Genomic DNA, 111,556 nt, shown 5'->3' on the forward strand with positions numbered 1-111,556 from the left:
TCTTCGGAGGGCGTCAAAACCACCGCAGCGGACCCTCCCGGCGCGGTGCTCGCCACGGCTGCCTCAGCCTCTTCTTCGTCCATGGCGTGTTCGTCGAAATCCCCTGCTACGGCAACTTCCGTCACCACTGCATAAGTGCGGGCGCAGTTCTCTTTCTCATGTCTGACGCGGTTGCGCTCATCGCATCGAGGAACACGATAGTCCCTGCGGATATGACCCGTCCTCTTGCAACGAAGGCATAGGGGGACCCTGCCGCGGACCAACACGAGCACATTACCTCCCTGCACACGCAGCTGGTGCGGAAGATTGTCCTTGGTAAAGCCATTCTTTTGTGTCCTTTTCACGAACAGCGTTGTTGATTGGACGCCCGCAAAGCCATCCGTTCTCCACGTGTCGCGGGTAACTTCGCTCACCTTGCCGTACGGCTCGAGCGCTCGTCGAACCAAGTCGTCGCTCACGTGAAAGGGTAACCAATGAAGCTTTAGGCGTACCTCACCGTCGTTGGGATCTACGACGAGGTACATCTTGCCCTTCACTTGCAGCTCCCGGGCTTCAAGCAACTTCCGCGGGACGTCCGGCGACTGGAACGTGAAGAGCCAGACATGATTCATTTGGTACGCCCCTCCTGCTTTTATGGCAGGAAGGGTGCCCAAGCGTTGCAGTTCGCCCTTAAAATCTTCAATTTTTTACGGGCGTTCTGTAATGTCGGCGTTAAGAATCACCGAGTTCAAAAACATATCTCCTGATGGCAGGGCGGCAGTACTACTCGATAAGAATCCGGGGATGGTTCAGCCGAGATACCACGGCCGGCGACGGCCGCTATCGCCGCTCCTTGGGAGCTCATGACCCTGCGTCCGCTCGATACGAGTGCCGGAAACAGAATCAACCACTAGACCACGCCGGAACGGAGAGCGCTGAAAAGTATGTGCTTTTTCTCTGGCGATACTTTAACTACGAGAGGATTTCAAAAAAGAAAGGTTTCACCGAGATTTGAGCTCGGATCGCTGGATTCAGAGTCCAGAGTGCTCACCATTACACCACGAGACACAATCCTTCCGACGCCGGGAATCGAACCCGGGCCTCCTGGGTGAGAGCCAGGTATCCTAACCACTAGACCATTTTTTTTATTGCCAGGTATAATAATAATAATAATAAGAATAAATTTTATTCACATCATAAACATAATACATATGCAGGCCCGCAAAAGCACTGGTATGCTTGTATGCGGGACCTGGCGTCCCGCATACAAGCATACATGGGATTATACAGATATGCTGTTCACAATCACGTCAGCGAAAGTTCGGTGAGCGTGGAGTGCTTATACAGATCTTATTGTAGCCAGGTTGTCTAGGACTGGCAACCAATCTGGGCCGTCTCCTGAAACGCTAAACACTTCCCTAATTTTCCGGATGCTCTCAGTAAAATACTGGCACACGGGTCGCGCGTCCACGTCTGCATGCCGCACTGCCATGCGGCTCCTCCAGATACTGTGGAGACCTATGACCATAATTAAATCATATGGCACAGACTCTGTGATATCAACTGGCAGAAACCGTATCCCATGCCCATTCAACGGGAGATCTTTTTTCAACGTTCGCTGAAGAACGTCCCAGTAAAACACTGCATCCCAGAAGTTTAAAAACACATGCTCGATTGTTTCAAGTTGCTTACACAAAAAACCATTCACCCCCAGACCAGGGAACGTACACACCTTTCTCATGTAACCACGTTTTAACCGGCAGTGTCCCAGTATGTAATTTAAAGAAAAACGTTTTCATATTAGCGGGTACCAGCATTTTTTTAACCCGACAGAGTACATCATGCCCAGGTAGAGTGCTATACAACATTCGATAAATGAGAGGTGAAAAAGACATTTCTATTAAATCTTTCGTTAGACGTTTTCGTGACACATTGCATAAATATTCTAACGAAAAGCGAGCAACTAAAAATCTGTATGCACCAACTACTTCTCTTAAATAGGGACTTAGTGGACCAGGCCCTCCGTCGCAGAACGAAACAATAAAATCAGGTAAGGCGTCATGCAAATGAACCTGAAAAACAGTACGCAAAAAGGGACTGGTTTGAACACGCAGGAAGATAAAACGGTTAACAACTTGTCTAATAAAGAGATGGGCCAAAGAGAGGCCGCCAGATCGGACACGTCGAAATAGGTTTGTTTGGCTGGTACGTTCCCAAGAGGAGGCCCAAATGAATACCGCGAAAACACGATGCAACCTTTGAATTGAAATACGAGAACAGTGCAGTACTTGCAGTAGGTACCATACCTTTGCAACAAAAAATAGGTTACACACCGTGGCGCGTGCGAACATTGACATATGACGGCAACCGCTCTCCGTTGCTTTATCATGTAGCTTATCAGTTTCTTCGCGCCATAAATGGCCATTATCACGGTAACACTCTAGTGGGACGCCTAGATAACGGGTTGGTAAGGCTTCCCATTCGATATTTCCGTACACTCTCGGCTTGGATGGCCACTCGCCATGCCAGAAACCCAAACACTTTGACCAATTCACTGAACACCCAGTTTGCAGACAGAAGGTCTTTGTGATTTCGATTACTTTTTTAACACTCTCTCTATCGGTGCAAAATATCGAAATATCATCCGCGTAAGCCAGTATTCGGACCTCACACGTGCTTAGAGTAAAACCACGAACATTCTGCTCATGAATAATGCGCAAACAAAAGGGTTCTATATACAAAGCAAACAATAGTGGTGATAGCGGGCATCCCTGCCTTACGGAAGATCTGACAGGGATGCGTTCGCTTACATGCTTATTGACAATCAAGCTCGTTGTACAGTTTCGGTACGCCATCCGCATTCCTTCTAAAATTACAGACCCTACCCCTGTATATTCCAAAACACTAAAGAGGACATCATGAGACACGTGGTCGAACGCTTTTTCTAAGTCTAACTGTAGCATCGCTACCTTCATTATCTCTGAGTCGCAGCACTCCTAAATACTCCGAGCGACATGAATGTTAGTCAAAATGCTTCGACCCCGTATGCCGCACGTCTGGTGCGGCCCCATTACGTTCGTGATCACGCATTGCAATCGTCGAGCGAGGACTTTCATTAGTATTTTGTAGTCTATGTTAGTAAGCGTTATAGGACGATAAGATTTTACATTACGAAGTTTAGCGGGGTCGTCACACTTAGGGATCTATACCGTATGCGTACGCAGAAACGATGGCGGTAAGAATTTTCGGTCATACGCTTCAGTAAAAACATCTAACAAAATAACTGCAACCTCATGCTTAAACGTCTCATGGAAAAGTGCGGTCAACCCATCTGGGCCTGGCGATTTCCCAGGTTTCAAATCTTCTATCGCAGTTGTTATCTCCGACAGGCTTATCGGTTCTTCAAGAAAACCTTTTAAATTACTATCTATTGCCGGCAGTAAAGACAAGAACTCGCTTTCAAACGCCGCCTTTTGTGAGGCATGACGACTTAAAAGATCAGTGTAGTGTTCAACGAAAGCCTTTTCTATGAAATTTTTCTCGTCAGACAGAACACCATGGTGTTCGATTTCCACTATTTCATTGCCGCGCGCGTATTTCTTTTCCGCGGCAACCGTCCTTTTTGTGGGCGCTTCTCCTACCAAGAATGTTTCGGAACGGGCTCGTATAGCGGCTCCCCTATATCTTTCCTGATCTATGTTCTCGAGTTGGGCTTTTAGGTTATTAATGTCATCCATAAAAAGGCCGGGAGTTCGGCATTCTTCCCGTAAAAGCTTCTTCAGGTTTTCACGCAACACATTTTCGTTTTTCTTTTCTTGGAACTTCAAGAAACACCCCTTCTCAATTGCGCTGATTTTTACCTCCTGCTTGAAGGTCTCCCACTTCTCAATGCACACCCTCCTTTCAGCTCTACTTCATGCCATTTCTCGTTGACTAAGTTCCTAAAAGACTCATCTCGCATCAGCTTCGTGTTAAGTTTCCACTGTTCCCACGAAAAAGGTGGCCCATTTTTCTTGACACCTAATTGAACACTAACAAGGCAGTGATCGCTAAAGGAGACGGAGTCGACCGAGCAACGACCACTGAGGGGAACCAAATCCGACGAAATGTATATTCTGTCCAACCTGGCGTGACTGGTACCTTGGAAGTGGGTGTACACGGGAGGCACTCACTTGATCGAATGACGTTTTAGCGAACGCCCACGTTTCACCGAATGACACTTCAGCGAATAGTCGGACGCCGCGAAGCGGCGTTTTCGGGTGGGCCAAATGAGTTCATATTTTTGTAATGAGTTGCCGCAGACTGTCGCCGCGAAGCGGCGTAAAGCGCATCGCGACGGATGGGTTAACGCGCGCCCCCGTTATTCGCTAAAACGACCATTCGCTCAAATGTCGCCGTTCGCTAAGATGTCATTCGCTCTTGTGATATGGACCCAAAGCCATAACACTGGCCTCTCTGTAGCGCCCTCCATTGGAGCGGTCCTCACTTTTGCAAACACAATTAAATTCTCCTAGAAATATAGTAAGTCGATCGCACTGGAAGAACCCATAAATATTTTCAAAAAACATTCTGCGGTCATCTGGCTTATTGGGAGCATAGACACAAATTACTCGCCACTCAAGACTGTAAGCGGTGAAATCACACATAACAAAGCGCCCGGACGGGCATGTCGTGACAGTGTGGACGACAGCACCAACAGCTTTCTTAATGAAAAAGCAGCAACCTGCCGACAAACCAACAGCGTGGCTCACGCAGACTTCATAGCGCGACAGAAACGACCGCAACATACTGTCGGTTTGACTTTCACTCTCTACTTTGGTCTCTTGAATGGCCACGATATCTAACTCATGCTCAGTAAATAGTCGGTAGAGCTGCTGTTGCCTATATATACGCCTAGCTGCGAGTTCCCGCACGTTCAAGCGTAGCGACACGTAATGAATCTTCAAGAGACACTACCATTCAGCAAGTTTCAAACCTCGAGCATAGCGCTCACCTAAGTGCCTGAAAGGGAGCTGCCGCAGCACCAGACGGTCACTGCTCGTCGTCTCGGGGTAGAGCCGACGAGCCGCCACGAGGTATAGCCGACGACCCGCCACGGCCACCTCTTCGGCATCCCGTCTTGCTCGGTGCCTCCTGTAGCCCCGGCTGTGAACGAGGGCCCGCCGTGTCGGTCGTCACTGCCGTCTCGTTGAACGGCCGCTTGGCAGCCTTGGCCTCGAAGTCCATTTCACCCGCGTCTTCACCCTCGGAGGCCTTTGTCGTGTCGCTCGCGGCCGGTGACTCCTGCGCCGTCACCTTCACTTCGCTCGCAGGTTCGCCGCTAAGTCCGTTTCGCAGTGCCGTAGGAGTGGTCGACGCCTGATTTTGCGCGACACACGGCGCCGTGTTGGCCTCCGCTCCCGTTGTTTGAATCTCTGTTGATGAGGGAGCTATCGTCGTGGGTGACGCTGCCTCCTCCGCCTCGGCCTCGTCCATGACGTGGCTCATACCCGTGTCGTCGGCGGTATGGCTGGCGACGGCTCGGGCGTACGACCGCACGCAGTCCCTTGCGTCGCGCCCGAAGGCTCGACATTCCTCGCACCTAGGCACCCTGCACTCACGCCGTATGTGTCCCGAGCGTCGTCAGCGAAGGCAAACCGGCGCCCGCCCGGGAACGACCACAAGCACTGTGCCTCCTAGGAACCGGAGCTGGTGAGGAAGGGACTCTGGCGTTATGCCATCCCGAAGTACCAGGCGCACGACGACTGTCGTGGTGTCCACGTCCGACAGGCCCTCGACCTTCCATTTTTCGCGGGTGACTCCCTTGACTTCTCCGTAGGCTTCGAAGGCGCGACGGATAGTTTCGACGGGCACGTCAAAAGCCACCCAGTGAACTTTGACTTTTAATTCCCGCTTGTTGGGGTCGATGACCAGACAGAAGCGGTCTTTCACTTGCAGGTGCCCTGTCGCCAGGAGCTTCTCCTTGGCTGCAGTAGTATGCAGTTTTAGGAGCCACACGTGTCCCATTTGAAAAGCGCCCAGGCCCTCCACTTCTTCCCGGACACCCACCTGGTTTAGCGGCCGAACAAAATCTTCTACTCGATACGGACGTCCGCGGGTGTCGGCGTGCAGCACAACGCTGCGGTTCATAGCTTCGCCGGAGGGAATCGAGGGCAAAATAACCGCGTAGTCATTCGGCAAACCGCCGAAGCCAGCATCAGCACGGCTAGAAACCGCTGTTATCGTAGTCGCTGAAGAGCGCTCCATCGCACGTCCGCTCGCTATTGCGTCCGGCGGTGGAATCCACTAGACCATTTTTTTTATTACCCGACTTTCGCACACGTGAATGATTACAGAAAGCTAAAAGGTGAAAAACAAACCAAAGCCACACTGGATGATTTACACAAGAGAACAGCAACAAGAACAGAGGGAGGACACATCAAAACACATCCAATCAGTTATGGATCCTTGAAGGTCGCAGGCTCTTCAAAAAGCGGCAAATAGTCAGGAGGAGGCTGCTGCATTTTAAATACTTCCTTTAGGCAACAGATTGTTTCAACAAAATACTTAAGCGCGGGACGCACGTCGACGTCTGCGTGTCTCACCGCCATACGACATCGCCACAAACTATGTAGGCCGACAAGCAGGATCATGTCATATGGCACAAGATTATTCCCTCCCTCGACACAAAAATAGCGGATCCCATGAGGCGTTAACGGAAGGTCTTTTTTCAAAGTTCTTTGAAGGACGGCCCATAAAAACACTGCGTCCCAGCAGTTGAGAAACACATGCTCTATTGATTCCGGCTGTTTACACAAAAGACAGTTCACTGACCACGCTACAGGGAGACCTTTCCTTTCTAGCCACACTTTAACCGGCAGGGTTTCACTATGCAGCTTAAAAAAAGAAAGTTTTGGTGTAAGCAGGGACCAACATTCGCTTGACACGTTTTAAAACATCCTGCCCCTTTCCCGCGCTGAACACCGAACGGTACAGCGGAGTGGGAAGGAGAAAAAAAAAACAATCAGGTCTTTGGTCAGCCGTTTGCACGACACACTGGACAAATATTCAAGTGAAAAACGAGCCACTAGAAACCGGTAGGCGGAAACATCCTGTTTCAAATAACCTTACACATCGGAGCTCAGGTCTACATCTGTCGAGACAATAAACTCGGGCAGCGCACTGCGCAGTCGCACCTGAATGACCGTGCGTAAAAAGCTATCCTTTTGGTCCTTTAGAAATATAAACCTATTCACTACTTGTTTCACAAAAAAATGCGACAAACCCAGACCACCATCTTCCACACGCAGAAAAAGGTTAGTCCGGCTCGGTGCGCTCCCCAACACGAGTCCCAAATAAAAACCGCAAAAACGCGATGCCACTAGACCACGCCAGAACGGAGTGAGCTGAGAAGCACGATCTCTGCCGATACTCCAACAAAAAGAAGATTTCAAAAAGAAAAAGGTCTCGCCGAGATTTGAAGTCGGATTGCTGGATTCAGAGTCCAGAGTGCTAGCCATTACACCATGCGACCTAATCCTTCCGACGCCGGGAATCGAACCCGGGCCTCCTGGGTGAAAGCCAGATATCCTAGCCACTAGACTTTTTTTTTTTTTTTTTTTTTATTGCCAGGCATAAGTATCACTGTATCAACAAAAAGAGGTACAGAATGATAAAAGTAGACGCGATGGTTAGACAAACACTACATACACAAAATTAAAAAGGTTTCAAAGGCAGCGCTTCTTCTAGAACAGGCACCCAATCCGGGCAACACTCCTGCGCTTTCCACACCTCAATGACGTTGCGCAAAGAAACACAAAAATAATCAGAAACCGGCCTGGCATCAACTTCTGCATGACGAACCGCCATGCGCGATTTCCAGATGCTGTGTAGACCCAAAAGCATAACCAAGTCGTAAGGGACACAATTATCATTTTCTATGCTTAGATACCGGATACCCTGTGGATCCAACGGAAAATCCTTTTTCAATGTGCGTTGCAGCACGTCCCAAAAAAAAAAACCCCATCCCAACAATCTAGAAAGACGTGTTCTACAGTCTCCGGTTTTTGACACAGTAAACAATTTACCCCCCACGGTACAAACAGACCCTTATCCTCCATCCATGTCTTCACCGGCAGGACACCAGTATGTAATTTGAAGAAAAAGGTTTTAACACTCGGCGGAACTGTCATTTTCTTAACTCGCTGGAGGACATCCTGCCCCTCCCCAAAGACATACAAAGACCTATACAACGGGACCGGGAGGACAACATCAAGAACGTCTCTGTACAATTGTTTTCGAGATACCCCGCTCAGATATTGTAAGGAAAAACGTGCACACAAAAACCGAGTCGCTTGCACCACCTCACGGAAATAACCATAAATTCCCCCTTCGCATGCCCTCACAGAAGAAACGACAAGCTCTGGTAATGCGCTGGCCAGGCGCACCTGACACACTGTGCGCAGAAAAGGTTCATTCACGTCGTGAAGAAAAATAAAGCGGTTTACAACCTGCCGCAAAAATAGGTGCGCCAAGGAGAGTCCCCCGGCGCGCACGCGCCTGAAAAGGTTCGTGCGGCTTGTTCTTTCCCAGGTGGATCCCCAGATAAAAACCGCAAAAACACGATGTAATCTCTGCACGTTGATACGCGAGCAGTGCAAGACCTGAAGCACATACCACAGTTTACAGACAAAGAATAAATTGCACACTGTGGCACGCGCAAACATCGACAAATCCTTCCCTTTCCACTTTTCCGTTTTTTCTCGAAGATCCACAGCCTGCCCTCGCCAGTATGGGTCACTGTCGCGATAATTTTCTAACGGTATCCCTAAGTATTTGACTGGTGTCGTTACCCAGTTCACGTTTTCAAAAATACTAGGCTTTGCATCCCAATCTCCATGCCAAAAACCTAAACATTTGTGCCAATTTACGGCACTACCGCTAAATCTGCAAAACTTTTTCACCAGCTTTACTGCCTCGCTTATGCCACCTCTATCGACACAAAATAGTGCGATATCATCGGCGTAAGATAACAATTTTACTTCGCACGATTGCAGTTTAAACCCCCTAATACTTTCGCATCTAATAATACTTAAACAAAACGACTCTATGTAGATACAAAACAGAAGGGGTGATAAGGGACAACCTTGACGGAGAGAACGGGACACTTCAATGCGTTCACTGACAACTTTGTTGATAATGAGACTCGTGGAACACTTTTTGTACGCCATACGTACACCCTCGAGCAGAACTGTGCCGACATTTACGTGTTCTAGCACGTTGAACAAAAGTTCGTGTGACACCTGGTCAAACGCTTTTCCCAGATCAATCTGGAGCATAGCAACCACGCGTTGCATACAGTCACAACACTCAAGGACACTTCTGGCGACGTGAATATTCGTTACTATGGTCCGTCCTCTAATTCCGCACGTTTGGTGAGGCCCTACTATGTCTGTTATCACTGATTGCAACCGTTTTGCTAAGATTTTCATAAATATTTCATAATCAGCGTTTGTTAGACTGATTGGACGGTACGCCGACACCTGCCTAAGCTTTATCTTATCCTCGCTTTTGGGAATGAGTATTGTATGGGAACGCCAAAAAGACGGTGGTAGTAATTTACGCTCATATGCTTCAGCGTAAACCCTACACAATACCGGACTAACCTCATGCTTAATCGCCTTGTAAAAGGCCGCGCTTAGGCCGTCGGGGCCGGGCGACTTTCCAGGATTCAAATGCTCAATAGCATTTTCGACTTCATCTACGGTAATCTCAGCTTCTAAGAAGGAAGTTGTTTCACTATTTAACCGCGGTAATACGCACATAAACTCGCTTTTAAAATTCGCTAAATTAACGGTTCGGTGAGAAAACATATTTTTGTAGAATTCACAAAAAGCCTTCTCTATTTCTGCGCTATCTCTTGTAACGGCCCCGTGATATTCGATTTCGACAATCTCGTTGCGCCTAGCGTACCTTTTCTCAGCCCCGAGAGCTCTTTTTGTCGGTGCTTCCCCAGAGAACAACTTTCCTGCCCGCGCTCTAACCAGTGCTCCGTGGTACCGCTCCTTATCAAGAACTTCCAACTTGGATTTCAAAGTGCTTATGCCATCTTTATAAACACCAGGCGAACGACTCTCTTCGCCGATAAGTAACTCAAGATTACTGCGCAGAAGCGATTCTTTTTTTCTTTCTCTATACTTTATCGCGCTCGCTCTTTCCATTGCTTTCATTTTAATTTCTTGCTTAAACTGTTCCCATTTTAAAGCGTAGTCATTCACTTCCCCTTTGAAGATTCCTCTTAAGCTATCCTTGACAGCGGCCATGAAATCATCGTCACTCATGAGTTTACTATTTAATTTCCAAAGCTCCCAACAGAAATCTTTTCTTTTTGCCTTGGCGCTTGCAAGTGTAAACAAAACTAAACAGTGATCACTAAATGACACGGGTATCACACGATATTCGCTGCACTGAGGAAGAATCTCTAAGGAAATATATGCTCTATCCAAACGGGCATGACTTGACCCCTGAAAATGAGTATAAGGTACATTTCTAGTGTCCCCCAAACAGTCCCCAACATCTTCTAACCCACAGAAATTTACAATTTCATTTAAAACAACAGTACTCGCGTCCCTAAACGGAAGTGCACTCGTTTTATCTCGTGCCGAAAGCACACAGTTAAAGTCGCCAACAAAGATGACTACACGCTCCGTCGCAAAGAAAGACCGAATATCCTCAAAAAACGTTTTTCGTTCTTCGGCTGTGTTATGCGCGTAAATGCAAATGACTCGCCACTCGTGCGACAAAAATGCCATATCACAGACTATTAGTCGACCCGATTCTGAGGTCGTAACCTTTTGCACATCCGCTCCCAGGCTCGCGCGAACTAACAACAGACACCCTGCCGATGCTCCTACTGCATGACTGACGCACACGCTGTAGTTAGCAGTAAAAGGCCACACCATACGCTCTGTCTGGTCCTCCCTTTCGACCTTCGTTTCTTGCAAAGCGACTATGTCGAGGTCGTGCTCTATGACTAGACGATACAACTGCCTTTGCTTTCTTCTCTCAGCGAGCCCTCGTACATTTAAGGTCGCTATACGTACAGGCTTTTCGAGCGTGTTTATCGTGAAGTGGGACCAGGCACAGCGTACGGAGCTTACCCTTTTGGCGCGTCTTCATACACAGCAGTCCTCTCTCACAGTGGTGGCCTATTAGGACAGCTTCTCGCGGGAATGCGGTGACGATGACCGCTGCGGACTGTCGACGCCTTTCCACCCCGCCGCCACCTTCCACTTCCGTTCGAGCTGTCGTAGCCGCCGTTCCTGAGATAACTCAGCACCGCCTTCATGGCGACGCTTCACGGCAGTCTTGTCAAGGTCCATTTCAGAGACGGTGGGCTCACTGTCCGTCGCGGCAACGTCCCTTGCATCGCCTTCCGGCACAGAAGACGTCGACGAGTCTTCAACAGCAGGACCAGAGGCTGCAGTCTCCTGCTGCTTCGCTCCCACGACGCTCGCCTTCTTCGGGCCGGTGTCTGGCCGGCCGCCCTTGTCAACCGGGGTGGTCTGCTCGGTCGAAGTCGCAGTGGGAGCCGCCGCTCTTTCCGCCTCCTCCTCGTCCATGAGGAGGTCATTCTGGTCATCACCCGCACCACGTACCGCAGCTCGTGCGTACGAGCGCACACAGTCCTGCTGCTCGTGCCCGTAGGCGCGGCACTCAGAACACCTTGGGGCCCGGCAGTCCCGCCGGATATGCCCAGTCTTGCGGCACCGGAGGCAAATCGGAGCTCGTCCAGGCACTACGACTAGGACCGTGCCGCTTCCGAAACGCAACTGGTGCGGAAGGCGCTCGAGGGTGACTCCCTCCCGGAGTACGATGCGTACAATCCGGGTGGTGGACTCGGCCCCCTCGAAGCCAGCCACCTTCCACCGGTCAAAGGAAACGTCCTTTACCTTGCCGTAATCCGCGAAGGCCTTTCGGATGTCCTCGTTTGAGACGTCGAACGACACCCAGTGAAGTTTCACTCGAACTTCCTGCCTCGTTGGGTCGACGACGAGGCATGTGCGGCCTTTGACTTCGAGCCGCCCCGCTTCGACCAACTTGAGCTTGGCCACGTCGGTATGAAGTTTGAGCAGCCAGACGTGGGACATTTGATATGCCCCGATGCCAGCCACTTCCCTGATGACACCCAGTTCTTCCAGCGGCCGCCGAAAATCCTCAATGCGGTACGGTCTTCCGGCAATGTCGCAGTGCAGAACAACTGCCTTCTTCATTGCATCACCTGATGGCAAGGGCGGCAAAGAAATACGATATTCCTTCGGAGCAAAAGAATCCGAGTCACCGCGGCCGGCGTCGACCGTTATCGCAGCTCCGTGGGAGCCAGCCATCCTGCGTCCGCTCCAATCGGCTGCCGGAAACAGAATGACTAGCCACTAGACCACGCCGGAACGAAGGGAGCCGAGAAGCACGTGCTTTTTCACTGACGATACTCCAACAAGGAGATTTAAAAAAAAAAGAGAAAAGTCTCACCGAGATTTGAACCCGGATCGCTGGATTCAGAGTCCAGAGTGCTAACCATTACACAGAGCTGGCAGTAATGTAATTACTGTAATGAAATTACAGTAATTTAATCACTTGTTCCAGTGATTAGTAATGTAATTCATTACTTTTTGTAGCAGGTAATTAAGTAATGTAATGAATTACTCCAGCGACGGTAATTGTAATTAAATTACCTAATTACTTTTTCGCACCAGGCATATTTTTTGTGTCCACAACACACGAGAGCGCTTTCCTTTTTATTTTACTTTTTCTTTTTCCTCTACACCTTTCCAAAAACGCTCTTTGGCCGCCGCTATGTTGCTGATGCAAATGCGGCTGGTGCGACTCTCGCGCCCGCTATCAGCTAGACATTTTCTGCCACTCTCTTGAACTGTGAAATCCCGCTCAGCGCGATTCTCTACCTATGTTTTGCGGTTTTGCATTCGACGTTTTCTCGCCCGTCTTGAAAGTTTCCGCTTACTTTTGCTGATGCATGCTGCGTACCCTCTCTGTGTTATCTTCCACTGTGAGAAATAGGGCTGGTAAGTGCCTGCCATTCGAGCTTTTCTGCTCGTCATTCTCGGGAAACGAAGGAAGGGAAGTAGGTCGAACTAAGGCCCCTGGTGGAACGGCCCTCGACGCGATTTTGCAAACAATGACAATTGTTCTCTCCCCCCTCCCAGAGATAATCCGCGTAGGGTCCTCAGCCATCTCCAAAAATAGTTGTCCGGGTTGGGGTGGGAAACGGATCAGTCGCGTGCGTTCCTCTGTCCATCGGTACACATGTTATTTGTGAGCGTGAAAAATGCATGCCTTTCGGCTATCTTCTGTTGTAAATTATTTTCGACAGCTAAACGCTTTGCCGTTTGACACGCGGCTAATCGAACGGCGCCGTCAAAACTTGCCGTAAAAAAACAAAAAAAAAACTAACATTTCAGTCGCATTCGTTCTGTCGCGCGCGTACCCAACAAAAATAGTTTACTGTTTTTTTTTTCAAACGTGGTACAATGCTTCCCAATGTCCTCGGGAAAATACATGCACCATGAAACACAAAATGCAGTGGGAAAACACGAGAATTTAGCCGCCAGCAGTGTTTGAAACTGCGCCTACACAGGCTGCGCCTATCGAAATCACTGTCCACTCGGTTAGGGTTAGCAGGGACGCCGGTGAGAGTCTAGCCTTAAACCCAGACTGGGCTCGAAAGCGGTTTGTTCCCCTGGGGTCGAGTGTTTCTTGCAAAGGTGTATAGTCTGAGCGTCTCCGTTCGCCCCTAAGCTGGCAGTACGGTGGAAGCTACATGCTCGCCCGACCAATCAATCTCCTGCCGCTTAGCGCTTGACCCCTTTCTCCCCGCACGAGTATAGGGAGAGGGTGTGATCACGAGAGGGATTTTAGGCGCAAAAAGAAATAGTAAAGAAAAAGAAAAAAATATATTAGGTGACTCACGGAGGGGCGCATCCTCAAGATAAGAGACACTTCGGGCTGTTGGAAACGCAAAGCCGAAGAGGAAATAGGGACAAGGCCAACACTCAAGTGCCTGGCTTTTGTTCCCACCGTTCCACTGTTCACGCAAACTAACATACAAGCTCCGTTTGTAACACTGGCCGTAGGGGCGGTGCAAAGGTCCGCATTTCATTGTAGTACTCCCGGAGAGGACGAATCGGAAGAACACCCCGATCCTTGCTGCGCTGATCAGGACATACCGTTTCAACAGGAGATTAGTCAAGTGCTGGAGTACACGTTTCAGAAGAAAGGTCTTACAATAAAGCAGCCATCAACCAGGTTCTGCTATTTTTTTTTTCTAGTACAAGAGCCGACTTGGCAACTGCCGTTTTCTTATTTTTCTTTTAGGACGAGTATTTTTGGGGAAGCGGAACCAAGCACGGCAAGTAAGGATACAATAGCCCAAACACACAAAATGTGTGCGGCCATACGTGTATCTCCTAATACAATACTTGAACGGTAAGCGTTCTGCCGTAGGATTCTCGCCTCCTCTCCCGATTAGTTCAGTGAGGCTTGATCTTCGGGAAGGCTACATAAGCCGCTGCACGGTGTCGCATACCGACACTCCAGTCAAGATGGCTTCAAGATGCAACGAGCTGCCATGGCCCGACCTAGCGGCATATTCCGACTTCAAGTCTAAAAATGGCGAAAACATCGTGGTAGCTTGCAAGTTGTGTCCCCCCGGACCGAAAACTTTATCCGCCAATGTCAAGGCATCTTCAAATCTGCGGAAGCACCTGCAGGTAAGTTTATTTATCTCGTTTTAAGTAACTCTACATAAGCTGTTTAGGCAAACACTGAACTTTGTGCTTGTGCAGTAATCCATCCGGATGTCCTTTTCAAACGCGCAAAGAATTGTAAGCAATCTAATGCAATTTTAGTATCATTTGCGCTTTGTGTTTTGTGCTTCGATTGTTCGGTATACTTCGTTTATCCTTATCACCTTCATAATAATTACAAAGACTGCAAGCACAAGCAAGAACTTTGGTTGTTTCTAGTATAACTTCAGGGGGGCATTCACGCAGCCGAGGCGTATTTCGAAGCAAGTAGCTAGGGCCTGTAGCTTTTGCAGACATTCAAACAAGACATTTCCATTATTTTCTGTTTTTGTGTTACAATTCAAATGCTCTCATGCGTGCTAGAATGTGCTCACCGAAGCACCAACGTAAGCGATACAAGTTAGGCTTCTCAATACTCTGTCTGAGCAAAATAGGAAAAATTGCGATGTCGTGTTCGATCAAGCTGTGTCGCGTAGTATATGGCTCTTGAAAACACCGCACTCGCAGAAATGCAAGAGTTTTAGAAATACGTTGCTGCATATGACCTGTACACATTCTCCTGCCGCTGGTTAAAAGAACACATAATTCATGCTTTTTAAACCATTCCTTTCTTTTTTTCAGAAAAAACACCAACACGTGTTTAAGGAGCTTGAGAATCGCAGAGTAATGAAGAATGACGACGGTGCAAGCATTAGCTTGCCAGAAGCCAAACAATTAAGACTTGATAGCCTCACGGGACAAACATCCTCTAAGCAAGAGATTGACAAAGCAATCACGAAGTTTGCAGCCGGCTCGTTTCAGAGTTTCTCAATCGTAGAGCATGAGGATTTCATTGAGCTCATGCAAACGATGCGACCAGGAGTCAAAATACTCTCACGTAAGGAAGTAGCTCACCGGATTAGTACGATGTACACAAACATGAAGGAAAGGCTGCGAGCCACACTGAGGGACGTCGGCACTGTCTGCTGCACCGCCGATTGCTGGACGTCGTTCCGTCGGTATGTTGCATTACTGTTATTCATAGTTTTGTTAGGGCTGTGTTTATATTATAACTATGATTTGTAGACTAAGTTGCATTTATATCAGGAGTTTCCTTGGCTTAACCGTTCACTGGATCAGCAACGAGTGCCACCAACGATCTGCGGTGTTGGCGTGCATGCGCTTAACCGGCCACCACACGCACGACGTGCTCGCAGCGGCACTCCACGGGGTATTCACAGACTACCACATTCTGAACAAGGTCTCCACAACTGTCACGGACAACGCGTCTAACTTTGGGAAGGCCTTCAGGTGAGAGATGTCTATGTGATTCCCAAACTGAGCCTCTCACACCCATTTGTGTATATTTTTGACCTAATCAGAATATATGGGCAACCAGAAACGAGCGAAGAGGACGATCTCGAAATGCCTGGCACTGCATGCACCCTTGGAGTTGGACGCCACACCCGAATCGACTGAAACGCGCCTTCCGAAGCATCAGCGGTGCGCAGGTCATGCCCTGAACCTGGTGGCCACAGCCGACGCGGACCGGGCTCTGGAGGACGCGCAGTACAAACGGATCTACACGAAGGTGATCGCAAAATGTAAAGCAGTCTGGAACAAGCAGCAACAATCAAGCATTGCATCAGAAGTTGTGAAGAAGAACCTCGGACGGTTCCTCCTGGTGCCGTGTCCAACCCGATGAAATTCGCTCTACAGAGCTCTAGAGCAGGTTCGTCAACTAGGAAGCAAGATCAACGCACTCCTAGATGACTTGAACCTGCCAAAGATCGTCACCGAAGACTTGACCTTTCTTGAAGAGTACACATCGGTAAGTCGAATTGATTTATGAATACTGTTGCGTGCGGTTTTGGTTTCCATTCTTCACACTGGTTTTCTTTTTTCACTGAGTTGATATCTGTATTTGACATAATTTCGCAGATTTTGCAACCGGTGGTGCAGTCTCTTGACATTCTTCAAACCGAGAAGTATATGTACATGGGCGTCCTGCTCCAAACACTATGGTCGCTACAGCGTGCGCTGCACAAAAGGCGGGAGCTGCTATTCTGCAGGCCTCTACGTGATGCCCTGAAAACCGGCGTGGCAAAAAGGTACGTTCAGTGCATATGGCAAAAAGGTACGTTCAGTGCATATGCGCTGTAGAGTTGTGTCCCCTACAACGTCAATTATTTACTCGTTTTAAAGCTGGGTAAATATTCAGGCATTGAGTTTTTTATACCGGGTGTTTTTTTTAATCGTAACAACTTTGCTAACTTCTCAAAAAAAGAAAAGCTGCATTAGGATGCTTTTAATTTTACCATTAGCATACCCGTCTTGTCGGCCACTAGAAACTAGTTTGATTTTGCAATTAGGCGACTAATTAACAAAAATAGCTTAAATAACTTTTTAATTAATGACTTTAGAGGGCATATTGCATTTACGAAATTGAAGCCCAATCTTCATATGCTCCAACCGCACGCTGAAATAAGCACATAAAAAATCGCTGCGGGTGCTATAGACCACATTATTCGACGATGCTGTCGCTTTTTTTCCATTGAGTTATGGTTTGAAACTGAATGCGGAGGTGACATAGCTTGTCCTGTAGCACGGCACCGCAGAATTAAAAGTGTCCTATGCAGCTCTTTTTTTTGAAAACTTAGCAAAGTTGTTAAGACAAAAAAAAAAGTCAAAGCCGTTTACAACTCCCTGTAACACCGAATTAGAGCGCAGCTCTTGAGGAGGAGGGAAGGGTATGGGGGAGGGTCACGTGACGATGCCGATGATGCCATCAGTGACGTCACTGATGACGTCATCAGTGACGATGCGGATTCCGATGACGTCATCAGTGACGTCACTGATGACGTCATCAGCGATGATGACGATGCGGATGTCAGTGACGTCATCCGTGATGATGACGATGCGGATGCCGGTGACGTCATCAGTGACGTCACTGATGACGTCATCAGTGATGATGCGGATGCCGGGGACGTCATCAGTGACGTCACTGATGACGTAATCAGTGATGATGACGATGCGGATGCCGGTGAAGTCATCAGTGACGATGTCATCGGTTCGGCGTAACCAAGGTCACCCCAAGGTCACGTCACCCCCAAGGTCACGTCACCCCCCGAGGTCACGTGACCCCCTCCCGCCGAGGTCACGTGACCTCGGGGGGTCACGTGACCTTGGGGGTCATGTGACCTTGGGGTGACCTTGGTTATGCCGACTCCGCTCAAGCCGGGAACAGGCCCCTAAGAGCTGCGCTCTAAAAACAAAGAAACACGCGGTATATACGGTTGGAACAGTATGTCTAAACAGACCAGTAAAAATGACGGACTAGAAATGTGACACAATATTCTCAGAACAAATTTCTTATAGACTTATTTGATACATGAACACAATGATCTTTATCAGCACTTTTTTATGTCTGTATTGATATCGGGAGTTGGCGCTGCCTCTCCAATGCATGCCGGAGTAACCGCTGTTTAGTTGTACTTATTGACCGTTTCTACAGATGTTGTAAGCTGTTTTATTTCCGGATGAACTGCATTTATGAGGTGTCACTGCTGCTGATTGCGCATGGTCAAAACTCGTTCGGAGTCAACGAGGTGGCGAGGGCGTGACAAAACAATACTTTTGCGCTCTCTTTAACGGGGTGCGAGGCCTGCGCACGCCGTTTTATGAACATCAAAAATTTAATTGCCTTGTGTTAATATTCCCCAATACTAATCAAGCTATTTTCTTTTTCAGGTTTTTGAAACAACTTAATGATCCAGAAAACATTGTTGCGGCCGCCACACACCCGCGGTTCAAGCTGGCATGGCTAGCAGACAAAGAACTGGAAGAGAAGAACTGGAAACTGGTGGCAGTGCCAGTACAATGCTTCGCTTCCCGTGCAAGAACTCGTAAGACCAGAGCCGGCAACGGAAATTTCTGATCCAGACGATGATTTCTTCAGCATCAGGCGGACAGAAGCGCATCGTCCAGACGCTGACGAATTCCACCGTTGGAAGCACAGCGATACCACAGAACGTTCAGTTTTGGAGAGCTTTCCGAAGATGAAAGAGCTCTTCGTGCGGTTCAACACCGGGCTACCTTCGTCTGCTGCGGCCGAAAGGTTGTTCAGCATGGCAAGGGACACATTGTCCTGCAAGAGGGTATCTCTCTCCGACGAAAATTTTGAAGCGCAGCTGCTCCTGAGATGCAACAGAGAGTTCTAGCTGTGTGCCATGAACTGTGTAAATAATGTAAATAAAGTTATCTGTAAAAGGAAGTTATCCATAGCTCCTTTATATTTAAAAGTATACAAAAGTATTGCGAAAGTAATGTCATTACTTTAAAAAGTAGTTTGTAATGGTAATTAATTACGTTCTGGCTGTGGTCATTTGTAATGTAATTTAATTACATTTCAGTAATTTTCAGCAAAGTAATTAGTCATGTAATTTAATTACAAAAATATGAGTAATTTGGCCAGCTCTGCCATTACACCATGAGACCCAATCCTTCCGACGCCGGGAATCGAACCCGGGCCTCCTGGGTGAGAGCCAGGTATCCTAGCCACTAGACAACGCCGGAACGGAGAGAGCCGAGAAGCACGTGCTTTTTCACTGACGATACTCCAACAAGGAGATTTAAAAAAAGAGAAAGGTCTCACCGAGATTTGAACTCGGATCGCTGGATTCAAAGTCCAGAGTGCTAACCATTACACCATGAGACCCAATCATTCCGGCGCCGGGAATCGAACCCGGGCCTCCTGGGTGAAAGCCAGATATCCTAGCCACTAGACCACGCCGGAGCGGCGGGTCCTCAAAAACATTCCCCTTTTCTCTATTCGCGACTCCGATTCCCTATAGGTGGCGCCACTCGTTTTCCAAAATGGCGGTTATAGCGAGGGTCGGAGATGCGTGCTGCTGCGGAGCCTGTCTAGTGTGCTCACTTCACTGAGCGACACAAATAATTATTTTTAATACGAGGAAATTACGGTGTTATTAGCGCAGTTCACCTCATTATCCTGAACACCAAAACGGTGTTTAACGTAATATTTACATCAGAAGGTGCGTTTTAATTCTGGAGTGAAACCGAAACTAACCTCTATTTTCGATTCAATATCACGATATAAGTCTTAATTTCGGTTGCTTTCATAACTGAAGAGGTATATCACACCATAATTATTTAGTTAAAGAAATTGTTCGCGGAAACTTTATTTTGTGGCATACGTGTTTGATCCAGGCACTTCAAAATGTTTTAGAGATTTCAGCGTCCCTTTAAAGACAGGACCTTTCGTAATCTCTATAGCCTAGAGGACACATAGCATATTGTATTTGTTGAAGAAATCAGTGCTGATATTTGTGCGTTCTCACTGCGTTTTCTCGCTCAGAAAATTGTCATGTGACCCTTTTATTGTGTTTTTGGGTAGTTAGATGATTGATTGCTTTAACATTATTTCAAGTGCAAGAATAACACAATAAATCTAATCTTTACATTATCTTCACAAAACGTATACATTAAGAAACTCTGTTCTCACTACAAAAACCCAAATACGGAATCTGAGTCAAACAGCTGAAGTGCGTGTTTAAAAAGCAACTTGTGACGCATAGGACTTTACACTGCATCCAGTATTTGACTGCTTGGCTATCTTGATAACGATGTCAGAGGTTTTCACATGCTAAAAAGAAAGCGAAACGATACCTTTCTGTAAGGACTATTATGGTTCAATAGCGTATATTTGTGATCGTGGCGTTAAGGGGGGCATGCATTGCCGCGATTTGTATTAATAGTAATAATATTAAAATTAAGATATTCTAATACGTAATTTTTCAAGCTCTAATATAATTTGTTGCTTATGATACTCATAGTTGTGACAGTTCTTAGCAGTTAGTGGGCTTTATACTTTTTAACGGCTTATTTGTACAAAAAAAATATTTTCTAATAAAGAGTTTAGCTCCGAAGCTGAAATTTGTTTGCCTTTTTCTATTTAGTTCCTTTTGGACTGTTCCTTCTTGTAACTGGAGCCTAAATAGATATATATCTCTCTCTCTTTCTTTGGGTTGAATTGAATTTTTAGCAAGTTTAAATTAGGATATATTTTTTCAGTAGATGTTAGTAAAAATTTGACGTCATGATGGCGCTTAAGACGAGGACAAAACGGAGACAGACAACACGGAGCGCGTGTTGTCTGTCTCCCTTTTGTCCTCGCCTTAAGCGCCATCATGACGTCAAATTCCCAGTACCAACTAGCCCAACAATCTGCATTGGTTAGTAAAAATATCAATATATTGTTCGTTACCATGTGTTTTGCGGCTACGCAGTGAAAATTGTGTCCTGTCATACTTCTTTGCGGTTCATTTTCTACAACATACAACAATTGGTATATTAGGAAAATTGTGCTTGGTGGCAAGTCTGTGACTTTGTAAAAGAAATTAACCAAAGAATAAGGAGGTCTTTCCTTCTAAATATGGTGCGTAACGAAACACAGCCAGTTTATACAACGTCAATACTTCGCTGACAAAGGTGAAACTGGCATAAATATTAAATGAGTTCAAATGAGCAATATGTTGACTTCGTTAGAGAAGTCAACATTTGGTAACAAAAAATCGACCAAGTCTTGTAACTTTTTTTCTATATATCTTAGATTTTTCATTATTAAGGGCCCTTTCGTTCACTTGACTAGAGCTATCAATATTTTGATGTGCATAACTCTCTCCAACCATTCCTCAAAAACAAATATAAAAATAAAAATAAAACTTGTGCGAGAAAAGTGCAGCTTTGAGTGAAGATCACGCAACCTTTTCTGTGTCCACGCAACCTTTCCTGGGCCCACGCTACCTCAAACCTGCTTGCTGGTCTACTCTCTGTACAAAACCAAGTAGCTGCATAAATGCTGCTGGGTACGTTACGTTCTTTAAGTAGTAAATACAGAGGCATAGCACCAGCGCTTTCTCGAGAGACGTGTCTGGTTGCAGGTCGATTTCATGTCGTGGTTCGTTGTCGCAGATTAGCCGTCTCGTTTTGCCCCACACAAGGCAAGGTCCCAGAATATCCGTCGGTGCAACCTGTTAACAATAAGATTAAGATATTATGACCTGTAAAAAACTTAGTATTACAAAAATGACAATTGAGACTTGAATGTTAACATTGTCCACGTTGCACTAACTGAAGCGCTCATAACAGGCTGTTCTTAGTTCGTAAAGCTGTCTAACATTAAGTGCGCTTTGAGCGTGCTTAAAGTATTCCCTTTATTGCGAAAGTGCTGTACTCGCCGTTGAAATCAGTGCGTCTTATTGCGAGCGTCCCGAAAAAGCGTTACACTCACGCGTTACGTTACGCCGACGGCGACGCCGCTCAAGCTAACTCGATATTTCTGCAAAGCTTTATCTCAAAGAAACGATTGGGTTGAGGCCGATCAAAACCAAAATGAAACATGCCTGCAAGCACCGGAACATGCGAACATTCACGCGGCTGCCTCTGATGCTACTGTGATTCTTTGCGTCTCCTTCACCGCTGCGACCCCTTTCCTCCTACAATGCAACGTTGTGTACCCTTTCCCTTCTTTACTGTGGCTACACTTTTTCCCTTGCCACAATGCCACCGTAACCATACTCTCCTCCACTCATATTATGGGTGTTTGTCGATTTCAATCCGTCAACTTTCAACACGGGAGACCGCCGCAGAGGCGGGACTTGGGCAAAATATGCTTTTGAAGTTTTTGCGACAGCAATGAAACACTTAGAATAACAAGCTCACCTATGTACTGCAGGGTATACAGCCGAGAAGAAACTCGCCCGACTCCTCAACTACGCCCCAACATGCACGGTTCATTCCTTCACCTTTCCGAATAAATAACATATGTTTCAATTCCGCGCTCAATCACAAGCAGCAAAAACTGTTTCCTAGATGTGGCAGTTATGTTGAAAAGCATACCGCTTCGAGAAAAGCAACATGATGGAGATTGTGCTACTTGATACATGCGCTTTCACAAAAAAGGAAAAAAAAAACAAAAAAACAAGAAACAGCGGATTAGGACAGTAATGGGGGACAAACGAAAACAGGGTTCTTACCCATATATTGCAGTCTTCAGTGTGTAGATGGAGAATGGCCGCAGTAAAGGCACCAGCCAGATGGGAAGCCCTTTCCTTGGCTGGCATTCAGATCCGTCTCCCGCATGAATTCGGGGCACACTCACTCGCTATGTTTGCAGCGAACCCGCGGCACTCCACGCACGTCAAGTGTGGTAAACATGGCACACAGTGCCCGAACTCACGCGCCGTCTCCCGCTGAATCTTGCAAGTCGCAGTCAGTCAAGCTGGTCCAGCCACCAGCCCTAGCCACAAATAAGGCGTGTCGGGAACTGACTGAGCGAGCCAAAAAGCAACGAGAACAGCGCAACGGCTTTCTCGCTTTTCCCGCCAAAAAGAGGACACACGCGCCCTCTGTGCTTCCAGAAAAAAAAAAAAAAAACAGCAAAAAATTAACAAAAAAGCACGCGCAGGTGCATCTTCAGGAGGGTCAACCCATTCGTATATATATTAGCGTGACGATGAATGGGAGGCGCCCGCGTTTCTCCGAAAATCTAAGCGAGTGTTTTGCGGTCGTCACGCTAACTCTGTTGATCACGTCCGAAAAAAAGGCCGAGCGGGATTCCTCGGACTGCTCTAACGCTTGGACACAGAAAACAAACGCTTATTCTCGATCACGTGGTGCTTAAAACGTCATTCCCGTCGTATTGACGTCGGTTCCACGCTTGAAACTCGCGGTTAGCCTGAGGTTCAGCGTGACAGTTTTTAGAACGCTAATTATCATCACGGGTACCAATTACAGCGTTTTTAATTACGAAGTTAAAAAGCAAAATATAGTCTAGAATCAATGTAAACATTCTAGCTAATGTAAAAAATTGATGTAAAATTACATTAAGTGTGGGCAAAGCATATGGGGCTATCAAAGCCGCGACTTTTGGCAATCGGCAAAACTTTCAAAGTCGCCGTCAATATCCTCCCGAACCAAATGCAACCCCCCCCCCCCCCCCCTCATAAAAAGAAAGAAAGAAAAAAAGAGGATTTTTTTATTAGCCATTTTTTGATAACATTTAGTTACTTTCATTTTTGCGCGCCGTCGTTTTGCCAATGTCAGCCTTTCCAGTTCGAAGGAATGCCTACTTGCTTACACGTTAGCTCACTGTTTACCCTCCTCTTTGTCCTGTCGTTTTTCTGGCGCTGTCTATACTGACCATGAACCAACTAGCCCAAATTTCTACTTTGCTGCATCTGAAGAACGCTTCCCGTTTCCGCCGCCGGAGGACGACGAGACCAGCGCGCCGCCCTCCGGCCGTTTTCCGAAGGTAGCCTGTGAGAACCATGACCTCCGATATCCCGAAGCGCGTGGTTTGGGATCTCGGAGGTTGTCCCACCGTACGTTCACAAACTTTCTCATCAATTAAGGCCAGTTTCAGGCAAATTTTATACCTGGGTTGTTTTTTAGGCCCCCGATAAGCTTTTTAGCTCATGTGTTGCCACCGATGGAGCTGGACGTTTCAATACGAAATATGCAGTAGGCTGATTTCAGATAAGATCGACCAAAAGGTGGCTAGTCGACATTTTTAAATCGAGTGATGTTTTTATATTCCATTGTCTAGTGTCTGGTATAAACGAACCCACACTTAGTTTTGACCAGACAAAAAAATTTGGGGACAGGAAAAACCGTAAGGCACGAAGAGGTGGACAGTTGCATTAACGCGCACCGATGGAGGGGGCACGTTCGAAAGTGAATAACTAAAATGATAAAGTTTGGAAATTCGAATACGTTTTTTTTAAAAACAAACTATGAGTACAGCTTGCTTGTAGTGTGAAGTAATCGTATTTATTCATATTTTATTTATTTTTCTAAAAATTGCCAAACATGCCTGCTCGAACGACAAATGGCAACATTTCGAGGCTTGTATCTCAAGGAATAATTTAATCATTATCATATAATTTGCAGGGAGCATTCTACTTATATATGGCTAATACTTAAAAAGTAAATAAGGTATCTGAGTGATACGATAGTCGGGATATCTTTAGGGAAACATGGGTAAAAACTCAAACAACGAAATATTCCGACGCAAATAAAAACAAACAAAAAATAAACACCACCTTCGATTTTTTTTATTTGGGTACCCTGTCATACTCTATATTGGAATTCATTTCTATTAAAACATATTGCATTACTTTATTGAGAAAGAAGACACAACTCCCCAAAGTAGGGTCCATTTTCAAGGCCTACACTTAGCAGTGCCCTATACGAGAAGTGACTCTGAGTTTCAGTTTAAGGAAACTAACACACATCTTTCATATATTTGTATTCAGATGAGGTCCCTAACAACTAAAACAATCGGTCACACGCTAAAAGTGAGGAGAAACTATAAACAGCATTTTACATAAAGCGTACAAAGAGGTATCATATTAAAGACTATTGATTCGAGAAAAAGGATGACGCAGTGTAAAGTTTTAATTCCGGTATAATTTATATTTAAAATTAAAAAAACACTTTACTTTCACGCAAAAAATAAAAATATAATACTAAAATTGTTTAGGTTAGCTATGTATTTCCGGGGACAAACCCTTTCAGGTGAGCGGTGCCACCGCGCCGGACTGTAAGAGCTTCGATACTCTCGGGGTACGAATGGATTGTGGCAAGCCGAGATATTTTATCCTGCGCGAGGATAACGTTTCGTGATTCTCGTATGGTGATGAGATACAGAATATAAGCTATCACCGACTAAAATAGTAGGTTAAATACCCCGCGTAGAAAACTGTGATAAATACGATGTCGCAGCATTCAAAACCAGCAGTCCTTTGGGCATCGAAATCGGCACTTTACACTAAGGCTTTCCTCGATGTACCCATTTAATAAAGTTCCTTCTAACCAGATCCGACTTTCCGTGCTACATATATGCCACAGGTTCCTTCTGTTGATGACTTGCACAGCGCCACGCGTGCCAAGACTGAGCGCCAGAAAAAGCGCGCACCGTCAGCCACTCTTTTTCTTTTTGTTGTTGACGATACCAAACAAGTTTATTTTTGTTCAGATACGCAAGATGCACCCAGTTTCTCAAATAGAACGCTAACCATCATCCTGGCCGTCTGAATTGCGTTTATTGAACGTCCTCTCAGGTTGTTCAGCGTGGCCTGGTGCTTCACGAGTCCACCAACTGCGTCGCATGCATTTTCCCATGTCCAGATACAGAAAATTACCACTGGGCTTGTGGGCAATCATTCTGTGCAAACAGGTGAAGCTGGTAGCGAATCTTGAAACGACTGACGGCCCCGTCACCTTCGTATGTCACGTGCGAGTATGCCGCAACGTTGTCTTCAACCCAAACTTTCACTTTTTCTAGAGCCAAGCACGTGAGAGCGACGTAGTCACACAGGTCCTCACTGATGATAGCAAAGCTGTTTATAGATTTTCTTGTCGGCACTACACATGTAAGTATCGCAACTTTTTTTCTTCAGTGGTAGGCTTGAACTTTCTCAGGAAGCATGATGGTCCAGTTTTCAGCAAGGTCAAAATGACAAACAATACTTCCGCGTTGCATGCAGCTGCTTTTTATTGTAGATCGCTTTATCTTGCGTGTGTCGGACATGGTTGTCAAATATCCAAACTTTCAATCGTTACTTGAAGGACTTTTAAGAAAGTCTAAAAATCCAATGTTTTTTGTTTTTTTTTTTCTTTTTTTACAATGTCGCCGGACTTTCATTTTGTAAGCACAATCTCCTCATCCTCTGGGATATGAAGTTCCTTGAGTGTAAGAGATTGGCCTTTTGAGCAGTGATCACAGTCTCCCCAAAGACACAGACTTGTTAGTGGGTCGCACATAAATGCTGAGTTCATTTCACCAGTGTTGAATGTTGAGCTTGTAACGTTCTCTACGGCTGCAATACAAAGGTAATAATTGGCGCAGCCCACACAAACGCACACTTCCTGGTGTGGAATACATTTGACCCATCTTGGGCCGAAGGAATAAAATTTCTTTAGCCCAACGCAGGAATCAAAATGCTTGTCTTTGTATACACGAAAGGCCTCTCCGATTGAGCTCGTCGGGAAGCGCTTTGGCCCGAACGTTTTCTCCCCGTCCAGCATGACAGAGATCACGTCCTTCTGGTTGGGACCTTGGCGCGAACTTCGTAGCTCGTCTTTCGTGAAGTACTCTAGGGCAGCAGACACGTTCTCAGGGCTCACCTGGCACCTCATGTAAGGATGCGGCTCCTACCACACGCCACGCTTTTTCTTACCTAGAGCTTAAACACTGTCGCCATGTTAACATTTCCTAGGTTGACATAGCGATAGTGTTTATGCTTTATTTTATTTAGGCGGGGCTCGAGTATTTGGGAATTTTGCTGTCCGTCGGTGTGACCCTTTGTGCCTGCTATTGTCGCCCGTGACGCCAGCGAGAGGGATAGCGACTGGCACGACTGCTCAGTAAACGAGCATCGGCGACCATATTTTGCTAGTTGACGTGAACCCCCTTATCCTTGACAGGGAGCGGGGAAATCCGGAACCAGATTATATCGGTAGTTTTGCCAGAACCAGCGAGGAGTGTCGCCTGCTACTTCCGTCAACTAATGCGCCCCAATCGTGATCTTCGCGAAGAAATGTTTGTTGCTAGCCACAGAGCACTATCACGCAGAAAGGGAATGCTTGAATATGTTTTTATTCTAGATATAAGTCAGGGATATATATAAAGAAGAGAGAGAGATAGAGGTTAAAAGAGATGAGCAAATAGTGCCGTAGGAAAATAAAGTAAACAGGGTTCCCAGTGGCCGATGGCTGCAGGATCTTTTCTCGAATCACTAATTCGTAATATGATGGCTCTTTGTGCACAGTAGTTTCTCCTCAATTTTAGTGTGTGAACGATTTCTATAGTTATCGATGGCCTCATCTAAATAAAAATATATAAAAGATGTGTGTTATACTTTGTCTCAGCATAGGTCCGAGCGCGGCCGATGCTATGAGCCGAAGGGCCAATCAAACAGCGAAAGAGGCACAACGTCATGGCGTGCTCTTTGCAGTTGATAGGACCAGCCGGTATTCGCCGTCTCTTTGTGTGTGCTCCTCCACCGTCTTGTCATTTCAAGCCCAGACCATAACGTTGCGCTTTTTGTGCTGTTTGATTGGCCTTTCGGCTCATAACATCGGCCGCGCTCAAACCTAACGTGGAACGAAGCATAGTTTCATGAAACTGGAACAAGTTACTTCTTGTATTGAGCACTGCTAAGTGTAGGCTTTCAAAAAAAGGCCCTACTTTGGGGAGTTGTTTCTTCTTTCTCGATAAAATAATTCAACATGTCTTAATAGAAATGAATGTTAAAATAGACTATAAAAGGGTACCCAAATTAAAAAAAAAAAATCGAAGGTGGTGTTTTTTTATTTGCATTGGAATTTTTCCTTCTTTGTTTTTTTTTTTCCCATGTCTGCCTAAATATATCCAGACTATCGTATCACTCAAATACCTTATTTATTTTTTTAAATAATATTCATATATAAGAAAAGTACTATGTGCAAATTATATAATGATGAATAAATTATTTCATGAGACACAGGCCTCCAATTTTTGCTATTTGTCGTTCGAGCAGGCATGTTTGGCAATTTTTAGAAAAATAGATAAAAAATATTAATTTATGTTACACGCAAACTGTACCCATAGTTTGCGTCTAAAAGTATTAGAATTCTCCCAATGTTATTATTTTAGTTATTCACTTTCAAACGTGCCCCCTCCATCAGTGCGCGTTACTGCAACTGTCCACCTTTTCACGCCTTACGATTTTTCCTGTCCCCAAATATTTTTTCTGGTCAAAAATAAGTTTGGATTCGTTTATACCAGACACTAGCATAGAACAACATCAGTTGATTTAAAAATGTTGACCAGCCACCCTTTGGTCGATCTTATCTGAAATCACACAGTAAGTAACCGTATTGCCCTATGTCGCTTACGGCGATGGAGTTGTTTACCATATACCATTATAGCGTGGCAAGGTATACATAGGGCGAACTGGGTGGCGCATCAACGTAAGAGCCATGCTTTCAGATCTTTACCGTTAGGCGCCTCGGGATTCATTACGAACTTCGAATATCTCCTAGACAAGAAGGCAATAGTGCTGAATTTACAGCGTCATCCTAAGCATGTGAACGCTGGGCACGCACATCACACGAGTGTTGAGTCAGCTTTCGACTGACACTCGTGTCCGCTTCGATTGGACGCGAGACTGAGCCGAACAATGACGCAGCATTCGCGTCCAATGTGTGTCCGGCGTTCGCCAACTTAGGGTGACGTTGCAAATTCAGCACTACAGCATTCTTACCTAGGCGGTGTTCGGTAAATGTTGGTGCAACCCTTCGCTCAATGACATAAATACAAATTTTGAGTTGGGACGGCTAGAAAAAAATTATATATATATATGTATACGTATATATAAAGCTACTCTTGTCTGCTCCAGCGATATCACTGAAGACCTAAAACAAGGTTAAAGTAAATGAATAAGGTAGAGGTGTCAAAAAGAAAAACTCGTTTTAATAAGCTAATTCTAAGAAGAGAAAAATCTAGCTAGTGGGACGTCAGCCACAGAATTATGTTCATGGTCAGAAGTTGTTATGAAAGTAAATCAAAACTGCCCCCTTGACTTCTCTATATTTTTCTCCAGTTGTTTTGGACGGCACCAAAACAAAAGCGCGAGGAAGGTAAAAGAACTAAGGTGGTAAGGAAACAAATTGGAACGTTTTTTTTTTTCTTTTAATACACGCGTTAAAAAATGTGTGTTAATGCTGCTATTTGTCTATTTTAGGTGACGATGTATATTATAGACTGTTGCAGGTATGCGTTATGGTGTTTTCTACAAGTAGGGTGTGTGTGGCTCCTGCGTGGTTTATTGTCTTCTCTCTCTTTAATTTTCACGTCATTTCTGGAATTCAACAGGAAAATAATTAGACAGCCAGTGCCTTATGCGTACATCTCTTTCTTGTGCACTTTGTCTTTCATTGCGCTGCTTCACTATTTCAGTACTATGTACTACGTGTCCCCATAAAAAAAACATTGCAGGATTTTTGTCACCAAAAAATAAAATACGCATCGCCGAACGGAATTTTCCACCTAAGTGTAGAGCTAGCGGTTCGAAATAGATGCCAAAATTTCAGAACGAACCATTTTTTTTATTCAGAAGTTGTAAAAGATTTTTTTTTTGTAAAAATACTAACGGGAAAACGAGGCCCGTTTTCACCAGTTTTCCCTAAATATCAACCTTCAGCTCCATGCAATCGAGAGCGCCGTCGGTTGCCATTTTCCCATCGAAAATTTCAGAAATTTACTTGCAACTTTTGAATAAGGTAGCGGTAAGTCACGAAACTTTGGAATCAGGTTCGGTCCGCTAGCGCTATATTTGGCCGGGCAATAAGCGTTTGGCAATACCTTCTGCAGAGGTGGTCGCATTTTTGCACACCGCCGAGACTGCGTTCTGTTTCATGAATTTGTTTATAGGTTCCGGTATGTGTCGAACCTATATAGTTTTTCCACCAACGGCGAGGTTGTGTCTTTCCCATGGCGGGTCACTGACCGCAATTCTTCCCCCCAACCCTACGGTCGTTGCATCCAGACAGACAAACCTGCGCAGCCTGCATAACCCCTAAGTGCACTTGTCAACGAGCAGGTCGTTTCGTAAACTAGACGAAGTGCCGCGGACGCGGATCGCAGCCGCAGGCCACGACGGTGTTGACTGCGGATCATAATCCAGTGGTTGCGGGTGCTGGCTGCGGAGGTTCTGAGAGCGCCAGAGGTTTACGCACATATGTAGACGCAGCTTCGGGTAAACTCCCCGGGGTAAGCCCCGTATTCCTGAAATCCTGTGTGATCTTTCGCTGCGCTTGTGTTCGCGCGATCCATGTATGTTGTGGCGGGCGAGTTCTTCGTTTATCTATGGGTTTTAACGCGCCTAATGCTCACACTCAGAGTGACGGTTCTCTTCGTGAGGCACGTCCTGGCGATTCTCGCTGGAATCATCGGAGTCAGTTTACTTTCTCCGACCATAAACAAACCAGGGCTCGTCTCTCAATGTTTGGGCTCTAACCGCGGGACCTGTCCTTGGGAGCAAACCTTTTGGCCTCCTGGCGAGGGTGGGTTTACCCGTCCGATTGGTTGAGAGTGCGTCAGGGCCTGTATCCGATGGGATTCTAACTAGAGTTTGATTGCAACGAGTGAAAATTTTCCTTTCATGCAACACGCTCACATTTGCGCGCTTTCAAAGTCCCGTGAGCACCAACATTTTTTTTTGTGTAAGTATTTTTAAAATTTGTATGGCGTTTTTGAAGACCACTGATATAGTCACCGATAGCTTAAGGAACGAAGGGCATAGTTTTTCGTGCTACCGCTCCTTGCTTCACGATTCATTCTTGGACGTTCTTATAGACTACAGTGTTGTAAACAAGCACCCTGTCTATAAAGAAGCTCGCGTTCGCCCACACCGGACGTGGGCACTGTGAGTGCGCAGATATTCTATTCGCGTGACAGGAAGCGTCTGCGCATGCGCGGTACCGACAGCAGCGCCACCGCAGCAGTGTGACGTCAGAGAGTAAGCATCCCAAGCAGCACAAAACGTCGTGGAAACGTCGATAAAAGGTCCCGGACGTCCGTGACGTCACGCACGACTTCGATCACGTTTTTTCGACGTTGAGGTGACGTCCATATATAACGTTCCATTAAAGTCCAATCAGTGACGTCGTGACGACGTTGTATTTCAACTCAAACGTTGTCAACGTTCCCACGACGTCGATGCACGACGTTGTGGCAACGTCTAATGCTCACGTTTCTTTGACGTTGAAGTGAAGTTCGGAAATGACGTTCCGTTATCGTCCTGTCTGTGACGTGCTGGCGACGTCATATTTCAACTTCAACGTCGCCACGACGTCAAGACAAGACGTTTTAGCAGCGTCGAACACTCACGTTTCTTCGACGTTAAAATAAAGTCCATAAGTGACGTTACATTATTGTACCGTCAGTGACGTTTCAGCGACGTCGCGTTCACACCTACACGTCGTAAACGTCATCACGACGTACTGGCAACGTCGACCACTCACGTTTCGTTCGACGTTGAGGCCATAATTAAATTACGTTCCATTTTTCTCCTGTCACTGACGCCCTTGCGATGTCTTACCACGACCTTTGCTTTGTGTTTTTTTTAGCGTTTCCAGCTCCATCTCCAGCCGCAGAATTGTGTATAATACGCGTTCACTGTTAAAAGATTAATTACAGTCGCGGCTAAAGTGACACTGCTCAAGAGCCGCAAGCAAAAGTTACTTTTTGAGAGCTTGGTATTTTTTTATTTATTTATTTCAAAATACTATTCATAGCACATGGGATTACGGAGGGCATAAACAAAGCTCAAAGTACACTAAAGGGGAAAAAAATAATATGAAGGCATGTTGGGAGTATCATCCTTTTTACATGCGCAATTGTTATACTTTTAGTTTGTTTAAAATATTGTTACGGTTTTAATTTGCGAAGTGGCGCCCACTGCGTCCAGAACGGATCGAATTGTGCCATTCTTGCTTTTTGCACGCGCGTATTTGTCCTCTTCCATATGGGTTCTGGCACGCGCTTCAGGCGAGCCGGTATACACGACTTTAGTATACACTATCTTTTCTGCAGGTGATTTCAGGCATGCATCATTTCCTAGGAGCACCCATAGTGCTTCGCGACCTTCCGACATTGTTTTAAGGTTCGTTGATTTCTCTCCGTGTTTGTTACCAATGCTCACTTGCGCACAAACACAAAATTCGCACCAATGTCACAGTTCATCCACAACGCCAACGTTCAGCACCTAAGCGCTTTCGGTAGATCGTTACGCAGAGTCTTGTCACGTGACTGTCCGTACAGATATTGCTTTCGTTGCCACTGGTGACGTATCCAAACGAAAATCGCATGCCGGCACACACTATATCGAAGCACAATTTCAATGCACACTTGCACATTATTGAAATTGACTCCAAAAAATAAAATGCCCGGCAATGCCGAAATCCTGTAGATACTGTCAACTTTTTATGGAGATTGGCACTCATGATGCCAACCGCTGAATGGCCCAGATGACGGTCCAAAAAGCGTTCATGTTCAACCCGCACTTATGTACCGGCAAAAAAAAAAAAGGAAATGGACGGTTTCGGCGCGGCGCGAGAGAGGGGGAAAGGCAGGCGGAGCAGATGTCTCCATAGAGCCCCATGCGATACGTCGGGAAACTCGGCAAGAAGAGGGCGAGAGAGAAAAGGGGGGGGGGGATAGTGGCGGAGAACAATTGACTGGAGTAAATTCCGGGTGCACGTAGTTTCTCAGTTCGTTTCCAAAAGTTTTCACTGGCCCAGAGAGAATAACCCGGTCCAGATTTTTCCGGAAGTCAGTAGCGCCGGCAGTCACGTCTACGGGGTCTACGAGGCAGGCTGCTATGTCACCGGGATTTTTTTTGAGTCTGCATACAGTGTAAGTCCTGCAATTTGATTTCTCCATAATGCTGTCCAGGCTCAGTCGTTCAAGTCGCCCGCATCAAGAAGTTGGTGATCGTCAAAAACGCCGCCATATTCAGTCACGGCTCGCGGACCTTCTTCAAGGCCATAACGCTTCACACATTGAATTGCATCACTGCTCGGATCAGGGTGCCTGTGAGGATACCAATGACACCCCCCAGAAAACAGGTGGCAGTGCACATAGTGGCGCGTCGAATCCAGTGTCCAATCAAGGCCCTTCAGGCGCCTCCCACGATCTCAGTCAAGAACACCCGGCGTCAGCGGAAACCGCAAATAAAGCCAACCCACCACATTCAAATGAAACTAGTAGCGGGCAGGAGACAGCGTATGAGTTGGCAGTTTGGTCGATTCACTATAAACAAATTTGGAAGCGACGTCATCACTTTTGCAAATTCTCAGGAAGGTTCCCTCTCTTTCCGGGCTGCCAAAGGACGCCAGAACGTTGAGATCTTGCCCTCGAAGTACGACTGCGAAAGATTGAAGGTGGCATATACTCCCATTACGGCTTAGCAGAAGGCATCAAGCACACGCTGTTACTCCACCCATCGGCCAGTTCATTAGAAAACGTCGAATTGTTGTTGAACATCGACGGTGTGTCACTATCAGTAAGCTCAAAAAGCTGTTTATGGCCCATCATGTGTAGTGTTGCTGACATCCCTAACAGCGTTCCTTTTATCGTCGGGTGCTATCATGGGTAATCCAAACACAAACCAGTCGATGAGTATTTGTCTGAACTCATTCCTGAACTTGAGGAGCTTCTGGAAAATGGCTTAATTATATATGGCAGGACGCTCCGCATCTCGCTTAAGGCTTTCGTATGTGATGCGCCTGCGAGAGCATTTTTGCTCGGTATAAAAAGTCACACTGGCTATTCCTGCTGTGGGAAGTGTAAAGTTCGAGGGGAGTACATAAAAAATCGCGTTAGCCTCCGTGGTGTTTTACACGAGCCGAGAACAAATGACGACTTCCGTCGGAAAAAAGATAGCACTCATAACATCAGTGACACACCATTGGTGAAGCTCCCACTAGACATGGTGGTGCAGTTTCCTTTCGAATACATGCACTTGGTTTGTTTGGGAGTGACGAGAAAGCTTATCACCTTGTGGATTAGAGGCCACCTTGAATGCCGGATTACGCCATCCACCATGAAGCACGTCTCAGCCTCGCTTGAGGCACTCGCAGGTTTTATCCCTTGCGAATTTGCTCGTCGCCCACGTGCTCTTGAGGAAATTGACCGTTGGAAAGCCACCGAACTTCGGCAGTTCTTGCTCTACACTGGTCCCGGCGTCCTTTACAGCGTGCTTGACAAGAAGTACTTCCAGCATTTTCTTCTACTTCACGTATCGCTTCGCCTTCTTGTCGGTGCGAAGACATGTGCTCAAAGTCAGCTACGTAGCTATGCAGGCGCGCTCTTGAAGCGCTTCGTTCGATTTTTCGGCGACCTTTACGGCGATGAGCAGTACTCGTACAACATTCACGGACTCCTTCACCTGGTTGATGACTCCGCCACGTTTGGAAGCCTTGACAACGTGAGCGCTTTTCAATTTGAAAATTACTTTCACCGCATGAAAATTACTTTCACTGAAAGAGGGAGGTTCCCCTGGCATCATTAGCCAGGGGAACCTCCCTCTTCAGCAGCTGAGCAGGAGACTCCGCGAAATGAAAGAAAATGGAACCTTAACGGGTAGATCGTCCGTGAGGGAAGCTCAGGCCACCGGAACCTATGTTTTGACAGATGAGCACACATATGGACCAGTCTTCCTTCCACCTTCGGCGCAGTTCCGAAAAGCTACATTCAGCGGTTTTACCTTGGCTTCGAAGACATATAACAACGTCTGCATAATCTCAGGGAGCGTGGTTCAGGTACAGAAAATAGTCAAGGACAAAGACGGATGCAACATGGTCATCGGACAAAAATTTGAGAACAAGAAAAGCTTGTATGAATTTCCGTGCTCGTCAACGAAGATAGACGTCTACGCCGTCTCTGGGCTTTCAGACACTATGCAGTGGCCGCTTGAGAGCGTCGCCTGCAAATGTGTGCTCTTTCCGCTTAAGCAGAACTCATTTTCTGTGCTACCACTCATTCATTCCAATGAATTCCCGGACAACGAAGACCTGTGATGTATGCTTGGAGTATGTATCCCTTTATTTTGTTTTCTATTTATATGAGAATCCTAGAAACGAGCCATTAAAGTTTTCCTCGAACATCTACCGCATTTCCTGAACTATTGTCTGCTAAGGTAAAATTTGGGCTTGACAATTTTTTTATTTGGTTTTCCACACTCGGTGTAGAAACAGATCAAAAGCTGTTTCTACAGAGAGGCCACACGGAGATTTGCAGAGTTTTCATACTTGCAATCCAGGTCGACGCTCCTTTTGTTGGATTCTTAATTCCAGCGTAAAATGCCGTGAACATGGCAATCTGACCGGACGAATCTGGAATAGGCCACTTAGCGTAAAATATCAAACAATAGTCCGGAGAACATGGTGCCTTTATCGCGATACCGGAGGTAGCCGCGCTTTGCGTTTTTCTGCTATTTTAGTTTTTCGGGTTGAGGCGAAAAGTGCTTCCAAAACTTCATGAACGGACGTGCAACACAAAAGGACAGTGTGTAAGGTAGAGTGCCTTCATGTGCGCTTCGCATAGAGTGATGCCAACTGCCTGTTTCCCTTTCCCACACCCTCTTCCACCGCCATTTTGTTTTTCTCATTGTTTCCCCGTGCGCCGGAAAGTGGCCTTTCTGTCCATCGGTAATCCCATCCGAGGGGGAAAATGCTAATCCTCCCTCCGCAGGTTCCACAACGCTGCTCCGAACTTCTGAAATAAGGTGCTTGTTTCCGGGAGGGTTATAAGCCCCACGGATTATCGCCGAGGAACAAAATGGCTGCTGGTTTGTCGGCGAGTGGTATTACAAAGGGTGGCATCACCCTAGCAAAGCGCACATGAAGGCTCCCTAGTGTGGGGCTGTGGGCTTCCTTCGGGAGGGTGACCCCGTTTCCAAGCCATAGATTGCAAGGTCGTTCCTGCCCCCTCTCTTCAAAGAAGGAAAGAGAGAATTGAATGGGCTTAGCTTCCTTCTCTCCAAGCAAGGAAAGAAGGATATATTTAGGACTCAATGCCAAGGTCTGGGGAGGAAGGGACGATAGATAGGACTTGCCAAGCTGCCATCGGCCACAGGGTTGCCAAATTGGGCTAGTTTTATTTGCAGTTAGCGGGAGAAAATGGTAGTTGGCTATTTAGCTAGTATTGGGCTATTTCTGACCTGTGCATTTGGCTATTTCTGACCTGTGCATTGGGCAATTTCTGACCTGTGCTGGAACCAAACTGCCTAAAAGCACTTGGGTTTATAGGTTCAAATGTGTTTTTTAGAGTAGTTAGATAGTCTTTATTCAACCCTGGAGGGTCGCAGCACCACAGAAAGGCCATTGGCCCGTACCTGAGGCCTGTGGTGCCGCAGTATAACAGGAACCTAACACAACAGTAACAAGGACATTAACGGTAATTAATGTTTACCGCAAAGATCATATGGGATGGTACGTATCAGTCCGAAAAGGAGGTGTCCGTCACAGCCGGAGGAAGTCTAATACCTCCGTGCACCAGGCTTTCAAGTCCTCCTTCTCTTGGGGGGCGCTTCAGTCCCTTAACCCTGATAAGTATGCGACAGCAAACAAATTCGTCTTCTTTTTGCGCGCCTTGTGCAATTGTTTACCTCCGAATTTTGTCCGAATGCAAGCATGTGTTGTTATTCCTCCAAATCAACAAGTGACGGCGGGATTCCTTGCGGCCTTAACAGCACCTGTTCTGCGCATTCTTTAGGTTGTCTGTTGATTGGCTAATTCTGCATAGTTATACCGTGATGTCATGCGCTTGTACGAGCGTTTCAGGAAGTTCGCCGAACCTGCAAGGGGCGCCATTTCTGGGGCATTTGGTGGATAAAAATGTATTATGTGTCTTTTCTGCTCAAAATGAACGTTTCAAATGATAAGTTTGTTTGTTTGTTTTTTGACTAGTTTTCTGGATCGACATTTGGCTATTTTTGGGCCATATCTCGTGGACGTTTGGCGGGTTGGAGTTCAAACACCTGGCAACCCTGATCGGCCAGTCATCACTTGTTGACTTTTGCCTGGAACGTCGGCTGTCCGCTTCATAGCATCGACGGTGGACGTGAGTTGTTACTTAACTCCGCAGCTACAAAATAATTTGTAAATACCACGCGCTACGCTGGTTAATGTCACTACTTTGTTTGAACGCTGGAAGATTCCTGTCCACTTTTGTAGGTTTCATTTTAGTCTTTTTACGTACCTGTCTTAACGCCGAATAATGTTGGTCACCTAAGTCCGCGTAGAGGAAACTACGAAGGTTTAACTTCATTATATATATATATATATATATTGTGCTAGTTCACCATACGGGAATTGGGTGCCCATCCTGATTTTTGAGCCCATCGTTCTTCAGCTTTTTGATTTTGTCGAATAATATGGAGTCCATTCACCGATATCCCTTATGTGTTTATATTCAAATTTTATAGCATGTACCACGTGGTGGAGTTTGTGAACGCCAGAAAGAACAAGCTGAAGTCTATCGACGTTGTCCCTACTTCTTGGGTAAAAAACGACAAATGTCTGTGGCCACCATGGAAAAATTCCAAGCTGGTTTAGGCGGCCATCGTCTCGTCCTCGATGCCGGACTCATCGTGGACAGCTCACAAGATAAGAATTATTCGTAGTTATCGTAAGTTCTACCAACAAAAAGTGCACGTAATCATGTATTAATTATATTGAGTGTTTTAACCACTGTAGCGGACTATACGACAGCCGTCCACAAATGTGACAAGGCCACCAAGGCGACCAGGCTAACAACTGACAGTGAGCAAGATGCCACCAGCAGCAGCTCAGATGACGATGACATCGGAGATTGCACAGACATCCCGGAGTTCCCTTCCATCAGGTAAAAATAGTTCCTCTACCACACGTCCCTTGCACTGGTGTCTACGGTGAGGGAGTGCGCTAGTTTTGGTCAGCGAAACCGTATTTGTTAAATCATCCACATATATTTGTTTCGCCTTATTGTGGTCGTGACAACCGATTTTTGTAGGAACCCAGAGCTTGAAAGCTCAGATGCCACCAGCGGACAGCGTGATCAAAGCACGGTACGGCATGAAGCGTCTGCAGGAGCCGGCGGCAGCTCTGAGCAGGGTTTGTGCACTTTTCAATATCTCAATGCAGTAGCTTTGAGCGACCACCGTTGTCTCCGTTTGGTTTTCTGCGTCCGCATCAACGTTTTTTCAACATCTTTTTTTTTTTTGCTACAGATACTGCTCACGTGATTCTTAGAGAGGTCCTCAAGCTAAGGGCTGAGGTCGCTGGCCTACATGAAATCATCGAGGCCTTGCAACGGCGTATTGATCAGCAGCAGGCGGCGCCCATTGGAGCCAGCAGGACATCGAGCCACTTCCCTCTCAGTTAACGTGAGGAGTTGGAGGCCCTCGAAGCGAGACTGGTTGACGAGGAATACCGGAGTGACCTGGTAAGGCAGACTGATGAACTCGCAAGAGAAGTGGCGATAATAAAGCTCGCAGCTCCTGGAATTATTCTCGTATTACGGCAGCTTCCTACGTAGCAATTGCAGTATTACTCCGACTCCACGCAGGTTTCACTCCTGACGATTTTTTTTATTATTCCTTGTATCCAGGTCAAGTGGATCTCCACGATCGGTGGACACTCGCCATCAGAAGCTGTGATACGGCTCTTCAGGGCAATGCTAACAGACGAGCCGGCAGTTGAGTACAGTTGGTGCGGAGCAAAAGGAAAGCTTAGGTTTGGCTCCCTTCGTCTAGCGGCGGCGGCTTTCGGTGAGTGTCCTTAATACACACATGCTAGCTGTTGTTTGTTACGTTTTTGGTTCCACATAACTTGACCAGTCATACTCGCTTTTTAAGCTTTGCCGTCCTTTCCCGGAAAGGTGCCACGCACCTCGACTCAAGCAGTTGATACTTCCCGACGGTAGTCTTCGAAACAACCTGCACACGAAAAGACATTCCTAGCTTGCTGGGTGATATCTGCCAGTTTGAGGAAAACTTTCTGTCGTTATGAGACTTAATAAGTCGCAACTGTTTCAAAATCTACGCGTTTGTGTTCTTGCCTTTCAAAGCGTAGGCGTGTCTACGATTTCTTTATTTTGTCTTGAAGCTTTTTAGCTGGGCTTCAAGACAGGCGCCTCGAAGGTTGCTTGTTAAACCTTGGAATAATGTTGATTTCTTAACAATTTGTCCTTGTTGCAGACGGGATCACACTCCTGAAGCCGTTCCCGTGCACGCAGCGGGAGTACCACCTATGTGCGATGGGGTGGCTAAAGCACGCGCGTCAGCGCATTAACCAGAGGCAGAACAAGGTAAGAGGTGGAACGTTTCGCGCAGCGTGACATCGTCTCTTGTTAATTTCTTTACGTGAATTTGTTTGTTCTTTTATATCTTTCAGGCTGGCACATCGAGGGACGTCTTTGGCGCCGCTCCATAGTGCATCTCCTGTCTCGAAATAGCTCAAATAAACAGTTCATACAAAATCTGTGTTTTAGTTACTTTCTTTGCACTTATAATACTTGTAATATAATTATATAATATAATATAATAATATAATGCGTACTTGCATGAGAACAACTTGCCGTCGCAATGGTACTTAAAAACTACTTTTTTAGTTGTTTGGGGGGGGGGGGGGGGGGGAATGACGCAACCTCTTCCCCACGACGCCTAGGGAACGTAATTTGGAATGGTTTCTCGACGTTCTGTGAACGTCGTTGGTAGTCCGGATGTCGTAAACACATGTGTCATAAACGTCGAAGGAGGACGCAACGGCCCACTGAGACGTTCATGTGACGTGACAAACGTCCTTTGGAACGTTCCCTCGACCTTTTCTGCTCCTTTTCTTGCGGACATTTAAATGTTTCATCGACGTCGAAGGAAGGTAACGTCCGGACCTTCGACGTTGTACGACGTCACGTTACAGACGTCTTCGACGTTCTTTCGACGTTTTCCTCACGTGTATGTGCTGCTTGGGATGATGTTATACACTTTTACTTAAAGTGGGATTTTTAAAGTTTCTACACCATTCTGCTGTGGTGACAGTGTAATTGAAGAACAACGTTGTGTCAAACGTTAAAGAAAGAAAGAACAAAATATTCAACTTTCGGCGATTCATCTTGGGATGCGCTCCAATAATTTAACACTCGGGAAAGGCACAAGCATAATCAGGGAACGCCGTCCCAGTATGCTAAGTATCGTGTTCCTCCTTTTTCTTTTTTGCGTTTCTCAAATTCTATTATTTGGCTATTAAGGCCCGTTTACGCGCTTGCAGCTTTTTTAGAACCGAATGCCTTAAAACTTCTTAAAGTTTTTTACTACGAGAGAACACACTAAACACACTGGCACGCTGGCGTCACCTATGCGGTGACCCTGGAACTGCAGCTTAATAGAACGAAGGTTTTGCGGTATCTGCGAGGTGAAATGTACGCACTACCTGTGAGAAATGGTCGTTCATAACATTGACAAAGTTATTTAAAGACGAAACGAAATGCGCAAAAAAAAAAAAAATATATATATATCTACGGGACAGTCGAGTGTTCCACGGGTACTCGATAGATGGCGTCATTGTGGTCTCTCGTTGTAAAAGATTTTCAGAGATATCAAGGCGTACGTCATAAGATGTCGCAGGTGTGCCAACGTACAATTTTGCACATGGGAAAAAAAATAGAGCAGACAAGAGAAGTCGTGGAATAACATAACAAATTAAGAACACGTGAATGAGACGCGTCTTGTGTTTTCGTGACTTACTATTGGACTCAGCTTTTATTGCATTTCGAAGAAAAAATGTAAACACAGCGTCTTCTTACCCAAGGCAGCAATCACATACGAAATGAAAATTGCTAAGAATTCCTCATCTAAACAATATGCTGCATATTACGCGGAACGTTTTATAATAAAGCAAACAAACACAAAAACAATGTCCAGTTATGAAAGATGAACACCTCCGAGCAGAACGGCAGTTGCGATATGAAGGGGAAATGAACCTGATAAATCGCGCGTGTGATATTGCATGTTATTAAAAAGACGCTCACAGCACTTTAAACGGGTGCCTAACGACCTTTCAGAAAACTGCATTAGTGAAAAGCCGGAAACAGAAGGCGTCAAGAATTTTGTCTGATTCGACAGAATGTACAGCTCATAAGAAGGCTTAATGCATATCGGAGTGGCGGTTACACCACTTTTCTAGTTGTGGAAATCTATATACGCTCGACGAAAATTGAAAATAAACTTTAACATCACCATTAAGTTACAGCTCCCTCCTCATGAGCATTGAACAACTTGTACAAAATAACGAAGGAAATGTTTAACTCTTTTTGCCTAATATTTGAACCTTGGTGGCAAACATGAATTCAAACCATATGAAGAATGGCATCCCTCATACAGCATTTAGTTGTCCTCCCGACGGAGTAACTCAATTGCGTAGATATGGGACAATAGGTGCAGGTCAATAAAGAAAGTATAAAAAGTACAATTGCAAGTATGTGGCAGTCGTAAAAATGAAATAGGCAATAATTAAGACAAATAATCCAACATATTTGACTAAAAATAGTCACTCTGGGACTTGAGACTTAACAAGCCTGATGATTCGATTTGATGCTGTAAAATATAGAAGATGTGGTCATCATGCTTTGCATTTTTGTTCGCATACTTAGTAAGCTCTGCGTATGGCGCTAAGTCAAGCTTTGTACTTACCGCTGTGCCAGGCGGTTAAATGCCAGACCTATACTCCTTCAAAGCTATAGGCGATGGTGCAATAATTTATAGTGGCAAAAAGTGCGACATTTTCCCAAGGCATTGAGAGGCCTAACCCCGCACAAAGAAGAAAACCTGATCGAGACGAAGGGTAACTGCATGACTACTCGGTGAATCGCCAATGAAGAGCCAATGAGCGCCAGAATAAAAGGAAAGTGGCGAGCCGTTCGCTTTCTCCGCCCCAGACACATAGCAGCGAGAAGGCCTTTCAGACATGGACTTCGACAAAGACCTCCACCTTTTCAGCAACCCGAGCACGTCCCGAAGAACGGGAGGCAGCGGCGGGTACCGGACGAGCGACGGACGAGAACCGGGCGAAGAGGCGCCCCCCGAAAAGTGAAGCAAAAACCGCGTAACCTCGTTCCCGGCGCTTGCATTCCAGCCATCCGGTTTTCGCGGGGCGAGGGAAAAAAACTGTAAATTTGTTCCTCAGCATCTCTAGACAAGAACCCCCGCCAGGCACAATTGTGGAAGCGTTCCCGCTCTTCCAAGTCATCTCCAGGTTTGCATCTGTGCCGGCGTCGTCGTCAAGAATGGCTCCCACGTCAACGCTTCTGGCTTTCCTCGGCGTCCTGCTGGGAACGGGTGAGAAGATAACTATCCGTATTTTTGATACTGTTTCACGCACCGTTCGGGGCGGGAGAAGGGGTAAGGAGGGCGGGGGGGGGGGGGGGGGGCCGATAGGATCTGTTTTCGTTTGTAGGTCAGACATAACCACCGGCGCCTGCAGCGATCGGCGTCGTTTTCCTGGCGTCTTTTGTAACGGACCTTGGAAAGCGCCCAAGCTTGAGCCAGGGGGTTCGCTTTCCTGATCGACGCGGCGAAGTGGCAACGCCGATTAATTAAGCCCCGAGAGAATGGCACGCCAGTGCCCGTGTAACTTGTTGGCTTCGTCGAAGGTTTCGATTCGAAGTGTGGACTCCATATTCCGTGGTAGCTTAAGAAATTCGGGGTGTGGCAAGCATCTGATTACTGCTCCGCAACCAACGAGATTGTGGCACCAGCCGATAAGAAGGCCGAAAAACGACTCGCAAAACGAAAAAAACAACAAGCTCTGTTTTTTTTTTTTCTTTATCTCTCAGGGACTGCAGTAAATGCATCCATGGATGCAATGCTGTCCCGCAGGGCACCCTCTATTGGTGGCGGAGGCGTTCACTTCATTACCGCTTAAACTGCCCCCGACTACGATTTTTAGCGTCATGCCACACGACCTATGGTCGCTGACGAAGTTGATTGAAAACACAAGTGAATGATCGGTACTTTGAGAGACTCCTAAGTGCCTTGTGCACAAGAGAGGTGACCCTTTACCCCCTAACGGCGGTGCCCCAAGCTTGCTTTCGTGGAAACGTTGAAGCTCTACTGTTGTGGGCTAGGAGGGAAACAGTGACGACGGCGCGGGCAAGACCAGTTCCGGGCTTCAGCTCATGTAGAGGAGTGTCAGGTGTGTACACTCTGAGTCGAAAGTGGTGCCCTCTTACCGAGCGTGTGAGGGTGTGCGGTCGAGAGTGGAAGGCAGAAGCACCACGTGACTGCGGATTGCAGTTGTCGCACCGTTCACGGCCTACTAAAGAGAGCGACTTAACCGTACCTGCATCGATTGATAAAGACGCGAGCGATCCTATTGGTTGCCGGTGACGCGTCGCCGTTTTCGGATCATGAAGCTTCTCATTGGCGCACGTTCCTATTGGCCTATTTTTACTGCAGGCGACGCGCCACCGTTTGTGCGCGCCTTTGCCGGCCTGTTCTAGCTGCTAGTGACGCGCCGCATTTGCGGCGATGCCCCGCCATTTTTAAAGCATGAAATGCCCTTTTTAACGGTACTCTCAATACCGAAATTTTATCTTTCAATCCGTCCGTCCGTCCGTCCGTGCATTTCCCGCTAAATTTAGCGGAGAACTGAATTTGTGTTTAGGCCACCTGACGTCATTTGATGCCACGCGACTTGATGGCACGGGACCAATACACCAATTCAGCCTTCCCGCAAAATGTAGCGGGAAAATTAATATCACGTGAACTACGCACAAAATCAGTTCCTCCGCTAAATTTAACGAACAAATTGACGTCACGGGGCCTCACGTCACGTGATTTAAACACCGAGTCAGTTCCACTGCTTAATATAGAGCAGAAATTGATGTCAGGTGACCTATGCACTAAATCATTTTTCCCGCTATATTTAGAGGGAAAATTGATGTCACGTAACCTAGCCTCATGGGACCTATACACTAACTTACTTTCTCCGCTAATTTTAGCGGAAAATTTAACGTCGCGTGACATGACGCCTCCAGACTATACACACATTTATCTTCCCCGCTCAATCTATCGGGAAATCTAAAAAAAAAAAAAAAACAGGGTTTCTTTTTATTCCCCGAAACAACGATTTAATGTCTCCTACACGGTTTTAATTCAGCCTCCCCGCGAAATTTAGCGGGAAAATTAATGTCACGTGACCTCAACACCAATTCGATTCCTCGACGATCACACACCACCGATCAGCTCGCATTGCGGTCCTTCAACCGCGGTCATCACAGATGTGTCTATTTTCTAGTGAAGCCCTCTGTGCGCCAATCCCTACGTCATACGGAGCGAGCTCGGCCAACACTACCTAGAGTAAAAACGAATCCCGTGAACAGCCTCCTCTAACTCCCCAAAACATCATTCATTAAACTCGCATGGCGCCAACTTAGCAACCGGTTTCAAACCCAACGCTGGCTTCTTTCAACACACTGACCGGACACGAGTCCCAACTGAACGCTGACATTAACACTTGTGCCCCATCTGAGTCGGCGCTTGATCTCCCTGTCATAGCGTCAACATTTAAGTGCATGGGTGTTGAGACTCGGAGTAAGTGGAGTTGCGGCACATGAAGACATGTATTTCCTTGCCCGAAAGCGCTTTCTTCACCTCGTTATTCGCCTTACTTTATCCGTATAGATGGCGGTAATAACACTCTCACAGAAAAAGGGTATATTCTTACACCCCATGTCTTATACAAGACACCCCCAAACTTGAGTTCGACGTCCACTGCACTGAAGTTGAACCGACGGTACCATCTTTCATGAACGGCTTGATAGCCGAGTGGTACAACTTGTTAGAATAGCTAATGTGCATGTAACTGACTACAAACAAAAGAAAGACAGAAATAATAATTGGGGTTTTCTTGCCCCTATTGCAAAACGTCAGTGTGTTTTTCTGTAGTCTTTGATACGTACTTTACTTGTCCAATCAGTTTTATGGCACCGTTATCAACTCCCTCATAAAAATTGGGGCCGTCTGTTTGACGTCAGTGTGCTTGTTGTACGTCTAACTGAAGTTTTGGGGTGAATTATATGGAACAAAAGGGAGTAAGACGACAGCATTCTTTTTTCTTCGAGTCTAAGCTGTCCAAGCGCTCTGTGAGAACACAGAGGTATGTGCATTTAGTTTTTAGCGCGTTCTCAATAAACATATAAAATTATGATATCCCACTAGATGGCAACAAGCACGGTAAGTTAGCTTTGTCTGGTGTTTAAGCTACATGAGTGTTTGTGCAGTCAACACGAGTTTCAGGGCCTAAACGACAACCTTCAGAAGCTTTCGTTTAGGTGAGACAGGGCATTGGAGATACGTTAGGCATTCAATGGTAACATCATCATCTATAGAAGTTTTAAGGCAGCTGTGCACGGGCGCCGCCAAAACCGACCTTCAGATTTGTTTCATCTGCTTTTGTTCACTGCACTTCATCGTTACCACAGCAGGACAGGTTATTGTTCTTTTAGATGTTACCGTGTCCTTCTCCAAAGCGTCGGCCTTTGTGGAAACTCGTCAACGCCCGCTTCTGTTGCTTGGCATCTAGGAAAAACGAGAGAAGGTCAGCAATGACGGCTGTAATCTGCCGCGTGTTAACATTGTTTTTGGCTGGTCTTTTGAGAGGCCATAGTTATTAATTAGGTTAACTAAAATTTCCTTCCTTCGTTAGCTATTAGTGAGCAACCAGCGTTTGCTACTTCAACTACTAAAGTCAAGCGCAGTGATTTTGAAGCAAGATATTAACAATTTTTTTCTTTAAAGTGGCTAGTGGTAAGTCACTATGCTTCTTAAGTTACAAGCGCCACCTTTTTTGTTTTTACTAACTCTACCGCACTGTAAATAATAAAGGGACCGTGAAATTATTTCTGAACTTTCTCCTCCTTAGCTTCAATCCTCTACTCAACAACGAAATGAGAAATCACGTGGTCGTTACGTGCTTGGGCACCGGATGTGATGACTCCAAACTTCCATCATGCTTTTTAAGCCTACCACGAAAGTTGAAATTCGCGGGTGATGATAAGTGCATCGTTGACCACGAACGCGAATCCAAATATTCAATTCAATTAAATTCAGTTTTGTTTGTTTTTCTTCATACAAGAAGCGAGAGAAGAGCGTATAAAGCAGTACAAGAACTGCTTGCAAGAACCCCCCCCCCCCCCTCTTCCTACAGCAGCAACAACAGAACAGCACTTTACTCATGCAAAGAGAACCACAATAAAAAAAAAATAACAACATGTTTTGTGTACACAGTGAAAGCATTGCTATAATAAGCTCGACGACACGAGCAACGAGCGTATATTTTTGCGAGAAAAACTTTCAATATCTATTCCTAGTGACAAAATGAAATTTAGTACTTTCGGGAGATGGAACCTATAAATCTGACTTCCATAGTTTTCATCTGGTGTGGAAGACGGTGCAGGTACAGGCATGTCGTATGTAATACAAATTACATTTTAAGCGAATAGAAGAAAGAGCGATGAGATTACTGTTCGGATTACTCAAAGCTGTTTTGTATGTTAGGGCGAGTTTGCAATAATAAAACATTGTTATTGGAACAGTACCTAATTTTTCGAATATTGGTGCCGTGTGGCTGTCATCCACTGCATTGCCCGAAATGCGGATTACTTTTTTCTGCAGTACATAGAGGATGTGAACATTTGCAATAGTTGTGATTCCCCAGACCAAAAAACACTAAATATAAACAAGTATAGGCAAAAGGGTTATACAGCAGTCGTAGAATAGAGAAAGGTACTGTTTGTTTTTTTTGTACTTATAAATTATTCCATCTACCTTTGAAAATTTTGTTAGCAATCATTTGAACATAATCGTACCATCGCATGACTTAATTAAATATTACGTCAAACCCTTCGATATAAAACTACCGCCTTCGTTTTATTGCTAGTTTAGTTATTTACTATTGCTAATACATATTAGTATTTGTCGACGGATTGATTGTTGACGAGCGCATATGTCCGAGTAAGGCAGTGCTCATGGCCAATAAGTGAGCTTGGTACGGCTCATGTGCTTGGGCACTGCGGATGCATTCTAGTGAAAAGACGGAGAGCTTCCGAAGGAAAGGAGGTACGAAATAGTCCGCTATATCTTCAAATTTTCGTAGCGAAAAGAAGGCTTTTGACTTTCTATCCTCGTGTACTAATTTTTTTTTTCTTTGCACACTAAAGGATAAGCGATTTGTAAAATAGTAATTTATCCCAGCCCAAAATTAATTTAAATAATTTTTCAACGTATATTAAATTTAGATAATTCATCCACGATTGTCGAATCTTCTGCTTAGGCGTCTTCTACCAGGTTGACCCACCTGCGGCGGAAATGAGCCATGTCACGACGTTATTCTTTTCCCCGCCCGAACCTTTTTATATCTGTCACAAGCCATGACATTACTCTTACGCTGCTCATTTCATTTCGCTCCTTGGCAACATTTGTAAGGTGCGTTGCTCTGCTTAGCTGCAGCTACCACGAGTTCCGAACAACCGAGGACTGCGCGCTCTTCTTGCGGAGCACGCGTGCGTTAGTGATGTAGTAAAAAGTCCAGCAAATGGCGAAGCACTTTTAACGCCTACTTCACAAGAATCAGCCTATGACGGTACACTTCTCATAACGTTTTGTGTTAAAATTTGGAGATAAATCTCGATTTTGAGACCAATTCTTGTCGTTATCATGCGACTTTCTGATGTCCGTTTGAAAATGGCAGTTCTAAGTTTCAGCGTGCATCGTAGGCAAGTAGAAGAGCAAACCTGGTTTATTAAAACCTCAGATTATCTGCGAAAAAATACAATGCAAAGAGAAGAATGAGAAATATTGTTTTCTTTAATGTAGACCGCTTTTTAACGAAACCGAAGTTGGGATTTGTGCAGCGTCGCCGTTTCGTGCCGTGGTCAGCTAAATTTAGCGGGCTAACTTTCTGCTTAATTTAGTGGAACACCCAGATGGGTAAAATGGTCACGTGGGGGGGGGGGGGGGGTGCCACTGCGGGTCACGTGACCACGTGACGTGCTTCAGACCGCGCCAGGTTACATGACGTCATGGTGTTACGTACTTGCGCCCCGTGACGTCAGGTCGCGTAACTACCGGTGCGAAGTCGTGCTATCGTGCACGTGGCGTGATGTGACACTGTGCCGCGTAAAGTGCAGTCGCTTGACACCATCGCTCCACACCGTGATGTAACGTACCAGCGTAAGGTTACGTAAAGCTGGGTTGTCATCATTGTCATTAAGTCTAATAAAGCTGGATGTGGAGTCGTAGTGACGTCACTGTTTTACGGGATGTCACGTGACACTGAAAGACGTAAAGTGACGTCATGGGACTACACAACTTGACACCGTGATGTCACCTAATAACTTAGGTCACGTGATGTCTCGCTGTCCAGGTTTGCATCTACGGGGTGTTTTTCTTTTATGCTTTACAGGTTTGCGTTTAAGAAACCGTGAAAGCTACACTAATTGGGGCTTTTTAGGTGAGTTACACGGCCAGACAGACATAACATGAGGGGCTAATCATGGCGATGAGTCATATAATTAAATGTATATCTTTCAGTAATTTTTAATTATTGAAAATAAACGTATGGTTTTAATCAGAAACGTGCTGAGCGTCATCGAAAACCACTACATTAGTTAAGATTCGGGGCACGTGGGAAGCGCGGACGTGTGCTAAAGTTAACCCTCGTGCAACGGGAGCAATGCTGGCTGTGCAAAACGTAAAGGATAAGATACAACAAAACAAACCGAAAATTGCGCGAGCGCTTTTTTGCGTAGCAAGCCTTGCGCCTGTTGCATGAGTGACAACCTCCATCGCGCTTCTCACGGGCCCTAATTATTTTGTTTTAATTTCTTATTTTGTGGTACGCGATGACGCTCAAGAAATATTGGATTTGAACCATGCATTTATCTTCAATAATTAAAAAAGTTACTTAACAAATTTAAGTTAATTACCTGGCTTATTGGGTAGCCTCTTATATTCTGTTCCCTAGCCGTAGACCTAACCTGCACAGACCGCATTAGTGTAGTTTTCACGACGTAAAAATAAATGTGTACTTAAAGCAATTGGGCAAGTGAGCTGGTTCAATACACGACAAGGTATCGAGTATTGGATGTATTGGAGCTTAATGGGGCTGTCCGTCCCGCCCCCCCCCCCCTTCCCCCCATGCTCCTGGCTCCAGGGTTATCATATGAAATCTGTAATGCCTTAAAAACATTCTGTATATTGCTAATGCATCATGCGTACGGGAAGTATCGGCTTCAGATTAAAGGGGTGCCTTTCTAGCATCTAAAACAAAGCTCACATAATGGCGCCTTTTCATTGTCCGGCGTGCACGGTCGATTGTGCACAGCGTTGATTCTGACCTGGTCTCCCGACGCCTTCCCGTGCAGCGTTGGTGTGCGTCCTGGGCGAGTTCGTCTGCCCGAGCAAGAACGGCTTCTTCCCGGACCCCGAGCAGTGCGACATGTACTACGAGTGCCGCAAGGGCGTGGCCAAGCCCAAGCTCTGCGGGGACGGCATGGCCTTCCTGGACAACAACCCGCTCTACGCGCGCTGCGATTTTCTCAGCAACGTCGACTGCTCCAAAAGGCCTTACCTACGTGAGAGACGCTCTTTGCCACGGAGCACACAGAGGAACCTTAAAGGAACACCGAAATGCCCCACACAAAATATTTAAGTGCGCGAATAGTAAACGTGCTAGTTACGAAACTAAAAACACGAACACATTGGCTTAGTATTTACGTCATGTGACTGATTGGAGCGATTTGGACTCAAGTTTCTCTTTTCTAACCGAGGTCCAAAAAAAAAAAAAAAAAGGTTCCGGATATACTTTTAACTTAAAATCAGTCTCGCCTCACAAATATCGCGATAACTCTTTTATTTCGGGGAAAGTTGATTTTTGTGAAATAGTGTCTTTAGCGAGTACTTCAAAATGCCTCTATTTTAAATGGTGGGAGCTCAATGTCCCTTTTTGTGCGGTTAAACGCGGGTTAAAAGAGAGAAGCGTCGGACGATTCGGTGGTCAAGTGTGTTAACGTACCACAGGTCGACAACCTTGAGAAAAGTACTAATTACACACCAAAATATTGTGGCTACGGAATGCTGGTTTTGATACCAATGCATGCCATGTAGACATGCGCTGGTCTAGTCACCACTGCCTGATGCATGTCAAAAACTGAAGGTTAGCAGTCATACTCCAGCCACAAGTTAAATACTCCACTGTTATGGTATATGACACCATATCAAGACAAAGTGATACCACTTTATATCAGTAATTATACATATCATCTGACATTTGACCGCCATTTTTGTTTGTTTCTCTAGGAAGTAGTTTATTACACAACAATCGGTCGAGGTTTTTCTTCTTATTTTTTGTTTTGCCTTTAAAGGGTAGAGAAACTGACTGCTTTGAAAAATACTCCCTTTGTCAACGATGTGCCTGCACTGCTATATTAAATCTCAGGGAGCGTGTATTTGTTTAAGACACAAACCTTCGCATTTCATTTGTCATGTTGCAGTCTGCCAGCTCGCATATCACGTATCCGTTAACGTTACGTCGTAAGCAGGTTTACGAGTGTGCTGTTGGTATAAGCAGTGAGCAACAACATTTCCATGCAGCCTATTGCCTGAGAGTGTATTAACAAAGAAAAGAAGACAAGAATGTGATGGAGTGAGTGAGTTTAAAGTGCCTTATTGAGAACCGGAGTCTTGACCATATAAAATCAAAAGCCCCCCCCCCCCCCCCCCCCCTAAGTGAACAGCTAAACGAACCAATTTTACTTTGTGAACTATTTTTAAGATAATATATATATATATATTAAGAGCGCAGGCTTACATTTTGATTATTAGGATGTTTGACAGGCATTCTAAGGTGCGAAATAATTGAAGAACAGCTAAAGATCAACACATTTACTATGCTTACAAAATGACAGCCCACACGTGCTCCCACATGCCAGATCGTAGCCCAGCATGTGCATGTTTGTCGCTCCAAGAGGCGAGCCAAGCAGGTGCCATACGTACGAAAACCGAAATTGGCATCGACCAGAAGCCCGCTTCTAGATTGGCCTACCTACTTCTAGTCCACACCCTTGTACATTCTACTATCATTGTTCGAGGCTTTCTAATGCATGTAAAGAGCATGCTCTCGGGATTGTTCGGCATTATATTGCGCTCAAAGTGAAGATAACAACTTAAACACTCCACACATTTGAGTATCAGTGCTCGAAGCGTCCACGCGCGTGTAAGAAGCACGCTCTTGGGAATTTTTAACCAGTAGTGCGCTCGGAACGGAGAAACCTCGTGACAAGGACACGTGGCGTTGTTTCTTTTGCGCAGAGGAGGCCAAGTCGACGCCCAAGTGTCCCCGCGCCAACGGCTACTTCCCGCACGAGGACCCCCAGAACTGCGCCGAGTTCTACACGTGCAGCAACGGCGTGCCTTCCAAGCTCAACTGCCAGAAGGGACTGGCTTTCAACCCGCAGGTTGGGGGCTGCGAGTGGGCCGGACGGGTGCCGGGCTGCGAGCACGAGGCCAGGAACGCCCAGGTACCGCTCTGCCTGGGGTCGAGGGTTTTTGCTGAGCGCTTCTATGACATCAACACGTGGAAACTATACCCAAAATAATGTATACAGTCGCGGACGATATGAAAAAGCCCTGGCGTGCAAGTGGCTTACGAGGACTACAGCGCTATCTACCAGGAGAAAGCGCAACCGTTATGGAGGCTTCTGCGGCTGGTCTCTTTTTGTCGCCACTCGACAAACAACAACTCAGTGACCAGCTGAGTGGTCACTGAGTTCAGCAACTCAGTGACCAGCTGTCACTGAGTTGCTGAATTCGCCGAACATAAAAGCGTTCCGCGTCAAAAGGCAAAATCAAGCGTGGTTGCGGCAAATTGAGTAATCGTTTTTTGTTAATAAGTATGAAGGAAAAATATCGATAAGCTGTTTTTATTTTATGTCACCGAACACTACTACCATCTGCGTTGACTCAGCAATCGTCTGCCGACCAAGTGGGGAGTAACCACAAAAGTCGAACAGCCGTTGAAATGCCGCTCGTTCACACAAACAGCCTCGATAATAATTCAGCTTTCTCCGTTAGACAGCACTGAAGGTCTTCAAAGCCACGCGCTCGCCTGTTTTTTTTTTTTTTTTTAATATCATTATTATACTGGTTGCGACTCTATACCTGGTGCAAACGGGAGATTATGCGCGTGGAGTAAGGTATCGTACGAGTATATTTTTATACCTGAACATAAACGTCTACGAGAGCTACTAATTCCAAAAGTTTTATTTCAAAACATAACTAAACGATTAGGTCTCCGGACCCACGGCGTCTTGAGCGGTTACAAGAGAGCTTTTAACAAAAAGAAAGATAAAATTAACTACCTACAAGTAGCTTTGCTCCCGTTTTCTTAAGTGTTTTTGAGCGAGGTAATATTGTCATATAGGTAGTCTAAATAAATATTTAACGAGTCAATAGTACCACGGGACTCATCTTTCTCCTCCGATATTAATGTTAAGAGGGTGATAATTTTACACCGAATACTGTACTCAATGTTATAAAAAAGAAGCGCAAGAAAGGTTTGTTCTTAAAACTATAAGTTTGTTGTTTTTCATTAAGATGTTTTGGGGATCAAGTACTTTAAAAAAACATTACTTGAAACTAAGATTTAAAAAAAAAATCTCTTTTCAACTTTTTCGTTATAATACTGAGCATGCCGTGTATAAATTACCCCCTCAATTTTAGTGTTACAGGAGCCCTTCGGTAATATTTACTGAAATTATTTAATTAAATAACTAACCCATGACTATAGTAGCTTGCCCTAGAACCCGAAATAACTCAGAAAGTTAGTGTGTATGTATTTTTTATATATTTAAATAAATAAAATTAGCGTCTTGTTGTCATTTAAGATGACCAAAATTAAAAGCATGCACCGTATTTTTCGGACTATAGATGTTTGAAAGTTAAAACTTTACACAGTGCAGACTATCTAGAAGTGCGGACTATAACAGGAATTTACTTTTTCAAGATCGTTCATTATCACGAGACGTGACGGATTTTGTGAAGGAAAGAGTACCTGAATGATGATTTATGTATATTACAAGGGGCTTTTTTGTATGCTAAGCAAGCGTATATTTGTCAAGGTGAGCCGTCTATGAGAAGATGTTCGTGTCGACTAAGCACCAGGTGCGGACTGTGGACGGCATGCGGACTATTCACTGGTCAGGGGCTATCTAAGCAAGAGCTTTTATTTTGACCCGATATTTGCCCCTGCGGACTATAGAACGGGAGCGGACTGTAGTCCGGCAAATACGGTACTTATAAATTTTTTACAAAAACAAACATTTTTAGTGAGCATTTTTAGCCTGGAACCTTAGAATCTTGAGAAGTAGAAAACAATTTTTTTTAAAGCGAACGACTGCGCTTCGACGTGACTTACTTCAGAAAAGATGATGTAGTAATTAATTGACATTCAATATTATCTTTAGAAGATTTCAACAGAGCTTATGATAGGTTATTAGGCGTAAAAATCGTTTAGGGCTATCACTCACGAAATTTTAGAGCTACGTTACGTAACGTGACCTCTCACGCTTGATGTTTCACGTTAAATAAAGCAGGAAGGGTCAAACGTCAGGGGCGAAGAGACGTCACTTGACACTACAACGTGACGTCACTTGATTTGGTCACTTCACCTCATGGGGTCCCTTTTCACGTGGCATGTACACGTGAGGCCGCTTCTCGAAGTATCGTGACCACGCGACCCATAAAACAACAATCCCTTTACCACGTGACACATACTCATCAACATTTACTGCTCTAACACGTATTCTCCGTTCGAAGATTTTTTTTTTTTCAGGCATGACCAACGTAGTGCACATTTGATTCCATTTTGGTCGGGACTTTGAATATTTTACAGGAATAATTAAAAGTGTAACACAAAATATAGAAGCCACAAATAACCCTCGACGTGCTCGAAAAGATTCACAAACACTTATATTATAACATAAACTCTTGAACACAAAAATTATGATAAAACTTTCAAGGTTTGTATAGCATCCGAACCCATTCACAAAACTTTTGCGTAATGCATACACAGCTCATTATAATAATTTTCCTTAAACAAAATACAGCGTATCTTGAAAAAAAAATTAATCTTAGTTTTGTATATCGGCTAAAATCAGCAGCTTGCCGAGAAAATCGCTCTTAAGCTGAAAAAGCTTCGAACTTGAGCTGGACGCTTCTCAGGTAAATAAATCCAAGGATTAACCTGCGAACGTGTTCACTAATAGCGGTAAAGTTGGTTCTTACATCACTTAGATTCCGAAGAATTGTTTTTAATTCCGTTTTCTTAGCTTGTCTCACATTTTGGAAATTTTAATAGTTTCAAGTAATTGAAAATATTTATATACGTGACTGCAATTTTAAACTAGATCAATCATGAATGAGTTGCGTATTAACTTCTTGTTAAAGCAAAACATTCGTCTTCAGCTATAGAGGTTTTTCTTGAAAAGACAGAAAAGGCTGTAGCGTCAATTATGAATAACAAAAAGATGATAACATGATGAAATGGCTGCCCTTTTTATCTCTCGATTATTTTCAATCTATAGAAAGAAAGCTACGCACATGTTCAAAACAGTTCACCAATAACATAATAAAAAAAGTCTGCTAACTTCAGCGCAATTTAGGTACAGGGTGTCTTGACGCTAGATCGTGCAATGATCATCCGGGTCATATTTTTTATATTTGTGTAAAAGATATATCTTAAAACCATGTTCTCGAGAGGAGCATTATGCGAACGCCTTAGCTAATTTTCTTCCGGAGATATACTATTTCGAAACTTGAGACGTGGAGATTGCCAAGGCTTCGTTATCGTAATTTGCAGAGCCATCAATTTCACACCGAAGCATGCACGTAGGAAAATGTTCTTTTACTTGCGTTATGAAAGGTTTATGACATGCACACAGAGTATTAATTAAAGACTTGCAATAAATTATTTTTAAAACATTTACGAAACATGTCAAATAAACAGGTTTCAGAGAGACGTTCACAGATTGTTTACAACCAAAATACTGCTTTAAAACAACCAAAAATATGCCAGAAAGATAATCTTTAAACGCATTTTAAGATTACATGAGAAAATGAAAGCCGTTTACAGCTCCCTGTAACGCGGATTAAAGCGCAGCTCTTGAGGAGGAGGATGGAAGGGTACTGGGGGGAGGGCATACCCATCCTCACGGGGTGACCCCCCGTAAACCCCGTGATCTCACGGGGGTTAAGTGACCTCAGGGAGGGGGGGGGGGCGGTTACGTAACCTCAGTGGGGGGGGGGGGGGGGTCACGTGACCTCAGAAGGGGCCACGTGACGTCTCGGTTACGCCGACACCGACGGCGACGCCGCTCAAGCCGGAATCAGGCGCCTAAAAGGGTACGGAAGCAAAAATTGAAATATTCAGATTGCGTTCGGAAATAAGTCAAGCATGACGGATAATAACCGTAAATGATAATCGCACGTTTGTATCTTGAATGACTGGCTATATTTCTCGTTCCAAACGGTGCTCTCGAGCAAGCGTTCGAAGAGAAGCGAACGGAGAGCGCGATGCGTCATGGGATATCCGGCGCAAACAAAAACAGAAAGAAAAGATTCCCCGCATTCGTGACGTAGATAGGCTGGCGTGATTATGAGCTTTGCCTGTGGTGGCGTTGTCAGTGTTGGGGTGGTGTCAATAGCGTCAGCGCGTTACAACCGAGCCGTTCGAAGTACCCGTGGGGTGACGAGCGTGTGGCTGGCCCAAGGAGCACGTAGCTTCCACAAAACTGTCAGCTTAGGGCTGAACGGGGTGGGAAAAACAACTTTTGTTCGAGTTTTGAGGGACGAGCTAATTTTCTAGCGGGAGAATGGCTGTGCCCGGCTGCACGAACGAGGGTCCGAAAAAGAAGGGAGTTCTTCCTTTCCGTCTTCTTGGACGTTTGTGTACAATTCGCGATTTGTTAGTTGAGGAGGACAGTTCACGGAAAATGTTGAAATTCCAAAAAGCGGCTCTGCTCCGAAGGAATCTGCTACGTCACGACTACGTAGCAAGTTCCCCAACGTTTCTAGATTACCTCCCAAATAGCGGCTCCGCATGCATCCACCAGGCGCACATTGAAAGATCATTTATTTAGCTTTAAAATTAGTTTTCTTGTGCCTTTCAACGGAACACTGGTGTTTTTTAGGTTAGAGTGCAACAGGCAAAACATTCTGGCTAGAAAATGAGCGCTGGAATTTCGTTTCCCTATCCCTTTAAGAGCTGCGCTCTAATATATGCTTAGCCATTATTGTAGTTCTGTTTTTAATGCAGAAACGCAGCCCATATCTCTAAATCTGGCAAATTGGCACGTCAGTGATAAAGAGAAAATTGAAAGACGTTTACAAATCTCTGTAATGCGAAACTAGAGCGCAGCTGTTGAGGAGGAGGAGGAGGGAAGGGTACTGAGGTGAGGATATACCCCTCCTTCTCCTCCATACTTTCTCCTTTTGCCATACTCCTCTCCTCCTCTTCCTCCTCCTACTCTCCTTCTTCCGTCCTCCTCCCCTCCTCATCTGCTGCTCCGCCTCCCCTCATTTAATCCTCCTTCTCTTCTCCTCCACAACCTTTCTTCATCCTCCTCCTCCCCTCCTCATCCTCATCTCCCCTCCTCCTCTTGATTTCGTCCTCCTCCTTACCCTCCCCTCCTCCCTCTGTGTGCCCTCCCATCCTCCTTCTCTACACTCTCCCTTCCTCCTCCTTCCAATCCTCCCCTCCTTCCATTGTTTCCATGCTAAATTTAGCTGAAAAATTGACGCCACGTGACCTCAACACCCCTTCAGTTTCCCCGCTAAATTTAGCGGGGAAAATGACGTCACATGATTTGGTGCCAAGTCGCCTATGAACAAATTCAATTTCTCCGCTAGATTTAAAGGGAAAATTGACGTCACGTGACCTCTACAGCAATTTGATTCCCCACTAAATTTAGCGGGGAATTGAATTGGTGTTGAGGTCACGTGGCTTCAATGTTCCCGCTAAATTTAGCGCGGTTAAGGCTGATCCGCATGTAAGCGATTTAGCGAGCGGCGAGACGAGCGACGGCGACAGCGACGAGAGTCAGCAACGAGCGACGGAGATTTATCACTGTCGTTGGTTGCGTCGCTTAGTTTTTGGTTTTTTAGAAAACGTCTCATCGCCTTGGTCGCTTTCATCGCTCCCGTCGCTTTCATGCGGTTTGCCTCGTCGCAAGATTGACCGAGCGACAGCGAAGCGAGTCGCCGTTGCTTGTCTTATCGCTCGCCAAATCGCTTGTATGCGGTTTATACTCTACGCCGACGCCGACACCGACGCCAACGGCGACGCCACCAAAGACGGAAATGGGCGACTAAGAGCTTCGCTCTAAAAACCTTTTTTTTTTAATCTCCTTTAAACTCTCCTTAACCGTTCACAATGACTTGAACTAACTTTTTATGGTAAAAAAATGAGTAACATATGACCTTCTTAAGAGAAAAATGACAACAAACCTTTGCTCAAATTGAGAAAGCATCTTATAGGGGCTTTGCCGCACGAAGTGTGCTCCAAAGACATTTACTAGAACCGACAAAGGCTGTACCGCTGTGGCTGTCCTTAGCTTAGTTTTATATTTGTGTTTTCTTGCGCTGCCTTATGAGGCTCCACCCCCCCCCCCCCCGCCCTCGGCTTTTTGAAAACACTGTCAAATTGAGTGTATTTTATGGAGCGCCGTAAAAGTCTGGCATGCCTTATCTCTATAATGTGTTTGGATTTAATAGTTTTCAACTATGCTCACCATGCTTGTAAGTGAAAGGGCACCTCTGAATTTATGAATGATTAAGTTAGCTACTAAATAATAATAATAATAATAACTTTATTCACCATATCACATATGGTGGGAGCTGGAGAAAAAAGCTGACAAAGCAGCTTGACGGGTCTCCAGCCCCCTGAACAGGTACACAGCGGGGCCAAGTTACATACAAGCAAGAAAAAAGCAACAGCAAAATGAACAGAAACAACCACAAAACGCTGTTATGATAAAACAAAAAGAAGATGACTAACAGACCGTCAACTTCAAAAAAAAAAAAAATTGCATGAAGGTTAGACAACTGATAAACAACATATTTATATAAAAAGTAGATAGTCACGTAATTCACGCGGGCTAGATGATAATATATCAATATTCGAATTCAGGAAAGTGTTTAGTAACGTTGGAAGTGTATTTCTAATCATCTGAAGACCGTAATCTGTACGCGATGTATCAACCATCCAGAAATCTGAGTGGCGAGTAGAATGTGTAAGCTGTTTTTTCCTAAGGGATGCCAAGCTTAGCAGGAAGCTATCTATCACAGAATATTTTTGTTTATACCTCATGATAAGCCTGTATTCATATTGTTGATGTATTTTAAGTACCCCGAGTTTTTCAAAAATTTGGTCCGTGTGAAAAAGATAAGGCATGTCACACACGAGTCTTAACGCTCTCTTTTGCAGTATGAATATTCTCTGTAAATTTGTTTTAGTGGTGGTACCCCATACCAAATGACAATAGTTTAAATGATACCAATAGTGTGTTATACAGAAGTAGTTTAACACTTGATGGAAGAATTAGACGGTGTCGATGTATCAAACCAATTATACAAGCAAGTGTAATTATTAAATATACAAATGTAAATATTAACCTAATTGTATCGAACACTTATTTTTTACACATTTTTGAGAAACCGGAGACGACGGACGAAAAAGGGGACAACACACAAAACGTCTGAAACACTTCTACTAAACCTTATTGGCACAGTAGTTCATATGCCATCTCTTCCACACGTCTCCAGGAATTGCACACGCCACTAGGGCTTTCAGCCGGGGTACATATTGTCTTGACCTCATTACAAACCACCGGACTCAGTTCGTACAAAACATTGCAAATGGGCGACCAGACGTCCCGTTTCGGCCGGGACAGTCCCGCTTTTGAGGTCCACTTCTGCCATCCCATCTTTTTTATCCCAATATAGAATCATGTCCCGTTTTCGCAGGAGTACATAGTTTTGAAATTGGCAACAAGCGAGTAGAAGCAAACCGAAACTATGCCTATTCGTTACAAGTACGTATATTTTACAAAAATAAACGTAGGTACTTCAAAATGTTTACCCAGAGAGTAAAATTTAGAACTGTTCTTGCCGACAAACACCCTTCTTTACTCTCGCGAAGACGCGTGTGTAGAATTATTTTTTTCGGTTACTGGATGAAGCACGGATGTAGAATCATGTAGATATAGCACGCATCAAGACTTTCATTAAAATTTTTCTCCCAAGCTCAAACTTTAATACGCCCCCCCCCCTCCCCTCCCCCTTTTTCCGCTAGGATGTCCTGTTTTCTAGCTTGAGGAATATGGTCACCCTACATTGCAAACAATGCCTCATTGTCGCAACCCCTAAGGTCGGACCCAGCGCACAACGCCTTCACACGAACACCAAGGCCTAGCCCGCATCTCGTACAAAGGCACCACACTAAAATTAATAAACCGGCGCAAGAAAAAAAGAATTGCAGCGGCCAAAGCTTTCGGGCCGCTTCATCTAGTGTGATCGCATTTCAAACCTCCGAACTCACTTCGTGCACAGCATTTCTGTGTATGAAGTGTACACAAATCGTGTCCAGTTTTTCAAAAATGTGTAACACCAAGCAGCTCGCCTGCCTGCTCACTTCAACTTCAACTTATTTTTGCCCTAAATTTGACCTTTTGGCAGGAACCAATATTACATCAACCTTTTTTTTTTTTTGTGCGATGCGTACTTTTCACATCGAGAATTTGGCTCGAGCGTAGGGAAACACCATATATGCATAGCTGAGTGCTTCTTCCTAGGACATGACTTTCTTATAGTACATATTTACACAAACATAAACAATATGACCCGGACCATCACTATATCAGCTGTTACCGACTTCACAACGCGCAGTTAGCACAGATGCAGCTCACAATTGCTAATTGTGCGCTGTGAAGTCGGTAACATGTTCAACCAACTCGCCCAAGCTGCAGTTTTGTATCAACTGAAATGGAATTACCCAACAAAACTCTTGTGGATATCGAGCTCTATTTGTATTCCATTGGGCACGCCTGGATGCATAAAAAGGGTAAGCTGGTTTGTTTACCGCCAAGCAATCTTAAACATCATAAGATCTTAAACGTCTTAAGATACCTACCCTCCAGATACTACTTCCCTCGTATTATTTTCGCGTTACTAGACCCTCTTCGTGCGAGGGCTTTGGAAATCACGGTAACGCGCCATGCGTACAGTCTTCAACTGCCATCAGCAGTGGATTCTGCTGACAGTCCTTCGTAAGCGAATAGCCTCTGGGTAAGGAAACGTAGGGAAACACAAATCTAAAACTGTCTAAGCTAACGAGAGCTTGACTTTCTATAGCCTACGATAGAGCAGCACCGCTGCGCTGTACAGCCTTTGTCGGCTGGAAAAAAGGTTTCCTTTTTTCCAACCATCGTGCGGCTAACCAGCTGACGTCGTGCGGCCAAGCCACTATAACGAAGACCAGCGAGCTCAATTTGAGTCAGATTGTTGTCGTTTTTCTTTTAAGGAGGTCATACGTTACTCAATGTTTTGCCATCACGTGTTAGTTTAAGTCACTGTAAGCTGTTAAGCCGAGTTTAAAGAAATAAAAAATTGAGCCTTTTTAGATATTGACGTGCAATTTTGACACATTTATAGAAATGAGCTGCGTTTCTGCACTAGTAACAGAACAGCAATAATGGCTAAGGATATTTTTATATATTCGTAAAATGCATATGTATTTATTTGTTTATTTATTTATTTACCCTCAGGGCCAGAGACGTTACAGAAGAAAGTGGGGTAGAAAGTTCACAAAAAATAAAACAGCATAAAGCAAAAAAAAAATTATACAGTTGTTAGGGCTCTTTATAAGAAAAGATTAGCTATGGCAGTTCTAAAACGCGTGCAATCAGGGATTGCGGCGATGGCTCCGGGAAGGTGGTTCCACATTGTTGAGGTGCTAGGAATAAAAGAGTCATGAAAATGTTTCGTGCGACAAGATGGAATGCCAACTTTGTGATGGTGATCGATGCGTGCTGAAACATAAAGAGGTGCAGTTAGTAAGCTTTCTTTCAGAGTCGGGTTGTTATAATAAATTTTATGAAATTGACATAGACGAGACGATTTTCTACGCTGCGAAAGGAGGCGTAGTGATATGCATGATTTCATTGCAGTCAGACTAGATGTGCGATGGTAGTTTCGAAACTATAAAACGAGATGCTCGGTTTTGAACTGATTCTAATTCTGAAATAAGAGATTCCAGACCTGGATCTCAAACGGAGGCTGCATATTCCAATTTAGCGCAAACTAATGTTTTATAAAGTAGTGAGTTTAATGAAATGGGCGTAAGATAAAAGTTTCTCCGGAGAGAGCCTAGCATGCGATTCGTGTCATTTACAACATGGTCGACGTGAAGTTTCCAGGTCATGTTAGAAGATACATGCACGCCCGGATATTTATACGATGATACGGCTTCAAGAGAGCGGTTATTTAGGTGATAGGAGGGACATTCTGCATCACGGCGAGAAACACGCATATATCTTCACTTGTTAGTGTTAATTTTCATGTTCCACAAATCACACCACTCAGAGACGCGGTTAATATCAGACTGAAGATGGACGTCAGAATCACTGTTAATTTCACGATCAACCACACAGTCACCGGCAAAAAGACTCACAGATGGACCCATATTCGTTGGCAGCTCATTAATATAAATAAGAAATAGGAGAGGGCCGAGGACGGAACCTTGGGGTAAACCTGAGCCAACTGGAGAAGGATGAGAAGTAGTATTATTAGCTGTTACAAACTGAGACCAATTATTGAGTGATGAGTGCCACTATGCAAGTACATTGGGGTCTAAGTTAAGTTTATTCAGTTTGTGGAAAAGTAGTCGGTGTGTTAATTACTTTATCGAATTCTCTTGAAAAATCGAGGAATATGCATTCCGTTAGAGATCCACGATCAAGGATCTAATGAATATCACGTGTGAAACACAAAAGCTGAGTTTCGTATGAAAATGTTTTGCGAAATCCATGCTGTGCTGTATTAAAAAAAGAATTGGACTCTTAAAAGTTTCCAAGATGCGATTAAATGACAGGTTCAATAATTTTACATGGAATGTTGGTGAGTGTTATGGGTCGGAAGTTATTTGGACAATGCTGGGGGGGGGGGGGGGGGAGTCGCCTGATTTATGCAAAGGAATCACCTTCCCGACCCTCCAATCCTCAGGCGCACAGCCTGTATGAAGAGTTTGCTCAAACAGTTTAGTCAGGATTATTGAGCTATACATCCTAGTATTAATTGCAAATTTAGAATTTATGTTATCACTGCCAGAGGATGACGATATCCTAAAATTTTTTTATTATACTTGCAAAACCAACGGTGTCTATAAAAATTGGGTTCATCCTTGAAACCTCAAAAGATGAATAGCCAGGATAGCTAGTAACTGTATTAGTAGAAAACGCCAAAGCAAACACAGTGTTAAGTATACTAGCACATTCATCGCTGGGAATTGCTGTGCCGCCAGAATCTCGGAGTGCTATAACGTAATCATAATTTTTGTTAACATTCCAAAATTGTTTCGGGTCATTTGTAAGCATGGAAGGTAATGTTTCATTGAAAAATGAATCTTTTGCTTTTAGTGCAATGTTGTCATCATTAGCTGCAGAGAAGTATATATCCCAACGGGACTGGGAATTGGATGACTTAGCGGAACGAAACATGCTTTTTTTTCATATTCGACAGCCTTTTCAATGACTGGTTAAACTAAGGTGACTTTCGCTTTAATATGAGCATTCTCAGTGGTATGAAGGTATCTGTTAGAAAATGACTTTATCTTTAAATAAATTCCAGTTAATATGCAAAGACCTGTCGTTGAATCCTTGTAAAAACTCGTCCAAAAAAGAGCATAACTTAGTGTTAATTGCATCAAAGCCTCCTTATAATCTCTTATGTATTTATTGTGGCTATCATTGCGATGAACGGGATTTTAATGTAAAATGAAGCAAAGCATGATCAGTTAAACCAGGCAAGTAAGATATGGGATCGACAAGTTCAGGTGAAATGGTCAACACAAGATCTATAACACTCGATATTGCATTGTAATTCGGGTTAGTTGAGTTACAACTTGCGAGAGATTGAAATCAGCACAGATTTGCAAGAAATTAATATATTCACTAGAATATGGACTGGGATAAGAAGATGCATTTGGTCATATAATAGTTGGGTAGTTCGTCCCCTAGTAACATGAATGACACATTTGGAAATCGTTCAAAAATGATGTTAATTCCATCTTGCAAATTTTCAAAAAAAGTAGCCCTTAACGACAGTGGTCGATAACAAACATTTAAGACAAACCTTTCGTAACATACGCGGAGATCTTTACCACACTAGTTCTTAATTGCTTACGATTTCTAGAAAAAACAGACAAAGGTAACGATAATTATTTTGATATATTTTGCCTTGCTGTATATAAAGCAATTTGTTGGTAAATACTTTTTGATTATGTCTCTGAAACCTATTTATTTCACAGGTTTCGTAATTTTTGTTTGCTTTTGCATATAAATATTTTATTGTAGTTTTAATATCATGTGTACATGTGTTAAACCCTTCACAAAATAAGTACAAAAAGTATTACTACGTTTACGCTTCCTTGTAAAATTTACGGCTGTGCAAAATACCATAGGAAAACCTTGGCGACATCCAGGCCTTCAGTTTCCAAATCTTTTACCTCTGAAAAAAATTCGCATATAGCTTTATGTTAAAGCCATGTTCTTGGGAGGACCTCCCAAGAACATGGTTTTTACGCATGCTTTTTACACATATATAAAAAAGTATGATTCGGACCATCATTGCACGATCTGGCATGGAAATACCCCAGTAAATCGTCATGTACTGAATAAACAGTATTAAAACAGAAGGAATGCACTAATCAAATTCGAGCAAGAGAAGCTGGTTTTTGGCGTATTTATTGATTCTTGAAAGTATATTACTTTATTAATCACAACAATTTACTTTAAAAATTCGAACTTTATCATGAACTTTACCTTTAATGCTTTTAAAATGTTATCTTTGAGTTGTCCTCAATTTGTTTTCACTGCTAAATATTCTTCGGAAATAAATACCATTTGCTCAGTTGTTACAAATGGGCAATTCTTGGGGTATTCCTTTTTAACATATCCTAAGTTACATTTCTCGCATAAATTCCTTAGTGTATTGTTTCCTGCTCACAATAGCCATAACCTTCATAATATTCCCATGCTACATTATCTAATGTTTGCACTTGAAAAAGAAAGTATGATCATAAAATATTGATACCGACAAAACAAAACGCTAATTTTCCTAGCAATAACAAATCTGTTTCTACTACCAGGAATACACAATATCACTCTACCTCAATAAAATATAAATAAATATCTCTGAAACGTTTCGGGTTATATTTTTGAACGTATGTAATTGGACAGCCAGATTACCTACTTACCGGGAAAATTGTCAAGTGGCGTAGGACTGGCATGTCGTAACAATTTCACCCTACCAGTTGAACTGAAACTGTCATGTTGTAAAATTAAGTTTTTCAATTCTGATTTAAATTAGTGTTACCTTGGCATAGTAATACTGCGTTTAGTAATATAGAAATATTCGTATTTTTATTGCAAAGTAGAAACAGAAAATGGTTATAAGAAATAAAACTAGAAAATGGAAGTACCGTATAAATTTTATACTGAGCGTTCTTGGTGTGTAAAGTACTTAATACATTTAGCATGTTAGATTATACTATACCCGTTTCTCTTCAAGAATAAAGGATGTTTTGCTTGTTGTTTGTACGCCGCGCGAAATAATTCTTACAAGATTTGGTTGTCGGAGGCAGAACCGATGCTTTTTTTGCGTTTGAAATGTATATTTCTTGAAAAAATAACATATATCTAATCCAAACTGCACCTATAATCTACATATATCTTAAGTTCTTACATAAAGGGGAAATTAGTTTGAGAGGACTACGAGTATATGTAATTGGTAAGTCTAAAGCAAGAAAAAAATGTAGACATTTTTATTGAAATTGGATAAATTTGAATCCAACGGAAGTCTGTTCATCACAACATATTGTGTAATGGACGACTATTTGTTGTAAGACAAACTGTATTGCTTACTATGGCCCTATTTACTTCCTTTCTTGTCTTTTTTATAGATATTTTACATGTTTAAGTAAGATGACCCAACTAGTCCAGCAACGTACCTTACTAGAGTATACGGTTTCCAAATTCCTCAATACTCTTCGCAAACTGCTGAACTATCTTATCGATGAAGATGTTTATAATTATATGGACTGAATCTTCACTAAACATTTGGGCGTATTTTATTGTCAGAAGTTATATCATGATGTGTTTTATATGATTGCCTTCGTTTTACGCCTCCCCCCCCCCCCCCCCCGATATGCGCAAGATGCTATATATATTGTAGGGTTGTTTTAGAATCTGCTATCAGTACAACGTGAGGAGCCTATAAACGCGTTTCTTTTTTTTTAATGCCGGGATTGACATTGTGTGGAACTAAGAGCTAGTGGAAGCTCCACTGCAGACTTGTCTCCACTCCCTCTTCTTTTTTTCTGAAATTATATTGTTATACTGCATCAAATCTAATGTAGGATATCGTTACAACGGGCACAATGCAACTTTAAAGTCAATTATAGTAAACATTTTTTTCCATACAACATTTTCGAATATTCTAACATTATTTCCCTATATAATTAATCATTAATCATTGCAATACTAATTTAATTAATTACTTCCAAAAACAGCAAAAGCTTATTATTTTTCCATTTAGTGCAAAACTTTACATTTTATGTTTATGTTTTTTTATGTTTGTCTGTTTTTGGTTTCATTTTTATGTTCCCAAAACTGATTTGCCAAGGCCTTAAAAGGCGGAGAAATCAGTACATACGTGAATAGGGAAGGAGCTTCTGTTAAATCCCAAACTTGTTTGTTTCCTTTCTAGTGTTTCTCTTTCCTTCGACTTTCTCATTAAGTTAAAGCAAGAACTAGGTAATAATTTCACAGTCGTCTTTTAACTTTTAGCTCAGCTTTTTTGTTTATTTGCTTGCTTCTTAAACAAGCCTCGCTAGAACAGTCATTCTTTCCGAACTCTCCCAAAGCTGATTGGAAAAACGTTCCTTTGGTTGTTTGCGCCACGAATAAACAAGGTCGGCTTGCGCCTCAAGCTATTCCACTCCGACCACGCACGAAGGAGTTTATTTTTTTTTTTTAGAAAACATTCCTTAAATAGCGTTTCACTAGGATTGCCAACTCAGAGCTTGTTAAACCTATACGCACAAGTTGGGAACTGCGCGGTAGAATGTGAAATGTAAATCACGTTTAACTAAGCTCTGAGCGTTGATATTTAGCGTTCCTTTCTTTTATATAACTTGCCCTCATGCCTTCCTACACTCTTCACACAAATCAACACTGTATATTTTAAACTATGCCAGTGCCAACACCTTTCCTTCGAGCAGCCGCAGAACCAATCAGCGCTGCCTACAGAGCAAAATATAATATGGGGTATAAAGGTTTTGCTGCTTTTTTTTTGTCTGCGTGATTATATTCGGTTGCCAATACTTGACTTTGAACACAGATTCTGGACTCAAGTTAACGAGGTCGCCCAAAATATGTACCTTTTGCCCCTCCGACGTAAGATACTTAATGCACCTATGGAAAGTTCTCTAGAAAAGAACCCCAAAGGAAATATCTTGCCTTTTCACAAAAAAATGGTTTGTTGTACTAGTGGTTTTTTAGACAATTTCTCTCCGGTTACTACGATAGTTTCTTTAAACTCAAGGATCAGTGACTAGGCTATCATATGCTGCCTCTGAATACGATTCTACTAGGCAGGTCGTTGTAATTGCCCATTTCTATATACGAGTTCGAGATTTTTTTTTTCCTTAACTAAGCCATATTGTTCCGTCATTTTATTTCAGGTTCCGTCGGGTGTTTCCACCACTGATTCTGCCGATGTCGACGAATGACAGCCTTCCACAAACTTCGACACCATGGTTCAAGTCCAAGTCATGTCCATCAATGCGCTGGTGAAGAAAGTGTCACTGCCTCATGGAGACACCGTTTGTTGCGTAGCCTGTAAATAAAGATGCGATTAAATTTTACAATGCCCAATAAAACACGAGAATATATAAGCAGCATTACTCTGTTATCACCAGAACTTTAGCGCCCCTTCACCTCCGTGCCCTCCCACAGGGAGACGTTATCTCGCTTGATAGGTAGTGGCAACAACGGTGTGGCAAATATGGTTACCAACAACTTAGGAAACGAAGAGCGCCGCAAGTCCTGAGGACCTCACTATTTCTCCCCAGCCCATGAGGTTGCGGCATTAGCCCAGAATACCACCAAAGAACGAATCAGAAAGCAAGAAGCGTGTTCATAATAGGCCCCACCCTTCGTTTTTTAAGGTCTCAGTGACTGTGGAGGCGATGACCAGGCGCTTATTCAGCAGCTAGTTCAAGGCTTCTCTGGAGTAACTGTAAAGTTTGTAAACAAACAAGGAGCACTGTCACATATAGCTACTTACACACTGAAAGGACAAATGTAAAATAATAAATATAACAAAAAAAAGAACTATCCAAAATTGAATTCTGGTTTGCAAAATTTGCGGCAGTACTTTGTTCGTAACCGACGAATTCGTCATATTTATAGCGCGTTCTTGAGTCGGTAAATCTCGATGCCATTTTTCGCGTACGAAGAATCGTATCGCAAATTCTGACGGAAACGTTGTTGGTTATTGTTATTGTCATTCAATCATTTATATGAGTTAAGAGCAGTGAGCAGCCACCCTGGAGTGAGCTCAACAGCGTCTCAATCTTGCGGCTCACGTTTTCACCAAATCATCCTCGCTAGAAAGCTATTATACAAAAATATTGCTGGTAGTACTTTCCTCTTGCCTAAAAAAAGAAAAAGCAACCATAAGCAGAAGACATTTTTGGGTCGTAAATCCCGGTTCAATTATTTGAACTCATGCCACGGCTTCACTCCGACTGTAGTATAGAGTTTTTCTTTTCTCTTTCGCATCCTTTTTTAGCGTCTTACATTTTTATCAAAGTATATATACTCTCACCAGAAACAAAGCTACGTTAGAGTCTAGCTTGCATTTTTTTTTTACTTGTATCTGGAGTACCACCTGAAGGGTGAGGCACAAGAAATGAATTTCGAAACCGATGTGATTGTACAACTTGTTAAGTAACGTCAGCGGTAATCTAGCAATCGGCGATGGCTTAAGAACTACTGAGAACGGGAAATAATGCAGTATTGTTTGGCTGACAATTGTTTAATGATTGATTATTATCGGTACACACTGCGATCTAATAGATTCTATATTGATAATGAAGATGTTCGATGATCGCCACCCCCCGTCGTCTTAAAGCTGTCAGGGGCTATAACTCAACATAATCGCCGCAAGCGAAAACCCGTTTGAACAGATTGTTGGGGCAGCAGCCAGACGGTGACAAATCTGTTAGAACTGTCCCACTCGAAATCTACCAAAGCCAAACACAAAGCGGGTCTATCGTACGGCTGCGCATAATGAACACGTAGACGCCTCTACCAGGTGACATGACGATGTCTGTCAGGTCGGTCGGACAAAATTCTCCGACTAAGAGAAACCAGAACTGGGTTAAAGAAAGAAAATCGTCGCCTGTCTTTCTCCTCCTTTTCAGCACGGGGGGTGAGGTGAACTCGATGAACGGGTCACGTGGATTAACGGCACTTCTTTCCCCGCCCTTCCAGAACACCCCTCCCCCTTCCCTTCCCCGGCGTTCAGGAAGGAAAGCACAACAGGAGGAAGTTAGGAAATAGTCGTCCCGCAACAGATACTGCTGCCTTTTCCTCAGCCGAGTCCCCCGTCGGTCCTTGTGCATTTAGCTCGCTCTGGCCCGGTCAGCTTGGGCTCCGACGAGGTTATTTCCGTGGTCGAAGAAGAAGGGCTCCAGCAAAAAACAGCTGCGCAGAAAAAGTAGGCAAGCCCAACGCTAACGGCAAGATGGTGGATCGTTTCGTGTCCGCCGGCATCCTCTCCTGCCTGGTCTGCGCTCTCGCTCCACTTTTGGGTGAGTGGTTACTCCGCTGCTCCGAGGAGACGCTCGCGAAGCGAAAACAGACACCTTATGGTCGCTCAATTAGGTTGTCCCGGAAAGAATCGAATGGCACGGTTCTTTCCCCCTGGGCTGAAATTGGGTCTTGGAGTGGCCGCCTCGTTTCTCATCGCGTCAAGGCTAGTCGGCTGTCAACACCTCCGCAATGACAGATGGGCTGAAGGCTAAAAAGTCAGACGCGATGCTCCTTGAAAAGTTTATTAAATGTAGTATGGATGCTGATGCTGTGAACATACCCTTAAAAATATATCAATTTGACTAACGTAAGGTACGTGGTTGTCGTGATTAAAAGTCAGGTTAAAGTTACGTGGCAACTGACGGAATAAGGTGAATCAAAATACCTATTATGAAGAATATTTTCTCATATGGAAGTTAAATATTAGCTTCTACCTATGTATTCAAATCCGAACTCTGAGGGTATTGGACAATCTCTGATGCGTTTTGCCTTAAAATAAATAAAACAAGCTTATAATTGCAATCTTTTCTAATTGGCCTTTTAACAGGTAAGAGTTGCTGTGGCATAAGAGCTTTTATGTTTTCGCTGGCAATGGGAGTCAAGAATACAAGACGGAGTGAAGCAGGTTTAAATGGCAACACTGATACCATGTCAGCACAAATATATACATATATGTTTATCTAGCTACTTGTGTTCTTTGAACAGAAACAGATAAGCAGGTTATTAATAAATAACATGTTGTCTATATCAATGGCACCGAACGAAAAAAAAAAACAGCACAAAGAAAGGCTGGTAACAAAGAAAAATGAATACGTCGAGTGTATAACGTTTGTGTGCTTGTTACTGAGTTGTTCACTTGAATAGAAAAATTAATTAATAACAATAAAACTAGAGTTTCTTAACGCCACCGAACTTGAATTCAATTCAATGGTCTAATACGTTTTGCTATAAACCCCGTATTAATTTGTGAAGCTTGTTGTGTTTCAGCCTGACTCAAATTTCTTAAATCTCATCCGCAAATCTCCTGAAAGTGGTTGCTGTGCCAACAAGGTTTCGGACCTTTGAATTGAAAACATGCTGGTTGCACGATGGCTGAATTTCAGCTATAGGCGTATAACATGTATGATGTATCGCAGCTCATCCGATTTACATAACATTGGAAAAATACATTTGCACAGAACTGAATCCTCAACTAGTTAAGAACCAAGAATCCCTATGTCATGAGACTACCGATGCGCAATTTGAATTTTTTGGTTGACATTTGGAATCAGTGATATCAAGAGTGCGAAATAAATATTAAGAAAAATAATTTATAAAAATATTGTTTGCTGGCCTGAAAACATTTGTTGATACTGCATATCTCATGGGCTGATCAACTAAACTATATACTTTCAGAATCCAAAACGACGACTAATGCCACTGGTATATGTATACTAAACGAATAGGTATGACGCAGAATCTGCTGTTTTTATGGAAGCTAATGAAATATGTCTGGCAACTTGACAACTCCGCAATACGTTGAGAGGACGTGATGATGGAGACCTCACGGCTCATCCCTCAGAACAACAACGTGGCTACTTTAGGTATTAGAGGTTGCATATATAAAGGACACACATAAAAAAGAAATCTAATTTTCTCCTGTCACATCTTGACATGACAATATCCGCTTTAAATGATCGACATTTGTATCAAGTTAGCACGTGTAATTATAGAACAGGGCGTGTACTGCGAAGAATACTAGGTTGGTGATAATTATCACCCCATCAAGTCTGCCGAAAACGCCCTTGTACAAAGTTCCGCAAACGTCGCTGGATATTCAAAAAACTGTTTCAAGAGCACCAAATGATGTGGAATAGATAGCGGATCTACTGATATTATTGCTGCAGTTAACATCTCATCGTTCCTTAAAAAAATAACATTGAGATATTTATATCCTGTACAAGGTATTGTTTCAACGCTATGCATTGTTGTCACTGCAAATCACCACCATTTGTGCAGATCCTCAACAAATATTTTCTCGTCTCACTGGGAGTTTTTTTTTTCCCTACGTGCTCAGCGTTTGAATCACACGAGTACTACCTGTTTGCAGTCTTAGAGTGAAAGCCAATTTATATTTATTATTTCTGTTTACTGTAGCAATCACAGTATACGCCAAGACGTTCACATTCCTAACAACACCGAGTTGACACCCTAACACTGCAGAAGGAATGCGTACCAAGCACTGCCTAACCGACGCAACGGGTACGGTCGTTACATCTGGAGCAACGGGCGCAATTTCCGATTAAACTCAGCCTCCGGGGTTCGACCGAAAACCGATAACCGCTGGTGGCATTCTTCGCCTCTATCTTCGCATCCGGAACAAAACAAAAATGTCGAAGCCTTGCGCGCCGCACAAAACGAACGTTGTCAAACGCTCGCCCGCTTCACGAGTTGCGAGGGCCGACCAGACGCCAATGCATCCACGACCGCAAGCGGGCGTTAGGCAGGGAGAACGCCGACTGACCCAGATACAATGGCACCAGTTTTCTCGCCTTTCAGCACTCCACCTAGAATTCGTGCGGAACAATCTGGAACCGCCCATGACGGGCGCGAAACAAGAAAGAAATAAAGGCAAAAGAAGAGAAAGACACGGAGAAGGCAAGGACAACGTCGAATACGCCAAAGAAGGCATACTCCGACCCCGGATCGCCTGAAGCACAGCCAAGGCTATCGGCCATTTTACGCTACTCCAGTCTACGCTCGATGAAAAGGGTCGTGCTCTATGCCCCGAATCATTTAAGTGCGCTTGCCCACGCATATAAAACAACAACCAATATTATCAGATGTTGAAATATCATATGCGTTCAACAACTTGAAGGTCAGGCAGTAAGATGAACGGATTTGCAAGGAGAGCTAGTTAGAGAATTTAGGCATCAAAGTACAATTGCGATTAATCATGAAAAAAGGCGGGAAAAAGGGCGACAGTCAGTTATATTTAGGTCCTGTGTGCTCTAGAGTACTTGAAACCTTCTGCAGAATCGCGTCCTTGTTCAATCATTTCAAAGTAGTCTTCATCTTATTTTTTTTTTCGTAATTTTCAGGGATATCCACAAAACACTGCAGCCAGACGTTCAACGAATATACTATTCACCCAGATTTTGAGTGCGTGACATAATTCCTTAAGCAAACAGCTGTCATTGTTTGCTTTCTATGTTAATTTTCTGCGGGTTTTTGCTAACAAGTTTGTGGATAAGGCGCATCGAGGTGAAAAATTTAGAAAAAGAAATAAGACAAAATAATGTCTTCCGTGTTGTGCCTGTCATGCTCATGGCCAGACGCAGCAAGCGCGGTGTGAAATCGAAACAAGAGACAAGAGAGAAGTCACGTAAATATCCCTTTTGAGCAGAAACCTTTGCGTCCGATCTTATAAACACAGATTAGGCTCTTGGCTTCTGGCCGTGTTTATGATGCAGAATCAAACGGAAGCTTAATGTGGGCCTTTTTATTTATTTATTCATAAAACGTTGAAGGTTCACTTCAGGACATTAACAAGGAGGGAAGGGGGGGGGGGGGTGGATTTGATCACATTACAGTATAGTCAACACTTAGAAGAGAGAAAAAAAAATTGTTTATGTCCATTCAGAGGACATAAACAAAATTTATGTCCTCTGAATGGCATATATGATGATTAATCCACGAACGGTATTATAACCGGTGTTATTCAAAGCGGAATCTCAAATCTCCTCGCTTTTATTTGGCATGCATCGGCCCGCGACGTATACGTTCCCTCGGGTTCACACAGGGCGTGCCTTCCGCCTCTTTCAGCAGTAAATATAAACTTGTTTTCTGAGGGACTCTTACGTGAAGTGTGCTACCAGTTAGAGGCATCAATTCCTGAAGGGTGCGGCTTTTTAGGATGGGTTACCCTGCGCGTTATCTGCGCAAAATACATTTTTTAAACTCGCGGAAATTCCAGTTCGAAGGCTGGTGTGACCTTCGCGTGACGAGAAAACCAGTGTATTAAGTGGGTGGTACGTCTTTAAGTGCTTTTTGTTTGCTCGCTCGACTGCACGTTTTGGAATCCGCCTGGCAAAATGCCTGCACACCTCATTCTCGGTCTTGGGTCTCAAGAAATCAGGATTAATGCGTTTCTGCACAGTCTATTAGCGATAAAGGTCGACACGTAGTTGTAACATGGTCATCAGGGTCTCCTTCTATTTAGTGCCTACAGCTGTTCTAAAGAAAATTTACATGAGCAGTCGTTTCGTGATGTCCTTCTCTCAAGCAGTCGGTGGCCGAATGGCCCAGCCCTGCCTCCGGCACATTTCGGAAGAATGGAAAGGAGAAAGAAAATGGCATTTTTGAGCTTTTGCTACCTATATTTACTGTGATATTCTAAAAAAAAAAGAATCCGACCTGTTACACAAGTTGGCACCATTATCAATTACTGTTGGCGGTAAACAGTTACAAGTATAACCGAGCTACCGGTAACGCCCTACTTTTTTCAGTAGCGTAGTAGTGAACTCTTTACGTCTTCGAAAGAGTACCGAATTTGTTATTACGTTACTTGTTCTGAGTAACACGTAACTTATATAGTTACGTTTCTCATCAAATCTTTTATTTTTTCATGTATCTAGGCACCAAATTATATAAAGTCTTCCACTCATCCCGCATTTCTTCCAACACTTTTTTTTTGCGGGGGGGGGGGGGGGGGGAGGGGGTAACTCCAACAAAACTGCTAAGAATATCTCTCCATGTAAGAGTCACCGAGCGCAGCTTTAACATGAGAACTTTCGCCGCAAATTGCTTGAATGCTACTATAGATATAACCCTAATGTGGTGAGTTCAACCAAGAAACTTTTATTGGCGTGACTGACTTGTTCAACAACTATTTACCTCATTGTTACACCAAAATTTCTATAAAAAAGAGGAAATTGTAGGCAACTTTCTCTAAGCTTATATTCCTAAGACCCGTCAAAATGTTGTAAATCTGTGATACACCTTTTTTATTATTTTTTTTTAATGACACGCAAGGGGTGGAGCTCTCTGATTCGTTTTACCATAAGTCAGGGTGTTATCAAAGACTATAATCACCGAGAGGTTAAGAGATGGAAGGAGTGGCTTACCATTTCATTTTAATATTCGTTCTTCTACGCTCTTATCATGTAATGCCGGAATCTAATTGGCAGCAGAGCGATAATAATATTTTCGAGATTCGCCACGTTCTGACTTAAACGGTAAGTGACCGTCGTCAGAAAGAATGAGATGAAGCTGATTACTAGTTAAACCTTCTGTAAAAGCAGAGGTCTGACTTTAGGTATAACGATGTATATAGCAATTGCACTTTCCACATCGTATTAAAACAATTTCACATTTATGAAAGTAGAATAGGACATACCCATTGATGTGAAAGTAGACTAGGACATACCCATCGATGAGACAAACGTTCTTCACTCCAAAGCATTTGAAAAGTTAATTATGCGACCCTTCAGAAGCTCCCATATACCTAAGCCTCGCGATGCAATGGGAGCACGAATGATTGATATTGTTTTATTCACTTCGATCAATGAGAATAGCGAGCCTTTGAAATGATTAAAAAGCGAGCTTATAGCTAAGTGGTCGCAGTAGCAAAATTGTTCGATGCCATTCTGCTCCTGAGACTGCCTGGTTGTTGGAATGTGATACCGATCGTCCCCCTCATTGGCTGAACTATTTAAAGAAATATTAATTGAGTGGTGTTTAGAGTTGTTTGTGCTGACGTACTCCTGAAAGACTGTTAAGACTTACATAATTTCTAACGTGCAACAAGCATTCATAATGACCTAGAAGCACTCTGTCGCTTCCAGCTGATATCGTCTCCAAGAATTTGAAATGCGCATAGAGGCTGATCACATAAACACTTTCACTAACCACTCTTTCAATGAACTCAATGATTGTATATCGCTGTGTTATGGAGTAACGTTAAAGCCCGTGGTTCGTTTATAAACTAAATTTTGCATTTTCCCGGGTGATTGCATTTCTCGGAAAAATATGTCGTCAATTAAAAAAAGGAGCAACAAAGAAGGCTTATAATTATGCATATTAGTCTATAAAGCTTCTCGTATTGAAGTCATGCCACACAAAAACGGTAAAATAAAGGTACGGCTAGAAGTTATAAAAAGCGACTAAAAATTTGTTTTTATTATGAAAAACGTGCTTTTTTCACAGATTGATTAAATATTATCACGAACCTCTCGGCTCCACTGACCCAACTAGGCGACCCCTCTGAAACCGTACGTAGAGTCAATAATAAGAACATATATCGCTATGACGCTTTCCCCAGTTCCGTTCTGACTGAGAGCTGACGGCACGCAATATAATATATAGAACGGCAGCATTGAATGAAAAAATAAATAAAGAGAGGGAGTAGTAAGCGCGCAGACAGTTATCTCCCATGAATAGTTTACGCCCAGTTAAGCCAGAGGTTTCTCATAATTGTCTTGTACCCCAAACTCTAATTGGGAAAATAAAAAAGCACCCTAAAACAGTTTAATCTTTTGTGAACGTTACTGGCCCATGTAAATTTGAAAAAAATCAATAAAATATTCTACCACATTATTTAAAGGATTATAAAATACAAACCACATTCTTTAAGTAACAAAACACAGACGGACGTCTCGACCGTCTCTAGAAAAAATAATATATATATATTATACTGGCCGCGAATTCCCATCTACCAAGGTTGCCACTGACATACCGCTCCCTGAGAATTCCAGTGAATAGTCTTTATGAGTACAAGACTTCTGTCTGCATATTTCTGCGAACCCAAACTTTCAAGAAAAAAAGGAACAAAAACTGAGACCACGCTGATACATACATACCAACGCTCAGATGCCCGCATTCAAGGCCACTTTTTATAGTATATCAGAACATCTGAAAGGAAGGCGGAGGGGGGGGGGGGGGATCCCGACATTTCTACGCGTACTATTCAGAAGGGATTCTGATCACTAAGATTATCTACCATTCTTGCTTGGAGTTCTGCTGCTTTTTAGCGTCGAATAAGGGGTTGCTAGACGATAATTTTGAAATGAAGATCCTGTATCCTTAGTGGCGAATTTATAGTACTTTAAGATTTACGTTGTATATCATCACTGGAATGTGACAAAATATTCGCGGCAATGGGAATGGCGCTAATAAACTACAAATACAAGTCCGATCTTTGGTGGAGACAAGCATTGCTTTCAACTGAAAGGAATCTGCGTCGAAAACATGTCAAAATTTAAAGACACACTAAGTTACAATTAAAAAGAACAAATAAAATGTCACATGAGGTTTGTTACTTGCTAGAGATTCATGCACATATTTGGAATACAAACAAACAAAAAAATACCCGCGACGGGCCGATAATTTTACCAGCACATAGTTGAAAGTCAGTTAGGTGTTTTCAATTATGAATTTTTAAGTTGGCAATGTATCTGAATTCTCAAAGGACTACCTTGTATGGAGCTTCTGGCAAATATATTTTTGCCCAACCGGGCGTTTATACCCCTGAATTCGGAAAAAGGGGAGGGGGGGGATTGGTGGCCGAATGTGTTCGCGCGCAGCAGCCCGTAGAACGTGGAGCGAAAGCTCGCTTTGTAGAGCCCAGGGATCCTGCGTTCAATCCCCACCCCTGCCCGTATAAAAGTTTCAAGTTTGCGGTCGTGTACCACAACTGCGCGATGCACGTTAAAGCTCACAGGCTAGCAGTGGCATTGCACCTCAGAGGCACACCAACCTTTGGCTGTATAAACACGAACGTCAATATTTTTTTTTCGAATAGTATAGATGTAAAATACACATAACGAGGCAAAATACACAAATGTGGATTAAGATACAGAAAGTTGAACGACAATGCATATGTTTGAAAATTTGTGTATATATTAGATAGAACAGTAATGTAGAAACACAACTAACATTTTTGGTTTTTGTAGTTTATGACTTAGAGCGGTATTGGTCAGTATGTTTTGGTACAAAATGGGATCAATTCAATTAAAACTTTTAATAAGATTATCTTACTGCTCACGAGCAGCTGATGTCTTGGTAATGATGAACAACAGGTCGACTGGAGATGTAGCCTTTGCACTAACCCGATTAATAATGCGTTAGCATTAGAACGCTCGTTTTGATGAAAACTCAGCGGTGTCTTTCGTTTGTCAGCGCCGGGGAAGGCGGAAGGAGGAGGGGGAGATGGGGATGCGTGAGACGCTCCCCTTGGTCTGGAGCGCTGACATCAATGCGCGTCAACCTCTCCCTCCCTCCCCGGTGCTGACAAACTGACAGACACCGCGGGGTTTTCGTCAAAGCGAACCCTTTCGTTTTCGTCAAAGTCACGCGCACAGCTGTCACGAAACCAGAGAAGGAGGCGCAGCGCAACACCTTCTAAATAACAAAGCGGTAGTGCTGAATTAGATAGCGCCATCAGAAAAGGCCAATGCTGGATATATATTGGAAACGAGTGCTGCCTCAGCGATCGACTTCAAGACAAGTTTCAGCTGAACGTTGACGCAATCGTCGTTTCTAATCTGTGTCCAGCGTTGGCCTTCTCTGATCACGCCATCTTATTTAGCACTACGGCTTTGTTATCTAAGAGGTGTTGCGCTGCGGCGCGTTGAAATGCGGGCGTGCTCAGATGCCCTCTTCCGTCGCCGGATGGTCTTCAATCAGGGTTTCCGTAGTAGCGGTGCGTGGTCTGTGTGATGTGTGTGTGTAGTTTGAAGGATGAATGCGGTTCCCTCCACAAGTGATATGGATGACCGTATTTAAGAGCGTCGACGTACTCTGGCAAACAGCAAGATATGGGGTGAAAAAAATTATAAGAAGATTAATTGGTAGAATTTTAGGCATAATCCGTTAGCATGACCCCTGGGGAACGCCTACACTACCCCGTAATGAGGCCAAAAAGAGACAACAAATAAGAGCGGAATCAAAACAGAAAGCCAAAAAAGAAAAGTGAAAGAGTCAGCGCTAGCGTATCTCAAAGGGGGACGCTTGTGACTGATCCAAGGGTCATGCTAATGCATTCCCTGCAAATTCAACAATGAATCGTCCTCTATTTCTTTACCTTGTATATTCCAAATGTTAAAATATTAGAAATATTATATAAAGATCCATTCTAGGATTTTTCGCTTGTAAACAAGCAAATAACATAAACTCCTAAAACTCACTTGATCACGTTAACCTCTTAGATTTGAATCACGCCGTTGTTTAATTGATATTGGCATACAAAACGATGTGTTGATAGAAAACTTCTATATTTTACCAATATTTTATGCAAATATATTTTCATCAAGCTTCAGCCAAGCACAGGTCTTCGTGTAAAATACGAATGTCAGGGAATTTATACACATTTTGAAGATTTATTTAGCGGCAGTTCTACTTTAGGAGGCACTCCAAACTTCAAAGGTATTTATTTTTATGTTTTGGCCCACTTGTCAAGCCGGCTACTTGTTCAAGACACACTGCATTCCCACTCTCCCGTTTACGTCATACACAAATACCTATGTTCATATACTTTTTTATTATATGGTTCCCGACTTCAATGCATAGGGGGTTGTTATTAAGCATAAACTCACAGGGCTTAAAACAAACGTCAACAAATATCATGTTCTTTCAGCAAACCACACAATTCCTGCACCGTCATTTGCCTCCTTACTGTAAAAATAAAATATTTTGGTGGCCACATCACTGTAGAAAACAATATACATATGCTGCAGGCACGTAGAAAGTGAGGGGGAAGGGGGCGGGCCCGCCTATCTGACCAAAGACTACCTTGAGGAATCAGTCTTCGTTAGATTTCAGGTTTACGCAATTTCTAGTCATTTTTCTTACATACCAACATACCAGCTTCCCTACAGCTGTAAATTAAGCTGTAAAACCAGTCGGGATATAAGGTTGTTAACGGGGTTGTAAAGAATTACACCAGAAAATACCAGAGAACAGGTAAGTGCCCTGGAGATTGTGGTTTTTCTGCATGGTCGTTCACTAGCTCGACAGCACGGTAACTTTCATTTAGGTCCTTGCGTATTCAAGTCAAAGGAACTGAAAACTGGCAACTACACGGTTTTCTTGTAACCAAAAAGAAATTCAAGGTACCTTTATTGATTAGTAACTATCATGTTCTATTAGGTACAATTTATAGTAAAATGTAACTAATGAAGTAATTATTTCCCGTATTTCGTTTACTTGCTGTGCAAATTTAAGCTATGCAAATTTAACTATACCAACCCCCCGCCTTACTATGACTACTTCCTTAGAATGTCCAAAAAATAAGGAAGGGGTCAGCTTGGACAAGCTCTAAATTACGAGTCTTCAGACTTGTGTCCAAGGGGCCGGATCGGGGATCCGGTCCTTCAGCCACAAAGCCACTGTCTCGAGGTAGTAAATATAAATGAGGAAAAATTAAATAAATAATCATACAGATAGGCACATGAACAAAACACTTAAAACTGTAGTAAACATAAAATGAGATAATTAAAGGGGGATAAATATATCTAGTTCAATAATAAAGCCAATGTTTAGCTAATTACAGCATTATACAATAATCGGAACCCATAAAACTTACCAGACATAAATAAAAGTGAATAAAAACTTGGCATGTTCCGACAGGGCAGAACACTGTTGAGATTGATAAAACGGATGCTGACCGTATGAAACAGATACAGCACAGGACACTAAGCACAATGTGTACTTTGGAACGAAAAAAGAATTCTGACATAGCTAGTTAGACAGGTATAAAACGGGGGAGTAATAATAATATTAATAATAATAATGATTTCTATTATTTGTTATTTCGTGCTTTAGAACGACCGAAGTCTTGATATGGTGATCCAGGTGGTGCTGGTGATGACGATGTTTACTAAATAACATGACGAGAGGACACACCTTGCAATAGAAAGTTTTCTCACGTTTTTTTCTTTTCTCTTCGTTACGCGATTAATCTGTTTAGCGGCGCCATTTTTATATGCGCTGGGCCTATATAGAAAGCTTCCTGAGGGCCTGCTTGAAACGAGCCGCTGACCGGACTTCACCGGAAAAACCGCGGCAGGCCGTGGGCCGGTCGTAAAACCACATCGAGCCTGATTTGGCCCACGGGCGGGGGTTTTGGAGATTCTTGCTCTAAATGGAGAAACCGTACCACATTTCTAAAAGTAAGCGCGTCGTCCCAATCAAGGTAAAAAGTGACAATAAATGTCAGAACTAAGATATTTTTACGTCGAATGATAGTTGTAGGAAGCGCCTTGGGATGATGTAAATGCGACCAGCAGAAGGCTGCGCGTTGCCATTCAACGAAACGATAAAAGAAAAACCGTTTGAGATTGCACGTTATCAAACGCAATTTATAAAGCTAAAAAGTGTCCTATCTAAAAGTTCGAAATTATAGCACGGAATTTATAACTCAGTCTGGTGCGTGCTTCTCTTATTATATTCGTTAAATACTAAGTAAACTTAGAAAGATGTCAACGCATCTCACGATATTTCTCTTCGTTTCAATTTTGCAGGAACATCAGTTGCACAATAATTGTGATTATTTATCATAATAACTGTGTTGTGTGTATTTTTATACAGCCGGAAGTTAGTCAGGCCCAATGGGCGCCTGGTGTCTCAGCTGTAGATGAGTAATTTAGCCAGTGCAGTACAACCTCTGGCCTCAGGTCTTTAACGTGCATCACGGGGTAGTGGTACACACCACACGGCGGTACGAGACTCATTCCGATCGAAACGGGCAGGGGTGGGGATAGAGCCCGAGATTCCAAGGGTTCTGCAGCGCGAGCTTTCGCTCCAAGTGCTCCGAGCTGGTGTGCGCTAGCCCACTCAGCCAACGACCCCCCTATTTGTAATTTGTTATTAAGAACGAAATTAGTTATTTGGGCTAAGAAGTACCCTTCAAGAAATGCTTCTGTTTCTGTTAAAATGAGTAGCTAAACACGTATGTGCATTAGAGCGCAATTAACTGTAATTGTACCTTTAAGCATGTCTGGAGTAATTTTTGTACAACCCTGTTATTTAAAATTCAAGAATTAATGCATCAAGCAAATCTTAGAAAAAAGCAGAACAAAAGATGATGCAATCTACAAAGCGAATGCCTTGACTTTTGTGGGATTGCTACAACATTAACTAGGTTCCGGATGTTTGTTTAGAAGTTTCGTAGCTACGCACCCAGTAAGAAGGCTAAATAAACAATTGAGACAGAAATTTCATTCCTCAACAACATTAAGATGACATGATTTATTCTGTGTCAAGTTGTTAGCAGAGATGGTCAATAAATCAGAAGGGGTATTGAAATTTAAAAAAAAACGAATATACAAATATATTACAAATATAGAAGTAAAATTATTTTGCGTTTTCAGTTGTATATAAAAATTCGTGCAGTAACTATGTAAATAGCGTTTCTTCCATGTTCCTACAAGTGAACGCCTCCACAGTTCCGAAAACATCTAGGCATATAAAGAGCGAACAAGTGCGTCTAGGGAAAACGCTAACTTTTACATTTTGATGAAATATTTTATATTAGAGTATAATAAATTATCCAAGAAAAGGTAAAAGCACAGGTGGGCTGGTGAACGATTCCCATAGTAACCGGGGACACGGAACAATAAAAAACGGACAAAACAACAAGCCTTAACGAAAAAAACTGTCATGCTGCAGGCGAGCTGGTGTATGTTGATTATGATGTTAAAATCCTGAGAGTGGGAAGGAAAATTAAAAGAAAAAGTGTAAGAAGACACAGAAATAAGGGGACAGACAAACGTCTTTTTGAAATGTCAGTTTGTCCCCTTCTTGCTGTCTTCTTACACCTTTTCTTTCAATTTTCCTTCCCAGTCTCAGGATTTTTACATCATGATCAACAAGTCTTCTTGTTTATTTTTTTCTTCGTTTTTGATTGCTCCGTGTCTCCGTTTACTATGGAAGTAATAAATTTTCTGTATAATATTTGGTACAAATAGCTCATTGACTTTTATTTTTAAGGACCGGTCGTTGATATTGTTTGCAACGCATGCGTGTAACCAACGTCTCGACAGAAGGAAATGTTTTTGATCTCATCAAAACATGACTGCCGTAGAATGTCATATTCGGCGATACGGCGTACTCTCATAGAAAGGAAGGGAACAAGTGTTATGTATAAAAAGTAGGTAATTTTTTCCAGTAAATACCGTACTCGACTCTAAATCATACCTCCATTCTCTCCTCTCAAATAAACCCTTGCCTTCAAGAAATAATATGCCCCTGAGCTTGACCTTGCTGGTTCCAGTGCCTTCCTGGTGGTTAATGTCGCAGAACGACCATTACGACAACAAAATTGCGTTGTAAAGAAAAGTAGGCCTTAGTGTTTGCTAACAGTGCCCTTGGTTTCACAATGGTGTTTTATCGCGCACATTCAAGCGCAACGACTGATCTAGTAAACGACGACTCGGACACCGCTTGTTACAGCACTCATTGTTCCGGAAGAGCGATGCTCTAGGTCGGAAGCAAGTGCTACTCGTTAAAAATACCAGCGGCTTGTGTTGTTCCCGATTCCAGTCGTCAAAAGGGCTTCAGTGCAAGAAGAAGAGAACTGTATTCGGAAACCCGGTCTCAAGGTGTAAAGCTTTGCGTAAAGGAGAACAGTTATCGTAGTTTTCGGAGCTTCTACGCACGTTATGAATGACGACAATTGCTATCGCTTTAGTGAGGATAGGGAAAAACATAGGCAAGATGGACAATTACATTCATAGTAAACCCGAAAAGAAGGAATAAAAAGAACGGACAGAACAACGAAGTCTGAAACGTCAAAGCTCCAAAGCTGAACTTCAAACTTCAAGGCTGTGTTTGAGACTTTGATGTTCTGTCCGTTGTTTATACCTTTGTCTCGTGTTTGCTATGAATGCTATATATTGTACTTGTTAGTTTGTACGTTGTAAGGTAACTTAAATTTTTTGTTCTTTTTCTTCTTTCAGCAGATTAAGTTTCAAGAAATGTTACGTGCAGTTGGCAATCAGAAAGTTTTGTCCTACATCAAGAAATTCCCGATTTTTGCCTGAACTGTTTGTTGTGTTGTAGACATATGGAGAGATGGGAAAAATGTACCTAAATGTTTTATATATTTTTCTTTTATCTTGTTCTGGCCTATTGCTTGTTATGAACACTAATTATACTTTATCTGTGTTAGATAACTTATAATAATTGCACAAACTCTGCTTTATAGTTACAGTACTTCACGTCAATTCGGGAAAACTCTATAAATAAATAACGAGTTTCTGGGGTAAGCACAACATATGACAACATCGAAAATTTTTCTTTTACTGTAGTAGTTTAAAAATGGATCATTTTGCGCGAAACAAGACGTTTGCTGTTTTCCTTTCCAAGATTTTTGAGCGATAGCCTTTAACTGATTAACGTCTATGCTTTTAAGACCTCTTAAGTTATCGATGCATCAATATCTTAAATGACATGAACACCGGCTTTGTGTGTTTATTGGAAATTATTCTTTCGTGCATTTGGGGAAAAAAGGGCTAAATACACATAACAATTTTTATTGCATTGACGCCCAACAAAACATTTGAAATCCGGTAACAAGTATCCTCCAAATTCTGTTAATTATGGTATTTCACTTTATTTACAATATATTGACACGACCACATATTATTTACCGAATGTATGTTCTCTCCAACTTACGCTTTTTCAAACAAAAAAGGTTCTAGCGAATAAAATTCTACTTTTATTTATACATGTATTTTATACAGATATTCTATACAGAGAGACAACCTACTCTGTAGTAAAATAAAGAAGTTAGTCATAATTACTCTTCGCCTTCCTTACTTGTTGTGATCCTTGATGAAAATATTATTCATATTTCAGTTAATTTTTGTAAAGGGATGTGTTTAATATTTTATACGTACGAAATTTTGGTCTAGTTGGGAGCAGAAAATATTTAATGCTGTATAACTACCAGAATACTTCAAACTTGCTTAACAACCAAAAGAGTACAGCAAATTTTACGTTCTATTATGCTTCCTTAAAACGAGTTTATAACCGGACGTGTATAAAATAATCAAACAGACTGTTTTTGTTTATATTACATATTGTACATTTACCCAGAAGCACTAATAGCCTTAGTGCTAAAGTTTTCACTCTTAACTTTTTGTTCTCATAAAGAAGAAGTATTTTTTATTTCGAACGCAACCAATACCTAAGTGTGTATGTGGTTTCTTTCTGCTTGTCCTTGCTAACAGTTGCCTTTAAGATGAAAAGTAATTAGCTCGTGACATTTTCAGGCTAAATGTTTTGTGTGCGGAAGCTTTTTTTTTATTATCAGTTTTTCTCCCTCCTACATCATCTCTTTATTACTCGTAGTGTCCACCAAATAAAAAAAATAAATCGCTGACCTATTTTACTCTTCTTGCGGTCCCACCCCAAGTACTACACTTCCTCGGCTCAGGCTTGTACTAGATTGGCGCGAGCTAGAGCCAACTATGCTCAAGCCTGGCCCAACCTTGTGCCAGACTGGCCCAAGTATGAGCCGAGGAAGTGTGCTGCTAGGGACAGGGTTTACACATTCCGACCCCCTGTCTTCTTTTTTTCCTTTTATAAAGCATAATCTAACGGTGGTTTGCGTTCTTTGTTTCGCGTGTTTGTGTAGCAGAGGCGCAGCACTTCGGTGTTGATCCCCGCCACTGCCCGGACCCCGGCCTAATCGCGTGGCCCCACCCGACTGCGTGCGACCGGTACACGCGCTGCGAGAACGGCACCGTCACCGAGGAGGTCTGCCCCAACGGCCTCCTGTTCGACCCCAAGGGCGGCATCTTCGACTTCTGCAACTACAACTGGAGGGTGGACTGCGGAGAGAGGCTCGAGAAGCGTACGTACTACTAATGCCGTTCGGTACGTGTACGTGACGGAACAATTTTAACCGCTTTCTTTCAATTAGTTTTCGTAAAGGTATAGCCTTTGTAGGATAAACTCTTCAAGATTTTGTGTCATTGGAAGTCACATTATAGTGTGACGTTATTCGAAAGGCGCTCGAACTGCGTACTATTTGCCTATTATTCGGACTAGAGACCGCACAAGCAATTTCTGTTGAAAAACATTTCTTTACATGGTCCGCACCTTTTGACTAGTCCGCACATAGACAATATTCCTACACAGCGCACATTTACAAATGCCTGCTGTATTAGCTCACAAAGAAGCTTGTATCGCTCATAAATTGTCATTAACGTGATGTGTCATTCTCGTCTTGTCATGATAAACGGTATAGAAAAAGTAAATCGTTGTGTCGTCCGCACCTATAGATAGTCTGCACAGCGTAAAAGTTTACTTACTAGAGTGTGGAAAATGCGGTATAGGTTTCCTGTGACATCAGCTAACACTGTGACGTCGCAGTGTAATGTGGTCCCACGACCTGACATAGTGACGTCACGTAACATAATGCTGCCGCGTGACGGCAGACTGTTGCGTGACACTGACGGTTCATATGTAAATTCCCAAAACCCTCGCAATGTGTCCTTCAGACCCCTTAGTCCCTCCAAAAGGTGAAGCGCTAAGAGGTCCTATAAGTGCTCTGCATTTAGAACGGCTTAAAAAAATGCCTAAAAGACAAAAACAATTTTAAACTGCAATCTATCGACTGCAACTGCAGTCGATAAAAAGTTGTTGAAACATTTTTTTTTCTCTTTAGGACATGAGTTTTTTGGGGGTAAAACTAAGTCTGCTGAATAACTAAAAAAAGCAAGGGAGAGAGTGCATTTGCATATTTTCTTTGATCTGGGAACATCAGAATTAAGGCAGATGGGATATGTGACATAGGTGTCTAATGATTTCTCTGAAAGGAACCTCGATAATAGCGGGGACAAAGAAGTTTTTCTACACATGCATCTAATTTGCGCCTCGAAGCTTTAAGATCGCGCCTAATTAGCACGTAAGAAGTTCGCCCGGACGGATGAACTATTTCCACAGATATTGTATACGGGCCCGTTAAGGCCTGTCCTAATATATGACATACCCATACTCACATTTTTGTATAATTCATTTCCGAATTTTTGAAGCCACTAGCAAACTAAAATTGTTAGCACCTCTGGGAAAATATAGTATACTGTATAAGTAGAAATTTTAAACGTTTTTTCTAGTTGAGAGCTAAATTCAGTGTATCATTAACATCCTATGGCCGGTCAGTTTATTTCAACTGAAATCAACTTCAACCATTACCACTTCTAATTAAAGGAAACATAGCTACGGCACTGCATACCTTCCTCCTGCACGTTGTCTGGACATTTCACCCGCCGCACAAATGCTGCACTTAACACGGTTTGTTATTATAAATTAGTAGCTATACTTTTTTATGTTGGAAAATAATATCCTTCATATAAGAAAAGGCGCTTTAGAGGGAAATAACCGATAACTGTATTTGCAACATAACGAAGTAACTCGGAGCACAATATCAAAGCAACTTATATATGAAACCGTCACTTCAAGTTTTAAAGCGTGAAATGCTTTTTAACGAGACCCCCAAACTCCAAAATATCGTCCGTCGGTCCGTCCGTCCGTTCAGGCATTTTCCGCGAAATTTAGCGCAAAATTTGACGTCACCTAAGCACAGTCAGGAAATTGACGTCATGTGGCCTTTAAGTCTATTCAGCTTCCCCCTCTAAATTTAACGGGAAAATTAGCCTTGCGACCTAAGCACCTTTTCAGTATACCTGCTAAATTTAACGGGAAAATTGACGCTACGTGACCTATAAACCAATTCAGTTTAACCGCTAAATATAAAGGGTAAAACTGACGTTACGTGACCTAAGCAGTAATTCAGTTTTCCCGCTAAATTTACCGACGGAAACTGACGTCACGTGACCTATACAACAGGTGAGTTTCCTCGTTAAATTTAGCGTGGAAATACGCGCCACGTGAAACATCTATTCCGTCCTCATCCCCCTCCTCCCCTCCCCCTTCCTTTTTCTCCCCATCCCTCTCTCTTCTTGGGTTTACTCTCTATCTGCCTACTTTTCCCTCACTTCCTTCCCTCTGCCCTCCTTCCCCACCTACCTCCAATAGACCCTTTCCGAAATTCAGTGCCATCTGGTGGTTCGTAAAGCAGTTTAGGTTTTGCCATATCAATGGCGGAAATTAACTTGTATCGGCACCGTCACTTTTGCAAGTCAACGGCACGCGAGGAATTCTTCAGTGCGAGTTCTTTCTCGATCACTTTCAGTTTGATGGTGACCAAGGACCTGCATTCAGAACAAAGCTCCAACCCAATCAGATGCCTCGGGAAAATTATATACACCAAAATGCTTTAAAGCCGATTGTGTGCCGCCTGCAGATTAACTGAATCTGAGTTATTAGAAATAAACGTTTACGTAGCTCTTGTGTTTCGTTCTTACGTCGCGTCGTACTGACCCCCCGAATGTATAGGTCTCGCATCATCCGCTTAGAAGCATCTTCAACGTCACTAGAAGGCCGCCATTGGTATGGCACAGATGCCTTTCCACAGATGATGATAGCGATCAAAGTGGCCAGACTGAATTTCGGAAAGGGTCCATTACCCACCTCCACTTCCCTCTCTCTCCCCATTCCTCCCCATTAAACTAATATATCCTCCCTCTACCCTTCCTCCCTCACTCACCCAACTCTCCCCATTTGCCTCTCTTCTCTTTTTCACCTCCCTAGCCACGTGACACACCAAGTTTAGCCAAAATTGATAAAAAAAAATAGATTCTTCATTCCCGGAACGACTGTTTGTTGACTTCCAAATTATTAAAACAATCGCTGCTAAAAACTGATTTTAATGCATTATAGAACCTTAAATGTAAAAGTCGCTGCCATTTCTTTATATGCAGTACATTGTTCGAGCTAAAACACTTTATAAAAATTACTCTGCTTATTCCTCACACATGTTGGTGCCTTTGGTCACATGTGACTATTGTACTATCCTATTTCCGGCATGGCTAGTCGCATCTTATCGCCATTTTAATATTCTGTTGTCATAAAAACTCAGCAGATTGTTTATGAAAAAAAATACAAATCAAGAAATGTAGGTTGTCTTAAATTAAAAAAAAAACGTGTAACAGTAATAGTCTTGTTTCTTTCTGTAGAAAAAAGCCTCACTGAACGTACAACTACATGCATAAATTAAGTGATCAGCAAAGCGACGTTTTATTGGTTCACACGCCTAATTTAGCAATACAGGTATGCCAATTAATTCACCTCCAAAAACGTTGAACGTCCCTTTGCACTCGTTTAATGTTCATTGAACTTGGTGATGCGCTTCTGTGTAAGGTGGTGCCACGTGTTCACCTTAGCCACTATGAAAAATTACAGTCTAATTGTTCAGTTAAAGTTTTTGTGTACTGCCAAACGTTAGGGTTTCATTCATGAAGGCTCACGCAAAAGCTCACGAATATCCTTGTCATTCCTCTCTCAAGTCAATAACAATAAAGCCGTAGCGGTGTTGCTCAGTTTCCTGAACAATTTTTCGTGCCCTAAATGAGTAGTGCAACGATTTTAATGTTCAAATAATTTGCAGTTTGTCATTTTATATTGTTTATATATGCACAAGTGACAAAAAACGCGCCACCTTGCCTTAAGAAACCGCCAGTCCGCTGCATAATTGCGAAGGAAAAAAACTAATTATTTGCCGATCTGCAGCTGCGTGTAGTGGTTACGGGAACTGCGGAGGAACGTCTTTTAAGGGACGCGCGGAAGTAAGCAAAACCTGCCCCCCTCCGCTGTTCCGGTCCGCCACAGGGAACCGCCGAAAGACGGTTCCCTGTGGCGAACCGTCTTTTGTGTCGATCACTAAGCGCAACTTTCGGCGATGCCAATCCTTGAAAAGTCGAGAATCACGAAGGAAGCGGCTGGGGATTCTGAAGAGAAAACCCAACGGGAAACCACGTGGTCCCCCAGAGTACGTCACTCGAAAGACGACGTGAAAGTTGAAAGGCGCTTTGACGTTCGACTTGTTTAATTTTTTTTTTTTAAATAAAAGACTAGCGTGCTCGAGAAAGCACGATTTCCTGTTCGTTCCAAAAGTGACACAGATTATTTCGCGCCGTTAATGAATCAAAGTTCTAAGATCGTTGCGCCTCCCCTTTAATTCATGAAAATAACGATTGACATGCGAGGGCGTGCCATACTGATTTACAATTTTTTTTTTGCTACAGACTTTTTTTACTTGCAGGATTTTAAATATGTTCATCTTTCTCGACAGATTCCCACTGTAGCCGAATACCCTTGCACCACCTGTGTGGCAGTCTCTCCATGACCTGTTGGAACTGTTGGAAACCCGTTTTGGAAGTGCCATAGCACCGCCTGGACATTTGCTTCCATATGATTAATGACCAAGAAATGGCGTCTTCGCAGGGTCTTTCATGGCACCCAACAGGCGATAACCACTGGAGGACCAGCCAGGACCTATGGCAGACCAAACGACTGACTGGTCGTACGACGTGTCAAAACGACAGGCGAATACTATCGGGTGCCGGTCAATCACGTCCTCACACGAATACATACGATGCTGTGATTGACCAGAGCCTGATCGTGTTCGGCCGTCTTTCTGACACGTTGTATGACCAGCCAGACGTTTGGTCGCGCAAGTGTATAGGCTGGCTGGGCCCCCATCGATTGTCGCCTGTTAAGCGGCATGAAAAGACCCCTGTGGGGACGCATTTTGGGGCCCCTGAAAAGCTGGAAGCAGCTGTCTAGGTTTGGGAGTGAGGCACTTTAAAAAAGGGGCCATTAAGAGGCTGCAACATCAATGGTGCAAGGACACTCGACTACAGGAGGACCCTGTAGAGTAGCTGGACATTAGTACACACCTGTTAGTGACCGGTATCTGCCGCAAACAAATTAATTGTAAATCAATATGGTACGCCCCTGTATACGTATCAGACAATAATGTGTATGTAAGCACTTAACTCGTCCCAAGCCTTCCGTACAATTTAATCGCTAGAGAACACTTCTTTACTCTTGAAACAAAAAATAGCTGTGTGGAACTTGAAATTATGCAAGAAACAGGAAGGAAACACTTCTCGTGTAATAGAAATCCTTATATTATGTGGAAAAAGTTTTAATTAACATTTAGAAAGGAAGAGGTAGTCTTTTTTTCTTTTTTAAGGATACGAGCATCAGCAGGTTGGCTGAAGACAAAAATGAAGCCTCAAACGTAGATTATATTTGACGGAAATGCATGCTTTCTTTTTAAAAGCTTGAGTGAATAAGGTCATAATGTAAGAAATGCCGAATAACGGGATAGCTTATGAGGAAATCGCAGAGAAAACGATGAAACGTGAGCGTCGTAAAGATATGAAGATAGTAAAGCTGTTGAGCCTCTCTGTAAAGATCTAGTAAACGTTGCGCTCTACTCAGGAGTTTAAGAATGTCACAAGTTCTCATAGTTCTCAACCAAATGTTCTATAAATAGTTGACAAACGAGTGTTTCATCGCAAGTCCCGCTATAAGCCAAACTTTAAGTGTTGGAGTATAAACAACATTAAAACTTACATGACCAGGTTGTTCTTACGTGTTGAAGCGGGGTCACCAGCCTAGTTCTTCCTTTTACCATTCGCGGCTCCTCTAGATCGTTTTAGTAGAATCTTGTAACCTATCGCCTGTTCGTGTTCAGAATGTTCTAGACTACATGTAGTCTGTATCAAATAAAGTGAAGCTGGCAACATCGGGTTATTCGCCCTTCAGTCGCCGACGCGAGATGTGTGCTACCCTTTTCTTTAAGTGTGTAGGCTCAAGTTTGCCCTTTTAAATGTTTATTTGCAGGTCAAAACTATTCTTTTTTGTCATGGCTTTGAAACTGCTTTAGCATATATTGGTCAGTCATGTTGAATACTCGCAAATGTTCGATGTCTTGTACCTGATTCATTTTATTTTGTATTAACATAAAACTTAGCTTATATATTCTTTATGAGAATCAGAACCATATGGTATAGCTTTAGGAGTTTCCTATTAGGGTTACATATGGCATGCGACCAGAAATAAGGCAAACAGAACAACGACAATTGTAGGCTTCGGGTGCCGATGACCCAAACAACAACTTAAGTTAGTGTAATATCATGAGTGTATCTGCTACTCATTCTTGTTGCTTTTAAAATAAAATGTACATCGCATTTATCATTCACCTACCAGATATAGCATCTGATAATAGGCATATGTTTTAGGATTTGCAGCTATCTGCCGTTTCTCAGGTCGGCTATTCAAATTATGGTGTAACACGACTAGCAATATTTTTGAGTACTCTGGTGGTCTGTGTGGGTCTTCAAATATATTACAAATTGGAAGACATTAAATTTTTCAGACAAAACTCACCATTGTTAATTTGGTAAGGTGAATCCTTTATTTTGCAGTCTTCTTACTTTTTATTACAATTGATTACCAGAAGGAGCTTTGTACTTTTCCTCTGAGCCACTCTGACAAGCGTACGCTTTGTCTTCTTCCCCAACTGCAGCGGGTCCGATTCCGTCTCCCGACTGCCCCTGGCAGTTTGGCGTGTTCCCCAGCGCCAGCTGCGTGGAGTACTTCAAGTGCGAGTGGGGTCACGCTAACCTGACCCACTGCGAGCCGGGACTGGCTTATGACGACGCAACCCACTCCTGCAACTGGCCAGACCTCGTCGACGGATGTGACTCCGAAGGTATACCCCCTCCCCCCCTGCACACATACACGAACACTTGAGACTACTCGTTATGCAACCTTCGATAACAACTTCACAGACTCCAAGGCTTGCCATACATGCTTAATGATCCTTGGAACTAACGACCTATATTAAATGAGCAAAAATTCGGTTACCTTATACCATGTAAAGTCCTTAAACTGCAGAAAAGAGATGTGCTTCAATTAGCCTTTTTTTGGTGGCATAAACGTTTTATTTTACGAAAGCGAGGGAAGCAATTGAATACCGTTAGACTAGAAAGGAAATTAATAGTTGACTATTTGGAGGGTTCCAAGGACCACCAGTGAGCTAAATTGCATGCGATAAATATTTTACATAAGTTGGTACACTCCCCCGATCCAAACATATTCAAAGCTTCTATCTTAAAAAAATAAAGCACAATTTTTAATATCTATAATAGTGAGCTCTCCATATAGGTTTTCTCTATTTATTATTTATCGCTAGAAGTGTGCGAATAACATTAAAAAAATCCCACTTGAATGTGAATCAAATTGTTACAAATTGAAGTATAAAATTTATATGAATGCCTTCAAAAAAAGTATTGGCAATGTTCACAAGTCTGAGAGCGGCAGGACGCCGTTTTCGGAACCCCGGCCTGCGTCACACACTCGTTTTCTTCCACCGTTCTTTGGCGGCGCGTGCTCCGCCAATGATCACGAGGCGCCGAAATCTTATCAAACTCGAGCTAGAGGTGGGATAAGTGAAGAACCTCCCTGCATCTCTCACCTTGTCAATGACTATAAAAAAGCCACGTATACAAGACAAAAAGTCCGAGGTGTTTATTTTCCCGCAGAGGACGCCAAATAAAGAGAGGCAAGCACAAATGAGAACGGTCTTAAGAACCACATTAATTAAGGCTAGTTCACACAGCACCGTTTTCTTCCGTTCTCTTACTTTACGCATAAGTCATCGAACCGCTCGCGTCTCGAATGTCGCGTCCCAGATTTCTCCATAGAACTGATCGGCAAGCTTAATATGAAGCCTAAATATCCTTACGACTTAAGGTCGGTTCCGACAGGGACGTTTGTTTACGATTTCTTACGTTACGTGATGAGTCACCGGTACATTCGTGTTTCGTATGTCGCCTTCGCAGCTGCTCCTTGAACCGGTTGCAACGCTTCATTCGAAGCACGAATGATCCCGGTGACTCGCGACGTAAGCGTTCGTGAGCGGTCGTAACGTGACGTAGAAAACCTCCCCTGTGTGAACCGTCATTTATACGTAAACTTTCGTAACGTAAAGTAACGTAAGAAACCGAGGCCCCGTGAAACAGTTTTAAACGACAAACTGAAAGCACACTTGACGGATGGATCCACCAATTCACGTGCAGATACACAGTGTGCTGGATGAATGAACAGATATGACTGAACTGTTTGAATCGAGTGACACCATCTTCACCTTAATTCTCGTACCCTGCTAGACGCCTAGTAGCGGAAATATCAGTCTAATTAGTCTGAGTGTTAACGGCGGTTCGTACGTCAACGGCAGACGTACAAAAGTCGTTGCGCTGTTAGCCGTACAGTTTTTCTTCAATCGTCTCAGTTTGGGTGGTAACAAGAAACAAGCTTTCTGTACGAGATGCTTGAGTAAAATTGTAAAAGCCCATTCACACAATGGCATTTGCTTACGTTTTTTATGTTACCTAATGAGGCACCATGACACCCGTGCTCCGTATGTAGCGTGAAAAGCTGCTCCTTCAATTGGGTACCACGCTTCCTACGCAGCAGGAATGCCCAGTGGCTCTCTACGTAAGCAGATGTAAAAGTCGGTTCACACAGTTCTGCTTTCCTACGTTACGTTACGACCGCTTATGACCGGTTACGTCGCGAGTCACCGGCACATCCGTGCTTTGAATGAAGTGTGGCGACTTGTTCAAGGAACCGCTTTGCACACGACATAGGAACACGAATGTCCTGGCCTTTCTTCACGTAACGTAACAAACCGTAAGCAAACGCCCTGTGTGAACCGACATTTAAGGCTGGTTCACACAGCCCCGTTTTCTTGCGTTACGCTACGTTACTTTACGAGAGCTTACGTCTACTCACGACGAAATTCACCTATACACCTGTGTGTGGTACAAAGATTGGCAATTTCTTTAAGGAGCAACTTTGCATGCGACGTTCGAAGCAAAGATGTCCCGACGATTCATAACGTAACGTAAGAAAACATGAGCCAACGTGCCTGCGTGAACCAGCCTGAAGGTCGGTTCACACAGTGGCGTTTCCTTGCGATTTCTTGCGTTACGTGAGGAGTCATCGGGACATTCGTGTTTCGCATGTCGCATGCCAAGCTACTCCTTGAACCGGTCACCAAGTTTTATTTGAAGTACGGGTGTTCTGGTGACTCCCTACGTAAGCGGTCGTAAGCGGTCGCAACGTAGCGTAATGTAGAAAAACGCCCCTATCTAAACCGACCTTTAAGCTTCAGTAAAGTCAGGTAACGTAACGTAACGTAAAAAAACGGGGCTGTGTGAACTAAAGTCACTGGATCCTTGGAAAGTAGCACCATTGCCTTCCCTGCCTGCTAGCCGGAAACAAGCAGACGACACTAACATGCAGACAAAGGCGATTGGCTGAACGGTTTCTTGCAAGGCAATCGGCATTTTGATTTTTTCAAATCTTTGAGGCTTCGGAAGGGTCGTTTTGAACCAGTCGCGCCAAAATCACTATGGATCCTAATTGTACTGAATGCGTTCTCCGCAGATATTAGCATTTAGGGTACTGTGTATGCAATCAGCTTATCGATCATATTTATGCAGATCTCTTGCAAGGATATTGCTCTTCTTACGTATTTCATGACAGGAAAATAATTTTTCAATGCTGCCAAGCACCGACTCCGCATGTGGTGGTGTTGTGAATATGTGCACCTGTTTCGCCGGTGTGTGGATAACAAAATCTCAGTATACAAGAAATGTCTTTATAAAACAAGCCGCTTTCTGGAATTTGTATCGGACCGCTAAGAAGTAAGAGGCCAACAAGAAATTCTACCATACAAAGAACTTGGCGTTACTTTCCCAAGATCCAGGGACTTTAGCAATATAATTTACCACATAAGGGAGTTCTATTAAAACGCTGACGCAGCGTGCTATGAGTTTCCGGGTACATATTTGTTATAAGCAGGAGATAGACGTGTTAGCAACGGCGGGTTTGCAGGATTGGCTTATCTTTGAAGATTACACTGCTACGCTACCAGACTGAATTTCGGAAAGGGTCTGTTATTATTGGACAACTAAAATTTTAGGAATTTAAAGGTCGTGTCAAATTATTTGAGTAACCGTTATTAGGTCTAGATTAAAAACTGGAATGTTAGCACATCCTCACTTTTTTATTTTCTGGCTGATAATACGTATTTTTAAGTTGTGAAATATCTTCAAGCATTTTTACATAATCTGTAAATGTAGAATAACTTAAAAAATCGAGGCCTCCGTTAGTACAAAACTAGCACAAAATATACCGAAATATTAACAAACGTAATCATAAATTGCCTTCATGTCTGGAATATTATTTGTTCTTCGTTGGGCAGAAATATATCTATACAAATTGGATGCAGGCTCTGTGATTTGTTCTCATGCAAACCAACCTATTGTAGAAAGAATAAAAATGTATCACTTTCATCGATAAACATAATTTTGGGAACTTAGCAACGCATCGTGTTCAAAGTGGAAAAAATTAGGCCTTTTTTATCTAGACAATGGGTGCACGTGCTCTTACCTATGAAAATTTTATTATTTTTTTTAATATTTACGAGACAAGTGAAACCTTCGAGTACATATCCATAGATTACTGAACAGCTTATTTTTAGAGCGAATTACGATGTAATACATTTTTCCACAAAAACTGTCCTTATTTTTAAAGATATCAGTTTACAAGCAGCTCTTATGGGGGGCGTACTGTGGTAAAGCTAGCAGTTTAAGGTTCCGGACTAAAACCAAGCTAATTCCATGTGCAAAATATACTGTCTATTGTTTTCCAGTTTTTATTTTTCAAAACCATTTCTTCAGGATTATACCCTTTCAATAATATAATAAAATTTTCAGAGGTCTTCTGCTTTTCACAGTATGGAAACTTATCTTGCGACATAGTGATAATTCGTGCCATGTTATCTCTGAGACTTCGTGATGTTGCCTTTGAAAGTTTTCAGAGAGCTTAGAGGTAGGGGTAGACGCACTTGGTATAGTTTAAAGTAAAATATTATCTTACTGAACTAGAAAATTGTTCAGAAAACTGTAGTTCAAATTTTATTGCAGCGGTTTGTTTGGTCCCAAGGTATGTCCATGAAATGCATTAGACAAACGCAGGCGCTTTCCTGAGCGCATCACCTTCGATTATTGAATGCCTAGATTAACACATTTTTTTAAGACATGGCTACATAATTTTAATATTTTCTTGTATTGTAAAATTTAGCTAACCTGTCTTTTTTATGTGTGACTGTTTTATAAGATGTACGTACCTAAATATTACTAAAAATCTAATCACGCTGATATTTTAAAATGTATAAATGCTCCATATACAAGCTAATATATGCGGTTACATTGGTGATATGTCAATGTATAATTTGCTGATGCAATGCACAAGTATGTTCTGTGCAAATAATGTACTTCTGCCTAGACATGTTTCCAAAACACCACTCGTGGAGATGACAGTACTGTTTTACTTTAACAAAGTGAGCTGTGAGCTCACTTCGTTAAAGTATGGGCTACGCTGATATATGGTATTGGCATTTTCGTTCGACTTCGTACAGCCGCTGAAATTCTATACTAGGATATAGGAAAATTTCATGTCATAATTTGATTATGTATATCTTATCACTTACTGTAAAGATTTCAGTGCTGAATCCTTTGATGGGAATGTCTGATCACAAGCTGGTATTGTTGGAGCTGCCACTACAGTTCTGCAAGTTTGAACCTAGGAAGTCAAGGAGGCCAGATTTTGGTAATGCAGACGACGTTAGTATTCTAGGTACATTATACTGGTCTCTAAATGAGTTTGTTGATCTATCAACGAAATTGCAACTCCAGCATAGATGTGCTTTGGGACAGTTTTAATATTATTACACATGATTGTTCAATTACCGTCGTCTCATACAAAGTAAAGATTATTAAGTATAAACGACCTTAAAATAACCGTGACATTATCCATTTGAAGGGCAGGATATCGCGTGCTCGTAAAGAGGCTAAAGTCAATGGGTCAGAGATAAACAAACACGCCGTAACTACGATGTTGCAGGAACTAAAACGAACGTTATTCGATGCAAAATTGTGTTATAAAAACTCTGCATTAGAGGGTTTTCTCAAGTCGCCTCCCGCAAAGATTTTAAGGTATTAATCATCAAAACAATATACGGCTTTCGCATTTAACGTCGACGGCGAGGTTACTGAAGAGCCCATTGAAATGGCTACCAGTTTTAAGTAGCATTTTAAATTTATTTTTACTCGCGATGATGAACAAATACGAACCTACTCCGATAATCAAGTTCTCCCGGTCCCCAGTGACCTCATTCTATTTCAGGAGGGCATTTGTAACTTGCGTTTTTTTCGCATAGATCTCAAAAAGTAGACTGGACCAGATATATTCCCAAATGCTTTCCTGGTGTGATACTCAGAGTGGGTTTCTAAATAACTACTGATGATCTTCCTACAATTACTAGAATGAAGTACCGTTCCTAAGGACTAGAAAAAAACTAAAATTATAGCTGTCTTTAAATAGGGCGAAAAGAAACATATTTCAACCTATAGACCCACAATGGCTACGAGTCAGTGCAGTAAGCTGCAGGAACGTATAATTTCGAGCCATAATTTTGATTATGTTGAAAAAGTATGTATCTTGAGCCTTTGTTAACATTGGTATAGAAAGGGTTTGTCTACGGTAACTCAAACTAGAAATTACCTATGATTCAGGTCACATAATCAATAAAAAACGTCCTGTCGATGTGATATTCCTCGACCTGTCCAAGGCTTGTGATAAAGTTCTGAACAACAAGGTTCCTTTGAAACTAAATGTTATTCTTAAATCGAATCGATTATTTACATGGTTAAGCTCGTACCTTGAAAAAAAAAACAGTAAGTGTGTCTTAAGAAATACAAATATGACTTAATGCCCGTTGATTCTGGTGTGCCCTAAGGTTCTGTCTTGGGGCTCATTTTCTTCTTTACATCAATGCTATCATTAAGGCCATTGATGTCAAGATCAGACAAATTGCAGACGGTTCCCTTTTATACGATGAAGTTAAATGCAATCAGGTCTATACTCTTTTAATTGCGTGCCTAGATAAGATACTCATCCGGTGTATGGCAGATGGAATTAAATGCCTCGAAAACGCGTCAATGTCGATTACACAGGAAAGGTTTCCCGTGACTTTTTTTTATATTGCATTGATTGTTCAATAGTTGAAAACGTCCAAAAATACAAGTAGTTGGTGTTGCATTGTAATAGTAAACTGTTATGACATACACACATTGATTCGAGTGCGACGAAGGCAACCCAGGGGCTTTGTTCTCTGAAACGATTGCTGAGGTACTCCTCAAGCAACACGAAATTTATGGTTTATAGAAACTTTATTACGACCAATAATGGTAATATGCATATGTAGCCTGGGGCCCTTTTAATAAAGCTAACTTTGATAAGTTAGAAAATGTACAAAGCAAGGCAATAAGCTTCATATACAATCAATATGACACGTTAAGTTCCCCCTCAGCAATGTGCGGCAGGCAAATATGCTTACGTTGAGCAAACGCGCGCGAATAAATAGATTAAAGTTTTTCTTTTTCAATGATTCAGAACAAATTAAACAATGCTATTTCAAAGTGTACGTAAGGTTCTCGGGACGACTGAGCACGAGATCATCACATTCACGCTCAATTATTAAGTACCCAATGCGACTCGACATATTCAAATGTACCTCCTGAATTCGCTAATTCAGCCTGCTGGCTGACTTAGAGAATTTAAAGTCATATAACTTTCATCTTTTCTCACTATTTTTTTGCTAAAACATATAGAACTTTCTTCTTTTTTTTTTCTTTTTTTGTCTGCATTAAACTTGATTTTTTGTCTTGAATGCTGGTTACTCACATTGCGTAAAATTGTAAATGACCTACAAATCATCCTTTAAATACCTGCGGATTGATTTTTCAGTTTTCGTATTTCTACTTGTATTTTCTGCCATTCCTAGCACGACCCAATGTGGGTCAGGTAGTAGTATTGAAGAAGAAAAATACGTTATCCTTAGGCCATGCAGATGAAAGTGACAGGCCACAAAAGATGATTGAGAACGACATATTTAGGACACTTTTTTATACTTTGTGGTCATGACTAATCAAGATTTTTGCGATTTCCATTACTGATGTTTTGTCGCTTAGTAGGCGTTTTTGCATTCGTTATGATGCATTTAGTATAAAAGAGTATCAGATACAAAAAAAATTATGAACGTAAAGAATTAGCAATGTATTACAATATCCGCCAATTATGATGTATTTAAAAAGGTGAATATGAAATCAGATCCTGTGGTACTAATCCAGATCAGTTCATTGAAAGAAAACATATATTTCTTGAAAACATTATATTTCTTCGAAAATAATAATTAAAATGGAGATACTAAAAGCTCCACGTATAAAATAAGAAATATGCCAAATTCCAAATAAAGGAATTACAAAGAAGAATGTACACCCTCTTGCCATTATAACTCTAAAGCGTGAGGAGGAACCGCAGAAAGACCGAACTTGTATTTTGCGTTAGTTCTGCCCCCTTCCCCCCCCCTCCCCCCCCCCCCCCCCCCCGTTCCAGGGTTAAAATGTCTGCTCCCAACGAGGTTGCATGCATACTCGCTTTCACCACATCTAATTATTACTTTACTTCTACCACAAAAGACTCCCGGTTCACCTGCAAGTAAATCAAAATATGAAATAAGATACGTAGCGATATCGCGTTAATCTTTACTTAAATTTGTGTTTTTTTTTTTTTTTTTGTGCGCTGGGGTTCATATTCTCCCAAAATAAATTTATCTAAAACATTACACTTTGAGTGCTTCTATCAACACCTAAAACGTTCAAATTATAAAATACTAAAGCAAACATTTCAATGAAACTTCGTCAAGCTATTTATTCATTCATTTACTTATTTTCTGCGTTCATGAATAGTTGATGCCTGGTCAATTCTGCACAAACAGGGAGGTTACAAATTAGTCAGAAAGAACTGAAACCCTAAACCCTTGAGTTAATAACGTCAATATTCACCGCACCCAAGGTGTGAGGGCGTTACGCAGATGTTGTACGCGGATCATGGTGTTATGTTCATGAGTGGCAAGTCTGGGAGAATGTGTTAGATATATTACAAAAGAAACAAAAATGTTCTGACCACGAAAGCACGTAATGCTTATGCCTTATAAGAAGTCATTTAATATTATCTTATGTATACATAAATTATTTAAATGTCTTAAAGCTTCCACAAGTATGATACTTTTTTTACTTCTTAATTACTTTTAAATATGTGGTTAGCCTATTCACTTTGTAAATGAATATGTTTATCAGCAATGAGAAAACAAAATTTAAGTTATTTTAGTGGGGCTTGTCTTTAAATATATTTCTGTTGATCTTGTTGAAGTCAGTTGTGCTTGCACAATTCAAGGTAAAAGTAGATTAAAAGAGATCGAAATGGCGTTTACAGTTGCGCGTTCAGAGAAGGTGGCAACAAAAAAAAGAAGAAAGTCTAGAATAAAAGTTTTTCTGCTGATCATTGCTTCTTTAAACTATAGGTTTTTTTAATTGTATTAATAACGGCAACTTGGTTACGATGTCTTCTATTGCAGCCCTACTTTATTTGATTCAAAAGGTTTCATGACATTGTTAAGTTTGTAACGACTAATACACTTGTAATAAAATTTATGCTCAGAGACATACGCGTTTATTTAGTCATTAATGTATAAATATCACTCTTCCCATTCGCCTCAAAAACGAAATCGTTAGTAAAATGTAAACCTGAGTAGCTTTCATTTTTAGGTTTTACATTCAGAACTTATATTAATGAACATGTAGATTTCGAAGCAGACTTCCGCTCACCTCGCAAGCTGAAGCAAACTACTGGCATATGATGTCTATTAACACCACTCCTTAGTTAAGACAGCAATTATACATTCTCCTCGCAGTATAAAATAACACGGCAACCAATAGTTGTTTTTCAAGTAACAAATTATTATGTCTCTTAAATAGTCATTTTACTAATAGAGCTATCGCGCATGCGTCCTTGTTCACATACTGCAGCTGTGTATGCGAGAAACATGGTGACCATGAACACGCCAGAGCTCGTTAAAAACCAAAGTTAGCGACCCTGCCCTCAGTGCCAAAGTTAGGTTTGCGTCTTCGTATTTTATCCAAACATTCAGAGTCTAATGGAACGACCTTCACTCTCCATAGCGAGACTGCGTGCAACGTTTCCAACGCCAAAAAAGAAAAAAAAAAGATAACTACGCGGTAAATCCGGTTTACCACCACCCCGTCATCGCCACGTTAGTCAGCGCCTCACTTCGCCTTCTCGAAACGAGCTTATGAAACGTTCTGGCCCCCTGACAAATATGCCGCATATTCCTTTGAATGATTGCGGCTGTCTCCGCCCGGCCTTGTGGTGCGCGTCTGCCATACTCCGTTCACACCTAAGCTGACAGTACGGTGGAGGCTACGTTCTTGTCCGGAAAAATCATACGGCAATGCTTAGTCACGTGATGCCGCACCCACCCACGCGCGGAGTGGGAGGTCAGTAATGAGAAGGAGGCGGACGATTGGTCCGTCCAGTGCGTGGTTCATTCCCCTATGTCAGAAGCATAGGGGTGAACGCAGTTTAGCGAGTGCTCTGCGTTTTCGCGAAGTGAGTATCTAATTTTAGAGCTTTGGCTCGCTCTTTTTCCCGTGCAGCCATCGTGGGCTTCCGCTGCCCGGACAAGGTGACCGGGCCCGGGGCCAAGTTCTACCCGTACCCGCGCTACCCTCATCCGGCCGATTGCACGAGGCTCATCACCTGCGTTCACGACAAGCCGAGGCTCATCAGCTGCGGCTACGGGAGCGCCTTCAGCCACTACAGCTACACGTGCGAGGACGCCGCTAACGTGCCGGACTGGTACGCACACAGGGCTCCGAGAGCGTTGCTTGTACTATAAGCTATTTCCATGTTTTCGGTACAAACAGAAAGGCCCTAATTATCTCCAGAGCAGGGTTAATTTACATCAAAGACAACCAAGAAAAAAAAAAGTTAAATAGAGCTGTTTTTGAAAAGCAGAGTCCAAGTTTCACTTAAAGTAATTTTAGAGCCCAGCTCTTAGGCGCCCGTTTCCGGGTTTAGCGGTGCCGCCGTCGACGTCGCTGTCGGCGTAACCGCGCGTTGCATTATGGGACGTTTCCCATAATGACGTCACGAGGGTATGCCCTCGTGACGTCACACGGGCATACCCTCCCCTCTCCCCTCCTCCTCATGAGCTGCACTCTAATTTGGCATTGCAGAGAATTGTAAACGTCTTACATTTTTTTTTATCTATAATGTATTTTGTTTTGCTATGGAACACAACCTCCACTGACCTGCTCACGAGGCTACTTCTTTCTTGGGGAACCGCGTCTATTATCTCGTTTTTTGTATTATCACTACCGGGAAAACTTCGAAGTATAGGGTCACGTGCATAGAACTTGCAGGTTGGAGAATCTTACACGCGTGTACCGTTTTCTTCAAGTTGCCACACGTGCAAACGAAATACCCTCAATGTCGAGGAGACCCCGCGCCACGGCAGGGACTGCTTGTGCAGCCCGAGCAAAAGCGTCCCGAATCCCTGGGTGTCTACGTCAGAGCGACTCCGCGCAAAGGCTTGACGTTACCACGTGTTACGCATCTCGGGGAGCAAAAGAAGAAATTTCCCCCTCCTTCCCCCCCCCCCCCCCCCCCGTGAATACAACTCGAAGCTTACAGGTGCGTTGTGCTAGCAATGGGGGAAGAAGAAGGCTTTCAAAAATAGTTCACAAACGGCGTACCGTAAATCACTCGTCGCCGATATGAATCTCAACGAAGTAAAACCAGTGTAAGACAGTGAAGTGGTTAAGGTTGTTTTACCAAATTTTAGAGTGTAAAGGGAAGAACGATTTTAAAAACATGCATTTTTTCAATATGGCACGTAAAATACAGATGTGACCGGAAGAACAATTCCAGGATTGTTTCATAATAAAACAAAAGGAAACATACTTCCACTGAAGCAGTCCGTTGACTGCTACTTTAGGCGAAATTCAAAAACTTCGCTTTCTGGAGCCGCAAAGATATCTGCTGGGAACATAAACAATATGTAGCCATTTACTTTCGTTAAAGATCATTTCAATCATAAGCGTAAACAGAGGTAATTACGCCTGTTTAGTTTTGATTATTCTAGTAATGTTTTAAATGTTGTTTTACCCGCCAGCATTGAGCACTTGGTATAGGTTCAAAATTATATTGGTGATAGCATAGGGGCTCAAGGTATAAATATACATTGTGCACTTATACGCACATCTGCAACTGCACAGGCTGAGAACGAAGGTAAAATATTACTGTCAAAAGTTTTCATAATTTAGAGCCTCAAAAAATTCGACGCAGCATCATTATACATCGTTGTTTCAGCAACGCTAAAACAGTCTGATAAACTTAGTTCATGCGCTGAAAATTTACAAAGTAAACAAATGAGAGGAAACATTTTAACCTTCCTCAGAACTCTTTGGTTGCACTGAGGAATTTATAGCTATACGGTGAAATATATTTTCCGAGTAGAAAAATATATTTATGCTTGATTTTTTTATGCTCGATTGGCAATCGCTATAAAGTATTTAAGGGGTGCAATGTTGAAATGATATTAAAATCTAAAAAAAAAAAAAAATACGCTTAAACGTCCCAGAAAAGGATGTAAAGCTCACTGTAACGCTATGCTCCTTATTGTAGTGCTGAATCAGGTGCGGAAAAAGAACACTTTTTTAATTAAAAAAAAAAAGTTGTGACACCATTATCTTTGCTTGTATCAACTTCACCTTTTGTTTCTTCCAAGGGGCAACACACCCTTGGAGAAAAACAAATATTAAGTAATCTTTCAGGCTATTAGGTTGTTAATGCATACCTGAAAAGGTTCAATTGAACATTTATTCTCTTTTTAGTTCTGATGTATGGCAACAGACGAAAGGCGGAGAAATTTCATCTGAGTTTTGGCCTTCTACTGCGGAGAAGCAATTTAAAATCTTAAATGAAAGCATCTTTGCAATGTAGACCAAATAATGCAGCATACTTATAAATTCGTGTTGCAAGAAATTCGAGCAACTGGCATTTGTTGGAGCGACGTCGGGAGGATGAAGTGAACTGGTGATGTTAAATATTCAAGAAATTACCGTAAAAATGTTTTGTTTCTGTAGAAATGTTTTAACCTTGAGGCAGTAAATTTACTCTAGGGAAAAACCTAGACGTTCGGGCTTCGATATAATTTCTAACTGGAATTCAAATAGTTATTTTTCAAACAAGACCTTTCAACTCTTAGCTTTAGCGGTATAAAGATTTGCACAAGTTTTTTATCAATTTCACCACCATAAATTTGCATGATTAAACATTTACAGCAAGCTAATGCGTTTTAATACTTTACGTCAAGCAAACCCTCAATACCTGCAAGCAGATAAATAATTGAGTTGTGCCTGAACCCCGAGATATCTGTAATTTTATATAATGCCTGCTTAAACACTCGTGCCCAGGTAAATGTACAAGGGGTGCACCATATTGACTTACAATTTATTCGTTTCTTACAGATAACGTATACTTGGAGGTCCGTATATATGTACACCTTCTCTATAGCTTCCCCTGTACTTAAATGCAGTTGCACCACTTGTGTGGTGGCCTCTCTGTGGCCTGCTAGATCCACTGTTTGGGAGTGCCTCACTCCCACGCCTGGACAGCTGGTTTCAGCTGACCCGTGACCGCGAAATGGCGGTCTCGCAGTGTTCTTTCTTATGCCACCCAATGGCTAATATCCACTGGGGGTTCGATCAGGCCATACCTACGCACGACTAGACGTTCGACCAGTTGTACGACGCGTCAGAAAGACGGGCGAACCCGTTCAGGCGCCGGTCAATCTCTCCGTGTGTGCATTCATGCGAGGCTGTGATCGGCCGACTTTTGATTGGGTTCGGCCATCTTTTGGTACGTGTTATGACCACTCAGACGTTTGGTCACGCATGGGTATGGCCTGACCGGGCCCCTAGTTGCCATAGTCTGCTGGGTACAGTAAAATAAAATACCGCGAGGACGCCATTTTTGTGACCTTTAACAAGCTGCAGGCAGCTCTCCTTGCATGGGTGTGAGGCAATCACAAAATGTGGTTCCAGCAGGGCATGAAGAGGTTGCCACACAGGTGATGCAAGGGAATTTGGCTACATGATGAGTCTGTCGAGAATGTGGACACGTGTACAGACCTGTAGATGACCGGTGTCTGTAGCAAACAAAATTGTAAATCCGTATGTTACGCCCTTGGTATATCTTCTGCAGAGCTGCAAATGTTTTCTGAGAATATTTGCATCCTTGTTGTGGAGTCGCGAAATTTCGGTGGCCAAATAAAATTACGCCACGGCACGACTCAGTCGCTGAGGGTTTCAGTTTCTGAATTACTTAACTAAAACTCAAACTTCAAACGACGGATCCGGTATTTTTGCACCTAAACGTAAAGCCCGCTCTGCCTCTTAGCTTGAGAAATGTCATGTTTATTGTGTTTAAAAAAAATTATATTTATTTTTGTAGTTCAGGTTTTTTTTAGTGCCGTATTTGCAGGGGTTAGCCAAAAAGTATAAAATGCTGGTTTTTTACGCGATCCGCACGAGAGTAATATCTGTTGAGACGTCTTTCAATTGCCAAAAAGCGTTTGATACTCATATCGTTCGATCGCGTGTGTTCATTTAATATCATGAAATAAGGAGTTTCTTTTTCCTGACTGACGCTTTGTTTATTTCTTCCTGACCATCACCTCAAGTAGCTTGAACAAAAGCATCAGGTATATTTAGCCAGACAGCACGCCAGAAAAATGCCTAACTTGGCCTAAGTTTGGCACTCGCAGGTGGCTAACTTGGGTTTAATAAGGTTTTGATTAAAGGCGTCGGTTATTGCCAAAGTAGTTTGTTTTGGCTTTTTATGGCTTTTCGCTGCTTCGTCACACGATTGCCAAAGAAGAAAACACGAGTCAGAAATACCACGTATCAACTAAACAACCACGAAGCTTAATACTGGTATTTCCTAGGGAACAGAGGCCCAAAGGATGCAAGGGACAGCCTGACACCCAGGCATAAGAAGCCTAACTTTTGCACTTTTTTGGTAACTTTGGGCCAAAATACTCAAAATTTATCCAAACATTATATTTTTAGGTTGCATTGTGTAGTTTTTGCGCTTAAAACGGGCCTTCATCGCCTGTCAAATGCTAAATTTTAATTGAAAGTCCGAAATTTCTGTTACTTAGGCAGGTACATCTCAAAAACTCAGCAGATGTGGGACTATTACTCGGGTTATCCAGGCATCGATCACACAAAGGGCATCCCTTTGCAATATGAATATAATTTTATTATTTGTAATGCGAAAACCGTCTTAGTCAACGTCATAGAAGTAAATCAACATAACCGATATGACTGAACTGTGAAACTGAACTAAAATCCGACATATTTATGCTAATTTTCTAAAATGTTTAGCTAAAAATGCGCTAGATTGTGGCCTGGGAACAAGTTTCTATAACTGATGTGAAAAAATAAAAAATAAAACGGAAGTGTAGATGCTAGATTAAGGAAACAACCCACTGAAACGACTTTTGGTCAGCTCCTGGAGACAGCCCGAGCTTTTTTACATTTTCATCAGATGCCCCTAACTTTGCCGTTTGAGAATAGGTAATATAAATTTAAGCAAAGGCCAGTGCGCCTAGTCGAATTGCACTTAATAAAGCACACCTAAAGTTATTTTTCCAATTCTTCGAGGGAACTAGTCCTCATGGGGTGGGCTGGTGTGTTAGCTGAATTTAGTTTTCGCTGCAGAGCAGTGCTTCGAGTATGAAAAACGCCTGCTATAGTAATTTGACATCTAGAAAACGCAGGACGTGTTGAATCGCGAGCATCTTATCATCGTTCTTTATACACTAAGATTGCAACAGAACCCGATAAAAAAAAAACGCCGGAGAACAAAAAACAAGGCAAGAAACGCGAAGGTAATGCACCAAGCCCCGTACTTCTAACACTTTCAGTGACTCTAGATAACAAGGCGGTAGTGCTGAAGTTTTAGCCTCACCTAATGAGGCAAGCGCGGGACACGGATTTGGCACGTCTACTGCGTCAGCATTTGGCTATACGAGCACAGCTGGCGGCACGCAGCTGGTTGACGGTGAACGCTGTTCGATGGCCGGATGTTTTTAGTGTCCCCACCGACTGAAAGCTAGACTCAGCGAAAGCTAACACAGCAATCGTGCTCGATCTGTCTCCCGCGTTTGCCATCTTTAGGTGATGCTAAGGATTCAACAGTGGGACCCTTTATCTAGGGGGTCAGGCACTTGCGAGCACGCCGCAGATTGGCCACAACAGCAGACAAGATGAACCATGTTTACCAGTGCCATCAGCTGGACTACTTAAAGGGTACTGAACCGAAATTTCGAGCTCACAAAACGGCGTTGTAGCGGTAGGCTGGACGCTGCAGAACCGCAAAACACCACTCATACCGCGATATTTCTAACGGATGGCCGTATTTTTGGAAAAAAAAAAAGCGCCATTGAACACGGCCGACGAGGCCATCGAGACATGTGACGTCACGATTCTCATTCCCTCTCCCCCTCGCTTCGTCCCCTCGAGGAGGTGAACCGAAGCAGAGGAGGATGTAGCTTTCCCCTCATTCTCAACTGTTCCAGGAGGAGCGTGACGTCAGAGTCCTCGCTTTATCGCGTCTTTCTTTTCCGAAAATACGGCCATTCGTTTGAGATATCGATGTATGAGTGAAGAATTGGAGTTCGTAGCGTCCCGTTTAACGCTTCTGCGGCCTTATTTCGTAAAATCCAAATTCCGGTTCAGTATCCCTTTAAACGATAGATTGCAGACTAAAAGTAGGGCGCTGCCATTAAAAATATTTAAAATGTATATTCCCATTGAAAATTGTCATTTTTTTTTAATTTTTATAAACCCAAACAATCCAGGCGGCCAAGATGATTTAACAGATGTGTCGAAAGAATAAAAGTACTCAATGCTTTTTTTTTTACTAAAACAGTGTGTTTTATTAAGACCCCACTAAAATTTAATAAGTCTACATTATTCGATTTGAATCAACTTTTCGCCTTTCCAATATTCCCCTTCTTTTGTCGCTCCTTAGTCGCTAAATGATGGAAGCTACTTAGTTCTAGATGATCAAACATTAAACAAGATGGTGTTTTGTATGTTTTTCTCCCAACTACATAGTGAACCGCTTCTTATAGATGTATAGCCGTGTAGTCTTGGTATATTTTTGCCGCTGTTGTGTGCCGTAGGATAATGCAGTTGAATCCTCTTATTATTTTTCAGGGTCGCTATACGACCAAATTTACAAACGTCACCGCGTAGTTCATTTACACATCGCAAACTGAATGCCGTGGAATCTGCAGAATTCAGCATTTTTAATGCAATATCAGCTTTTAGTGCTTTTGAAACGAACATTCCGCGTCTCTTTTGCAAACCATATGAAAACATCGCTACGATTAGGGGCCTGTTTGACGTCCGGTTAGCGTAGTTTGAATCCCTGCCAGGTCTAGCACGCCAAACAGTTGATGCTGGTACACTGCATAAGGTCAAGCCCCGCAACTTTATAAAATGCGCGCAATTCTACCATCATAGTGTTATCATCAGTATGCTTTTAATTTAATTAAAATATTCCAATCGAAACACGATAAAGAGGGAATAACCAACTATTTTTGGGAAGATGCATAACAACCGCAGAGTTTTTATTTTTGTTTCTTGTTGGCAGTACGAAGTGCACCAATATTACGAATATTTTGTGAGACGTGTTCAGACTTAATTATGTTGGTTTGTGAAACTAGGCAAAATAAGCAGTTCTATGAAGTATTTAAAAATGGCGGTTACTGGAGGGTCTGCCTCATGAAGCCAATTGATGATACCAAGCTTGTTCTAGCGCCGATACTTTACTCGCGATATTTCACAAGAAATTACTACTACGTTTATGCCAAACTAACTTTCATTATCATGTTTTAAAAAGGGACGATTAAAATTTTATAGTGAAATTTAATTTGTCGGCAGGCAAGACGTGGTCAGAAGTTCGGGAGGTTATGAAAGACGATTATTAAGCGTACTGGATTACCACCATTCGAGGGACGAGATTTTGGGATGCAGCTGGTCTGCCTTATTCTAATGTCTAAAGCAAAAACACTAAAAATTATAAATACTTGTGCTTGGCTATTTGGTAGGGTTATAATTAACGGAACACAGCGATAATTAAGTGACTTCCAATTACGTGTCAACCAGTCAAATGGTATGTGCAAAACTAAGAAAATGTGAAAGTTTATAGACATTAGTTTTAGGTTGAAATCTGAACGCTTGCACTGCCTTTCCCCCTCTCTCATTTTTTATATGAAGAGAAACAAATTAATTTTAATTTAATTCACCTTAACTTTGTAAAGCGTATGGGTTTGTCTTTTTTTCGTTTTATTCTCAGGTTAACAAAATGCCAACGAATGTTGCAAGTAAAGCTTTCAACCAGTGCGCTCTGCGAAAAGCGCACTGATCGAAGCACGAAAATTCTTGGTAAATAATCTTGCGTTCCTGCGAAACTAACTGCGTGAATATTCTTGAAGACGTCTACTAAACGAAACGTAAAAGCATTTTTCATATAGATACGTAAGAAGACTGGTTTAACTATTTATATTCAGGTAGCCTCTCAGTTTAGTGCTTTGTTTGTCAAGTTAAGGGCCTGGATAGTCTCCAAGTAACTCAAGGTAACAATACACGATACGTGCCTACGACTGAAAAAAAAAAAACACAAATCCTACTCTAAGGCTCTAAGTAAATATCCGGTGGTATAATAGCGCTTATCATCGAATGATGCACTTAATATTTGAAGGGCGATTGACAGAAACTTGGTACGTTCTACTTTGCAGCCCACTTGTTCACGGCCACAAGAAGAAGTAAGCTGTTGGCGAGGACGGTTCAAACGCAAGGCTGGCGGAACAGCCTGCTGCCATGACACAAGCTCCTGGTTGAACCTTCTGCGAATTATTTTATGCCGTCGTTACAGAAAATAAAACAACAGACTATTATCGGTGTCTCGGACGTTTGTGACTGTTCTTGAGGAATATTTGGCGAAAGAGATTTCAGGAGAATGCCGCCGCACAGCAGCGCGCTCTCGAGTTTGGAGATTACCAGAACAGCCTTGACTCTCGGAGGCAAGGACGAGAATAGAGGGTTGTGCAGGAATGCTAGCACGTGTATACTTGACGTGTGAAAGAGCGAACTTAACAAGAAAAAGAATACCTTATATGAGTGCTGGGTTTTGGTGTTTCTGTGTAAAATTAACTGCTCTTGGCAGAATAATAAAATAAAAAAAACATAACTAAAACCGTAATATGAGATATGTAAGTGTCCGGTGCTCCAACTCCGCCCACCAAATACCTCGTAGTACTTGTATTGTGTCGCATATGATCCTGATGAATACATAAAATGTGTGCTCCAAGGGAATCCATCCCCAGCCCTGCCGAGAAAAATAGACTCATTGCGTTCCGTTCATATTACTAAATCCTACAGCTTGACCTATACGATATAAAGGTGTCGCTGTGATACAGTGCTAAAAAAACTTGGCAAAAAATTGAGACAGTGTTTGACGCAATGGCGTGTGAATTATCAAAAGTGACATTCTGTTGGGGACAACGGCTTTCACGTGGGATTAGCTCTGTTTACGAGCCTTAGATATATATTTTTTTCAACTCGCAGTTTCTGCAGTAAACAGCTCTTTAGATCTTACTACCAGTATGCTAACCAAAAGGTCGCGCATGCTGTGTCGATAAAACTACATCAAGAATGTGACGCTTTTAAATATGAGGCTGTAGAGCCGTAAAACGCGTCGTAAAAGGATGTTTGTAACAGGGTCCCGGTCAAAAATGACCAGACAACAGAACACAAAATTGAAATAAACCTCAAATATTTTTTTTTTATCGTCTCACTACATTTATACCACACAAATCACCAGAGAGCATCATTATATACTAGATAACTTTTTACCGTCATGGGATGAGGGCCCCAGAAATGCAGGCATCCAGCAACCTTCGAAAAAGTAAGAGTGGTCAAGAGAAAGTCCCGATGACTCTCCCAGCTCTTCG

The 111,556-nt window shown here is 43.0% G+C and overlaps 2 protein-coding genes and 3 non-coding genes across 6 annotated transcripts; 2 read left to right on the forward strand and 3 right to left on the reverse strand.

Annotated features, from left to right (window-relative positions):
- Positions 1-19,259: 19,259 nt before the first annotated feature.
- Positions 19,260-19,331, reverse strand: Trnae-cuc. Its single transcript has one exon. It is a non-coding gene; the product is annotated as a tRNA-Glu (tRNA).
- A 70-nt stretch (positions 19,332-19,401) lies between these two features.
- On the reverse strand, positions 19,402-19,473 carry Trnaq-uug. The gene has a single exon. It is a non-coding gene; the product is annotated as a tRNA-Gln (tRNA).
- Positions 19,474-19,479: 6 nt separating this feature from the next.
- Positions 19,480-19,551, reverse strand: Trnae-uuc. Its single transcript has one exon. It is a non-coding gene; the product is annotated as a tRNA-Glu (tRNA).
- Positions 19,552-42,563: 23,012 nt separating this feature from the next.
- On the forward strand, positions 42,564-67,638 carry LOC8039927 (protein obstructor-E). The gene is made up of 4 exons (XM_002413801.5): positions 42,564-42,700; positions 49,789-49,998; positions 51,734-51,942; positions 67,437-67,638. The coding sequence occupies exons 1-4, from the start codon at positions 42,649-42,651 to the stop codon at positions 67,482-67,484; spliced, it is 519 nt and encodes a 172-aa protein (XP_002413846.1). The 5' UTR covers positions 42,564-42,648; the 3' UTR covers positions 67,485-67,638.
- Positions 67,639-69,290: 1,652 nt separating this feature from the next.
- Positions 69,291-110,506, forward strand: LOC8039931 (protein obstructor-E). 2 transcript variants are annotated; one of them, XM_040217183.3, is made up of 5 exons: positions 69,291-69,572; positions 85,190-85,408; positions 91,997-92,182; positions 102,120-102,321; positions 110,342-110,506. In XM_040217183.3, exons 1-5 carry the CDS (start codon positions 69,506-69,508, stop codon positions 110,370-110,372), a joined length of 705 nt encoding a protein of 234 aa, XP_040073117.1. In that variant the 5' UTR covers positions 69,291-69,505; the 3' UTR covers positions 110,373-110,506. The 2 variants fall into 2 exon arrangements, with proteins under 2 accessions (XP_040073117.1, XP_040073118.1); XM_040217184.2 differs by having other exon boundaries at positions 69,299-69,572; positions 85,193-85,408.
- Positions 110,507-111,556: the final 1,050 nt, after the last annotated feature.

This window comes from Ixodes scapularis, unplaced genomic scaffold, assembly GCF_016920785.2.
Source record: "Ixodes scapularis isolate PalLabHiFi unplaced genomic scaffold, ASM1692078v2 PGA_scaffold3__209_contigs__length_174095766, whole genome shotgun sequence".
Taxonomy (NCBI): domain Eukaryota; kingdom Metazoa; phylum Arthropoda; class Arachnida; order Ixodida; family Ixodidae; genus Ixodes; species Ixodes scapularis.

Coding starts and splice junctions, on each gene's coding strand:
- LOC8039927 (XM_002413801.5), top strand. CDS start 42,649: ATGGCTCCCACGTCAACGCTTCTGGCTTTCCTCGGCGTCCTGCTGGGA. Junction 42,701..49,788: donor CGGCGTCCTGCTGGGAACGG/GTGAGAAGATAA, acceptor CTTCCCGTGCAG/CGTTGGTGTGCGTCCTGGGC. Junction 51,943..67,436: donor ACGAGGCCAGGAACGCCCAG/GTACCGCTCTGC, acceptor ATTTTATTTCAG/GTTCCGTCGGGTGTTTCCAC.
- LOC8039931 (XM_040217183.3), top strand. CDS start 69,506: ATGGTGGATCGTTTCGTGTCCGCCGGCATCCTCTCCTGCCTGGTCTGC. Junction 92,183..102,119: donor CGACGGATGTGACTCCGAAG/GTATACCCCCTC, acceptor TTTCCCGTGCAG/CCATCGTGGGCTTCCGCTGC. Junction 102,322..110,341: donor GCCGCTAACGTGCCGGACTG/GTACGCACACAG, acceptor TCTACTTTGCAG/CCCACTTGTTCACGGCCACA.